Source organism: Leopardus geoffroyi, chromosome B1 (assembly GCF_018350155.1).
Source record: "Leopardus geoffroyi isolate Oge1 chromosome B1, O.geoffroyi_Oge1_pat1.0, whole genome shotgun sequence".
NCBI classification, from domain to species: Eukaryota; Metazoa; Chordata; class Mammalia; order Carnivora; family Felidae; genus Leopardus; species Leopardus geoffroyi.
Window position 1 is genome coordinate 35,613,363 of NC_059327.1, and position 142,752 is coordinate 35,756,114.

At 44.1% G+C, this 142,752-nt stretch overlaps 4 protein-coding genes and 2 long non-coding RNA genes across 20 annotated transcripts; 1 reads left to right on the forward strand and 5 right to left on the reverse strand.

The window, feature by feature from the left end:
* Positions 1-297: 297 nt before the first annotated feature.
* DMTN (dematin actin binding protein) lies at positions 298-26,237 on the reverse strand. 12 transcript variants are annotated; one of them, XM_045457825.1, is made up of 16 exons: positions 25,932-26,237; positions 9,487-9,692; positions 9,134-9,208; positions 8,609-8,764; positions 7,643-7,687; positions 7,213-7,312; positions 6,796-6,852; positions 6,413-6,565; positions 5,778-5,902; positions 5,056-5,161; positions 2,709-2,773; positions 2,492-2,540; positions 2,298-2,305; positions 2,054-2,119; positions 1,700-1,780; positions 298-1,535 (listed from the first exon to the last, which is right to left on the reverse strand). In XM_045457825.1, the coding sequence occupies exons 2-16, from the start codon at positions 9,502-9,504 to the stop codon at positions 1,422-1,424; spliced, it is 1,218 nt and encodes a 405-aa protein (XP_045313781.1). In that variant the 5' UTR covers positions 9,505-9,692; positions 25,932-26,237; the 3' UTR covers positions 298-1,421. The 12 variants fall into 12 exon arrangements, with proteins under 12 accessions (XP_045313781.1, XP_045313770.1, XP_045313777.1 ...); XM_045457814.1 differs by lacking the exon at positions 25,932-26,237 and adding an exon at positions 20,186-20,315; XM_045457821.1 differs by lacking the exon at positions 25,932-26,237 and adding an exon at positions 18,045-18,292.
* Positions 26,238-26,418: 181 nt separating this feature from the next.
* On the reverse strand, positions 26,419-36,343 carry FGF17 (fibroblast growth factor 17). Its single transcript, XM_045457894.1, has 6 exons — positions 35,185-36,343; positions 32,052-32,185; positions 31,842-31,878; positions 28,658-28,835; positions 28,310-28,416; positions 26,419-27,270 (listed from the first exon to the last, which is right to left on the reverse strand). The coding sequence occupies exons 1-6, from the start codon at positions 35,218-35,220 to the stop codon at positions 26,977-26,979; spliced, it is 786 nt and encodes a 261-aa protein (XP_045313850.1). The 5' UTR covers positions 35,221-36,343; the 3' UTR covers positions 26,419-26,976.
* Positions 36,344-37,276: 933 nt separating this feature from the next.
* Positions 37,277-52,580, reverse strand: NPM2 (nucleophosmin/nucleoplasmin 2). 3 transcript variants are annotated; one of them, XM_045457909.1, is made up of 9 exons: positions 51,841-52,580; positions 51,416-51,505; positions 51,229-51,314; positions 50,953-51,078; positions 39,718-39,808; positions 38,740-38,927; positions 38,531-38,565; positions 37,649-37,682; positions 37,277-37,567 (listed from the first exon to the last, which is right to left on the reverse strand). In XM_045457909.1, the coding sequence occupies exons 2-9, from the start codon at positions 51,471-51,473 to the stop codon at positions 37,523-37,525; spliced, it is 663 nt and encodes a 220-aa protein (XP_045313865.1). In that variant the 5' UTR covers positions 51,474-51,505; positions 51,841-52,580; the 3' UTR covers positions 37,277-37,522. The 3 variants fall into 3 exon arrangements, with proteins under 3 accessions (XP_045313865.1, XP_045313857.1, XP_045313873.1); XM_045457901.1 differs by lacking the exon at positions 51,841-52,580 and having other exon boundaries at positions 51,416-51,811; XM_045457917.1 differs by lacking the exons at positions 38,531-38,565; positions 51,841-52,580 and having other exon boundaries at positions 51,416-51,801.
* An 8,945-nt stretch (positions 52,581-61,525) lies between these two features.
* XPO7 (exportin 7) lies at positions 61,526-102,344 on the reverse strand. 2 transcript variants are annotated; one of them, XM_045457944.1, is made up of 28 exons: positions 102,309-102,344; positions 101,631-101,777; positions 99,489-99,582; positions 98,736-98,902; positions 97,387-97,452; positions 94,079-94,183; positions 92,533-92,698; positions 91,879-91,952; positions 90,105-90,224; positions 86,775-86,921; positions 85,426-85,598; positions 83,259-83,452; positions 82,461-82,566; positions 79,425-79,560; positions 78,838-78,911; positions 77,598-77,678; positions 76,617-76,680; positions 76,101-76,209; positions 75,034-75,140; positions 72,444-72,532; positions 71,608-71,715; positions 69,142-69,224; positions 68,702-68,916; positions 68,321-68,459; positions 66,134-66,294; positions 64,929-65,027; positions 64,134-64,261; positions 61,526-63,133 (listed from the first exon to the last, which is right to left on the reverse strand). In XM_045457944.1, exons 1-28 carry the CDS (start codon positions 102,327-102,329, stop codon positions 63,040-63,042), a joined length of 3,267 nt encoding a protein of 1,088 aa, XP_045313900.1. In that variant the 5' UTR covers positions 102,330-102,344; the 3' UTR covers positions 61,526-63,039. The 2 variants fall into 2 exon arrangements, with proteins under 2 accessions (XP_045313900.1, XP_045313888.1); XM_045457932.1 differs by having other exon boundaries at positions 97,360-97,452.
* Positions 79,863-80,878, forward strand: LOC123587889. Its single transcript, XR_006707588.1, has 2 exons — positions 79,863-80,044; positions 80,711-80,878. It is a non-coding gene; the product is annotated as an uncharacterized LOC123587889 (long non-coding RNA).
* Positions 102,345-125,585: 23,241 nt separating the features above from the next.
* Positions 125,586-129,037, reverse strand: LOC123587884. Its single transcript, XR_006707582.1, has 2 exons — positions 127,011-129,037; positions 125,586-126,752 (listed from the first exon to the last, which is right to left on the reverse strand). It is a non-coding gene; the product is annotated as an uncharacterized LOC123587884 (long non-coding RNA).
* Between the last annotated feature and the right edge of the window lie 13,715 nt (positions 129,038-142,752).

Below are 142,752 nucleotides of genomic sequence, written 5' to 3' on the forward strand. Positions count from 1 at the left end.
GTGAGTATATAGGGCCTCAGCAGAGGACAGCCAAGCTTTCCTCCCAGCTGGCTCCTATATCAGGCTCCACAGTGTGACTTTCTGCCCTTCCTCCACACCACCATCACACAGCCCAGAAGAGGAGGCAGATGGGACCCTGCTATGCTAGCTCCTGCTTTTGAGGGCAGTGTGTGTGCTGTCCCCACCTCTTCCGACCCTATGTGCTCCCCACTTGAACCCTCACTCCCATGGATTTCCTCATCCTGGTGTCACCTCTCCCTCCTTCCCAGATCTGGTGACTCAGAAAGAACAAATAGATTTGGGGGCCCAGTGCAACCTTTTAATTCCAAGCAGAGTCCCCCTCCCACAGCATTATCACACACACACACAGTGGAAAGGGATGCCAGAGTCTGGGCAGGTACCAAACCCAGCCCCAGGCAAAAATATATATATAATTATATACACATATGTTTCTGTAGAGAAGAAAAGCTGGGAGTGTGATTAAAGTAGGGCAGAGAGTTAGGAGAGAAAGCAGCTGGGGGGGTGCCCCAATAAATTACATTCTTTAGACAGCGTGGTGGGGGATGCGTGGGAATGGACGGGACCTGCTAGCCAGGACACTCAGCCTGGCCTCTTGATCCCATCCAAGGAGCCTGAAGGCCTGGGTTCTGCCCGGGACCTGGGTGCTAGAAGTCTAGCGGACTTTGCCTGCAGGCTGACGGCGGGCTGAGGTTCTGCAACATCTCCACTCTAAGCCAAGGCTTCTGGGGAAGCCACAGGGCTGGAGCAAGAGGCTCTGAAGCTTAGGGGTCACAAGGAGAGGACAAGGTGAGCTGGAGGGCAGGGTGGCCTCCTTGTTAGAGGCTGAGTTCAAGCCTGCTCCTGCTAAGAGTCAGAGAAGCCAGAGGCCCAGGTGTAGGGGAAGCTGTCCAAGGTGAGGTGAGGAGGCGTGCTTGGGTGCACACAGCATCCTGGGGCTCTCCCTGCCTGCCTGGCTGCTTCCCACCCTCACCTGCCTCCTAGCAGGTCCGAGGGTCCTACCCACCCGTTTGGTCAAGACAGCCAACATGCCTGACCACTAATGCTGCCTCGTTTCTCCTCACTCTCTTGTGGGGACCTTCATGTGGGGTTGGGGTGGGGAGAGGGTGCAAACATTAACTCTGTGTGTGCTGGAGTCCAGACTGGGTTTGCCCTGTGCAGTGAGGACCAGGGATGAGGGAAGGAGGCCCCCCCCCCTAGCTCATTATGGGGAAGCAAGTTCATGTCCTACAACCCCAGCACTGCAGAGGTCTTGGTTCCTCCTCACCTGGGGAATGGAGCCAACCCTACCTCCACCCCACCTCCCTGCTCCCCCAAGGGATGATGCTTTGGGGTCTAGTGACCCCAGCTCCAGAGCCCTGAAGCAGCAGGGGACAGGGTCAGTCAAGGAGTGGGAGGGGTGGTCAGAAGAGAGAGGCCTTTTTCTTGAGTTCATTCCTCTTCCACAGGGCCAGCTTGCTAAACTCTTCAGGAGACATGGAAAATACTCTTGAGAAGTCCTCCGCAGACAGATGCCTCTGTAGAGAGGACACGCAGGGGCAGCTTAGGAACAGGGGTGCAGGGTGGGGCTGGCCAAATGACTAAGGGAGCACTCAAAGAGGCCCCCGGTTCTCCCCATCAGGCAGGGGAAGGCACCCCATTAGTGGCACCTAAGCCCACCCCACACATTTCCTCCGCATACCTCAAGCCTCATCCGATCCACACCTGGAGGCAGTTTGGTTCTCCCCTTATTGGTCACCACCAGCATTTCGTAGGGATAGATCTGGACAGGGAGGGGAAGGGGCAGTCTTAGGCTCGTAGAGTTTCCTGTCAGTGTAACCCTTCAATTCCCTGGGCCCCTTATCAGCCTGTAGGGGCCCTCAGGGCTCATGCCATTTTTGCCAGCCATGTCCCCCAACTTCCCTGCTGCCCCTCCCATCATCGACCCCTTAGTGCATTCACTTCCCTGGCTTCTCCCCCCGGCTGGCTGGCCCACCCCCACTGTAGATGGTTCTGTCCCCGGCCCACCACCCCTGACTCTGCCCCTGCCCCTCACCTTCTGCTCCAGCACACAGGGCAGGGAGTTCCCCCGGTCCATCCTCCCCCTCTGGCCCTCTCCGTTCTGGGGAGACCAAAGCCGCAGTGAGCCAGAGTGGGGCAGGGAGACCTCCCCAGCCTTACCCTGGGCTTCTCGAGTCCTTACCAGGCCTCTGTGGCCCCACACCCCCCTCCCCCAATGCTGCCTGTCACTCATCCATGGCTTCTGCTGCTCCATGTGTTCCCCTCCAGGAGGCACTCACCTGCAGGCCTGTGGGAGAGAAGAGTCATTGTCTGGAGGTAGCTCAAAGGTCAGCAGGCCTCCAAGCCTGCCAGCTCAGCCTCCCCAACCTCCAGCCACAGCCCAGCCCACATCACAGACGCGGGGCTGCCCTGGGGCCTGCTGAGGCCCCTTTCTTTCCCTGCTCGCCTGGTATTGGATGGCCCTGCCTCTCACCTGGGCTTCCAGTCTCACTCCCAGAGGGGCTGAAGTCTGTGGACTGTAGCTAGAAAGGACATGAAGGGATCAGAAGGAAGCTAGAGGATTCCACACTGTTCCCCCTCACTTTAAGGGTCTCCTGTGCCCTCAGGATGCCCAAGTAGCTCAGTCCCTCAGAGGTGCCCAAAGACACACTCTTCCCTGGCAGGCGCTGATCTCTGGTCTGGGACCTTACCCGGCTCAGAGTGGTCCTGCCATAGGCGGGGAGAGAAGATGACTTTGATGTTCCTGCATGCAGGGCTGGAAGAGAGCAAGAGGCCTGGTCGGTGCCTTTGGACAGCCATTCCTGAGAGGGCTGCCTCCCTGGCCTCCCCTGCCAGAGGCAGGGCCGTGAAGGGCAGACCTGGGGGGCCCGGGGAGCCCCTGTTGGCTTTTGGCTCTTGCCCATTACCTTCAGCAAGCGGCACTGTGCTGGCAGCTCTGGGCTGTCTCTCTAAACAAACACACATCTGGACGAAATGCCCAAGTGTTAAAACTGATAGTTGGCCAGTGACAGTCAGATGATGAGGCTCACCGTCATAAGATGAAACTCTGGACTACAGAAATATATCTGAAATTTCGTCAAAATGACGGACGGAATCATAATTTACAATTAGCAATGCTAGTAATCACATTTCAGATGTATGACGTTATCATACAGAAACGATCATTTCCTCAGCGCCATCAACTGCTAGACTGTGGCAGCAGTATACTAGCACAGAAGTCTGTATACACCATGTTTGTGGGGCGCCTGGCCGCCTCAGTGGGTGGAGCATGCGACTCTCGACCTCAGGGTCATGAGTTCGAGCCCCATGCTGGGTGTAGAGATCACTTAAAAATATCTAGAGAGGGACTTCACGTGTGCAAGATCAGATATCACTTTGAACTTACACATTTCATAGGATCACTAGGCGTTCTATCTCTACATATTGTTGGTTTTCAGTAACAGGTTTTCCTAAAGAGAACTTTGTACCTAAGATTCTTAGTTTGCCCAGATCTCAAAACTCTTTCATGTCAAAATGCTAGAAATCATCGGCAATCTATGGCAATCATTTTGATTAACATTTTTTTAAAGTGTATGTATTTATTTATGTAAGTAATCTTTACACCCAATGTGGGGCTTGAACTCACGACCCCAATATTAAGAGTCACGTGCTCCTCTGACTGAGCCAGACATGTGTCCTGATAAACAATTTGTTTGAAGGTTCAGCCTTGACAGATTCAAAATTATAAGGAATTGTCTTCTTAAAACATTCTTTTAAGGGGCACCTAGATGGCTCAGTGGTTGAACATCCGACTTCGACTCAGGTCATGACCTCACAGTTTGTGAATTCAAGCCCCCATCAGGCTCTATGCTGACACCTCAGAGGCTGGAGCCTGCTTTGGACTCTGTGTCTCCCTCTCTCTGTCTCTCTCTATGCCCCTCCCCTGCTCACGCTCTGTGTCTCTGTCTCTCAAAAATTAAGAACCGTTAAAAAATTTTTTTTAAATACTTCTTACTTTTGTATAGGAAATTATCTGTTTCTACAATGATCATTCACTATTGAAGCATTTCATTTCTGTGATAAGTATACATTTATATTTCAAATGAATGATAGAATTTCAACCTACAAAGCATATCAGAAGATTTTCACTTGGAATTATTTTTAGAATGCTCATTTACGTTTGAAAGTGACCATTTCAACACTACCATCAAGTCAGAATGACATGCCTGTTCACAATTCTGAAACTGTTGAGGCTGATTAGCTATGACAGTAACGTAAGCAGTCAAGCAGTCATGTGATCACTGGTCACATAGGAGTTCAGGGATGCCAAACATGATGGTGTGGTAGATATCTGGCCATTCAACTCTGCAAGGCCAAAATGGAAGTTAAAGAGCTAATTTTGACTGAATAGCAAATTCTGGTAGAACATGAAAATTGAATCCAACCTTTGGGACATCTCTCTATCTGCTTCTTTCTTCTGGCCTTCACTATTCTACATTCTCTAAAAAGGCCTTACTGTAACTCTTCCCAATCCTACTGTTCCTTGCCTTTGCTCGCACACTGTCCTGTGTCCACAATGCCCTTCTCCCCCACTCACTCTTTCGCTTCAAGACCTAGTTACCCTCCTCCCCGACCCTCCAGCCCCAGGCCCAGTCACAATCCTCTCGAAGCACTCACTGTGTGCCTCTCATGTCACCACAACACCTCCCCAAACTGCACTGACCGTAATTCTCATGTCAGCTTCCCCATGGACCGGGAGCTACTGAAGGACAGGACTATATTTTCGACTCTTTATAATCCCCAATGTCTAGCATATGTTGAACACACAATAAGTGTTTGATAAGTTAAACAAAATTTGCTAATTCTGCTTTAGTCTTATTCCATGACTGGTATTCTTGCCCTAAGGAGAACACGAGTGCCTTGAGCCAGTGACACGATCTTTTGTCCCTTACACTGCAGGAGCACAGAGCTGGGCATATGATAAACAAACTCAGACTCCGATTCTGGCCTCAAGGTCTGGCCAGGTGATTCGGAGCCCCCCCACCCCATGACACTCACAGGTATGAAAGGGTGTCCGGTCAGGCAGAGAGCGAGTTTTCCTCCGGATAGGCAATGACTTTTCCATCTCTTCTTTCAAGATCATCTTTCCCAAGTTGGAAGTAACCTGGAGAAGGAGAAAGGAAGATGGGTCCAAGACTTCTACCCTCATTTCTCATCTCCAAAAGGTTCAGAGCTGGGTATCTGCAGGCAGGACTGGGGACTGGTTTCCGAGTGGCTCGGTGATGCCCTGGAGCCTGTGGGGCCTGTCACTGTCTGATGCACTGCCACACTGGGTTTGGCCACCCTGGAGAGCAAGGAATCAGCGCAGCTCAGTGTAACTGTATCCTAGTGGCTTCTGCATCCCAGAGCACAAGTCCGTGCCACCGTCAGTGACCTTTCCAGGACCCCCAACACCCTTTCTCCTGCTCTGGAGACCAGTGGCCTGCTCTCTCCTTGCTCCTCTTCCCGTGAACTTAGTCTACTGAAGCCTAGCACTGTGAGGGGGCACCCTTTTCTTTCCTTTTCACCCTAAATTAACTAGTGTTTCCCAAAAGCAGCACAAGGTCCTGGTGTCCATTCAGTAGCAGCAAGCTGAAGTCCTGGGAAGAAGGGGGGTTCCTCGTGTTCCTACAAGGATGTTCTTCAGGCATGACACCATTCAGAACAGAACAGCTAGTGAACCAGAACTTTTGTCCCCAAGAAGATATAGGCAGGGTGTCTGGGGGGTAGTGAGATGCTACCTTACTGAGTTCCTCTCTCTGACGCTCCCTGAGAGCCTTCATCTCTTCCCCAGAGTCGTCATCTTCCTCCTCTTCCTCTTCCTCTGCGCCCCTCCTCGATGCCTTCCGCTTCCTCCATTCTGTCTCTGGGGAACACAGGCAAAAGCAGGCTCATCAATCAGCCATTCGCTCAACAAGCATTTGTCAGGTGCTGGCTTTGTGCATGGCAACTGGGCTGCACCTTGAAGAGAACACTACAAATTATTTTGTAAAAAAATAAAATAAAGGTAACGTTTTCTAGCCTTGTGGTAAAGCTGAGTAGGCAATGCACACTCACATGACTTAAATTTACAGGGGACTAAGCCCTTGTCTTGCTCCTCTTTCTCTCTCCCAGAGCTCCTGTCACAGAGCTTGGGAGGCAGACTTCTGGTAAATGTCTGCTGAGTGGCCAAATGAAAGGAAAGTGAATGAAAGACTAACAAGCAGGGCCACACACACCAAGAGCCATTGGAACACAGGGAAGGGCGATGGGCTGAGAGGGCCATGAAGGACGTGGGGTGGGCGTGGGGAGAGGGTGGGTTCATGGAGCTTCAACAGCAGCTCTCGGGAGGCAGTATCCCAGGCCTCCCTTTCCCCTCTCCAACACAGTGTCCTACCCACGACGGCCAGCGACGGAGGGCATGGCCAATAGTCGGTTTCAATCTTGGCTGGCTGGTTGGGGTCAGGCGGCTGGGCTGCAGGGAACTTGGAGGACTCGATGATGAGGTCCTCGATGAGGTGCTTGCTCTGAGGGCTCCCTCCCATGGACTCTGCAGGTGAAGGTCAGGGTCAGCCCATACCCCCTGCCAGGCCACCTCGGCCTAGCCCAGCCCCTAACTCCCTCTCCTGTCCTCTTTCACACCTGTGAGACCATGGGTGTAAACACAACACACAGCAAAGAATACAGAGCAGAGGTTATATGCTGTTATGAACAGCTATTCTCCCACGGTCCCCTAGCCGGTGGCGCAAAGTGGCCCAGGTCAGTGAGGGGAACCCTCACCTCTCTGCTTGTAGATAGGTGGCTTCTTGTAGATGTTGGAATCTGGGCGGGTTGTCTCTGTGGACAGGGAGCAAGAGCAGATGAGAAGGAGGATATGCTGATGGTGGGCGAGACCAGGCCAATGAGGAGGCACAAATGGAATGGAAGAAGGCAGGAAATTCATGGGCTCCTGCCAAGAGCCAAGACAGAACTGGAGTTCCTAGAGCTGTCCCTCAGGGGATTGGGACTTTTCCCACTTTTCTAGTTGGGTGGGAGGGAAGGCACCATCCGCCTGTGGTCCTGCCATCAGGGGTTCCAGCCAATTCCATAGTGAGCATATACCCCAGAGAGTGGGGGACAGACAGTAAAAAGCTTGGGTTCCTGCAGGAAAAAGAGGTCCCAGGGAAAGGGTGCAGCCACAATGACAGTAAAGCCTACCAGGATGGTGGAAATGGGGTAGGCTGGTCCGTGGGGTCCCAGTGGCTCTTGGGGCTGAAACCTGAGAGATGGTTCCAGGGGACCGGCTCTCTGCCCACACCTGCAGAACAGAAGTGTGGTTCACTGAAGCTCCCAGGTCTCCCACCCTACCCTCTCCAACCCAGAGAGACACTGCTTCACCTGACTCCACCATCTCTATCCCCCCCACCCTAACAGCCCACAAGCCCCCAACCCCAGGGCAGAGGAAGGGTATCCAAGGACTCGACCTACTGATGATGTCTGACCCAGGGAGAAAGGGTTAAATGAGGTCCTGGGTCAGACAGACAGATGGACACAGAGCTGGTCAGCAACAGGATGAGGTCATCCCATGGGCTCTGCATATGTGTGGGGGAGGGGAGCCGGGCAAGTGTCAGGTGTGGGGCAGACTCACCTCTGGGGATGGTGGGGGGGATGTGGATTTGGGTGACAGTGAGCGCTGCGGATGGAGAGGAGGCTGGTCAGAGCCACAAGGGTAGGGGTAAATCCTCATCCCTAGAGCCCCGGAAGGGCCACTTCATCCCCCGCCCAACTCTGCACCCTTGCCTGGCCAATTTCTGAGCCACCTCTTCTCTCTCAGTCCTTGCCAGTTCCCAGAACTGGCCCTCCATCCTTCTTCATCCTAGTGCTCTCCTGGGCAGAGCCCTCTCTTTCTCTGGATGTACGAAGAAGCCATGGATCTTGGAGCAGTGTGCTTGTGCTCTGAGGGCCAATTGAAGGTGGCTCTGACCCTGTCCTCAGAGCCTAGCGCCCAGGGGAAGGGACAAGACCCACAAGCAGCCAGGATGGGGTCTGGGCTCCCAGCAGGGTAGCTCCCAGCCTGCCCCCAGCCCACAGTTCAGCCATGACACTACCCCTTTCTGGAACACGGCTTACAAAGTAGCTGCCACAAGTTCTCTCTCACACTTAAATAGCTGGTGAGGTGGGAGGGCAGATGTATTGCCTCGATTTACAGGAGGGGAAACTGAAACCATACTTTCACACAGGTCACTCAGCTAGGAATTCCAGCCTTCTCGTCCAGTGCTCCTGAGGGCTTTTGGCAAATTTGCTTTTTCTGTCCACTCACACCCTTTTCCTCCATAACCCCCCCCCGCCCCCCCTACTGGCTCTGTGAGGCTGCCATTCAAACGGCCTCCCCACTCTCTGCATGGAGCTTATCCTCCAGCCTCCGGCCTGTCTCTGCCTGCTCTCCACAAACACTGGGTTGACCATTGGTTGATTTCTGCCCACAGTTCCTTTTCTTGTTTTGGAGTCTGGCCACCAGGAAAGGAAGCGTCAGAGGGATTCCACCTCCTACCCGGTGTGGCTGGGGGAGCCCTTTCCCCCAAGTCCTGTCCAAGAGGAGCCTCCCACCCCTCACCTCCCGGCTTCTGGGAAGCTCCACATGTTCCAGGAGAGAATAGGTAAAGTGGGGCTCGTAGATCATGAGGTCAGGCCGCTCGATGTCCAGGATGGCCTTGTCCTTGGGGATGGCAGCCAAGTCCTTGTAGCCCAGCACCTGATTGTCCATCTTGGCCTGAAGGGAAATGGTGTGAATGGAACAGATGTGCCAAAAGCCTCACCTAGAATACTGGCCTTAGGAAGAAAACGGGCAGCCATCTGAGATGTCAGCTCTTAAAAGTTAATAATTCTATTATTTTAATTTTAAGAGTTTAGAGAGTCACCTTACAAAATGATAATCCTTCACCTAGCATATTGGGTACAATGAGGCAGGACCAGACCAGAGAAGGGGGGTGTGGAGAACCTTCTCTGGATTTCTGGGTTCTCTCTGCTCATCAGCCCTGGCAGGACCATCGTCAGGGAGGCTCTGGGTGAAGTGGCCCAGCAGTGTCCCCACCCCATCCCTGTCCCAGCTTGGGGGTGCTGGTGGCCGAGAAGTACTCACCACGATGCTGGAGGGAGAGCCAGGAACACTGGAGCCTCGGGAGGAGCTGACGCTCCCAGGGGAGGTAAGTGGTTGCTGGGGAGAGTGAAAGGCGGGCGGGTGGGAATGAGCGTGCGTGCCAGGGCCGGGTGCGGGCTGGCTCTCCTCCGGGCGGAGGGAGGGAAGGAGGGTGGGGCTGGGGCAGGGGAGGGCTTCCTTAGGCCTCTGGGGCCCCGAGGTGCGGTTCTGCAGGCAACCAGCAGGTGGCACCTCGACTCCCGACCTGACCCTCGGCGGGGAAGCCTGGCCCCACCCGGTGCCCAGGCCGCGCACTGCCGGGAAGGAGGGGGGGGGGGGGGGCACCTCCCGCGCACCTTCTGCAGCCGTTCCATGCAGCAGGGAGCTGGCCGGTCCGGTCACCCGCAGAGCCCCGTGCGCGAGGGTTGACGACAGGGCGTCAGGCTCTGCCCGGCTCCTGGGCGCTGCGCGCTCGGGGCCACGAGAGCAGAAAGTGCGTTCCACTGGGCTGTGGCGACCTCATCCCTCAGTGACTCTCCCGGCTGGTGACCGAGTGCCGGGCCTGGGAGGGAAGAACGTGCCAGGGAGGGCGGTGGGGCCCCGGATCTCTGGGAGCTCCGGAGAGCAGGGCGGAAGGGAGCCAGCGCCCTTCAGGGTTCAGGCTTTCCATTCGCTCAGCCCCGGGTAAGCAAGCGAGCGCGCGTGTGGACGGCAAAGCGGGAAAAGTGGAGGGACTGCACTTGTTTTTGAGCCATTGTTCTCTGGCCGGAAAGGAAATGACTGCAGGGGTCACCCGTTCCGGTGCAGCCTCACATTCCGGCTCTGTCACACCTGCCCTGCCCTGGGGCTGCAGTCCGGTTTCAAGCCCTGGTTCTCACTCCTCTCGGCCAAGGCCGTGGCCTCTCTCCCTGGCTCTGTGCTGGCGCCTGTCCTTCTCCCTACTCAATCCATTGTCCATTGTGCCCCCTGTGTCTCAAATCCCAGGCAGGTTTAACACAGAGGGACCTACTGAACCTATCAGGTGAACAGACTGGGTGGAGATGCAGTGAAACTGACTTGGCATGAAGTGGCCCTGTCATGGGCTGGGGGAGGCCTCCTGGAAAAAGGGAGGGGAGTGTGGAGGGAGACCACATTCGGTGTCCCTGTCCCTGTCCAGCAGGCAGTCTCACTTGCAGGCATTTGATAGAGTCCCCTTTGGGGTCGAGGCCACATCCCAGCTCTGCACAGCCTTCTCAGAATGCCTGTGCTGAGGCTGTCCTCTGAATTGCTACTTCTCTACAAGGCAGGGCCCCTAGCTTCAGCAGGAAGGCATCCCAGCTGGCACTGCTGCCTCTTTGTTCCTGGGGAGTTGGGTCTTGTCTGCTGCAGTAGATTATGAGTTCCCTGGGGCCACAGTCCATGTATTCCCCTTCATCCCTGATTCCCTTAGCAATCTTCCCATCCCCCCACTGCCTGTACTAGACACATAATAACCACTCAGTGAATGCCTGGCTGACTTTCCAGCCATGGTGGCCATGGGCCTTAGAGTGCAGAGAGTTGATGGCTACAGAAGGTACAGGGAAGAGGCAGCATGAACTCTGGACCAGAGTACCTGGGAGTGAGTAGACTCTGCTACTCAGCAGCTGTGTGACCTTGGGCAAGTTACTTACTCTCTCTGTACTTACATTTCTCATCTGTAAAATGGAAGACAGTCATAGTATCTATATCATGGGGTGGCTCTGCGTATTAGATAAGTTATAAAATGTGAAATGCTTAAAACATTATAAATTCTATGTGGAGTATTAACTATTATTATTTCTATTTCCCCAAGGGCTAATGAACTTTTGTGTCTTTTCTGTAGCTGTTCTTTACCACAGGGGGTAATGAAAGACTGAGGTCATTGGTGCTCCCAATCTTATCACCTGTTACTTTGTATCAGGCCATTCTTCTGCTCACCCTCTTTCCCCCACCAAAACCACCTGCTTGCTGCAAAAGCAGCCCTCACTCCCATGTCCCTGCTTTTGCGCATGCCCTTTCCACTATTCTCTGTCCCCTTCCATGTCTCCCAGAACCCACTAGTCCTTCAGGGGCCATCCTAAGCTCTGCTCCTCTGGGAGGCCTCCCCTACTATTCTAGGCCTTCTTATAACGCTTCTCAGAATTCCAGTGGGACTGAAAAAGAAACCTGCATAACTTTGCCCTTGATTATATGTTGCCTAATGCCAGAAAATGTTTTTTCACTAACCAGAATGAGTGCTAACTTCTGGAGGACAAAACAATAACAATAGATACCATTTTTTGAATGGTCATGTTAGGTACTTTGATAAGCACTTTTTTTTTAAGATTTTATTTTTAAGTAATCTCTATGCCCAGTGTGCGGCTTGAACCTACAACCCGGAGATCAAGAGTCGAGTCGCATGCTCCACCAACTGAGCCAGCCAGGTGCCTCTGATAAGGACTTTAAAAGAATGATTTTGTTTCATCCCCCCTCAACAACAAAGGTAGACCCATTTTACAGATGAGAAAACTGAGGCTCAGGTTAAAAAGTTGTCCAGAGTTGTGAGCTGAAAATGACTGTTCTTCAGCATTGGCATGATTCAAAGTGCCTGCCTAGTGCCGTGTCAGGTGCATTGTGGGGATAGACTAAAATCTGCCACATTTCTCAAGTCTTTTTTTTTTTTTTTAATTTTTTTTTTCAACATTTATTTTTGGGGGGGGGACAGAGAGAGACAGAGCATGAACGGGGGAGGGGCAGAGAGAGAGGGAGACACAGAATCGGAAACAGGCTCCAGGCTCTGAGCCATCAGCCCAGAGCCTGACGCGGGGCTCGAACTCACAGACCGCGAGATCGTGACCTGGCTGAAGTCGGACGCTTAACCGACTGCGCCACCCAGGCACCCCTCAAGTCTTTTTGAAATTCTAGAGTCAAGGCTTGTCTAAGACAGGACTCTGGCCATCAGAGTCACACTAGGTATTTGGTTCCCATGGAAAGACTCCATTCCAGAGCTTTATCCTTCTCTTGCCTTCTTAGCTCTCACTTTGTAATGCTTTTAACTAGGTGTCTGAGGATCAGAGTAAACTCTAATACATATTCAAGAGCTGTTAGTTCTTTTTCACTCCTCTCTGATCTTTACTGTGTTAAAGTAAAGCCATTGTCAAACTAACTATATACTTGGCTTAGCCTTAGAGCCAAACACTCATTCATCCATGTATCTACCCATCCTTCCATCCATCCATCCATCTATCCATCCATCCACCCACCTATCCATCCACCCACCTACCCAGTCATATATTGCTTTATCCATTCATCAAATACTTCCTGAGTACCTAATTCTTCAGTAACCACAGACAACACTCAGTGATAAGCCTTATGGAGAACAGAAAGATGAGTCAGGGGAGCCGAGCTGCCCCTCCAGAAATGAGGCATGTATGTAGATAACTTGCGCGCAAAGCAGAAAATTACATGTGCTAGATAAGATAATATAAGGAGCCATGAGAAGTCACAGGAGGCGGGATCACTCCTGCTGGGGTGTTGAGAAAGGAATAATAAAAAAGATCCCTTAGAGGAGGTATTCGAGGTAGGCCTTGAATGCCCAGTTTGAGTTCATGTAAAAACCAAAAAAATGGATTCTTGAGAGATAAAGCAGCATGAGCAAAAGTAGAGATATGGGGAGCAGCACTGGGTCTGGCTAGGGAACAGCACATATGGCTAAATTATAGAGCTCATAAGGTTGAAATATGTTTGATGCAGGAGGTCAGGGGTCAGATTATGGAGGCCTCCAACCCAGACTAGGGGATTCAGACTGTATTTTGTGGGCAAGAGGAGCCATAGAACGCTTAGAAACTTTTTTCAAACAAAGAAGTGACAGACCCAAGCAGTGCTTTGAATGTGGCTTCAGCCTGGAAGACGAACTGGACAGGAAGGGGCAGTGTGGACAAAGACCAGCCTGGAAGCTACGGCAGCAGTCAGGCAGGGGTTTGTGAGGGCCTTGACTTGGGTATGAGGCCCATGATGGAAAGGAGGCAAAAGGGAGAGATCCTAGAGGCACAATGTGCAAAACAGACTTGATCTGGAGAACCCCTGGGGGATGGGGAGGTGGCTGCCCTCAGAGACAGAAGGGGAAGCATGGAGTTCACTTTTTGAGGTTGAGGTGGGTGCAGTCGATGAGCCCATGGGAACATCCAGGAGCAACAGGAGGTTGAGGGAGGGGCAGGCTGGAAATAGAGATTTGGAAGCCATCTGACTACAGACGGTACTTTGCACATGAGGTTGTCAAAGGAGAAAAGAAGTTTAAAACCAGCATCCTGGGAAATACCAAGGGGACCAGAATAGTCACAGATGGCATGAAAGGGAGAGGTGAAACAGAATGGCCAGCTCCTTGGGGGCACGGAGTGTATCTAGTGCACAGTAAGAGTGCAATAAATATGGAGAAAAATGGTAGGCAAGTGGGGCTGAGAAAAGAAGGTCATGGAGCCAAGAGTCCCTGGCACAGAGAAGGTGGGAAGTGTTGCAGGGAGTGAAGGCTCTCTGGTTTGGTGGCCTGTGAGAGCATTTCCAGAGGAGTAGTGAGGCTCCCTTGTCAGGGCTGGCCTAGATAGCACACAGGCAAGAAGAGTGTGACAGAGGGTGGGAGAGGGTTGGAGAGTGGCTCTGGAGGAGGCCGATTGGCTGAAGGTGTTTAAAGAAAGGGAAGACCTGAACATGCTTGTAGGCATTGAAGAGGGAAGAAGGATCCCAGCAGGGGAGAGGCATGTGGTTCAGGCCCAAGTGGAGGGCTGGCTTTGGAAAGAAAACTCTAGGCTTCCCTGGAAGGAGAGGAAAGGGAAAGTTGGGTATCCACAACACAGAAGCATGTAGCCTGGGCCAGTCCCATTGGGAGGCCATTATTTTCCCAGGAAAAGTGACAGATAAGGCCATACGCAGATCTGACAGATTGGTGAGCAGAAGCTAAAGGCAGTAGAAAAGGTCTGGTGGGGAGTGTGGATGGCTGAGCTGCCAGGGAGAACTGAGAGTTTCCATGTGTTCTGAGCCTCAGGCTGAGCCTGGTGGTGGCCCTGGCACCTTCCCCTCGATCACCAGTGTGTGTGTGTGTGTGTGTGTGGCAGGGAGGTACAGGATAAGGCAATGACTGTGTATCAGAGTGGTAACTGCCCAGGCAAGAAGTGAGGGGAAGGGTACCAGACCAGCCACGTCACTGCAGTGCACAATCGCCCTGAACCCACACTCACATGTGCACAAACACTGGCCTTCAGGCATAGCCACTCAGAAACAGGATTCAAAATAATGATGTGTCTGCTCTGTTTGTTGCCCGGGCCTTTCCAGAGCTGTCCACAACCCTGCGGCAGTCCCCTGTGCTAGGTCTCATCCCCTTAGCCTCAGAGTCTCCTCTCCCTTACTCTGAGCCACATTCCTTTGAGCCTGCTTGGCAGTGCCCAGTGTGTTAGGAAACACGCTGACAAACTGATCTCTTACTCTTCCAGGGCACTACATTTTAATTTAGGGCTAGCCTTAAGAAGTGAAGTTCTTTCTGGTGAAATTTTAAGGAAAAATGCTTTGGGGTGGAGTTTCTCTCTCTCTCTCTCTCTCTCTCTCTCTCTCTCTCTCTCTCTCAGGAGAGAGAGTGAGGGAGAGGGCGAGAGGGAGGAAAGGAGGGATTTCTTGGCTTCTCTCAAATCACATTATGCAGGCAATTGCTTACTCCACCCACAAGAGGCCCCCTCCCCCAAAGCTAATTTCCTCCCAAGTCAACACCCACTCTCCCCTCCTCCAGTCCTGACCCTCTCTCCCGACCGTACACACCCTTTGTGTCTGCACATGCACATGCACATGCACCCCCTCGGTCCCAGAAACCTCCTATGAACCAGACCAAAAGGGCAGGCTGCAGCAGGAAGGGAGGGCAGGATGGAAGGGCAGGGAAAGAAAGAAAGGCGGTGGAGGCAGGCAAGCCCAGGTGGTGGAGAGGACTTCCCAGCTGCTCACTCCCATCACACACTGGGGCTCCTCATCCCTCCTTCTCCACCCCACCCTCCCCAGCCCCGCAGCATTGCCTTATCTAAGCCACCAGCCCAGCCCCACCTCACATTGCCCACCTGCGCATCTCCATGGCAACTAGAACCTCTCAGCTTTGGGCTGGGGGTGATAAGACCTCTGCACCCATCCCAGCCGGCTCCTCCTGCAAATAGGACTAGCCTGGCTGTGCCTCCCTGGACTTGTAGAAATGAAGGCTCAGCGGGCAGAACCACAGCTGGGGACCTCCAGTCCAGCCTCTGCTCATATCCTAAGCCAACCCCCGCTGGCTCTGTGCCAGTCGCTGTGCCGTGGACTTTCATAACATCCTCTTTACCCCCCACACAAGCCTTCCCCACTTAGAGATGAGGAAACTGTGGCTGAGAGGCTGACTTGCCAAAGCCACACAAATAGAAGGCAAGCTGGAATTGCTACCCAGGCCTGTCTCAGGCTAAAGCCAATGGACAGTCTTCTCAGTGGGTCTCTGAAGATCCTACTTCAATCTGAACTTGGGCCTTGGGGCTAACCTTATATAGTGCTAACCCTACATGGTAGAGCCACCCAGATTCCTGCCCGCTGGCCTGACTTGTGGACAAGGAACAGGGAGACTGGGGGACTGGGGCTTTGTGCCCCTGGGCAGGGTCAAGCCAGCCTGGGCGCGGGTAGTGCAGAGAGTAAGTGAGTTGTGAAATGAGGCAAATGAGCTGTCCAAGTGGGCTGGGGTCAGTGTGGGCAGGAACTTTGCCCCTCTCCCTTTTCTCCAGTTTCACTCACAGTGTGACTGCCTGCCTTGCCCCTTCCCTTCTCCTTCTTCACTCTCTGCTTTCCATTCCCTTTTTCTTCTCTTTCTTCATCTTTCCTCCCTTGGCTCTGTTTCCCTTTCACACTGTCCTGCTCCCAGCCCCACCCCCACAGTTACTGTGGCAACAATTCAGTGCCAGAAATAAAGGAAGGATCCAGCTAGGTCACTGGTTCCCAAAACAGCATCCCATCCTGGGGTGGAGAGGGGAAGAGTGGGCAGGAGCAGACCAGCAGTAGTCAGGGAGGCCTGAGGGTGTACGTGTGGGTGGGTGGGTGTGGGTGGTTGTGTGCACGCGTGCGCAGGGGGCACCCATGCTTGCTCCAAAAGGACGTGCAGGAAGGCCAGGAGAGGGCTCCCAGCTCTGGGCCAGCAGTTCATGGAGCATCCATCAGGCCTGTGCCTGCCCTTCTTCCCTTCTCTCCTCATCCCCATTTTTTAAGGCCTGCTTGATATGCTAGGACTAGGGTTGGTGTTCCTCTAATACCAACACTATATATATATATCACCCTCTCACACTCTGCTGAAGCATCAGGCAGGGCAGGTGGGCCCAAAATCTGGGCCCCAGCCTGAGAACCCACCTGCTCAAGGCCCTGCCCCATCTTTCGTCCTGATGACAGCAGGACTGGGCCCAGGCAGCCCCTTCCACTCCCCCCACTTCATACAAATATGCATCTTTTCATTCAGTTTCTCCTAGACTTCTCTTGTGTTGATGTATCCTTTCTCTATACCTTCCTTCTGAAGAGGCCCCTCTTTCTGTGTGCCCCCCAACTCCTCAGGTTTACTTGGTCCTCAGCATGCTTCTGCTCTGGTCTCTACTTATAGCTGGTTCTGTTGGTACCTTGTGGTGCCACTGGTACAAAGTAGATTGATAGAGCTGCGGGGAGATGCAAGGATCTTGAGTCCCAAGTTCAGCTTTCTGAATTCTGAGGGTATCCTTACTCTGATTTTACACACACACACACACACACACACACACACACACACACACGAGCCCCAAAAGAGGAATTCCTATAGACCTGCATCCCCAGGTGAACTGCCTGGCTCAGGTGTTGAACATAAGGAGAGGCCAGCAGCACTGAGGCAAGACACATGTGGACATAGCACTTTGCCCACACAGGCGAGAGCCCACACTGAAACACAGTTGCAGAACCCATGTACCCTGCTTGCAAGATCACGCCCCCACTCTCCCAGCAAGGCCCCCACACAGTGACACACAGTGCTACTGACACCCACTCCCACCCACCCACTGATCCTCTCTTGGCACCCGTTCTCCATCTTCACAACCACTCGCATCCCGTGCTGACACCCCCTCCCTGAGCTGTGCACATGTATGCCCCCCATTTACCCACTCCCTGGTGGCTTCCCTGCTCCCCATTCCCAAAGCATGACTGCCTTCCTTCTCCTACACCTGCCCCTGCTCCCCTGACTCTCAAACCCTGGCAACACAGTCCCCTGGGAGGGAAACACTAGGTGCATCTGCCCAGGGAGGGGGCTTGGCCTGCTAGGCTGGCAAGGGGTTGCCTCTGGATCCTCACAGGCCTGAATGTCTGCTCAGCCCCCAGCCTCTTCAAGCACTTCAGCAGTGGCCAGGAGTGAGCAGGGGTCAGGCCTGCAGCCACGCCCTACCACCCAACATCATTCTGCATTTGGTTCTCACCCCAGCCTGGCCAGCCAAGGGCTAGAAAGGGGCTCACCAGGTACCTCCTCCCAAGGAACACACCCCTCACCAACAGCATTCAGGTGTCTGTGTGTAGTGCTTCCCCCTCAAAACCTGCAGCACATTGGGAGCGAGGGGGGCAACCCCTTCCACTCCCCACTATTCAGCAAAGAAAGAACAGCTCCCCTGCCCACCCCAGTGCCCCCCCAATTCCATCACTTGCACTTCTGCCCAGCACAGCTAGGTGAAGGGGGCACTGGGGTGACAGCATGAACCCTCAGCCCTCTTCCTCAAATCAGGCTTGATGAGATCAAACCCAGCTAGTCCCAGGGTTTCTCCCCCTGAACAGCGGCCATAGCCGACCCCTCCTAAGGGGATCCCTGCCACCACCCAGAGCCTCACTCCCAGGCAGGGGTTGTGGCCCAAAGTGCCCAGAGAGGGGAAGAGAGATGGGAGACCCTGCCACCTACCTCTTCCCAGACAGTGTCGCCCAGATGCTCTGAGGCCCCAAGACTGGGCTGGGCAGGCACAGGCCCAGATCCCTGCGCTGTCGCTTTTTCTCCAGAGCCAAGGTAATAGGCGTCTCTTCCAGGAACCCAGCCGTGCTTTCCCAGAGCACAAATAGCAGGAAAAACCCGGCTTGGGGTAGGTGGGCGGGTGGGGGGAGCTGGCACAGGAGGGGACCTACCCTCTGAGCCCCCACCCCCTCGTCCCCACCCTGCTTCTCCACAGGCTTGCGCTTGGAGCCTGCGTCTGGCGGTCTGGCGGGCGGGCCTCTGGCTCCCCCACAGCACCCTCCCCACCTCCAGCTGATAGCGTGTGGCCGGCCTGAGGGTGTGTGTTTGTATGTGTCTGCGCTTCCACCTAGCTCAAAGCTGCAGTTCAATCCGTTTCAAACAAGAGGAGCATTAACCCGGCATCATGACGAAGCAGAATCGGAAGCAGACTCGCGAGCTGTTGGCCTTTTTCCCTTTCCCACACCCCCAACCCTGCAACATTCCATGCTCACACACTTTCATACACACACACACACACACACACACACACAGCCCCTCAAGCCTCCTCATAAACAGAATTTGAGTTGGGGTGGGGGCAGAGGGGGCTCTACTGATAACTGAGAGATGACAACACCTTTTTCTCCCAGCACCTGTATCTCCTACTCCTTGCCTAAGAGCAGCAATGGAGGCCTCTGGGGTCCTGCCTCCCTGGGGTGCTAAAGGGCATAGATTCTCAGTGGTAGGGAGAGGGCAAAGATGCCGGAATTGGTCACTCAAGGAAGGCTTAACCCCCTCCTGGTGAGGGACGAATGGGAAGATCTGAAAAACCAGGTCCTCAGCACAAGAGACTGGGTTGGCCCTTAGATTACCAGAATCCCCTGGCAACTGTGAGAAGGACTCCATCTCTCACTGGGTCAGCTTCATCAAAAGGGAATTTCCGGCCAGGTGATGCCCAGGTCCCAGCACAGAACTACAGGATGTGCCCTCCCTGTCTGGGAAAACCTTCACAAGTCCAGGACCCTGTCATTGGCCTGTTGGTTCTCTGTGGGCACAGAGCAGAGCGTGGTTCATCTTTGACCCTTGGGGGGCAGGGGAGGGAACTCAGCCGGCTGGCCCTGGCCATGGCCCCAGCAGTCTCTCCACCTCACAGCAGACTTGCCTACCTAGGCAGCCCTTGCTGTTGCCCTGGTAACCACTGCCCACAGCCGGTCAGCTGATGGTATGAGCTGTCCTTCGGGAAATCTAGAATCTGGGGAGGGGGCTCTGGGGTATCTGAATGGAAAATCACAGGGGGAGGGTCTTGAGGGGGACAGGTGAGAGTGTGCTCCAGACCTCTTGCTCAAGGAAAAGAGGACAGGAGGGGACAGGTAGGGACAGTAAGGGAGGGATGTCTGGGTTAGTGAAAGATAGAGAAGAATGAATTTCAAAGGATGGGCTCCAGAAAGAATGGAGAAATGAAGAAGGCAGGCAGCTGAGTGACTGAGGAAGGGTAGAAGGAATTCAGCTGCTGGGGAGTGGCTAGGGAGAGGGCCCTGTGGAAAGGAATGAGAAAGCCTGGGGGTGAGAAAAGAAACATCTAACCATGAAAAAAAAGGTCAGGACAAGATGCAGGAGGGGGTGTACCTTTGATGTGGCAGGAGGGGCTACAGCCTCGGAGGAGGGGGAATCAGGCCTTTCTGGGTAAACTGCCAGCCTCAGACAGTGTCTCTGCTTCCCTCCCTTCAAGCCCACCCTTAGTGCCCTGGCCCTGCTGCCAACCCTCCAGGAGACCAAGCACCAGGTGCTTTTCCACCTCAGCCCTTTAGGACCCCTGATTTTCCCCACTACCACGGTTCCTGTCCTGCTCCCACTTGCCCCCCACCAGACAACGCCACCCCAGGAGATTTGTCTTCCGGTGCAAGGGTGACCAGAGGTAGGGCTGGAATGAGCTGGTGCGGGGAAGGACAGCTGTGGACAGGGGCCTGGAATGAGGTAGCTCATGAGAAATGGGTAGGAGTCTCTGTGGCCTGGGAGGAAGGGAGCATTCTCGTCTGTGAAACAAGGCCCTTCTCGGATAGAGTGGGGGAATCCAGGGGAAAGGGCAAGGGGAGGGGGAAGGGAGGGCTCTCCGGTACCTTCAGGGGCCTGGGGCGTGGGGCAGGAGCACGGCAGCTTCCTCGGTGACATACACCTCCATCCCTCGGCGCATCTCCTCTCCGCCTCCCGTTGCCAAGACAACCTGCCGGCTCAGCCGCGGCGGCAGCAGGGAGGGGGGAGGAGGCGGCTGTGACTCCTACTGCCTCTTCAGTGATGGAGGGAGGCGGCCTGAGGTCTGCCTCGGTGCTGAGGTGGGGGTGGGGTAGCTGCAGGGGCCAGGGCTCCCACTGAGTCTCCCCTCCCCATTTCCATAAGGCTCTGGGGTTGGCTCCCAGTATGGCCTCAGGACAGCTCTAATTCAGGGCCATACAGCAGGCCGAACTTGCAAAGGGAGGCAGCACTGGGCAGCATCCTCCATTCCAGAAAGCTTGGTGTGCAGCTGGGGAACAGTGATAGGAACAGGGAGGGATGACCTATGTTAAAGGGTCAGAGGGTGGCTTCCAGCAGGAAGGCTGGGGTGGACACAGGGCTTCGGGCCCAGAAGTCTGCCCCGCATCTGACCTCGGCTATCTCTGAGCATCTCCTCCTCTCATTCCCCTTGACCAAGAGGAGAATCAGAGTCTTCCAATCCTGTAAGGCCCATTCTCACTGCCCCCGACTCTACAGGAATGTCCTTCCACAGGGTGGGAGAGCCACCTTGGGCAGGAACAGTCTGCCACCAGCCAGCCCTGGAACCAAGGGGACTGCAGAGTTAGGGCTCCCTCTGTCGACCTGAGGCGTGGTAGCTGTCAAGGTCATTCCTTACTGAGAGGGATCCTGGTGTGTGTGTGCGTGTGTGTGTGTGTGTGTGTGTGTGTGTGTGTGTGTATTGGTGTTCACAGGGAGGGCACAACCAGGCCAGGAGACCCTTCTGTTGTCTGCCTCTGCTGCACCTCCACTTCCTCTATTGTCCTACAGTGAGACTTGCTCTGTCACCAGTGGCTTCCTCCTGGGAAGGCCCTAGACTCCTCAAGACCAGTAGACCATCCCCCCTCCCAGTGCTTGCCTCTCTCCCCTTCAGGCTGGGATAAGAGGGGAGGTAAAATCTTTCCGCTAGAGCCAGGCAGCACTGAACACCAGTGCCTACTGTCCAGGCCCCAGGGTAGGCTTCCTGGGTACCACTTGGCCATACCCAGCTACTAAGGGGACTAGCATACCTTTAAGTTCAGGAGTGCCTTGAGGCCTTGAGGATGGCCCCTTTCGTCCACAACAAGGGCTGGGGCTCCTGCCCCTCTCAGGCAGGCAGTCCCAGGCCCCAGTCAACTAGTTCTTGGCTCCTTTCTGCAGCAAGATCACTGGTGCCAGATGTCCCAGCTGGACTTCGGCCCTGCCGCCAGCCCCCTCACCAAGGCCTGTGCAACAGGCTTCTCTGTACTCTCTCTGTCTCACTCCATTGCCCCTTGCCCCGCCCCATGCACCAGCCTGCTGGGGCTGGGAGCACCAGGGACTCTCCCCCTGTGCTATCTAAACATTAACTCCTGGAGAGGCTAATGAGGGCACCTGGGCACCTAAGGAGAAGGGCAAGGTGATGAAGAACTGGGCCAAAGGAATAAAGGGAAAGATGAGGGCCTGGAAATGACACTTTCTCCAAAGAGTTTAGAAGTCACACACACACCCCACCTCTATGCACTGGACCCTCTGTCTCAGGGACCCCAGAGCCTTAGTTCACAGCATGCTGCCACCAGACCAGTCTCTCTCCCAACCTCCAACCCCACAATTGCATGGTCACTCTCCTTCTCAAAGCCTCTGCCACACAAAACTTGACATCATGTAACCCAATCATTTCCTGCCACTTCTCCAGGCAAACTTGCAATTTTATCCAAACCCAGGGACTGCTCACCTTCCCCTGAACACTCCTCACATTTTCCTATCTCAAAAACTTTTTTCTTTTCTTTTTAATGTTTATTCATTTATTTATTTTGAGAGGGGAGGGGCAGAGAGAGAGGGAGAGAAAGAGAATTCCAAGCAGACTTTGGGCCGCCAGTGCAGAGCCTGACTCAGGGCCCGAATTCTGGAACCGAACCGTGCGATCATGACTTGAGCTGAAATCAAGAGTCCAACGCTTAACCACTTAACCGACTAAGCCACCCCAGGAGCCCCTCAAAACCTTTTTTCTCATGCTGTTTTCCCTCTTAAATTTTTCCCTTACATATCTTCTCTGCTAACTGAAATCCTGCTCATTCTTAAAGATCATGCAAACTCCAGCCTTTCCCAGTGTCCCAGCCCCACGTACTCTCCCACCCTGGAGAACCCTCCCTGCTTGGCCACAAGCAGAGAACATCCCACTCAGGTGATGAAGACCGGCAAGAACCTAGACTGTAATGCTCACTAGCTGCAACTGTAGATGAGTTAATATCTCTGAGTCTCAGCTTGTGCACACATTATATGGGAATACCCCCTGAATAAGGGGTTACATGTAAGCACATCTCCAGAGTTCTGTGCACATTAGTGTCCTTATTCCCAATAGCTCCTGTTTCCTTTTTCCCTCTTTTGGGATGTACCAAATGCCACTTTGCTATCTTAGGTATAAGAGAGATTTCCAAAAGTTCCAAAATTTCCAAAAGTGGGTTTATCCCCCCACCTATATTTCAAGTGTCTTGAGATCTTGACCGGGGATGACATAATATCTTGTCCATCTTTTTGGTCAGTTGAAGGGCTAGCACAGTGCTTGTACACTGTAGGGGATAAATAAGTATTTGGATAACTGCTTAGGACCCCTCCCCACCCAAGTCCACCTAAGGATGGAGGGTGGAGGCAGGATTCTGGTTCTCATTCTGCCTCCATCTTGAGGGACTGCAGGGCTCAGAGCCAATGACTTCTTTCTGGACCTTCAGTCGATTTAATTCCCTCAACAAATACTTATTCTGTGTAACATACTGCACTGGGTACTATGAGGGAGGCAAAGACCTACGACTTCTACATCTGAGACACTTGCTTTGTAGCACAACCATTACACAAGCACAAATAAGTACAGTTCCAGAAAACTGTGATATAGGCCATAAGGGAAGGGCAAGTCGGCAGCCAGAGACACGTGTGTCACCAGAGACTGCCACTAGCCCCAGAGGGGAGGAAAGTCTATGGAGCAGAGGAGACAGCAGCGTGCAAGCATTCTGGAGAAAGGTGTGCTGGGCAGTGGGAACCTCAGGAACAGAGCCAGGCACAGGGTGCTGGTTGGCTATTAACCAGAGCTCCTGGAACTCCCCAGAGGGGACTTGTAGGGACAGGGCTGGGAAGGGAGGCTGAGCAGGATTGTACAGGAGTTTTGAAAACCACGCTAAGGAGTCTGCTAGTGATCAGGTAACACTGGCAGAGCTGTGGTTTAGGGTTGGGTAGGGCCAGGGAACAAACTGTGTGATGTCCTGGAGGAGGTGGGGGTGTCAGGAGGCAGAGACATGACTTTGAAAGCTGCTGTAGTAACTGAGACAGACCCCAGTGAGGCCTGGCAGTGGTGCAGTTCCCAAGTGTGGGAGAGAAAGCAATGGTGTGCAAGGTAGTGACAGCTGACATGTTGCATTGCTAGGAGAGACTCAGCAGGAAGAACAAGGAGAGAAGAGAAAGGCAGAAATCTTAGGGAATGTTTCTCTAAAGAGGAGCCAGGAAGAGTAGGGTCCCAGTGAGAGAATGAAGAAGGAGGAAAGAGCTTCAAAAAGGTGTGTGTGGGGGCAGGGGAGGAGGTCCTTCAAAGAGTCCAGGGATATGAGGCTGAGGACAGCCAGGTCTGAAGCCAAGGAGGTCACTGGCCACTGAAAGTATGAGGGACAGGGCTCAACAGAGTGATTTAAATAGTAGCCTGCTTGTGAGGACTAGAAAGTAAGTGGATGTCCCCCTCTGCTCCATCTGGCTGTTGGAGGACAGCACAGAGGAGGGGAGATCAATATGCAGGCTATTCTTAGCTGGAGGTCTTGGTAATCCTAACCAACACAGGATCTGAGGCACCTGCCGCCTGCCTCCCTCCACTTTGTCACATCCTCCCTGAGATGGATGTGCTCATCTTGCCCTAAGTCTTCCCCCACACTGCCCACCCCCACCCACACACTTGCTTAGAACCTTCCGGCACACAGAAGCAGCCAGGGGTAGTCTGTGGTCCTCTGGGAAGTCTTCTCCCCCTACCCCCCTTTCCACATGTTAAATCCCTTGAGACCCCATTATCAGATCTATTCCTTTGGCTTCTTCCTTTTAGCACCTTTGAACTCACCCCCAGACCAGATGGAATCAGCTGGAATAGATTTCACTAGATATGACAAAGCCCCCTAGGTATGGAGCCTGGACTTGGCAGAGGCACTAAAAGGTGTGGGGAGAAGGTTTAGAGAGCCAAGCCAGAGACCCAAGACTTGCCAGGCTTGGTGCTTGGGGCAGGGCAAGGCACTCAGGGATGGCACAGGCCTCCAGAGCTGCCTTCCTCCCTCACTCCTCCCTGTCTCAGGCCCTCCCCACCAGGTCTCACCTCAAAAAGCAAGAAAGGAAACAGTGAGGGCTTTCTGGAGCCGGCCCCCAGAGGCCGTCTGTGCTGGGGAGGTCAAAGAGAGGGAGGGAGGGGCCGGAGAAAGGCAGAGAAGAAAGCAGAGGCAAGACAAAGGGCCCAGTCCACCTTTGAAGCTGTCTCTAACCCGAGCCAGGGAGGGTGGGGTGGGTCTGAGAGCCGGGCTGGGGGGAGGCAGTCTAGAGTTTTAAAGAATGTCTCAAATTCCTGCGGAAATCAGAGGGATTGTAAGAGCTCCCCCTCCCCAACACACCTCCTTCTCAGCCCCCTGCCCCTGCCCCCCAAGTCCAGACCTCCACACCTGGGGGCCCCAACCCTTTGTCCTCAGGTAATTGCTGGGCGTTGCCTCTGTGTTTAAAATCCCATTGAACTCGCCAGTTATCAGCTGTGGCTCCGGACCACCCTCCCTACACCGCCCCCCTCCCAGAAAACGACCCCCAACACGTCTCCCGCAGTCTTCACCAGGATTAAGGCTCTTTGTGATTAGAAGGGGGGAGAGAAAAAAGCAACCTGGTGCAAAGCAATTATGACAAGCTGGAGGGAGAATGTCTGTCCTGGGGCCTGAGAGACCTCCCTCTTGGCTGTTGCCTTCTAAATTGCCCAGAGCTGGGGGCGTCAGACCTCTCTAGTCCTCACCAAAGGAGAGGCGGGGGGGACCCCTGGCCCCCACCGCCTTGGACGGCTGCTTCACTCACCTCCCATTATGACTAAACCAGGCTCCTCCCTAATTGCCTATTCGGTCCTTATTTTTGGGCCATTTTTGGGAGAAGTGGGGAGAAGGGATGTCTCTCATCCTTTTCCCTCTCTCTCCGTAATATTTCCCTCCAACAATTTCCCAGAAAGAAGAGGAAGGAGAAACTGAGGCTGGGGGGGGGGTGGTCCATCAACGGAAGAGCGGGCTTGCGCGGGGAGACGTGCTGGAAGGGCCTCCCCCTCAACAAGATTACACGCCGGCGAAAAGGAGGAAAGAGGCGGGTTTTATGGCTCTTAGTTCCACTTCCCTAAAGCACACCTGGAGGCGTCTGGGAAAGCCCACCCGAGAAGCTCCGGCTGGGGGTGGGAGCGCCCTCCCCCCTCCCTCCCGCCGCGGCCACCCCTCCCCCCGGGGCCGCGCGGCCCAGCCCGCCGCCTCTAATTGCATCTTCCCCTCAGGTGTGGCCCCCGCCTCCGCCCCCCGCAGGGGCCTGGGGAACAAGGGGACGCATTCTCGCCCGCTCTCCCCCTTCCGCTCGGCTGAGCCCTCCTCCCCCATCCCCCCTCCTCACCGGAAAAAAGCAATCTGGCTACCGGCGAAGAGGCTGCAGAGTCCGCGGGCCGCCCGGGCGCCGCGCCTGCCCGCTCCTCCGCGGGCGCTCGGGCCTGCTGCCCCGGCCCCGGCCGCTCGCCGGCCCCAGGGTTGGGTTTGGTTCGCCCCAACAGGTAGCACGGGACGCGCAGTGCCAGCCAGGAAACCGGAGCCCGCGCGGAGGGAGGGGCGCGCCCGCCGGTCCCGGGGCCTGCGCCCGCCCCGGGCCGCCGGCCTCGCGTGGGGCGGAGGTGCGGGGCCTTCCTGGGCCACCCACACCCCGCTTTCCCTCCAGGCGGCACTGCCCGCCGCCCCCCACGCGCGCGCGCGCGCTGCCCCTCCACCTGCTGGGCCACGCCCGGGCCGGGGCACTTGGCTTCCACCGCTTCCCCGGGCGCCTCTCCGAGAGACTTTGTTACCAATGCCGTTTGGTAGTGGATCCCTCCACCCCGCCTTTAGATAACCCGTTTGCAGGAAAATGGTTTTATTCTGGGGCTCGAAGTCGGGGATGGGGGTGCAGGCCTGGGTAGTGGAATGTGAAGAATGGCCAACCCTCTTTTTTTTTCTTTTTTCCTGAAATAAACACAAAAGTCCCTTCCTACAGTCTGGCCAGGAGGAAACTGGAGGCTGGGGGCAGACTGAAGAAGATTTGGGGAGAATTTAAAGAGAGCCAGCTCCAGACAGTGTCTGCAAGGCTTTGAACCTGCTGCCCTTTTCGCCTGTTTCAGGGAGCCTGAGTCCAGGGTAACACTACAGTTCCTCTCCTGGGGGTCTGCCATCCCCCCTCCCCCCCCCCCAGGGCCTATTCCATTGTTGGGTCTGGGGCAGCTGCCCTGACGCCCCAGCCCTGCTATGTGGCAGTCCTGTCCCCTTTTCTGGCTTGAGGCTCTGACGCTTGTAGTTCCTCAGGGTCCTTCCTCCTTGGGGGCTCTGACTCCCCTCCCTCCACCCCAGCCCAGTCTTGGGATTAGGAAGGGAAGGGGATGGGAAGGCTGGTGAGGGGCAGCTGCCCCCAGTGTCCCTGACTACGTCAGGGGCTGTGGCCTCCGAGTACGCTTGGTCCGGCGGGTGGGGGCTGAGCCCACAAACTCGAACTGCTTCTGCCTCTCAGCGTGGTTGGGGAAGGGCAACTGGCCCTGGTAGAGGCGCTTGATGAAGTGAGCCTCTCGCTGGTTCTGGCGGCTGCGGGAAGCCTGGCGGGGCCGACCCTGCCTGGTGAACGCCATGAACCAGCCCTCGTGCCGGGCATTCTGGAAGGCCGTGTAGTTGTTCTCCAGCACGATCTCTGTGAACACGCAGTCTTTGCTCTTCCCACTGGGCTGCGGGGAGGAGGGAAGGAACAAGAGGAGGCGAGTTTGTCCACCCAACTTTCTGCCTTACTTGCCTTTGGGGCCTATTTTGTGGGACTGAGGAAGGAATGACAGGAGCCGTGTGCCCAAGGATTTCTGCCTGGTGAGAGGCAGAAGTGGGAGAAAGGAGCAAGCTTTGCTTGGAGTCAGGTCTGAACTTAAATACAGCCTGGTCATTTGGAAGTTGTACACCTTGAGCAAGGTATTTAGCCATGCAGAGCCTGTTTCCCAAGATGTGGCATAAAGATCAAGATTATTACGCAGTTCAGCGCATACCCAGTGGGCACTCTGTACACGAGCACACTCCTCAGTCTGGGCCAATGGTGCTGCTGGGTGGAGGAAAAGGAGGCAACAGTCTTTGATGAAAACAAGGGGCAAATGTTTACAGAATACCAGACTATGTCAGGAGCCACCCCACCACCCATTTGACCCAATAGATAACCTTGACACTATGCCCATTTTTATAGACAAGAAGCCTGAGGCTTAACCAAGGTAAGCAAATAGTTGGTGAGAACAGCCAGAACTGGAAGCCAGGATTGACAAATGTTAAGGGAAGTGGACTTCTCCTACCCAACAGTGCTGGAACTGCCCCTGCAGGGTGGTTACGCTAGCAGGCAGTTAGTGTGCATCTTGCTAGTTGGATCCTGTGGACCCCACTGACCTTGGGGAAACTAGCGGCCTTGTATGAATGTCAACTCTCAACCCTGATCAGTGCTTAAGCCTCAACATAGGGACTGCAATATCATGTAAGTGCTAAAATTCTGACTCCTTGATGTTGGGGGAAATCCCTCATAAATCAGAGCTGAAGATCCTTATGGGTCAGTAAGTGTCCTCAGAGGGCTTCTTGACCCCACAGGGACTCATTTAAATAGAGAAACCAGAGTGGCCTAGTGTTAGGGTGTGTGCGTAGTCAGTCATGGCTTGGGGCTAGTAGAGGGGAGTAGGGGGTGCTGTGGGGCACGTAGTAACATTGATTCCTTCATCCACTCCCCCTCCTTCCAGTTCTCACCTTTCCGATGAGCTTGCCCCTCTTGTTCATACAGATGTATTTCTCGCTCTCAGCACCCTTGATGCGCACACGGCTTCCAAAGGTGTCTGTCTCCACTATGAGTTTGGCTATGATGGGGGGATGGGGAGAAAAGACCTCCGTCCATTGGGGTTGCCGGCTCAGGTATGGCAGGGGGCCCCCCAACCAGCCTGACCTCCGCACTTCGGTGGGGGGGCACCGAGAGGCCCTACTCCAAGAGGCTTCTCCCTGTTCTCCCACTGTGGCCCCTGCCCTGGCACAGGATCTGGGGACGGACCAGGTTAGGCCGGCCAGCAGTGTGAGTGGCCTCTGGTGAGGGCTGGGTCTCACCAAACTTGTTGCCGTCCTCCGCGGTGGCAGAGATGCGACGCCCGGTGACCTGCACGTGCTTGCCACTGGTCCGGCTGTAGAGCTGGTACTCACGGATCTGCCGCCTGCTCAGCTGGTCAGTCATGGCACCCTGGTCCCTCACGTACTGGTTAAAATTAGGAGACGGGTGATTCTCCCCCTTTGCGGTTACCAAGGGAAAAATAGTGTCAATTTGCTTTGGGTGACACCACCACTGGTCCATCCAAGGGAGAGGGGTGTGGAGGTGAGTGTGAGGGGGCCAGGCCATTTGTCCTGGGAAGCAGAGGTGCAGGGTGAAGGGTGCATATGGCCATGGTCTTTCCAGGCCAGCGGGTGAGCCAGTCATGACCTCTTGGCTCCCCATCTGCCCTGGAGCAGAGAACTGGTGGCTGCACAGGCTTGGGGGACCCTTGGTGATGCAGTGCAGATCTGGAATCATGACTCTGGTTGCTAGACAGAACCTTCACAGTTATGGTACCCAATTCCAATGTCAAAGAGGTGCCCTGGGTGACCCAGCTGATTAGAGACAGAAGTGCTGTCCTGCCTCTAGGACTGGAGCTTGTCCCTTCTCCAGAATGCCAGGGTCTTGGCTCCATTAGCCAGGATAACCAGATTTTTCCTTCATCCTCCCCACTGGCCTTGAAGGATCCTACCCCCAGGCACACACACATGCACAAGCATATACATACATGCGCATACAGAAGCTGGTCTGTTAGGCTTACCAGAGAGCATTATGGAGGCTCTAAGACCTTTTGTTTAGGCTCCTGTAATGCCCCTGTAAGCATTTCTTTTCATCGCTAACTGTGGAATCCTGAGCTCCTGCCCATCTCCCCTGCCTTTGCCTCTGGGTGCTCAGGACCCTCAGAGAACCCCATCCCCCTTTTGGTCAGTGTTCCTCCCGCCACTAGGGGTGAGGTGCCTCCTTAGCGAGGGAGATGGAGGCTGCAGCAGCGAGAGGAGCTATCAGTGGTGGCCCAGGCTCTCCTGCGAGCCGCCTGCCTGTGTCACAATGTAACAGAGGCTCGTGGCCAGTGGGGGCAATACTGTTGCCTGCCCGCTAACCAGGTTCTACCCATGCATGTTGCAAAGCCAGGATGATTACCTTCTTCTGGCCTGTCTCACCTATCTGCAACACTGAGTGGGAGAAAAACAGACCCCTTCCTGTCCTCTGTCTCCAGGAAGGTGCAAACCAGATGACATTTCTCAGCTGCTGGTGACAGCCTCAACCCTAGGCTAAAATATTTCTCTCCCCACCCATATCCTACTGGCCTGTGCTGGAACAGACTTTCTGTACCCCAGAACCCTAAGGCCACCTTTATTCCAGGCCCCGTAGAAACCACCTAGACAGACCTCGACCCAGATCAGCATCTGTTAGGGGCCACTCTCTGGTAGAGGGAGGAGCAGGAAGGATCAGCTTTGAGGAAGGGGGCGGTGAGGGAGCGGCTACAGGCTGACCCTGTAACCTGCTCAGGGTTAACCCTTCATGTGTGTCACTGCTCATTTCCGACTCCAGCTAGGCCACAGGCCAGAAGTGCCACCAGGAGCAACCCCCCCCCCCCGCCCATTGCCTATGAGAGCAGGGTCTGGAAACTCAAAGCAGCAAAGTGCACCCTGCACCCCACCCCAGAAAAAACCTGAGGCCAGCATTTGGGGTGAGGGCCTGCCTTCCTGCCAGGGGGTGGGGTCTGGCTGGGCCAGGACCCTCGGTGGGGTCCAGCCTATCCCCAGCCCCCATCTCCTGGCCCAGGTTCAGGCCCTCCGCCCCTCTTGGCGGGCAGCCTCCTTCTGGCTGTCTGTTCCAGGTCAGGAGCAGAGAGGCCCCCCTGAAGCCCCCTCCTCTCCTTGTCCCCCTTCAGGCCCTGCACAAAAGCAGCCCCACGCCCCCCCCACAGCCCACAACCCACAAGTCGCTCTCCCCGCGGGACCTGGCCTGTCCCTTTCATGTTCCCGCTGCGGGGGGACCTCCCCTTCCACTGCTGCAGACAGCTGCTTGTCAGACGGCCCCTCAAGCATGGCTATGGTCCGGCCTGCCGGCCCCCCCTCCAAGGGGGGCGAGGGGGCACTTCAAGGGGGAAAGGACAGCTTTGCCACCTTCCCTGAGTCCTGAATGGGGCCTCAGCCAGGCCATAAACGCCCCGGCCAGCCTCACCATTGTGCTAATTCCCCTTCCAGAACAGGTTGGGCCCACCCCCAGCCCCCTCCCGGCCAGGCTGGGGGCTTTCTTCTTGCTCTCCCTGGATGTGTGAAGCAAAAGGCCTGGAACGGGGGCTAGAGCAAAAGGGGGAAGGAAAAGGGGGGGAGTTGTCTCTCTCTCTCTCCCACCCCCCCACTGCTTCAAAGGCAGCCCCTTTCCCTCTCCCAGAGAAAAGGCATTTACCTTCAAAAAAAGTCCCCACTGGATATGAAGAGAAGCGGGCCTCTGGCCTGGGAAAGCCAAGCGATCTCTCCCCAGAGCGGTTCTGGACCAGTGCATTTTAATAGCTGCACTTTTATGGAGGATCACAAAAAGGGACCGAGCCTCGCACAGGGGGCTGAGGCTTGGGGTGGGGGTGTGCATGGGGGGGCTAACATGGGGTGGGGGGAGTGTAGAGATGCAAACCCTGAATCTTGTCCCAAACAAACCCCTTGGGGCTTGACCTCATTGCCCTGTAGGTAAGGAGTCACCCCGCCCTGACTGGGGCTATCCCCCAGGACAGTGATTCCCCAGGACATCTATGGTGGTGAGAGTGGGGTAGTAAGTGGAATACACAACTGGTTTTGCATGAAAACCTGTCTTTTCAGGTACCTCCAAGTACAAGCCTCACCTGAGCCATCACCTCAGCCCCCTTCCTACCACTCCAGACTCCATCCCTCAAGACTGGGTTGCCCCATGCATTTAGCCTTGAGGGGAACACTTGAGGGGAGCCGGATGGAGAGAAAAGCAGAGACCTCAGGACATGTAGAGAGGGTCATGGAGGGAGGACAGATAAAGACCTTAGTCAATTCCCAAATCTGCCATAGCCCCTTCTATAGACCTCCAGAGGCTGACACCAGCCCCCACCCTCAAAAACCTTCTGGATCAAGGGAGAGGCCAGAACCTGCCTCTGTCCACCGAAAGGAAGCTACTCCCCCCCAGTTGGGTGGGGTGGGAGAGATGGAGAAAAGCTAGTGGGGGGCGCCCGCCTACCTGAGTTTGACAGCAGAGAATCAGTAGCTGCAAGCACCTGTGTGAGAAGACAAGGCAGACCTTGGTGTGGGTGCCAGTAGCCAACCCAGGGTGAGAAGGCAGAGCCCCCCGCCCCTCCCTGCCCCTCTGTGTGGGATTCCCGGTAAGATTAGGTCTGCCCCAGGCTGCAAATGGCAACAAAACTTCAGTTCAGAGAGGCAGTGCACTTACAGAGTGAGGTTGGGCAGCAGGCGGGTGGCTCCCATCGCCGGAGAGATTTCTTGGGGCGGTTGCCCTCCTGCCCCCAAACTCAGGAGCAGATATGGGCAGTCCCCAGGGGTAGAGTCCCAGAGAAGCCAAGGTCTCTTCAAGCCACAGGTTTTCAGGGGGGAGAGGAGGAGAGAAAGGGGAGGAGGAGGAGGAGAGAGAAGGGAGGGGAGAAGGAATGGGGGAGGAGGGCGTAATTGGGAGACTGAGGTGTGAGGTGTCCACCTTCCTGGCCAGTGAGACAGCAAAGCAGCCGCTGGCTGGCGGGGTCTGCCAGCCTCTTGCTGGGCTACCCGAGCACAGAGGATGGAGCTGTGGAGCCTTCTTGATAAGGAGGCTGGCCCCTGTAGTCTCCCACGTTTTTTGTGACCCTCAGACCTGGACTAGAGGGTCCCTCTTCCCCCCCCAGGGTCAGCTCCTCCTGCCCTCAGGTTTGGTGCCCCACCTCCCCAAGGGTGAGCGCAGGTATCATTCCGGGCCAGGGGTTGCTGAGTCTGGCTCCGGGGGTGGAAATTCCCAGAAGCAGCCTTAAAAGGAGGAGCCTCCCTCCAGGGGGCAGGCGGTGGGCTTGGCTAGGAGCGGTTGCTTCCCCTGCCTCTGTCACCCCTTGCTCCCCCTCTAAGCTGTCTGGCCACCGGGATGGAGGTGTTAGGGCTGTCCCAACGGCAGCAAATAGTGGGTGCCGCAGGTTGGGGGTCAGGGAGGGGGAGGAAGGTGCAGCTGTGGGAGGAGGACGCGATGGAATCTTGAGAGCTGGCCTGACGTCCGGGAAGAGACAGACTCAGAGGAGCTGGTGCACTGGCACAAGCTACTTTCCTCTGGGTCTCGGCAGTTTTGCCTGAGAGATGGGGGCAGTAGTGCCTCAGGATGCCGGCAGACCAAAGGAGATAACTGGGCTTAGCAGACGTCAAGTGTGTCATATGTTCTGGGCCTCACTCACCCTCCTCTCTGGGGCAGCAGCCATCCCTAGGGCCTCCTCCCTCCCTGTGCCCACCAACCTCTTCACGTGGCCTCTGGTCCCACCCTGCTCTGTACTGTGCAGGTAGGACCCCATTCTAGGACCCCTGTGCAGAGGACACTAAAGCACACGGGGCAGGGGTGGGGGGGACATGGGGGGTAGTTAGCTCAGAATGGCCCAGCCAGTGAATGGCAGAACTAGGTTCCTAAGGTCCACATGGATCGTGTCTGGAGCCTTGCCACTGTGTCCATGTCCTCCGGGCTGCAGTATCTAAGGTCCCAGAAGCTAGGTGACTAGGGACTCTAATGGTTCCTTCCCTACAGAAGATGGGTGATGGTGGCTGTGGAAGGGGGCATGTGCTTAGAGGGATCTCTGAGGGAAGTCTTCTGTGTAGGGAGTGGAGAGAAAGGGAAATGCTGGATGTGGAGGTATTTACCTAAAGAGATGAGCAGGAGGGCGAAACTCTCACCTCCAAGTCTCCTCACCTTCCAGAGCTAGATCAATCCACAAAGTTGTCTGCCACCCCTCCCCCTCCCCCAGACAAGCCCCAAGGCTACCTCCTGGCCACCTCCAGCTTTTGGGCTCCTAGCCCCACCCCCCATCCCTCAGTCCACTGGGACCCAAGGCCCTGCTGAACCTGAGCTGGTCTGGAGAGTGCAGGGGTAGCTCCCTGTAACTGGCAGAGTCCAGGCTTGGAATCAAATAGAAGGTATGTCAAAACTGGAAGGGGTCTTAGAGATTCTTCATCTGGTCCAGCCTCCTCACCCACTGATGAGGCCCAGCGAGGGTCTCACAGCTAGTCAGTCAGTGGCACAACTCGGACAAGGTGCCAGGTGCCCAGACTCCCAATCCAGTGCTCGTCGTTGTCCGAGCATGCCCTAGACCGTCCCACAGCTCTGCTTTGCTCAGGCTGATGCTCCTGATCGTTTCCATCTTCCATATTTGTTCTGTTTGGGGTCTCGATTTGAACTCTGCCTCTTCTGCGGAAATCCCCAAATCTACTTCTGGAACTGGTGCTGGCTCTGGCTCTATTCTTGGCGGGCCTTTGACCTCACCCACATCTCCACCAACAACTAGCTCCCAGGTGGGGTACTAAAGGCTACCTCCTCCCACTTTCAGTCCTGGGATGACAGGTAAGAGCAGATGCATGAAGGAGATAGCTCAGGCTTGAGGTTCTGGGGTGGATGGGTGAGCTGGGGGGTGGAATGAAATAAGGAGGCAGATGCGGGAGCCCCATCTAGTGAGGTCTGGACTCCAGGCCTCTGAGCCTGAGTGCCTGGTTCCTATCAGTGGGGGAGGGGCCTGTTGTCAGTGGCCAGCCCCCCAGCCAGGCCTGGGTCTCCATGGTAACAGATGCCAGCAGTCAAGCTTGGCCTTGGGGCTCAGCCAGGGGCTGGTGCCAGGGGCCTCTGGGGCATGGCTGGATAGCCTGTTTCATGGTGTGACATCTGCTCCTTGTCCCTTCCCATTGTGCACCTGCAGGCCTGCCTTTCTGACTCAGCTTGCGCTTTTATCCCCATGGGAAGGCCAGTGCTGGGCTCCAAGAGGGGAGGCAGCATGAAGAGTGTTCCATGGATTTTATCCCCGTTCCCTGGCCTCTACGACCTATGGCAAGTCCCTTCACTTTTCTGGTCTCAGCTTCCTAATTTGTAAAAAGGAAATGGCTATTATCACTGCTGTCAAAATTGTCACCATGAGTATCAACTGAGATGGACGCTCCATGAAAAGTATCAAGTGCCACAAGAATGGAAACGAGGGGCATAGACCTTCTTATATGGTCCAGACTCGGTTGACCTAAACTTTGACTCCCTTGACTAGAGGAGAGGGAGGGAGAATAGTAGGGTTCATTAACATTTATAGGGGGAGGTGGCAGGAGGTGATAAAGGAAGTGAGAAGTAGCCTGGGCTGGTTGGTTAATCCCCACCCCCTAGTGCCAAGTTCAACACCCCCCAACTGAGGCGTCTCACGCCTGCTCCTTCTAACAGCCCAGCTGGTGCAGACACTGAGCCCACCTGCGGACCTGCCACTTGTCACCACCTGCTACATACCCCAGCCCACCATTTTCCTGTTGGAAAGCAGAAGGGCTAGGGCTGGGGCAGGGCAAAAGGCAAATGGACTCTTAAAATTTGGAGCACCTACCATCCTTGCTGTTTGATCCCCATTGCCTGCCAGCATTTGGACATCAAGTCAGGAACGGCTTAGCTGTTGCGTGCCCTTATGTACAGAGCTATGGCTGAGCTAGGCTGCTGGGGCACTTGCCTGGGTGAGATGAAGGGAAGAAGTATCTGTGTGCATCTGTGCTTTGCTATAACTGGCTGGGGGCTGCCCCTCCCAAGGTGCGGGTTACACCGTGGACCTTATTCTTAACTATTATTTTCAGTTTATGAGACTTTGTAGGACTCTGGCTGCTGTCCTGTCCGTCTCTCTCAGTCATTTCAGAGTGGTTCAAGATAAGAGCTGTGGGTCCAGACAACCTGGTGGTGAACCCTGCCTCCTCCACTAGCTCTGTGGCCTTGGGGGCAAGTTGTTTCACCTCTCTGTGCCTCGTTTTCCAGGTCTGAGAAATGGGGCTTTATGGAGTGAGTCCCAGAAGGCGCTCAGCACCTAGCTTCCAGCATGTTATTACCAAAATCCTGCTAACCCTCTCTCTTTCTGCTTGCTTTGCCTGAGGCCCATTGCATTGCTCGGTTCCTGCTCCTGGGAGTGTCCTTCTGCCAGCTACTCATGGAGCCTGCCATCCTCTTCTTGTCAGTCTTCTCCTTTGAGGGACTTTTCTGATCTCCTAATAGGCTAATTCCAGGCTGGAGAAGTGCTGTCTCACTTCCTCCAAAGCACTTGACAGTAACTGAAATTTTGCTGTTGGCTTTTGTGTTTCCACTAGACTGTAGGTGGCTTGAAGGTGAAGAATTTGTCTTGTTTACCCTGTGTCACTGTGGCATGAGGCCATGGTAAATGGTCGCTGCCCACCTGGAGCCTGATGTGAACCCATGTGCCTTGTTGCTCTCTGGGTGACCTGAGGTCAGTGGCTCATTCTCATTTGCTCGAGGGTGGGACGATGCCCACATCTGTCTCCTGGGATGTAGAAAGCAAGCAGCAAGAATGCTAAGCTACCGTCCTCAGTCTCTTCTGGCATTAAAAGAAACTGAAGCTGAACAGGAACATGCAAGCCTGGTTGCTGACCTTCCCGTGCAGGCATTCAAAGACCTCCAACCTTCTGGGACCCATGCCTAGGGATCCTGGAGAGAGGACAGGGCCATTTCCCCATTGGCCCACTTTAGGTTCGGCCAGTGGGGGTGTAGAGGAGGGCCAGGGAGAAGCCCAGTGGAGGCCCTGTAACTATAACCCCCAGTGGGAGGCTATCTGTGTGTCACAATGGGTGAGCCAGGCTCCAAAGTGGCTGTGCAGGCCTGGGAGAGGGCAGGAGCCCAGAGCCACCCAATGGGTCATTCGTCCCCTTGCCAATCCCCTATTGCCTTACCCTAACAATTTGTTGAGCCCTGTTCCCATGGCTCCGAGAATTGCCCTGGGTGAACCCTCGCATGAGAGTTAAAAGTGTTTACCTGTCCACCTCCTGTAAGAGACCCTCAATAGCTTCTGCAAGGCCTGCCTCATCTGCCCTGTCTGGGAGGGCTTCCTTGAAGGTCCAGGCCTCTGGACACAGATCTTCACACAAATGAACAGGAGCTCACCCTGAACAGGAGAGGCAAGCCTGGGAGAGCAGCATTAGCATCGAACTTCCGAGGTTCCAATAGATGTCCTGGTCTGTACATTTGATAATGAACACGTGATTAGGGCCAGGAGAGAAGATCCCCAGGCTAGTCTGACAGGGACTAAGGCCCTTCCCAGCGGGGGGCAGGCAGCTCTAGCCTTCTGACTCTCTACCTGGAAAACCAGCCAGAAGGGAGTGTGGACACAGGAAGACCCACAATGTCTGGAGCTCCCTCCCTCAGGACAAGGGCACAAAGTTGAAGCTGTGCAGGGGGTTGAGACCCTTGGTTTTTTGTCCCAAAGCTGGGGGGGTTGGAATGGGTGGGAGTTTGAGGACATGAGAGGGAGATGAAAGAACAGAACAGAGCCCAGCTGGCTGGCTGGGTGCCTCAGCCTCAGTCCAGGTGGCGGGCCAGCCACCAGGTAGGGGTGTGCTGGCACATGGCCTCCCTCTGCTGGGCACATGGGCTCACTGCAGCCAGCAATAAGGACAGGCCCTCTGGAACAGATGGCAGAAACAAGGTCCCGGCAAAGCAAACTTTATTGGGGCTCTGAGGTCAGGGCTCTTCCCTCCAGGTCCTGCCGAAACTTGATAGTTGGAGTGTGGGCCCCTTGTGTTGCCCCCAACGGCTCCGTCACATTCAGACTCAGAGGGAGAGAGGCTGGGTGGGGGGAACATGGGGTTGCAGCACACCCGCAGGAAGGCCACTCTGTATGGTGTTCTAGCTGGCTCTCTCTCCGTCACTGCAGCCAGGCCACTCCTGGCTCCTCATTTCTTGGATCCTGGCTTTTTAGGTTTGAGTGTGGGTTTGGCCTATGGAGAGAAGCGAGGGCACCAGAGTCCCACTCCCTCCCTCTGCCCCCAGGAGGACCAGCCCCTTCTCCTGGTACTCACCTTTTTCACAGGACTCTTGTCTTTAAGGCTGGGTCTGGAATAGGGTGGGGAGGCCAGGAGAAGGGATGAGGGTGAGAAAGAGAGAGAGCTCAGCAGGACACCAGTAGCCCAGAACCTCCTAATGCCTACACTGCAATGCAGGGCCCTGGCCACTTCCAGGAAAGCCAGGGGCTGTGATATGGAGAGCTGGGAGGCTGCAGAATTCACCTCTCCACCCCGTCACCTGCTGGGACCATTCTGACTCTCTCTTATTTTAACAAGAGGTGTTTTCTTGTTAGACTTCCACCTGCTTTCTTTTATTTATCACAAATAGGTCTCTTTCATTATAAAAGTAATATTTAACTACATTGCACAAAATGTAGCAAATAGAAATCACTTGTTTCTTTACCTCCCACCGGTATTAACATTTTGATGTGTTTCCTTGCAGGACTTTTTGCTTTTTCTTCTAAAAACATGTGAAATAACATGAAAATGATTTAAGATCCTGTTCTTTTTAAATTCTGTAAACACTTTCCAGGATGCTATATTCTTCATAGGCATTATGTCACATTCTACTGGGAAAATGTGACCCAGCTTAATCTACTATATTGGTAGACACTTAGAATGCTTCCATTTTTCACTATTACTTGAATAATGCAGGGATCAGTTTCTTAGTGCATATGATTTTACCTGTATTTTGGATGGGGTCCTTGGGAAGGGGTTACCATGAGTGGAATTAGGTCAGAAGATAAGAATACTTTGATGCCTTCCAAAAAAGGCTGTGCCGGCCATCAGAGACAGCACATCTGTGTGGTCACAAACATGCACACACGCCAGACCCTTTCTAACCCTATAGGCTTCAGCTGTAAGATTTTGGCCACGTTAGCAGATGGAAAGAGTTACCTCACTGCCTCCTCTTCTTTTTCCACCTTTTTTTTCTGGGAAGCAAACACAAGCAGCATGGGGACAGTTAGGGCAGGGTCCAGGGCCAGCAGACTCCTGCTGGGCACCTGGCAGGACCCCAGGCCTCTGTACACTCACACTCAACTCGGGAGGCCTGGCCCAGGTTTCTGAGGAGCCTGTGTGTGTGTGTGGGGTGTCCCTTCCCTCACCTTGGCAACACCTGTCTGCTTCTGGGATGCTAGCCTCTTGACTTGTTTAAGAGGGGTCTCCTCCTCTAGGGACACATCTACATCAACATCATCATCGTCATCATCATCATCATCGCTGTCATCTTCCTCCTCTTCCTCCTCCTCCAGGTCCTCCTCCTCCTCCTCCTCCCAGGACAGGTCTGAAGTGTCTGTGAGGGTATGGAAAGGGAGCAGGGATGCTGAGCTCCAGGTCTCGGCCTAGCTCCTGTTCCACGATCGGTCTTGCTCTCAGAGCTGCCTTGGGGAAGCCAACACCTGCCACTTCCTAGAGACCCTTTCTGGCCTGACAAAGTAGAAGCTCAGATGGAGTGAGGGGTTCGGGACCCCAGAAAGCTGGGGTGGTAGAGGAGGGCAGGTGAGGTGGTAAGCTGTGGCTCTGGCTGGGAAGGATTCAGAGGAGGGTGAGGGTAGGCAGAGAGCACAAGGGAAGGGAGGAAATGGAAACAGCAGCTAAGGAATTTAGACCTCATCCTAAGGGAAGCGGAGCCTGCCAGGGTTTTTGAGTAACTGTACCCTAATACAGAGGCACAACTGGGCTGAGAAGGATATGAGAAGAGTCAACAGCACAGTGATTTGATAGAGCCTATATCGCTCCTCCAGCTACATACCTCATAGCACCTAACATTTTACAGGCGGGCTAGTACTAGCTATCATGCAAACTGCTTCTCCCTGAGTATCCCATTTATTCCTCACAGTGGCTCTTTGAAGATGAAACCAAGTCTACACCCACCCTCATGGTACAGGCAAGAGGACTGCAGCCCACAGAGGACATGGCAGGGAGGTAAAGGAGAACTTCCATTCCAGGCTACCGGCCATCACGTTGCCTTTGGAGATTTTCTCTAGTAATTCAAGAATCCATCCAGCGTTTGAATACCTATTCCCTTGGCCCTGTGCTAGGCACTATAGTCAGACCCGCCTCAGGTCCAAGCTCCAACTTACCATAACATTCCTGGCCACTGAGGAACACGGGTCCAGAGCCAGCCCGGAGCTGGAAAGTGACTGGAGGAGAAAGCTCCAATCCCATCATGACCTGCAGAAGGAGGGATGTAGGGGCAGGAGCAGAAAAGATGGGCTCACTCAGGCCTGGCACCTGTCTGGGGGATGGTGTCTAATAGAAACGTTCAGAATTTATTCCCCAAACCCCAACTACACATACTTCACAGGTTCTCTGGACCTCATTGTGTTATCAAGCCCTTGGCCCTTCCTGTTGAGGTGGATTCAAACAGAAGACTGTGAATCTGATAATCCCATTCTTGTTAAAGATCACAGACAGGCTTCTAAGCTGAGGGGCAGCTGTTAGAGAAGTCTGATGGCTACAGATTAAATTGTGTCCCCCAAATTCTTTTTTTTTTTTTTAACATTTTTTAATGTTTATTTTTGAGAGAGAGAGAGAGAAAGAAAATGCATGGGGAAGAGAGAGATGGAAACACAGATTCTGAAGCAGGCTCCAGGCTCTGAGTTGTCAGCACAGAGCTCAGTGGTGGGGCTCAAATCCATAAGCCGTGAGATCATGACCTGAGCCGAAAGTCACATGCTTAACTGAGCCATCCACGTGCCCCTGCCGAATTCTTATGTGAAGCCCTAACCTCCAATGTGATAGTATCTGGAGATGAGGCCTTTGGGAGGTAATTAGGGTTAGATGAGGTCATGAGACCTGGGCCCTCATGATGGGACTGGTGCCCTTATAAAGGAGACCAGAGATTTCTCTCTGTCTCTGTCTCTCTGCTGTGTGAGGACACAGAGAACAGGCAGCCATCTGCAAGCTAGGAAGATGATCCTACCCAAATCTGACCACACTGGCACCCTGGTCTCAGACTTTCAGCCTCTACAACTATGACAAGATAGATGCACATTAAGTCCTTCACTCTCTGGTACTTTGTTATGGTGGCCCAACCCGAATAAGACACTAATCAAATGAGAAGAGCAGATGCAAAGTTGTATGTACAGTACTACTTTTGTCTTACATGTGTGGATATACATATGAATAAAGTTAGAATTGTATTAAGTGTGAACCCTAATTTTCAGTGGACAGTACGGTGTTTCTTTTCTTGATACTCTTCCAAACTTTCCACATTTTCTATTGTATCAGTGATGATACTCAGATTTATTGACTTCCTACCGTGTGCCAGGCCCCATGCTAAGCATTTCACCTGCTTTCCTCTTTTAACCCCTCACAACAAGCCCACAACAGGAGGGGCCATTCCTTTACAGAGGAGGGAACTGAGGCTTAGGGATATTAATTTAGAGTTTCTGGCTCAGACAGGAAGGAGACGAGCAAAAACTGAAACTCTGTAGCCACCAATGCCTAGAAATGCTGGATAAAATGTATTCCGATGTTTTCACGGTTTGGTTGAACAGCAGGACAGAAGGAAGAGGCCCCATGCACCAGAAAGGAGGGCAGCACGCACAAGCACCGGTGCTGTAGCTGCTGAAGGGAAAATGTGCCCGAAAACAGCCTCGGCCTTGGGTTTTAACATGCGCTCATGGACAGGAGACAGGCCTGGGCTCCAGAGAGGCGTGCGGTCACGGGGCCCACTGAATGGGGCTGGGGTCCTCCACGGGTGCACCTCAGGAAGAAGCTCCAGGGTTGGGGGCGAGGACGGGGGACGGAAGAATCCCAAACCCACCCACCAGGAACTCCTCTCCACTGAAGGAAGGGAATAAGGAAATGCATGTGGGATAAAAGAAGTCTCCTGTGAGAACTTAAAAACCCATGGCTGTACCTGCCACTCACACCAAGCTTGAATTCACTTGGTGGGCACTGTGAAGCCAACAGACCCGTATAAGATCCCAGGCTGGTGACTCCTGGGGCCAACAGCAGGCACAAGCACAAAACCAATCCCTTGGGGTGCTGTCAATTTTCCTCACACAGAATTCTCTTGGAGAAAACAGTGGAACCACGAAGACGCCTCACCGTGTAAAGTGACAAAATGTCCAAGGCACGGTCCTGCTAGAGTGAGCGGAAGGAAACGAGACGACTGTAGACCGATGCAGCCAAGAGCCAGAGAGAAAAGAACAACAGTCTAGCAGTTATGACATTAGGTTGATGAAAGTCAAATAAACATAGAAGTAGGAATCAGAAGCATAACAACAAGGTATTATGAGAAATAACAAGAACTAAATGCAGCTTCTAGACTGAACAAATGGTTAAAAAGAATACACCAGCTAAAGCAAGTATCAGTAAACTGGAACCATGCTGTGAAGAAACGACCGGGTACATAGCACAGAGACAAGAGGAACGAAATATGAAGGAGAGGCTGAGAGATACAGAGGACAGAATGAGATCTAAGATGCATCTAATCACAGTAAGGGACTAGAAACAACACAATGTGCAAAGTGATAACCAAGAGCTTCTAGAAACAACCAAAGACACAAATCCTCATGTCCAGGAAACCTAGGTCCTGAATAGATAAATAAAAGTAAATGTAGATCTGAATATCCCATAGTGAAATGCTATATACCAAAAACAAAGAGGCTATCTTAAAGTAAACCAGAGAGGAAAGACAGATGTCCAGAAAAGGAACAATAGGCAGACAGACTGAGGGTTTCAACAGCAACGTCAGAAACCAGAAGACTAGAGCGGCGTCTTCAACGTTTTGAGGGAAAGTACCTCTCTGTGTAGAATTATACAGAACCAAACTACCATGAAGGAATGAGGGTAAAATAAAGACATTTCCAGGCAGAGCCCAAGTAAGTTCGCTCCTCCTAGACCTATTAAAACAGGTCTCAAAAAGCTGACAATCAAATTGAGAAGGAAGAAGTGGATATGAGCAGCAGTGGTGAGCAAGCAACTTGGTCAACTAAGACAAATCCAAGTAAGCATTACTGTAAAATAAAATAGTACTAGTAATGACTAGTATTGAGTGGGTTTAAAACAAGTTGAAGTTAAAACACTACATGATAATAACAGGTCGGTTAAGAAAAGGGTGCTCAGGAAAGTTTCCTGGATTGTATGGGAGAGAGGAATATAGCATTAATTTTAAATTGGTCATGCATGATTGTTAAAAAATTAAGGAAAACTACACTAAAAAGTAGAGTGAGACTCTACAGTTCCAAACCAGTAGAAAGGAAAACGGGGAAAGAAACCTTAATCTAATAAAAGACAGAAAAAGGAAAAAAGAAAAAATGAAAAATCAATGAACATAGAAGTACAAAGTACATGTTACAAATAAATCCAAGTATGATAGCATCACAGTAAATATAAACAGGTATTATTGGCCAAATAGATTAAAACAAAGTTTAGCTACTTACTGCTTATAAGATACATGCCTAAAATGTGAGCACATAGAAATGTTGAAGATATGGAGACGTATTTACCAGATGTGGCAGAGGCTTCTCATTGCTTATCCAATATCCATTCTTCCCTTTTCCCATGATATCAGCGCCCTAATATTGTACCCGCCATAGACCGTATTCCCCAGTTTCCTGTGCAGTTGGCAGTGACCGCAATACTAATTTCTGGACCAGTGAGTTGCAAGCAGAATTTGGTGGATGGTGCTTGTGTGAAGACACCTTAAGAGGTATACAGAGGGGCTCCTGGGTGGCTCAGTTGGTTAAGCGTCTGACTTCAGCTCAGGTCATGATCTCGTGGTCCGTGAGTTCGAGCCCCGCGTCGGGCTCTGTGCTGACAGCTCAGAGCCTGGAGCCTGTTTCAGATTTTGTGTCTCCCTCTCTCTGACCCTCCCTTGTTCATGCTCTCTCTCTCTGTCTCAAAAATAAATAAACGTTAAAAAAAATTAAAAAAACAACAACAAAGAAAGAGGTATACAGAGAAGTGAGAAAAAAAAATTAAATCAATAATGTAAGATTCTGCCTTACAAAACTAGAAAAAGAGCAAATTAAAAACCACACAGACAGAAGAAAGGAAATAAAGAACAGAGATCGATAAAATACAAAAGTGGGTAAACAATAGAGAAAAGTTGAGACCAGAAGCTGGTTCTTGAAAAAGATGGATAAAAATATTAAACCTCTAACCAGACTGCACAAAGAAAAGGGGAAGAAGACACAAGTTATCAATATCAGGAATAAGACAGCAGAGTTTACTACAGATTTTACAGGAGAGGAAGAAAGGAAATATTATGGACAACCCTATGCCAATGATTTTGACAATGTGGACAAAATGGAAAAACTCCTTGAAAGACATAAACAAATCTCTCTTAAGAAAAACAACCCAAACTGTCCTAAATTTATTAAAGAAATTTAACTTGCAGTTAACCAGATTGCTTCACATGAATTCTATCAAAACATTTAAGAAAAAAATACCAAAGTTACACGAACTGTTTCAGAAAACAAAAAAGGAGAGATTACTTTCCTTCTCATTTTATGAGGCCAGCATGACCCTAATACTAAAACCAGATAAAAGCATGACAAGAAAAGTACAGTCCAATGTTGTTCATAAATGTAGACACAAATATTTTTTAAAAAGATACTATTTTTAAGTAATCTCTACACCCAGTGTGGAGCTCAAACTTACAACCCTGAGATTAAGAGCCACACGCTCCCCTGACTGAGCCAGCCAGGTGCCCCAAAACAAATATCCTTAATAAAATATTAGCAAATGGACTCCAGTAATATATAAAAGGATAATATAGCATGATCAAATGGGGCTTACCCCAAGAATGTACAATGGGTTTAAAATTTGATGGGGTGCCTAGCTGGCTCAGTTGGTAGAGCATGACATTCTTAATCGCAGGGTCATGAGTGTCAGCCCCACACACTTAAAGTGTGGAGCCTACCTAAAATAAAAAAACTAAAAGTTAATAAAAATAAAATTTGAAAAAAAAATCAATAAATGTAATTTGCCACTTTAAATAAAGGAGGCCAAAAAACCCCTCAATAGATGCAGAAAAAAATTTTTGGACAAAACTCAACAGCATCTCAATAAATTAGAACCAGAAGGGAACATCCTCATCCTCCTATAGGACATCTGTACAAAAATCCTTCATGTGTCTTCATGGTAGAAGGCTGAACACTGGTAGAAGAGAAAAAGGCAAGGACAGACATGCTGTCACCACTTTTATTTGACATTATATTTGAGGTCCTAGTCAGTGAAGGAAGACAAGAAAAAAGAATGCAAGAAGTTGAACTGACTTTATTCACAGATGACATGAATAAATCCATAAAGAATCAACAAAAAGCTGCTAGGATTTCTATGCAAGTTTCGCAAGGTCAAATAATAGCAAAAAAACCCAACACAATTATGTAACTATATACTACTACTGAACAATGATAAAATGAAATTTAAAAATACATTTGCATACGTTATACTATACACAAAAATGAACTCCAAATATATCATGGACTTAATTAACTAGAAGAGTTAAAACTATAAAACCCCTAGAAGAAAACATTGGAGCAAATTTTCATGACCTTGGATTAGGTGACAAGTTCTTAGATTTGATACTAGCAGCACAAGAAACAAGATAAAACATAGAAATTAGACTACATCAAAATTCAAAACCTCTGTGCTGCAAATGATATCATCAAGAAATTGAGAAGACAACTCAGAAAATGGGAGAAAATATTTGCAAATCATCTGATAAGGGGCTTGTATGCAGAGTATATAAAGCACTCATACAATTTAAAGTAAAAAGACCAGTATTAAAATGTCAAACTCAAATGCAATTTAAAAAAAAATGAAGAAAGACCTGAATAGACAATTCTGCAAAAAAGATATACAAATGACCAATGAACACATGAAGAGAGATGCAACATCATTAGCCATTAGGTAAAGCAAACCAAAACCACATTGAACTATCAGTTCACACCCACTAAAATGACTAATCAAAATTATAGACAATAGTAAGTATTGCAAGGATGTGGGGAAAGTTGAATCCTCATATTCTGTTGGTGGGATTGTAAAATGGTGTGACTACATTGGAAAATAATCTGGCAGTTCCTCAAAATGTTACATACATAAAGCTACCACAATGACCTAGCAACTGCACTCCCAGAGATATGCTCAAGAGCAATGAAAACATATATTCATATAAAAGTTTGTACATGAATGTTCATAACAGCCTTCGTAATAGCCAAAAGGTAGACATAAAACAGGTGTCCATCAGCTGCTGAATGGATGATTTCATATATATCCATACGATGGGTATTACTTGGCAATAAAAAGAAAGTAGTGCTATATGCTACAACATGGATGAACCTTAAAAACATAATGCTATGTGGGGCTACCTGGGTGGCTGAGACTTCGGCTCAGGTCATAATCTCGCGGTTCACGAGTTTGAGCCTTGCATGGGGCTCTGGGCTGACAGCTCAGAGCCTGGAGCCTGCTTTGAATTCTGTGTCTCCCTCTCTCTCTGCCCCTCCTCTGCTCACGCTCTGCCACTCTCTCTCTCTCAAAAATAAATAAACATTAAAAAAAAAAAAAAACACCACACATTATGCTGTGAAAGGAGTAGTCACAAAAGACCACACATTTTGTGATTCCATTTATACGAACTGTCTAGAATAGGCAAAAATAGGCAGAAAATAGATGAACAGCTGCCTAGTGCTGCAGGTGAGTGTGGGAAATGGGGAGTGACTGCTAGTAGGTATGGAATTACTTTTGGGGGTGATGAGAATGTTCTACACTTAGACTGTGATGGGCATACAACTCTTAATTTACTAAAAACCATCTGATTGTATACGTAATAGATGAAGCTTATGGCATGTGAATTATCTTTCATTAAATACTTTAATACCATTTTCAATAGCACCTAAAATCAAATATAGCAGTATGTTGGGGTAGATCTTACAAAGTATGTACACAATCAGTTCCCCGAAAACTACAAAATATTAGTAGGAAAAGTTAAAGACATACATTAGAGTAAAAAGTGACAGACTTAAACAAATAGAGAAACATATGCTCAATTATTAATGACTAAAAATTGTTAAGATGCCAATTCCCCCCAAAATAGTCTATAGATTCAATACAATCTCAGTCACAACCCAACAGACTGATTTTCAAAGAAAGCCTATTTTGAAATCTATGTGGAAATGTTCAGGACCTAGAATTGCCAACACAATTTTGGAAAAGAAAAACAAAGTTGGAAGACACACTAATTTTAAGACTAACTATAAAACTATAATAATCAAATCAGTCTGTCATGAGAGTAAAGATACAAATACAAATCAATGAAACAAAATACAGGAATACATGCATACATACACAGGCAACTGATTTATAGCAAAATGCCAGCATAATTGTATAGTGAAAGGAGAGTCTTAAAAAAAAAAAAAAAAAAAGAAAATAGTGCTAGAGCAATGGGTATCAGGTTGGGAAAAAAATGTTTCTCTACGCTTATTTTATACCAAACAAAAAAATTATCTTGAAATGGAGGAATACAGACAAATGTAAGAGCTTAAACAATAGCACTTCTAGAAGAAAGCTTAGAAAAAGACATTTGCGACCTTAGTTTAGGCAATGATTTCTCAGGACACCCCCCCCCCCAAAAAAAAAAGAACCGTAAGAGGAGAAAATACCAAATTGGACTTCATAAAAATTAAAAACTTGTGCTCTTTGGAGAAATCATTATGAATGAAAAGGCAAGTCATGTACTAGCAGAAAATATTTGAAATAAATATTTTTGATAAAAGACTTGTATCCAAAATATATAAAGAACTTCTACAACTCAATAACTTGATTTAAAAATGGGCAAAACATCTAAACAGGCATTTTACAAAAGAAGATATCAAATGAACAGACAACAAGATGGTCAGTATCACTAGTCATCAAAGAAATATAAATAATAACCACAATGAGATGCCACTATACATATGGCCTAAATTTATGAATGGCTACAATTAACACTGACAATGCAAAGTGTTGGGGAGGATGTGGAACAACTGGTAGGAATGCAAAATGGTGTAGTAATTCAGAAAATAGTTTGGCAGTGGTGTGTAAGGTTTAACATATGCAAGAGGATGGGAGGGGGGAAATAAAGTTTAACATATGCCTACTAATGATTCTGCAGTTCTACTCCTAGGTATTTACACAAGAGAAATGAAAACATGTGCATACAAATACACTCAAACTTCATAGCAGCTTTATTCATAGTATAAAACTAGAAACTACCCAGGGCACCTGGGGGGCTCAGTTGGTTGAGCGTCTGATTTTGGCTCAGGTCATGATCTCACAATTTGTGAGTTTGAGCCCTGCCTTGGGCTCACTGCTGTCAGCGCGGAGCCTGCTTGGGATCCTCTGTCTGTCTCCCCCGCTTAGACTCTTTCTCAAAAATGAAAACAAAACAAAACAAAAAACTAGAAACTATCCAAATGTCTGCTAACAAGTGAATGAATAAATAAATCTTGACATATATATGTACTTGTAAAATAGAATGTTACTCAGACATAAAAAAGGAGCACATTACTCTTTCACCAACAACAGATAAATCTCAAAGCATGCTAAGTGAAAAAAGCCAGGTACCAGACACTATGTATTGCATGATTCCCTTTAAATGAAATTCTAGACAAGGCAAAAGAGTAGTGAAAGTAGATCAATGGTTGCCAGAGGCAGTGATAGGTGGAAAGGGCTGACTGCAAAGAGGCATGAGGAAATTTTGGGGGGTGAAGGAAATTTTCTCTACTTTGATTGCAGTGGTAGTTACAAAATTATATACACTTATCAAATGCATCAAGTGGTATACTTAACACTGGTGGATCTTATTGTATATAAATTATATCTCAATAAAGCAGATATAAAAACTGACTCAAAGAAATGGAAACATCTAGACCTAAAACTTAAATGACAATAGTTTAAAATCAAACCAGTTGCACATAGTTTGTTCACTTCCTTACTCACTCATTACATGTTGAGTGTCTACAATATACCAGTTTCTACAACATACTATAACATATGGTATATAGGCATTATGGCTAAGGCAGTAAATGAAAAGGCAAAGTCTTTGCTGTCTTGGAGCTTGTATCCTTGTTGGGGAGAAAGACAGGCACAGATGAAAATTGAAGCCAGTGATGGGTTCCATGGGAGAAAAAATGGTTACGGAAGGGTAGGAAGAGGGGATGCGGTTTGTGGTCGGGAAGACTTTTTTTTAAAGCAGGATTCACGTCAGACACAGGGACCAAACTCACGACTGTGAGATCAGGACCTTAGCCACGATTGAGAGCCCAACCAACTGAGCCACCCAGGTGCCCTGGGAAAGACTTCTTGAATGAGGTGACATATGAACAAAGGCTGAAGTGAGGGGCAAGTGAATTCCTAGCATGGGGAACAGTAAATGCAAGACTCCCAAGAAGGGGGTATGTTTGAAATTTTCAAGGTACAATCAAGAAAGCCAGTGTAGTTTGAGCAGGATTAGGGAGGGGAGAGTAGCAAAGGGTGAGTTTAAGAGAGGTTTCTAAGGGCCAGAACATAAAGGATCTTGGATTTCATTCTAAGTGAAATGGGAAGCCACTGACATAAGTGTTCTAACAGAGAAGCGACATGGTCTGACTTTTGTTTAAAAGGATCCTTCTGGCACCTGGTGCATACATAGAATAGACTAGAGATTGGGGAATTTTTTTCTGTAGATATCCAGTATTTTAGGCTTGTGAACCTTATGGTCTCTGTGGAGACTACTCAGTTCTGCTGTTACCAAGGGAAAACAGGTATGGATAATATACAAAACGAAGGAGTGTGGCTGTGTTTCAATAATACTTCATTTACAAAAACACGCAGTAGGCTGGATTTAATCCTGTAGGTTGTGGAACCCTGGAACAGACTATAAGGAACCAAGGGTGGGGGTTGGTGGACCAGTTAGGAGACTCTGCAATAAAACTGAGCACCTGGGCCAGGACATGGCAGGGGGTGGTGACAGGTGGTCAGATGGGGGTACATTGTGAAGGCAGAGCCAACAGGATTTGCTGGTGATATGTGGTGTTAGAGAAAGAAGTTTTTGTCCTGAATAACTGGGAGAGCAATTATATTCTGGGAGAGGCTCAGGTTTGGGGGTGGGAGAAGAGATTATAGATAAAAATCAAGAATCTGGATTTGGATTTGTTAAGTTTGGGTTATCTCTTAGATATCTATTAAATACACTGAGTTGGACACAGGATCTGGAGCACAAGAGAGGGATTGGGTCTATAGAAATAAATATAAAAGTTTTGATTTGTATAGATGGTCTTTAAAAATAAAACCCTGGGAATGAAGGAGATCTAGGGAGAGCTCATAGATGGGGGTGGGTGGGGGGGAGTTTTGGGGCAGTTTTACAGATGGGACTCCCAGATCTTCAGGGACAGATGATACCGGTCTTACATTCACTGTTCCACCATATAGAAGGAGAGAACACTCCATCCCCCAGTTCATGAGGCTAGTGTGCCTTGACACCCAAATAAGATAGGCCAACCTCACAAGTATGTAAGATTTAAATTTTTAAAAAATATATTAGCAAAGCAAATCTAGAAATTCACAGTATGATCTATCAGTGTTTATCTTAGGAATGCAAAGTTGGCTGAAGAGTATTCTATTAATATAACTCACCACCTTAACAGGTTAAAGAAGAAAGAACCTATGATCATCTGAATCTAAAAAAGCACTTGATAACCATTTTTGATTAAAAAGAAGAAATCTCAATTTTAAAACGCAAAGCAGGACTAGATGGGGACTTCCTTAACTTGAAAAAGGAAGTTATCGTCTTATCAGATGTGCCACACTTAATGGAGAAACGTTAGAAGCACTCCTTTAAAAATATACATACACGTATTAAGAAAGGAACAAGGACATCTACCATTACAATCTTCCTCAATAGTACACTGGAGGTCCTAGACCGTGTAGTATAATTAAAAAAAAAAAAAAAAAAAGATACAAAAACTGCCATTAACAATGATGATTTGCATAGAGAACTCAAGATAAATTACTAGAGATAAGAGAACTTCTGGATACACAATCAATGTGGAAGTCATCAACAGTATCCGGTCACCAGCATCAAAAAGTTTAAAAACGTGATTTTGAAGAGAGGTTAACTTGCCCAAGCTGGGAAAAGGTGAGCTGGGATGGAAACGGGGCTCCCTGCCTCCTAAGTCCAAGGCTCAAAGTCATTGGCTATACGGCCCCCTGGCGGGACTGCATTCCGGCAGAACGACTGTATCTCACCTTTGTCCGTCCACACCCGCTCAGGCGGTGAGTGCCCGGGGCAGGCAGCCTCCCGAAGTCTGCGGGGGCGGGGGGGATGGGGTAGGGAGGCTCACCATGGGGAGCACCGAGGCCTGAAGAGAGGCGATGGTGATGGGCTTGGCCTTCTTGTCTTCCTGGCTGGCTGGGGGCAGGATTTCCACGAGGTTCATCTCTTCTTTGGCTTTCTCCCCCAAGCAAATCTGAGAGCGTTTGAAGACAGGCCACCTCAACACCGGAGGGAACCCCTGTTCCACCTGCAGAGACCAGAGGGCCCCACCTGCTCCCCCGCAGCTGGCCACGTCCCTCCCGAGTCCATCCTACCATTCCCTCCTGGGGGCCGGGACACCCACCGTACTGAGCAACAGCTTACAGTCCTGCTTCCCTTCCTTCTGGGGTTTGACGGTCCAGGTCCGCTTCTCCTGGTTTAGCTCACAGCCTGCGGAAGGAGGGCAGCGAGGGGGCCAGGCCGGCTCAGGGAGGCTCCCCGTTTCTCCTCCGCCTCCCTCCCCACCCTCCACCCGCCGGACCCTCACTCACCCCAGAGCATGGCTGTGGGCGCCTTCTCGGCCGCGCTGCTCGTGCTGCTGCGGTTCATGACTCTGGACGCGGGCGCCGGGGTCCCGGCGGCTGTGAGGAAGGGGCGCCCGCCGTGAGGCGAGGCCCGGTTCCCCGCTCCCGCCCGCATCCCGGCCGGCCGCCCCGGATTCCGAGCCCCTGGCGGGCGCAGCCGTCCAACCCCGCAGCCCAGGGCCAGCGGTGCGGGGTGGGGGCGACGCTGAGGTTGCCCGGGCTGGAAAGGTGCTGGGCACAGGCCCGCTGCGCCCGGGGGCCCCGTCGGCGCCGTCGCGGTCCCGGCTGTACTTCCCCTGGCGCCGGACCCGCTCGCCAGCCCGCCTCCGCCTCACCGGCCCTGCGCGCTGGGCGCCTCGGGCTCCCTCACTCCGGCCTCCTCGCAGCCGCACCTGAGAGCCGCCGGCCGCTGCAGGCTGTTAGGAGGCCCGGGAAGGGGCGGCGGGGGGCGTCCGTTCCGTCTTAAAGGAGAGGCCCTTCTTTCCCCATTCCGCTCCTCCATTCGTTGCTCTTCGTGCCTCGGCGCACCTGGAGGGCTCGTTAAAGCACCGAACTAGGTGCCAGCGCCCAGTTTCCGGTCGTGGAGGGCTGGGTGGGGCCGAGGTAATTTGCATTCTAACGGGTTTCCAGGTGAAGTTGCTGCTGCTGGTCGAGGACCGCGCTGTGAGCACCACCTTCATGGCCCCTAGGGATTCACCGAGGCCTACTGGGTGAGATCACCTAGCTTGGACTTGCGTTGCCACCCAGTGGGAAGCAGCATTAAGGCTTTTTCGTGCTCAACGCCTTCCTTTTTTCATACCCTCTCGGTGTGGGCCTTTTCCAAGGCCAGGAGGGCCCGTCCCCCAGGGTTTTGGGCCCCAGAGAAGAAGAGCCCTGTTTCCAGAAGGATAATTTGTCCCACGGACAGGAAGGGGGTGGGGATGAGTTAGGACACCAGAGGTCACCAGCTGTGGCAGCTGGTGAGGAATACACCATAGGGCCCAGTGAGTGACTTTACCAGGGCCAGTCATCTAACAAACAGCAGCTCACAGGGCACTGTGGTTGGGGGTGGTGGAGAGGACGCTGCCTTTCAGCCGGCCACATCCCCCTTTGGCCTACTCTGTACATGCATCATCTCTGGGAGTCAGAAATAACCAGGGATCTCTCTCTTTGAATTCCTTTTCTTTCCTTCCTCCCCCAACCCCTTTTTAAAAATGAAGTATAGTTGATCAGATTGCATTTTTATCCTTCCTTTCCATTCTGGAAACTTCTCACCTACACATAAAGTTCAGTGCTTAAAGTTCAGTGCTTTTCAACAAAAGTGCCAAGGTAAAATTACAATAAGGAAAGGTTAGTCTTTTCCAAAAATAGTGCTAGAGGAACTGGATATATCTCTCTGGAACCTTGATTGGAGCTTGTGCTGTGCAGGAATCAGCTTTTAGTTTTTCTTTTAACATGTCCACTTTATTGAGAAATAATTTATTTCTTAAAAGGCACTCATTTAAAGTGTATAATTTGATGAATTTTGACAAATGTATATACCTGGGTAGCCACCACCACAGTCCAGTTACAATATCCATCACTCTCCCAAATTTTCTGGTTTCCCTTTGCGGTCAGTATCCTCACATCAATGCCTAATTGGCATTAGGCATTTACCTGCTTTCTGACACTGTTGATCATTATTGACTGTTCTAGAATTTCATATAAGTAGAATCCTACAGGGTCTTTCACCAGTCCTTTTGTTGAACAAAATGTGTTTTGAGAGTTACTTACCCATATTGTTGTTTGTATCAGTAGTTTGTTTCTGTTTATTGTTTATCCATGATTTGTATACTCACGCATGTGCTGGTCAGTTTTATGTGTCAACTTGGCTAGGCTATCATACCTACTTGTTCAGTCAAACGCTAGTGGTGTGGCTGTGAAGGCATTTTGTAGAGGTGATTAACACCTATAATCAGCTGCCTTTATATAAAGATTAGTGTCAGTAATGTGGGTGGAAGGTTTCCCTGAAAAAGTTCTGCCTGTGGACTGCGTCTTCAGCTCCTACCAGAGAGCTTCCAGTTTGCTTTTTCTGATGACCTGCCCTGTGGATTTCAGACTTGTTGCTAGCCCCCAGAGCCGCATAAGCCAATTCCTTGTGATATGTCCCTGACTGATATACCCGTTGATGCATATTTGGGTAGTTTTCAGTTTTAGACATATATTATGAATAAAAATAACATGAACAAGTCTTTGCATGGACATATGTTTTAGTTTTTGTTTGATAAATACCTAGGAGAGGAATTGCTGGATCATTTTGTAAGCATGTATTAAACTACGTGAAACTGTAAAACTACTTTCTGAAGTCATTTTGCATTTCTACCAGCAATGTATGAGAATTCCAGTTGCCATACATCTTCATCAACACTTGGTATTGTCAGTCTTCTTAATTTTAGCCATTCTAGTGGATGTATATAGTGACATCTCTTGTGTTTATTTGTTTCTGTTTGATGACAAGTGAGGTTGAGTATCTTTTCAGGTGTTTACTGATCATTCGTGTATCTTCTTTGGCAAAATACCTGTTTAAATACTTTGTCCATTTTTAAATTGGGCTATTTCAGATTATTCTTACTGAGTTGCAGGGATTTTTTATATATATTGGATACCTGTGTTGTGTCATGTATATGTATTACAAAGATTTTTTTACTCCTGCCTATAACTTGTCTTTTCATATTTTAAAACGGTATCTTTTGAAGAGCAGATAAATTTAAATTTGACGAAGTCCAATGGCTCATGGCTTTGGTATTTGAAGGAATCTTGTTTAACCCAAGGTTGTAAAAGTTTTCTCCTAAGTTTTCTTCTAGAAGTCTTGTGGTGTGAGCTTGTACTTTTACATTTGTGATTGATTTGAAGTTAATTTTTGTGTGTGGTGTTAGCTAAAGGTCAGGTTCATTTCTTTTACCCCTCAAGTGGATCTCCACCCAGTTCATCTAGCACTATTTTTGGAAAAGACTAGCCTTTCTCTATTGAAATACCTTGGCACATTTTGCTGAAAATCATTTAACCATGTACATGTTGGTCTATTTCTAGACTTTATTCTGTTCTATTGATCTGTCTGCCATAGTGCCAACACTACAGTCTTGATTACTGTAGCATTAGAGCAAATCTTGAAATCAGGTAGTTGAGCTCTCCAAATCTGTTCTTCTATTTCAAAAATGTTTTGGCTGTTCTAGATGTTTTTCATTTTCACATAAATTTTATTTTACTTTTAATTTGAAGAGAGAGAGAGCACACAAGTCGGAGAGAGGTGGAGAGAGAGAGAGAAAGAAAGAAAGAGAAAGAGAATCCCACGCAGGTTCAGAAAGAGAACCTGCAGCGGGGCTTGATGCCATAACCCTGGGATCATGACCTGAGCTGAAGAAATCATTGGACACCCAACTGACTGAGCCACCTAAGTGCCTGGATTTTCATATAAATTTTAGAATCAGCTTGCCGTTTTCTACAAAAAAACTTTCTGGGATTTTTATTGGGGTTCCTTTGAAAGCATAGTTCAATTTGGGGAGAAAGGACATCACGGTTTTGAGTCATCCAACCCATGAATATGTTATGATCTCTGCATTTGTTTAAAGATTTTCCTCTGCAGTGTTTTACAGATTTTAGTGTATATATACTTGTTATATATCTTGTTAAATTTATTCCTATGTATTTCATGTATTTGGATGCTATAGCAAATAATATATATCTTATTTCATTTTAAAGTCTTACTTATTTTGAGAGAGAAAGGGAGAGAGAGCAGGGGAGGGGCAGAGAGAGAGGGAGAGAGAGAGAATCCCAAGCAGGTTCCGAGCTGCCTGTGTAAAGCCCAATTTGGGGCTCAATTTCATGAACCCTGAGATCATGACCCGAACCGAAATCAAAAGTTGGATGCTTAACCAACTGAGCCACCAGAAGTCCCACAAGCAGTATATATTTTAAAATTTCATCTAATAGTTTATTTTTTAAGTTTATTTATTTATTGAGAGAGGGAGAGAGAGAGAGAGAGAGGGAATATGAGCAGGTGAGGGGCAGAGAGAGAGAGAGGGGCAGAGAGAGAGGGAGGGAGAGAGAATCCCAAGCAGGATCCATGCTGTCGGGGTGGAACTGGACTTGGGGCTCAAACTCCCAAACTGTGAGATCATGACCTGAGCCAAAACCACGGGTCAGACTCTTAACCAACTAAGCCACCCAGGTGCCCCTAATAGTTTTAGTGTATAGAAATATACTATTTGGGGGGCGCCTGGGTGGCGCAGTCGGTTAAGCGTCCGACTTCAGCCAGGTCACAATCTCGCGGTCCGTGAGTTCGAGCCCCGCGTCGGGCTCTGGGCTGATGGCTCAGAGCCTGGAGCCTGTTTCCGATTCTGTGTCTCCCTCTCTCTCTGCCCCTCCCCCGTTCATGCTCTGTCTCTCTCTGTCCCAAAAATAAATAAACGTTGAAAAAAAAAAAAAGAAATATACTATTTGGTTTTCGTCTACGGACCTTGTATTCTGTGATTTTACTAAATTCACTTATTAGTTCCAGTAGCTTTCTGAACCCCAAATCATGACATTTATGAATAGTGTTTCACTTCTTCCTTTTTGTACTGTGCACTATTAATTAACTAATTAATTAAGTGCCTATGTGCTCTGGTTAAGACCTGAGGTACAATGTTAAATAGAGGTAGTAAGAGAGGGTGGCCCTTTCCTTGTTCTTAATCTTAGGGAAAACATTCACTCTTTCACCATCACATTCTGTTGGTGGTAGGTTGTCATAGATGTCTTTTAATAGGTAAAGGATGTTTCTTTTTATTCCTAGTTTGTTGAGACTTTTTATCATGAGTATTGAATTATGTCATGTGCTTTTTCTTTATCTACTGAGATGATCAACTTTTTGTCTTTCATTTTGTTGATACAGTGAATTATTTATTGGTTTTCTGAATCAAAAAATTGTTTTAGAAATATTTGGTTTTCTGTTTTTAGAGAGAGCAAGCACACAAGTGGGGGAGAGGGGCAGAGAGAGAAACAATCTTAAGCAGTCTCCACGCTCAGCACAGAACCTGACACAGGGCTTGATCCCATGACCCTGAGATAAAGACCTGAGTTGAGATCAAGCATTCAACTCAGATGCCCCAGGTTTTCTGAACGTTTTAAACCGACCTTGCATTTCTAGGATCAATCCCACTTGGTCATGATGTATTATCTTTTTCATGTATTCTTGGATTAAGTTTGCTTATATTAAAAATGTTTGCATTTACGAGGGATACCATTCTAAAGTTTTTTTTTTTTTTTAACATCTTTGTCTGGTTTTGGTATCAGGGAGATGTTTGTTTCATAAAATGACTGGCAAGTGTTCCCTCTTCTGTTTTCTTATGTTTTGTGCAAGAGTAGGGAAGTGTCCTTGGATCAGAGTTCAATTCAGGCTCACCAAGAGCTCTGCACTCATCCCTGCATTGTCTCATGCTTCCTCTGCCTTGACTCAGTTGCTGCCCCATTCTAGAACCTGAGAATTCTATTAGAATCCTCTATTCTTTACTCTTCACATCCAATTGGTCACAAAGTGTGTTGATTCCAACCTCCACCCCCTACCTCCCCAATCTTTCTTAGCTCTCCCTCCACAGTCCTGGTCTTGGTTCAAATCCTTATTACCCACTAGCTGATGGGTTAAGCAAAGAATAATCACTAGCTTGCTTTGCAAAGTAGCCTCTTGAAACTTGAGGCTTTTAGGATCAAATACTAACCTCTCTCTCTCTCTTTTTGAGAGACACAGAGAGAGAATGAATGAATGAATGAATGAATGACAACCTGAGCGGGGGAGGGGAAAAGAGAGACCAGGTCATAGAATCCTAAAATTTTTTTAACGTTTATCTATTTTTGAGACAGAGAGAGACAGAGTATGAACGGGGGAGGGGCAGAGAGAGAGGGAGACACAGAATCGGAAACAGGCTCCAGGCTCTGAGCCATCAGCCCAGGGCCAGACGCGGGGCTCGAACTCACGGACCGTGAGATCGTGACCTGAGCTGAAGTCGGACGCTTAACCTACTGAGCCACCCAGGCGCCCCAAGACCGGGTCATAGAATCCTAAACAGGCTCCAGGCTCTGAGCTGTCAGCACAGAGCCCGGAGGCGTGAGATCATGACCTGAGCTCAAGTCCGACGCTTAACGGACTGAGCCACCCAGGAGCCCCTAAATCCCAATCTCTTGTGCCCAACCCCTCACTGACATGTGCACTTTCCTTTCAGCCGTGCAAATTTTGCACCTTCGAGAAAGGTACAAGGTGTACAATGCAGCGGCTTTTTGCACTGCCTGAATATTTCCCCCTGCCTTCTTCCAAACGGCTTATTCTGCTAGGGCTCGACTTGGGGGCAGGGGGTGGGCTCCTTGGTACTCCCAGAGCATACTGAGCCTCCATCGATCACCCTTTTTAGTCCGTTTGCCCACTTCATTGAGTCCTTCCCAGCCATGAACCAAGTCCTTGAACAGTAACTCTATGATTATTACCGCAGATACTAGGTGTGAAGCCACGGTGCTCGTGAACTCGAACCCCTACAAGGCACAAGGTTCGGTAGAGGTCCGGGCGCCTTAGTAGCCCAGCTCCGCCTCCCCCAAGAACGTCCCAGGACCACCCAGCTGCCAAACCCTCCTCCAACCGCAACCAAGAGCCGCCGAGAACAATTAGGAGTAACGACTGCGCTTGCGCAGGGCGGCAGAGGCGGGGCAAGCGACGGCGCCGAGGAGATGCCGGAAGACAGGGCCTATGTGCGCAGACGCGACGGGGACGGAAGGAACGCGTGGAAGCTCTTCCGGGGCGCGGCAGTTTGTCGGGGCAGGGGTACGGGGTCGGGGTGAACTCTACTTTTCTTCTTCGTGAGTTCGAGGGGTTGATGTTAGCGGCTTCTACTCGTTTCCTTTCGGTATTGACTGTGGCAGCGATGGAGATTAACCCGTCCGTACCATGCTGCCGGGGCTTCACCCAGATTAGTCCCAGCTACTCTCCACGGTTCACCTGCCATCTGGTCCCGACTCGTAAGGAGCACATTCTAGCTGCTGAGGGGAGAAAGGGGGGCTAGGAATATCTCAAACCTGAGTAGGCCGTAAGACGTGGAGACAGGGACAGTGGGGAGCGACTCCAGAGAGGAAGTGGGGTTCTACTTGGGGTCTTGAAAACGGCAGGTGGGCAAAGGGCATGGAAATTTAGACTGAGAAGAGAGGGTTCTGCAGACGGGGAAAAGGAGGTAGGATGCACGAGATAGGATGTGGAGGCAGATGCCTGGTTGAAGGGAAGGGTTCTACTGCAGCGTTTGTAGCCTGGTTGGTAAAGTTATAACTTGGTTTGCTTTGTGGCCCCTGTCGCACACGGCAAGGTGTTAAAGGGTAGGCCCTGGGCTTACTGATAAATAGAAAACGATAATGGTCTGCTCTCTTAAAAAGTGGTTTCATTTTTGATTTTTCAGTTGAATTAATTCAGCCTCTAGAGGTTGCTTTACCTTCATTGCACAATATAATCAGTCTGTAAGAGCTGAGTTTTTTGACTTTGAGAATACGGTTCTTAAATTCATCCACCCTTTTACTTTATCAGACTGTATAGTGGCGTGAGCTTCTCGAGGCCAAATCTATTTTCCAGTTAGTTTTTGTCTTCCAGACCTTGAATGGACTGAATTTGTTATCTAGCAGCAGAAGTTAGGAGATTGCCCACTTGTCCCTCTTCATTCCTTTGTAACGGATAATGGGGTGGTTTGGCCCATATAGGTAATCCTGTATGCTTAGATCTATTATAAATTGTCTTCATAGTTATCAAACAGAATTAAAAATATAATTGTGTGTGATGCCTGTGTAACAATGTAAGTACTGTTCACTATGCTTTGTAGTTTGTACTCTTGAGGGATCTTATGCGAAAGAGTGGGAAGTGAATTTGCCTTGCACATGATGTTGTTTGCTTTGGAGTTTCCTTTTCTGTTGCTGACCATCAAAAAGGTATTTGTCCTGAAGTGGATGCTAAGTATTTGGTAAATGAACAGGTAGCAACAGTCAGGCTACCCTGAAAACCGTTAAGGGTTTTCTGAGGAAGAGGGATTAATATTCTAAGCTTGATCCCGTCCTCCATTCTGATCATCTGATGTCTCACGGTCTGGCAGCTGATTCATTTAGTTGACCCACTGCTCCTGAAATACACCAAAGTGGCTGACCAGTGAATTCTAGGGTATCTAAGAAACTGCAAGATAGATGTAATGGACCCAGGAGACAAGCTACAGAGGCAAGAATTCTTAGGCATTCATTACCTAGCACTCAATTGGTAGTTGTATTAATTATGGTTGGTGTGTACATTTTTATCCTTTCAAATTTACTTTTGAAATATCTAGAGTAGGGCTTTTAAAATGTTTACAGACATTTATGGCTTGTGCAAGTTCCCTGTATTCTCTTTGCTTTCCTTTTTTGTCGTGGCACTTGGCACTTTGGCAGCATTGGAAGGCAACTTAGGTGTGTTTGTAGATCAAGCCAAAAATCTTGGGTGGGAGAAGGGTTGGCTGGTGGCAAATGGATACAGAGAGGTGCTTTGGTTCTTTACACTCAATTCCTGTTACTTCATGACATTGGGTTAAAGTCATATCAAAACTTAAAATTTGACCCTGGGCCAAATCCTTCTTCATCTGATTTATACTTTAGTGGGAATAGATAACCCTTATTTAGGCAGAGGCAACAAAAAAACATGTACATACATAATACAATTTAGTCATCTGCCGTAAAGACTTTAGGTGTTTTGTCAACGTAAGGTATAGTTTGTGTAAGGAAACACTGTCTAAAGACACCTGACTTGACAACCATAGTCCCCCAGGATAGCCTAGAAACTAATAAACAACTCTTTTTGACTGAATAAAGCCTGCACAGGACTTTGAGGGGAAACCAAAGTTTAAAGATGACTGACTTTCACATTTATTAAGATGGGTCATGTTCAATTGCTAATTTGACCAGAAAAAATCTTATTTGGCTTTTTTGGGGGTGCCCCCTCTTGGAACTGTCAAGAAAGGAACAGCTTTACTGTTTAAATAGTTTAATGTGGTTGTAGAAGATTTTAACTATGGCAGTTTGTCATGACTGGACAGCATTAGGGCTGCGCTGAGGAGATCACCATGTTTGGTGAGTCTCTTGCCTCTAAAATTGTTTTTGTGGAAGGGAAAGGAGGGCTCTGCCATTTTGCTGATCAAGCAACATCTCAGGATAGTTGGGGCAGAGGAGGTTTTTCAAGTACCAGTGAGAAAGTTATTTTGTCTCATTTACTGTAGTAAATTAGAATTAGAATTAGAATTCCAGGTCACTGGGGCATGTGACTGGTGTGTTTTGCATATTAATGAAGCCTGACCATTTTATATTTCTCTTAGGCTTAGAGATAGACTTGGCTAAGATAAATCCATTCTATTTGCCTTCTGGTCATTAGAATACACATTTCTGCCTTCAAGATAACTTAGGACCAAGATACCACCCAGAACACTGAAACAGCAAACATAGGTAGCAGTACATCTAGATAAGGTAGACAAGAGTGGCACTCTAGAGCCTGTGATTCATTGGATGTAAATCTCCATTAAGATACAGTGTTTCTGGTAATTAAGTTCTCTTATACCTAGGTACTACATAGTATGGGGATGAGAAATAGCCCTCATTAACTATAGGGTTCTTCATTTGATAATTCTGGCCCATGAAGCCTGCATAGTACAGTGAAAAACTTACCCTTGAACCTGTCAGGGTCTAATGAATGAAGCCCAGCTCACAGAAGAGGAGCGGGGATCAGGACGTTAACAAAACTGGGCTTTCTGCAATCATTACTTCTTTGCCGATTGATAGTAGAGGTAGAGTGGCTTCACTCTTGTAGTTGTGGACATCAGCACTGTATGTATCTATTTATATCTATCTGCATAGATGTATCAACTAAAACAATCATACTTTTAAAAGAAATGGAGTCAGACTTAGTTGAATGAGAAACAAGCAAATTTTACAAGGGTGAGACGAACCTGTCATTTACTGGCTTTTAAGAATGTGTGTTTCAAACATCTTAGTGTGTTTAGAGTGAGACATGTCCCTACAGACACACTAGACTTGATCGCTGAAGCCAGGTCAGTAGAAACCATTGAAGTTTATTGGCGGTCACAATGCTTACACTGTATGCAGCAAACACCCTTACAAGTCTATCCGCAACCTGATCACGCAAGAAAGGATTCACCACACAGTCGCCAGAGGAGAAGGAAAAAAAAATTAACAGGCTTGTTTCTGGGGGTAGAGGAGAGAAATAAAGATAAAACCTAATTGATGAGTGTCCCATGGGCAAGAGCTGAACTAGAGATGCGTACAACTAGCAGCAGCAATTGTGGAAAAAGTACAAGGCAAATAGCTTTCTCCATTAATTTTCTTCTGTAGGTTAATTTTTTTAATATTCAAAACATTTATTATGGTTTTTATTTTATAAAAATGTATATTTTTAAAGGGTGGGAGATTGTTAAATACTTCATGCTAGGCAGACCTTGTTATTAAGAACCCCTCCACTGTAGTAACTTCCTCCAGTTCATACATTCACGAGTGCAGGGTACATATATAAATATCCACGCGCACACATCCACACACACTGCCTCAAGGGCTGGGGAAGACTCAAAGTTATCGGCCATACAATCAGGCCTCTGGTGGACTCATCCAAATCGCTCAACAGGAGAGCAACTGGCTCAATTCCTTCTCTCTGGTCTCTACCTTTACAGAGACTGAGAACCCTAAATCATAGAGTTACATCTGACTTATAAAAGCAAGAGGCATCTGTCTGAGGATGAGGATAAGCAAAGTGGGAAAAAGGATGAAGCTAAGAACACCAAACACTTTTAGCTGGAGTTGTCTGTCACTGCAAGAGGCCAACGGACCTAGGGCAGCATCTACGGTTGAAGGGAAAGGATGGTGCTCCACATGGCTTAGAGTTCCTAATAACAAGGGTAATACAGTAACAGGAAGTGATAATTTTGGGGGCAAGGAAAGGGCAATAAGAAAAAATATACATTTGGAATTTTTACCTTTTTTTTTTTTTTTTTTGCCTCTCTACACTGTGTCACTAAATATATCTCTGCACGTTCACACATCCTCGTCCAGTAAAGCTTCAGGCCACCAGAATACACATTTTTTTCTCACTCGCATACACAACCCCTCACATCAGCATTGGTGCACTAGACTCTGTAAAAATTTTTCAGTCACACTTTTTGTTTTTAAACTTGAGTCAATATAAACCTTGTTCAAAATGTTATGAAAAAATGTACATGTTTATACAAGGCAGGTTGTGGCAGGACACTGGGGGTTCCTCCCCCACCCCCTGGGGTGGCCCCAGGAGGAGGGGCTGGAGTCTCACACATTTGTGTCTCTATCTCCTCCCACCACCCTTCCCACCCAATCCCCTCAGGAACCAGCAGCACCCTGCCCCCTAGTGAGTGCACTCACATCCCTATTCCCTGGGGAAGTAGCTAGTTGACCTTTGCCATTTTCCCCACACCCCTGGTGGAGGGGGCCAGGATCAGCCAGGCCCTCTCCCTTGTAATTGTTTGCCCCTCTGGGCCAGACCAAAGGGACGCTGCTCTGTACAGGTAGAGTCCAAGGAGGTGTCAGCTCATCATATCATTGCTATTCACGCCGTAAGTGGAATTCTTCATCGAGTCGTTGACTTCTCGACGGAATGCTGACAGGTTCTGGGTGAACCTGCAGAGAGGATGAATCGTAGGTTGAGGGAGTAGGGTGGAAGGGAAAGGTCTTGCCTAAAACATTTCTGGCAGAGAAGTGGCTACTGAAAGGCAGAATGCATGAATCTAAGGTCAGTTAACCTCGGTCTTAAGACCTTAAGGGAAAGTTGAGCTAGTTTTGCACCCCTTTCTACCTGACAACCTTGTGGTAGACTTGGAGATCTGGTCAAATCTGGGGCTTTGAGGGCCGCCTTGAACTCGTGACAGCACAACAGGAAAATCTGACAGAGGTGGGAAGTAACCCTCACACAGTGAGGGTGTGAAGAAAATGAAGCTATTTCCTTTTCTTAATGCCGGAGACCTGTCCAATATGGTAGCTGCTAGCCTCACATGGCTGCTGAACACTTGAAATGTACCCAGTAAAACAGAAGAACTGAATCAAATTACATGGAAATTTAAAATTCTGTTCCCCAATTGTATCTTAATTAGTTTTAAATTAAAATGCCATTTTAAAAATGAAATCAAATTTAAACTTGAATTCAGGGAAACCTGACATTCAATTCAGTTACTGGACAATTTCTAAGTATGTTCGGTATACTTGAATATGGGAATCTACTTTGTCAACTGTAAATTTTATGAAGTCTAAATACAAATCAAGCATTTCAAATGAGTAGTTAGCATCTGAATTAAGATTCCCTGTTAAATGTACAATATATAGAATCTTGAAGACTTAGTAAAATAAAAAGAATGTTAAAATTCTAAATTTTTAAGTCTGGATTACACATTGACATAATATTCTGCATACATTAAGTTACATACAATGTATTAAAATGAATTTTGTCTGTTTCCTTTTATCCCCTTTTAATGTGGCTACTAGGAAATTTAGAGTTACTTATGTGGCTTGCTTTTCTATTGGACAGCACTGCTTTAGATGGCCTCTAAAAGACTGTTAAGGAGTGTCCTGTTTCGCGGACTGGAGAAACTGCCTATGACTTTTCGGCAGGGCTCTCTACACTCACCTGTCTCTATTTTTCGTAAGAAGATTTCGCTCGATGCCTTCCATCAGGTTTTCAAAACACAGATGCATAGCCTGCTGCTTCTCTGGTGGCTGGCTGTTCACGATACTGTTCCTTAGGTCAGAAAAATACTGTGGGGCAAGGAGTGAGACAGGGTAAGGAGAGATGAGGCTTATTAGCCTTCCCTCTTCTGCAGGGTGGAAGGAATGTTCTTCTCCAACAAGAAACAGAATTATCTACCAAAACTGGGTACCTTTTTTGATTCAAGCAAGTACTTGCCAGATAATTTATCTTCATCTTACTTAAAAATCAAGAGTTTTAAATTTGTAAACACTCTAAGGGTCATCTGATCCAGGTTCTTGATTTTATCTTATCTTTTAAGTAATCCCTACACCCAATGTGGGGCTAGAACCAACAACCCTGAGATCAAGAGTTCCATGCTCCACCAACTGAGCCGGACTGGTGACCCGGATTTGGTTTCTTTTATAGGAATCTCTAGACTTCCTTATATTTGTTTGTGGTAGAGCTGAGCTAGAATTTAGGTCACAGGTGGTCTGATCTCCAGGTATATTCCCTTCTGGTAACATTTCCTCAGCCTTTACCTTTGTCTGAATTGCTATACATGGTGACTTCTAACAGTTAAGTGATTATGTACTTGTCAAACCATGAACAGAACATGCTCAGAAGACAGGCTATCTTCCCTCTGCTTTACCATCATGGGGTGTTCCTATAACGTTCCCCACAGTGCCCTGGCAAATGATAGCTAAATGTGTCTGCCCATGCTTCTGGCTCTCTTACCTTTTCATTAAGTAGTATCAAGCCAAGTAGGGGCCGAGACATAGACCACTGGTTCCTACAGTCTTCAAAGATGATGATGTTCAGCACCGTTGACAGCATCTGGAAATGGAGAATCTGAGGCAGTGACCTAGTGGGTAGCTACCCAAGATAGAATTATAGATTCCAAACAGAAGAGTTTATTGGGTTGAAGGCCTCTTCTGTCTGGAGTAAACCAGGCAAATAGTTTATGAAGTTTCATTTTAATCTTCTATTATGAGGTAAATTTTCTAAGGTATTTCCTTTCTTGCTTTTTAAATTGGTTTAATATTTCCTTTTAAAATGGACCTTTCCAGTTCACCCTGTTTTCTGTGGGGAATGGGATGGGTCACACATGATCATACTAGGTAAAATCCCTTTGCACTGTAGCTCCCCGGTACTTGTCTGAGAGGAGATAGCTTTTTTTTTTTTTTAAGTTGTTTTTTTTAAATGTTTATTTTTGAGAGAGAGCAACAGAGGATCCCAAGCAGGCTCTACACTGACAGCAAGGAGCCCAATGTGGGGCTCAAACTCACAAACTGTGAGATCCTGACCAGAGTTGAAGTCAGAGGCTTAACCGACTGAGCCACCCAGGTGCCCCAGAGACAGCTTTTATAACATTTTGGGGATGTGATACGAATGTGAATTATTTCAGTTTCTTTAGAGAATAATACAAAGGTGAGACTAGTAGCTAAAAGCTAAATAATTCCATTGATCCCCTTTCCTTATCTATTTTTGCAAATCTTATTTTTGCAAAGATGCAGCATACAAATAAAACGATGGCAAACATATGGTTTGATCTCTGTGTGGTCAGTTATTTCCCTCTGTCCTGCATTCCTGTTCCCACTTTGCAAATGGGAGTAAAAGCTTTATAGCTGGGTGCTGCTAACTTGTGCCCCGCTTATGGCAACAGTCATTGCTGTAGAAGGAGGACAGGTCCAAGGCATAGGGGTAGGTGTGACACTTGGAAGAACAACTCAGACAGAACCTGATTTTTTCATATTGTTTCTGTCTGATGATTGCTCAGCAAACTCAAAATCCACTGTAATTTTAAGGTGTAAACTTCACTTCGGCAGCATTATCCTGGTGAGACGTAAGACTCTGCATCTTGCTTGGCCTTTCCTCTCCCCCAGAGAGGGTCTTCCACTGTAGAACACCCCACAATGCCTCCTAATGCTCATGTTCCTTACCTGCTGGATCATCTCTGGATGCTGCTGCATGATATGCAGAAAGCGGTCACTCTCCTGGTTCAGAGGTGTCGTCCTCTTCTTGGTGCTCCGTGACAGTTGCTTAAAGAGGTATGTCACGATGTGGTCCAGGCAGGAGCAGCAGCCTGTGCATACCATGGTGTCTGGAAGAGGGGTAGGGGCAGATTAGAGCAGGGATACGCAGCTGCTGACGGTGACCCAGGCAAACATGGGTTGCCCTTAGCCGAGATCCCATAGAGGCAGAGGTACCCCGGCAGACTGGGAACTGCACCCGTTTCAGTCAACGCCTTGTGCTGGGTGCTTCCCATTAGCCTCTCACCCTCATCAGATAGCAAGGCCCGATCCTAAGTCTGAGAGTGTGTGTATGGTGATAGACAATATAAATGACTGATATTGACATTATTGACTCAGGTGGTATGGATGTAGGTCTTCTGCTTCATTAAAAAATAACAAACAATTTAGTATAGCAAGTACTTCCATTGTGCCAGATATTGTGCTAATAAGGACCTTGTAGGTATTATCTCTTATTTATCCTCTTGAGAACTCTGGGAGGTAGGTGATCCATTTTACAAATGAATAAACCAAAGTCTAGAGATCATATTGCTAATAACTGGACCGGCCGTGAGGAGAATCCAAGTGTGAGTTGTTAAGCCTCTGCTCTGAGTTACAGGGGTGGCACAGCTTCGCACTGCCTAGCAACATTCCTGGTCTGTCAGAGGACCCGTATTCTTGGTTTCCGAGGCATCCTGTGGGAGCTGCAGACTCGTCTGTGTAATTTACAAAGGGGACACTGCAGCAGAGCTTTCAGACAGTGCTCTGACCACGTGAGGCACAGGCCAGGGCACTGAGGGATGAACCCTTAAATGAGTCAACCATTCTGTTTCTGTTTATACAGAGGGCCCTCTATTTTTAAGGAGCTATAAAACAGCCTTCCAAAGCCAGGTTGGATCCCTTGGCTAGACTGTCCTAGATATGCCTCTGCACCCTGCTGGGGGTAAATGTGTATCAAAGGGTGGCATGGAGGTGTGGATGACTCACCATGTAGGCAATCCAAGTCATCCAATATGCATTTGCAATATATGGTGATTATTTTGCAGTTGACTTAATCCTCCCATTTACGTTCTGCTCAGCGTACTATAAAAAATGTATTTTTGGGGCACCTGGGTGGCTCAGTCAGTTGAGCATCCGACTTCGGCTCAGGTCATGATCTCATGGTCCATGAGTTCGAGCCCCGCGTTGGGCTCTGTGCTGACAGCTCAGAGCCTGGAGCCTGCTTCAGACTGTATCTCCCTCTCTCTCTGCCCCTCCCCCCAGCTCATGCTTTGTTTCTCTCTGCTCAAAAATGGATAAAGGCTAAAAAAAAAAAAAAAAAGTATTTTCTTCTTTGAACACATACACACCTAATATACACCTATTAAGACTGCTTGAAGGTACCCAGGAACAAAAGGGTTGACAGGAACCAGATGGGAGTAGGGGGAAAAACTTGTGAAGCTGGCTGTGTGAACACCTTCCATAGCCTCCAACTGCGGTAGGTTAGAATCCAGACATCCAGATACTACGGGTGCCTTTGTGCCCTCCTGCCCCCACCCCCTGCCATCTCTTTCCAGCTCTACTCCCCCCACCCCTCTTCTCTTCTGCACCAGTGTACCTGCCATCTGAATTTCCTGATTCTTTCTGGGCTGTAGGTGCTAGTAGTTGCAGTTCCTGATGCTGGGAAGCCTCCCCACTAACCTGATACTGCCCATTCACCTTTTTGGTTTATGCTTTGATATGAATGCTTTCAGCCAGGCCTTGTCTGACCCCCACCTCACCTCCTCAAAACTAGTTTAGGTATGCTTCCTGGCAGCTCTCTCAGCACTCCGTCCTCACTGTAGTAAGCAGAAAAGTATAGGAAATAGGCAGTTGTCTATGTGTCTGCCTCATCCACCAGATAAAAAGCCCCTAAAGGACAGGGACTATGTGTTGTTAACTACTGTATCCTTAGTGTATAGCACAGTACTTGGTCCTCAGGACAGGGTCAGTAAATATTTGCTGGATGAGAATGTACTCATGACTCTTATACTCTCTGTGGTTAAGGCCAATTCCCCCAAAGCAGTAACCCTTTTGGATCCTGGGGCAAAATTCTCCTTTTCTGTTAAGTGGTTAAAACCAACCGACACGGGTGCTCACCAAGTGCAGTAAGTCCTTCAGAAATGGAAGAGAGAATATACATGATGACATGAGGTTCCAGGCTTGCAATAAAGTTCATGTGGTCCTGGGTCAGGACTTCCAGTAGTGAATAGTAAGACTGGCTAAGCTTGGGGTAATCCTGTGGGAAAAGAGGACAAAAATCAGGTTAGCATTGTGCACCTCCATATGCAGGGAGCAAGATCTTAAATAAAACAGCTCAGTTCCCTTCAGGTGGGAAGACAAAAGAGCTAGCTGGAGCTAGCGTAAGCTCTCCAGAGAAATATTCAATCAGTGTTGGCAAAATAACAAACAAAACCCCCAAACAAAAACACGCAAACAAGATGAGGGGCTCAGATCTTGCCAATGATGCTTAAGGCTTACCAGGAGGTCACTATGGGGAATAGAGAGGAGCAGCTTGATGAAGGTCTGTAGAGCATTGTCCAGGGCATCGTCTCCATAGAGACGGAAGACTCCAAAATTGACATAACTCCCACTGAGGGCAGCCTTCAGCATGGAGAAGCAGATGGAGATGCCCTTGAGCTTCAGTGCATAGACCTGATCCTTTGGGACCTCTCCTAGTGTCAGGATGCGATTGCCTGAGTGAGTAGACAGACATGTGGTAATATATTATTTATTCAACCACATTGTAACTGATAGTTTCTGTAACCAACTCAACCCTCTTACTCAAAGGCCCTTGGTGTCAGCTGGCATTGTAATACTGTCCTGGTTATTGCCAGGGCTAGCCTGAGACCTACACTGCATACACTAGGGCGACTGAGCTGGAATTCATTCCCAGGGTTATGCTCCTCTAAAGCCCTTACCATACATTGTTATCATCTTGCTTGTTTCTCTGAAGAGTAAAATGCCGTTGGGGGAAGAGACGTCAAATTGGAGCCGCTGGGATCTGAGCAGAGAACACAGAAGGAGAAAAAGTCAGGGGTATGTTGCTGGAAGACTGGGATACTTGAGGCTTGGGTGATTCTTTTTGCACTAAGATGTGCAGATTACCTATCCTAACATGGAATAACCAAGTTAAAGATATTTAACCTGTGACAGAGCTTGTATCTTAAAGACTGACACCTAGACTCAAGTTCTGCTTCTCAAAGTGAAAGCATTTAAAAGAAAAAAAGTGAGGCAGATGAAATTACTCTTAAAATTGTCCATTTTGATTAAAGTATAGTTTCTACAACAGTCATTTCTTGGTAGTACTAACTCAAAGCTCGTCAGACATTAATCTACATTTACCTTTATAGCTTTGGTGGCAACTAAGGGAGGGTACAAGCACTATTACCACTTTATAAAAGAAGAGAGGCAAAGGGACTGCGAATGCTACAGGACAAAGTAGGTGAGGCAAGCATTTTAAACAACTTGAGTTCTGGGGTGCCCAGTTGGGTTTGGCTCACGGTTTCACGGTTTCAAGCCGCATCGGGCTCTGTGCTGGCATCTTGGAGCCTGCTTGGGATTCTCTCTCTCCTTCTCTGCCCCTCCCTCACTCATGCTCTCTCAGATAAATAAACAAACTTGAAAAAAAAAACAAAAAAACAAAAAAACAAACACTTGAGTTCTGAGTTCCTGACTGTTCTCTTGACCAGAGGACCTCTTCTTTGGTTTGCTCCACCTTTTAAATGAGCTTCTAGTTGGTCTTTTTAATGACTCTAGTTGGTTAAGGCCTCATACCTAACAGTCCTCCTTGATTCTTCTTTCCTTTCCTCCCCACACTGGATCCATCAAGATCTAGCTCTACAGTATGCCCTGAATCTATCTACTTCCTGTGCAGTCCTTCTGCTCCCACTCTTGTTCCCCCACAGTCTCTTACTTCAGAGTAGAGTGATACCTTTAAATAAGGTAAAAAGAGATCATTTTAATCCCATGCATAAAAGATTTCTGCAGCTTCCTGCTGTAATGAGAATGCACTCGTCCTCACTACTGCTGTCCTAAGTTGCTATATGACTGGGTCTCTGCCGGCCTGTTTGACTTGTCTACTATGGCCTCCCCTCATTCTCCATGCTCCAGCCAGTGGTATTTTCTGTCTCAAGTCCCCGTGAGCTCATCCCATCTTAGGGTTTTTATAGTTGTTCTCACTGTTTAGAATGCTTTTTTTTTTTTTTTTTTTTAAAGTTTATTTATTTTTGAGACAGAGAGAGACAGAGCATGAACGGGGGAGGGTCAGAGAGAGGGAGACACAGAATCTGAAACAGGCTCCAGGCTCTGAGCTGTCAGCACAGAGCCCGACACGGGGCTCAAACTCACGGACCGTGAGATCATGACCTGAGCCGAAGTTGGATGCTTAACCAACCAAGCCACCCAGGCGCCCCTAGAATGCTTTTTCCCCTTATTTTGCAGGGCTACCAGAGTCTTTCTTGTCATTCAGAACCCAGCCTAAATATCACTTTCTCTGAAAGGCCTTCTCTGACCCTCTTCTCCTTCAATTCCCATTTTATTAACTTTTTTTTCATAGCACTTACCATTATTTGAAATGATTTTCCATGCTTGTTTTACTGTCTTTTCCCCTGAATGTAAAATCTAAGAGAGGAGAGGTTTTGTCTGACACAACAGCTAAGAAAGTGGCTGGCAAAGACTAGATGCTCTCAAATATTTATCTTGTAAATGAGTAACTCTTGATTATAAGCCTGACGGGAGGCTACTGCCACCCCTCAGTAAGGCAGTTTTAAAAATTAATTATCTCAGGTGTGCCATGAGAGGCAGATACACAGACCTGAAATTCTAGTGAAGTCAACGTGCCGGATTACTGTTTTCCTCCATCCCTAAATTTTTCGGCGAATCTAAAATTTGGTATTTTGGAAGTCTCTCTTACTTTCTTCTTAAGTAAATCTTTACCAATCCAGCTGCAATCTCGCAAATAGATACCTTTCTTAAAACGGTATTCTAATGCACCCGGCATCATTCTCAATTAGTCCTTCTGAAATGAGAACTTTGAAATGTGGTAGGCATGGCACCATTACTAAGTGTTAACTTTTATATGTGGGTGGCAAAATCAGAATGTTGGTTGCCAAATTCACTTCCTGTAAGAATGGGTATCTTGGGACTCTTTTCAAGGTGACTTATTTCCTGCAAGCAGCTGTGGCTTTGTGTGGCTGGGGCACCCTTTTTCCAAACATACAAAAATATACATACGTGAACTTTTATAGATATTTTTTGCAAATTCTATTAGCAGTGAGTCTTATTATCTTTCACAATCTGCCCAAAACATTAGATGAAATAATTTCTCCTAGAATTCTCTCGGGTAAAAGGGCACTTGTGCCCTTTGAAAATTTCCTCTTGCTTACCTATTATGAACTAATTCAGCCATGAGCTTGAGCACAGGTGTGGTACAGGCTGGATCATGGTACCATAGCTCAATTGCCCGCTGGAGAATTGGCATGTAGGATGGATATCTGTAAATGAAAAGCTAAGGAAAAATTCTGAATCCAGAAAGGTACAGAATTTAAAATAATCTCTCCGCATTGGCCAAGCACAAACTGTCAAGTTAAAGTTCTCTAATTTCCTGCCTCCTGCTTGTTAATCTTGCAGTCTTTCTAACCAGACTGTGTGTTCTTAAAATTTTCATAGGCATCTAATAATGTGCTGTAATTTACATAATGATTTTCTTCTGAAGAGCATAACATATTTCATATTGTTATTTATCCTCTTATCCCTTCGTGACAGGGAAGCAGCTATTTCCGTTATATAACTACTGGAGAAACAGGCAGTCAGATACGAAATGATTTGTTCAAGGTTACGAATCCAAGGTTAGGCTTTCTAATTCCTAGGGAAGCTGTCTTTTCTTAGTAGATCGAAATGTCTCTTTTTTCTAAGTGTGGCAAAATTCACATGCAGCAGCTCCACAGGCATTTTATATCTGGGGCCCAGAAAAGAAAGTGGTAGGAAACGACCTCGTTCATTTCCCCATCTCTCTCACGGGAGCAGGTAGCGCTATGCCATCACACCACTATGGGATGGGAGCTTACGAGTTGCCTTTGGGGGCAACTCCTTGCCTTTGGGGGCAACTCCTTGCCTTCGTTGCCTCCCTAACTCTGCCCACCCTCATCCCCCATGACTACACCGCCCATCTACCCTCCAGTTAAGGCTTGCAGTAGCACGCTCCTGGTCTGTATTAGGATACATCCACTCAAACAGCATCATGAAACTGGTCTTGGCATTGAAGGCGAAAGCTATCCCTCTCAGGTCTCTTACTAGGCCAACCAGAGTTCGCTGTAGTAGAAGGCAAAAGTAGGTTAAAATAGAAGAAAAACCAAACCTATAACTACTTGATGGGGATTTCACAAATGTGTAATCAAATTCTTCCACCATTCAACAAATACTCCTTCCCAGATATTCCGAACTGATCTCCTCCCCACTAGAATGGAATCTTTTCGCTTAGAAAATTAGTTTTGTAAGCCTGTTATCTACTAAGAAAAAGCAATGGTTCCTGATCCATCACAGCAAAAACAGAAGCTGATAAAGTTTTAAGACACTAATATGGTTAAGTTCTAAGTAAAAAGGAGAAGAGCAAAAAAGCTTGATTGAAGAAGAGTTAGGAAAAAAGAGGATAAAAATGGCCAAAAAGTCCACACAAGAAGAGGCAGAGGGACCACATTTCTGAAAGGTCTGGTACCACACCTAGTTACAAAGGCATCAGCACCACAGGAAATCAAATGCAGATCCTGCAGGGAGGAAACACAGCAGCCTCCATCTTACCTGCCCTGGTTGGAGGCCCTGGAAATAAGACTGATATGTAAATGTTGGAGGGTAAAGTACACTTTCACAGTGAAAGAGACGGAGGCCTAAGAGGCAGATACTGTGCCATCATGCTGCTAGGTGGCATGAGGGCCAGGGTTAAGACTCATACCATCGAGACTCCAAATCCTCTGTTTCTCAGTAGGACTTTTACTTGTCCCGTGGGCCCTGAACAGCAGGAAGACTGCTTTTAAAAGCTGATAATCAACGGGCTCAAGGACACGGGCACATTTGGGTGTCCTGACTCATTTGCCAAAAATGACTGTACTTCTGGGGCGCCTGGGTGGCTTAGGCAGTTAATGTCTGACTCTTGATTCTGGCTCAGGTCAGGATCTTGCAGTTCGTAAGATCGAGCCCTATGTTGGGCTCTGCACTGACAGCCCTGCTTGGGATTCTCTCTCTCTCTCCCTCCCTCCGTCTCTCTCCCCCTCTGCCCCTCCCCCACTCTCACACACACTCTCTCTAAATAAACAAAACAAAACTGACTGTACTTCTAACAGCCTGCTTTAAGCAGACAATTCTCTTCCTAAACTGATACCATAACTTGTCTTCAAATCTAAGACACAGCAACTTTAAAAAACTTATTACATGAGGTGTGACAAAGATGTGGAAAATGCTTGCAGTTTGTGGCCAAAATGGTTCTTTTCATTAATTTCACCTGCTTTGGTATGGAACTAAAGTGATGGGGAAAAGGGCTGCTATTCAGTGATATCCCTCAATTATCCTTGGTACTGGTCAGTACTCCAGCTCAAGTTACTGACATGCTCCACACTAAACTCAGCTCTGAATAGTACCTATCTCAAAACACTGGTAGAAAGAGGGGAGACAGCCGGGCAAAGTGGTGTTGCTCTGTGACTTCCCTGATGATTAAGAGACAGAAAACTAAGAGGCTTTCTAGAGAAGAAAACAGAATTTTAGAATATTAGGTAAAGCCTGGCATCTTGGGGCAATACTTCTGGCTATTTGGTGACTATAATTCAGCTTCAGCATCATTATGAACACTGCAAAAAAGTCCTACGTCCTACAAATATTAATAGCCTAGTATCTTCTGGTTTTGGTCCAGAGATCTATAGACAAAGAGAGCAGCTATGTGTGAAGATGAGGAGAGCAAAAATCAAGAAATGATAATTCTGAGAGCCAGAAATCAATAACTAAAGGTAACTTTAAAATTCCATATATGTGGAAATTCATACACCCTTCTAAATGACTCCTGTCAAAGAAGAAATCTTAATGGAAATTAGAAAATCCAAAGAATTGAATGCAAATGAAAATGTTACATACAAAAACTATAGATTCTGGAGGCCTATTTCATGACAGTGTTAATATACTTAATGCTATTCAACTGTACACCTAAAAAACGGTTAAGCTGGTAAATTTTACATTATGTAAACCAACATGTGGAATAATATGCCTAGAGGGACAGTTATAGCTTTAAATGATTACATTAGGAAAGAAGGAGGGCTGAAAAGTTAGAATGGAAAAACCCCAAGAAAAACATATGAAAATAAACATAAAGAGCAGAACTGAATGAAGTAGAAAACAAAGATATAACAGGGTTTTGTTTTGTTTTTGCAAAGACTAATAAAGTTGACACATTTCTGGCAAGACTGATCCAGGAAAGGGAAAGCACAAATATGCAGTATTAAAACTGAGAGGCGACACATAACTAAAGATACAACCAGAGATCAAAAAACAATAGGAAAACACACAAAATAACTTTATGCTACTACATTTGAAAATGTAGACAAAAATCGTAAGTATTACATAAGAAAACACTTTAACATAAAAACAAAAGACTTTATAAATCTCTACTGGTTTGTCGATTTCAAAATCCCAGAAGCCCAAGAGATTAAATAGAAGTGAAATCAGTGGGAAATGTATGGATGAGCACTATTTTCTGTAGTAATAGCTAATCTAGTTTCTGTCAGGGGCTGCCCAAAAGCAGAAACTGGTCAATCAGTGGGTGAAGGACTCACCTTTGCCTCTTGCTCGTTGAAACTATTAGTGCTAAACATCTGGGCCACAGCCTCAAACGCGGCTGTGAGTGGCAGCATGAATTGCTCATACTGATCTTCATCCTCTCCTGAAAGGTAAACAACCCAGGGTGTGACTCCAATATAAAAAATTCAAAGCTATGCATGCAAGGAAAATAAGATAGTATGAAAGATGAGCAGACCCGAGGATAATTCAAGGGGGCCCCTTTATCATCCCCACGGGTATGAGTACTAATTTCAGAATAAAATATACAGAGAGAATTTTTAAACTAGAAAATGGCCGGATGTCATCCAGTCCAGGGATGTCCACATTGTGTTTGACAATACCAGAGATTCCTATGTGTATGAGGTACTATGTTTTTATTTACTTCTCCTTAAATGACAGCTGACAGTCAGTTAAGAAAGGACCGAGTCTGGTGTATGAGAACCTGATGAGACTTGTACTGGAGTCAGGTGCCTGTGGAGGCTCTCTTCACACTTCTCTCTTTTCACTAATCTTCCATAAACCTGGAAGGTTCTGTAATGTTATATAGTAGGATTGAACTTAAATAGCTCAGAATGAAGACAGTGCTGCGTTTCAGTCATTAGTTGACCCCAAACTGCTAATATCACATGGCAGCTACAAAGGCTCTTAAGCCTTGTGGGTTCACATGTGCTAGTGAACTGGGGGGGGGGGGGGGGGGGGGGCATGAAAAGTTGTGTTGACTGTCTTGGGTGGGTTGCACCTTCATGTGGGGTAGAGGGTTATCTGGCCAACAACATGCATTTAGGCCTCAATTCTCTTAACTTTCTGAGGACAAGTATGAAATAGGTTTTAAAAATCACTGCACATCAGATGAAAACTTCTGGCACATATAGTTCTTCTCTTCCAGTTACAGGGACCATTATAGCATGATCTGTTCTTGGTGAAATCAGATCGTTATTTCAGACAGTTTTGTTACTGATGAAACAACAGGAAAGACCTCCCCCACATCTAGTTTTCCATGCTCAAGTAAGAATTTAGAACAATGCCAGACTACTACGCGAGCCTCTAGGATTTATTGCAGTACCTAAATCCACCATGAGGAGACGCCCAAGTGCCGTGTAGAACGTAGTCCGACACCTCATGTCTGTCAGATTGGACTGATTGTTAATACCCAGAAATGAAAAGTGCTCGCTCTATTAAAAAAAAGGAAGACAAGTTAAAAAGATAAAGACATGGGTCACAGGCGGAAGGCAAGCCAGGAATTTCAGAATTACTGAGCCGTTTCAAGCTAATGGCCACATCGTCATTCCTTAAGGGTATGAGTGGGATTAAAAATTTTTTTAATGATTGTTGTTATCTACAACTAATTTATCTTTCTATGAATAATAGTAGGCAGCTTCACCATAATTCAGATAATTTGGATTCCAAAGAGCAGCTCAGATGAAAGTAAGTGTGATCTGGCAGTGTGAAGGGAGTCAGGGAGCAGTCTCTGGTTGTGGGGGCACTACGGACCTCAATTGAAACATCCCCCTTATATGGCTGAGGAAGTGTGTGTGGCTGGCTGGAGAGGAGAACCGGGAAGAGGTGCTAAATCACTCACCGTGTGATTGTTCAGCATGAACTGTACCGCACTAAGCTTCACTAGTTTCCTTACACTACTGTATGTGAAGACAAAGAAAGAAGGTCAAGGAAAGTCTGTGCAAATGAAGAATCTTTAATGCAGAATGCAACTTTCTAGGATAAAGTAGCTTCTTTCTTGGCTATGAATTCCATACCCAGATTATCTTATTTTCCTTAAGCACTTGAATATAACACCTGCCAAACGGGGGGAAAATGTGTTTTCTTCTAAGCAGTATTTAACTGATTGATGACAGAATACCCATACCAAACTCCTATCTGTAAGAAAAGAGATAAAACCCAGCAGTTCCCCCCCAAGAATCATGAATATCCTAGGACAGCTTTTCTCACTGAGGCTTCTAAGAGCAAATTAAGCCCTAAATCCCTGCCTAAGGCATCCATGGTGTGTGGTGAATTAGGTTCTCTCTTATGCATTTAGAATGGCACTAGTTACGTACAATCTTAAAAGTCACTAATTTTTATAGGGTTTAGTCTCTTGTAGACCCCTGATTGTGGAAGCCTGCCTCAAGAGCAATTCAAACTTTATAGTAGACTTGGTCCAGGCCAAGAGGGAATACAGCCACTACTTTTACTGCAGGGCCTGGAATCAGGCTGCTTCTAGCAATAGGCTGACAATCAAGGTGGACTCTGTCATCACTGGGGATGCAAAAATCATGGCCACAGAGTGTATACTGATCAGACAGCTCTGCTATGTATTTCTGGATCTTAGAGATAACCAGGCATAAATCTGTAGAAACTGTTAGCTTATGGGGTGGCTCCTATTTGGAGTCTGGAATTCTCCCTGGATTCTGTGTGGGTATTGGCTTTGGCTCCTAGGAGAATGGAGAATACCTGAGCACACATAAAGCTAAATTAAAGTGGAAGCAGCAGGAGGCCATGATTTCTAAGACTGTGGCAAGCCACAGTTCCTGCTGTGCACAGAAACCAGCTTAGAAAAGGATATCCAATGGAGAGATCATTGAGAAGCTGTAGTGTCTTGGAAGTGATTGGTTCACAGCGGCCCCAGTACTTCAGGTTGGTGATGCTGGAGGACAAAAAGAAAAAAAAAGCAGGAGATACTTTTGATTTGCCTGGTTTCCTTGAGGGTTGGAAGAAGAAGAAAATCATCCACCAAGAGTCACCACACATCTGCATCACCAATTCACAGACATCACAACCACAAAAAATGGGTATAAAATCTCCGTACTTACATTTGGTTGACTAGAAAAATTATCCTTCAGATAATCTTCACTACTTGGTTCCAAAGCTACACTGGCCCATACCCAGGCCCTTGGAATTCTGGGGCACTCCAGGGCTGATTTCTGCAGCAAGGGTAAGAGATTTCTGCGGCAGTGATAACATGCAGACGTATGCAATTCTGCACCTGCGCCATCCACTGTCAGCTGCAGAATTCTAGTAGCCCTTGCTTCCGGGTTCTTGGCTGGCAGAGTCCTTTAGACCCCCTTTGCTTTTTGCATCAAATTATTAACCAGCTCATGAATATGGGTGTTTAGGATTGGGATGGCTGGAAGGGGAAAAATGTCACTTTGCACACAGCCCTGGGTAAAATATTTAGCTCCTAGTTGTGTGCTTTGAGATACTGAGCTCCTAAAAAGGGGAAAATGTAAACAAAGGGGGCAAAACTTAAAAAAAAAAAGAAAACAAACAAAAAAAGGGCCAATTAGGAGCTCCAACTTTGAAGACAGTTCAAATAGCACTAGATTTTGCAGATTCAAGACTCTTCAAGAGTGTGATAGTTCTTGAGAGGAATAAGCCTGTTTTAAAGTGGGGCTCTCCTCCTGGGGCGGCGGGGGGGGGGGGGGGGGTGGGGGCACACCTAGTGGAAATCAGCACCAGAAAACGAATGCCTACTCTGGGCATCTCTGGCAGCAGGGTGATTGGGTGAGAGGCTGAGCACCTCTGGGGAGGGATGTCCATTTTGCTAATGCCATGACAGGGTTTCACCGGTGATTCCAGAGGCTATAGAGGAGATTCCACATGAACAAAATTAAATCCTTGCCTGTACAAGCCTGGAATGCTCTGGGGCCGGGCCATATCTCTAAGCACAGCTTGTCACACACTCAAATGCACAATTTTCTGACGCAAACGATCAATGCTGGAATACCAAGGCACTGGCAGCATAATGCCAAGATCACATTTTACAGTTGCAAGGGACTCTTGCTGATGGCAAGCCAAACACTTACATTTTTCCTATGAAGACGCTTAGGACCATGGTCTCATCATTCAAGCCCAGAACTTCTGAGAGTCGGCGGTACAGCTGGTGTTGTGTTAAGGGAAGAGAAAGTAATCAGAAAATATGGATTAGAAAAATCACATCTCAGTACTGTGTTTGTCCTTATTCAGGGGTAAGATGTGGGAAGAAAATGGACGAAACTGTAGGGGAAGTCTTTGTTGAAGGGATTAAGCTAGTTTCGAAGTATTACTTGACACTGGATAGATGCTGAGCTATCTTACCAGTCCCCTTCGACCCTGAGATTATAAAGACTATCAAAACCTTCTGCTGTTCTCAGTATCAACTCATGTACAGAAACTGAGAATTGCCAGTGTTGAGACCAACAGATGTTTTGACTGGCCATTTGTTAAGCATAGGGAGCATTAGAGAGATGGACCCAATTCTTTGATGAATCTCTCAAAATTCTACAGATGAAGAAGAGACATGTGGACTATCCTGATACTAAAACCTGTGTCTGAATTGTTATCAGATGTTTCTTAGTTAGCAATTCCGCAAGCCCAAGTGAGAAAGAAGTAGAGCCAACTGAGAGTCTGTTACCTTAGAGGATTTTTGCACCTGGTCCCCAATGTAGATCTTACGAAACTGTTCAAAAAAGCTCAGCATGGCCAATTCTAGCTTCTCGTTACCCGCTTGAGCCAAGCGAGAATCTGTCAGGTTCATCAGCTGGAGCACCCTAGAGGAAGAAGAGCAATGATTCTCTCAACAGCAGGATATCCTGGTCACTTTAGAAAATCCAACCTACCCTCCAAAGGTCATATGTGTCTCCTCTCCTTACCCATCCTATCTAAAAGGCATTCTCTACAGGCTCTATGCTCTGCTGGGAGAACAAAATTCTCTATTTCTGCCCCCATAGGAACCATAGCCAGAGAATGAATATGAATGTCCGGTTGGATGTTTAAAACTTCTAGTCCATTGAGACCGTAGGCTGAGTCAGAACTCATAATTAGCTTAAAAATAGTGGACCCCACCCGCCCCCGACCAGTATTGGGGTATTGGTCTTCCTGAAACTTCTGTGAGACCTTGAGTAAAGCAATTTATTTTCTGAGTCCCAATTCCTCACCCATAAAACGAGGGAGACTGGACTAAGCCCATGGTCCTCAATCTTTTTTCCCACAGAGCCATGAAGGGAGTGGACCCATGAAGGACAATGCCCACAGGTAGGTAAAAGCTCCAGGAACCAAGAGCAGATATACCACCGTGACCTCATCCCTGTGCTACTGTGACCTTATCCCTGTGCTACTGTGACCTTGTCTCTTTTCCCCGAGCCTTTCCCTGGCGAAAGAATGCTGGAATGCAAGCGTGTAAGTACTGAATGAGTGTTATTACAAGCAAGTCATCTGACATTTTGATGACATGAGAACAGGTGATAAACTATTTCTGACACATCATGAGTGAATCAGACTCAGGCCTGATGCTGTAACACTCAGTGTGAGAAACGAGGATATAAGACACTGTCTTTGATTTATATTAGGACACACACATGGTGTCACACCAAGCTGCTGAATCAGAAAGCTTATTTGCTTTCATCCTTATCAAATCTTTGGTCGGCTCTTCAAAAAATGCCAGTGTGACATGCCGTGGAGACTTTTGTCAGGATTAAGGCACCTAAGGGCATACGGGCATCTGATAACAGACAAATGGGAATTTTCAGAATAGGAATTACGGATTGAAATGTCTGGGAACCAATATATTCTAAGGCATCATGTTAAAATGTGCTTATCTCTAAGGAGAGCATCTCAAAGTTCAGAAACCTTCAGGGTGGCGGTTCCCCAAGGTCACACAATACTGAAACATGACCTGCTCTTCTACTTGCATTCTGACAGGAGGGTGCACTGGGGTGTCCAGTGGCTACCAGACGCATGACATCATGACAGACTGAATGCGGACACAGATCTGAGAATCCAGCTGACTTCTGGGCCACACATTAAAACAAAGACACTTTTCTCATTAAGTTTTTTGAAAAATATTTAAAAAAACATTATTTCTGTTGACATGTTTTGGGCTTATTGTTATTTTTAAATGAATAAATTTAAACTTTTTCAGTTTTACTTATTTTTATTTTTTAAAAAAGATTTTTTTTGGAATGTTATTTATTTTTGAGAGATAGAGAGACAGAGCATGAGTGGGGGAAGGACAGACAGAGAGAGGGAGACACAGAATCTGAAGTAGGCTCCAGGCTCTGAGCTGTTAGCACACAGCCTGACACGGGGCTCGAACCCATTAACTGTGAGATCATGACCTGAGCCAAAGTCAGACACTCAACCGACTGAGCCACCCAGGCGCCCCTAAAAAAGATTTTCAGTAATCTCTACACCCAACGTGGGGCTCAAACTCGTAACACCGACATCAAGAGTTGCATGCTCTACTGAGCCAGCCATGCACCCCAGTTTTACTTTTTAATACAAAAAATACCAATAGCTGTATCTTATTTTCTTTTTAAGTTTTATTTTATTTAATTTGAGAGAGCAGAGACAGTGTGAGCAGGGGAGGGGCAGAGAGAGGGAGAGAGAATCTCAAACAGGGTCCACACTACCAGCACAGAGCATGATACGGGGCTCAAACTCACGAAACCGTGAGATCATGACCTGAGCCGAAACCGAGAGTGGGAAGCTTAAGTGACTGAGCCACCCGGGTGTCCTTTTGATAGCTATATCTTATAAACAAAAGCTCTTTGAGATTCTCAAATACTATTTATTTATTTTTAAAGTTTATTTATTGAGAGAGAGACAGAGAGAGAGAGAGGGGAAGAGCATGCATGTGCGCAGGGGAGGGGCAAAAAGAGGAAGAGAGAGAGAATCCCAAGTAGGCTCCATGCTCTGCACAGAGCCTGATGTGGGGCTCGATCTCATGACTATGAAATCATGACCTGAACCAAAATCAGGAGCTGGATGCTCAATGGACTGAGTCACCCAGGGGCCCCGAGATCCTCGATACTTTTTAAGAGGACGAACAGTCTTGGTGAAAAGGTTTGAGAACCTCTGCAATAGAGTATTAAAAAATCCTGCCTTTTTATTTCTGTGTTAGGTGAAATTTTAGAAATCATTAAATGTTCATTTATAGGTTTTTTTAGAAAGATGGATAAGAATCACAGGTACAAAGTAACTTGAAATCCTCTGGGTGGAAAAGTTATGTCAAGAGATTTGAAAGGCTGCAGAAACTCTGCAATTCCATATTTGGAAATATTTGAAGAACCACAGTTTCCTATTAGTCTCACTCTGCTATTGCAAAAGTAGTCCACATTTCATTAACTCTGAGATACTGTCCTTAAAACTAAAAGCTACTCCCTACTGTCATTTTCCTAATTCTGTATCCATCATTTCCTTGCTGAATTACTGCAGATGTTTCCTCAGTAAAAGCTGAAGGTAGAATTCCTGCTATATTTATAAAATGTATTTATAAAATGTCTGCAGTTGGACCTTCATTTTCATGGGCAATCAGGTTTGTGAGATTACATTCTATACATGGGGAGGAAAGCACTAACAGAAGCAGGCCAGGCTCCCGTGGTTTGAGAACACCAAAAGGAGCGGTGGCAGTCACAGCAGTGAAATAGAAAGCCTCTGTGAGACCACTTACCGACAGACAAGCTCGCCATCCATAGCATCTTGCTCATCAGTGCTGGCAAATGAAACCCGGCCACCAATCACTGCGCCAATGATGTAAACCAGCCATGTCAGCCTTCCTGCAACAGGAAGAAGATCTATTAGTGTCCACTCCAGTGGTTACTTCATTGAAGAAATTTCCTCACAGTGAGGTTCATTTCTTACTATGGGCTTCTGTAATCTTAAGAACACTATGGTAAAGCTATAATGCCTAACTTTTCCTACAGAGTATAGCTATCACCCCACTCTGCTAAGGGTGATGCCAAGGGGGAAATTCATTAGATAACAGACATTCTCCTATCAGACAAGGTCATTACTTTTAGAGTCCAGTACTTTCTTGAAGTTAAAGACATCCATGTAGATAAGATTTTGGTTACTCTTCCCCAGCTACCTGTGGCATTTATTTATAATAGCCTTTCGTGCAGATGGAGGTAACTAATGATGGAAGAGTCATTTTGGGGTAAAGGGAGGAAAGAGAGGTGGTGATAAGGGGCACCTGGGTGGCTCAGTTGGCTGAGCATCTGACTCTTGATTTCGGCCCAGGTCAAAATCGTGAGTAGGAGGAGCCCTGCGTGGAGCCCTGACTGGCTCTGTGTTGACAGTGCAGAGGCTGCTTGGGAGTCTGTGTCTCGCCTCTCTCCCTCCCTCCCCCACTCCCCGACTTGCGCTCTCTCAAAAATAAACATTAAAAAAAAAAAGAGAGAGAGAGGTGGCAACGAGTGAAGGGGTACCGGCAGCACCGCCTAACAGGCCGCATCCCCCACCCACTCACCCTCCTGCACGGCGATGTCCATGGGGCTTGCGCTGGCGCTCTGTAGCAGCTCCTGATAGGACTGGGCAGACTGGTCGAACAACTGCACAAGGAGCGCACAAGTCTTCTCGTATTCACAACGTCCGATAGTAGACAGCTGGTCCAGCTGCTGCTGCACCAGGCCTGTGTCCTCCAGAGGGTCTTCCAGTCCATCCCTGCTCCCGAGGGAAGAAGAAGGCGGCTCTCTTAAAATATGCCATTGATTTCCTTACCACGACAGCTCTTATTCTTCTGCATTTAGCCAACACTTACACTGGTAGAGGCCCACATCCCCACACTCCTTTTTGCACAGAAGGAACATATATAAAAAGTGGGAAGACCAGTGTTGTCACCCTAGCATGCGTCTTCTTTAGATAGATTCTGTGTGTTCATGTCCAGTCTTTTGATCTGAACAACTGCTCCCTTAACATTCGTCTGCCTCAACCCTCTCTGTCTTATGCTTCTCACCCCAGGGGCTCTTGGTCCTTGACTATAACAACCTTTGGGACTACAAATATCCTGTCCTTGTGTGCGGTCTTTGTGGCCCAATCTCCAGAAATCTCCAGATTTTAATGAAGCAATATGAATGCTTCTACCATATAATATGAACCCTCAATGGACTCTCTGGGGTATCAAATACAACATTCCTGTAGCAAAATGTATCAATATTATGAACAGTCACAAAAAACATAAGTTTTAGAAAAAACTATAAATGGGCTCATACTAGCACATGCCAAGTTTTGCCACCAAATGCATTTTCATTCCAAACTGATGAGAAAATTTGGTTCTAGATCTTGGATTTCAGAATTGCAGTTGAGGCGCTGTGGATCTACACCAGGTCCTACCTTATCTACTGCTCCTAGATTTAAAAATCTTGTCATACTGCAAGCTCTTTGTCTATTGCTACATTGTAGTGTGACACCCCAGCGGCTGCAACACTGCCCCCATTACAGCTAGAGTTCACAGTTGTGGGTACACCATGGTCCACACACTGGGCCAGGACATAGCTGTGTGATCCTTCGAATAACCTTGCCCAAGAGCATACAGCTATTAACTGGCTTCCCTGGGCACAGGGCCTGCACGTCTAGCCACTCCTCAACACTGCCTCAATGAAACCAGCTGAATCCTCAGGAACAGAAACTATGTCACTAAGAGAATGATGCTTTCGGGGCTCCTGAGGGCTCAGTCAGTTAAGTGTCTGACTCTTGATTTTAGCTCTGGTCACGATCTCATGGTTTGTGAGATCCAGCCCCACATCGGGCTCTGCACTGATATCGCGGAGCCTCCATGGGATTCTCTGTCTCCCTCTCTCTCTGACCCTCTCCTGCTTGTGCTCTCTCTAAAAATAAATAAATGTTAAAAAAAAAAAAAAAAGAGAGAGAATGATGCTTTCTAGTGGGCTTCACAAATACTTGGATTTTGAAATGATTCAAGTCATTAACAGTTGAGACTATCACTCATGGCAATTAAATGTACTTGACTCTGAGCCAATTAAAATCTGATTTTAAAAATACCTCAGACCTTCAGAATCCAAGTAAATTCCCCTGAAAAACAGCTAACAAAAAAATCTACAGGAAAGGTCCCTAAACAAAGAATAACTTCACTTTATACAGGTCATTTTTGAAAGGGTCTAACATTTCTTTAGCTATAGATTTCCAGTCTAGTTAACAGTCAAGGTAGACAGAAACCATGTGTTCCTATAATACAATCGGCTATCCACTGCCTAGGATCATCTCCTAGTAAGCTCTGGATTGTGCCATCTTATTTATCCATTTATTTCTTCGGGAAAATAAAGCACCTATAGCTTACACATAATTCTTATCATCTATAGCTTATAAATGTTCCTCTCATGTTTAAAGGAAATCAGTGGCAAGGACAAATAGTATACTGATATACCTAGTAGTCAAAGATATTACTAAGGATGGCAAAAAAGAGGGACATAATAAGTATGTTAAAGAGAAAGACTATTCTTTCAGATTTTATGCTCTCATCTGGTATTCTGCTGACATGAAAAAATGGCCATTAACAGCATTAGCTCCAAAAGAGAATCATGTCAAGAATGCCTTTGCCAAGTGGGTGTCTAATCTCTGGCAAGTCCAACACCAGGCAACTGGGGAGAGAATACAGAACCCTGTCCCAGGTTCCTTACCTCAGTATGATGTGCACAGATTCCAAACGGGATGTGATATAGGCTTTGGTGACCTCAGGAGTATAAGTTTCCAGCATGTGGGGCTCTGTGGCTTTCACGTATGGCACAGAGGCTGCCAACCGCTGCCATAGGCTCAGGAGATAGTGCACGCTATTCGGGGCAAATTCCCAGTGCTAAGGAAAGCCAAAAGAGTAGGAGGTATACTTCTCATTTCTGTACACAATACATTAGTCCCATGCCACTTGACACAAAGGATAAAGACTTGGGGAAAAAAAAGGACAGATTTTTATGGGCTTTGTTCTGTGCATGACAACTCATCCAATGTACTTATTAGTATTTCAGAGATTAACCATCTAATAAAAAGAGCTGTTCTATCCTGGTTGTGTAAACCTTCCCACAAGGAAAGCCTTGCGTAAGTGGTTCTCAAACATTAGTATCCATGAGGATCACCGGGAGAACTTGTTGGACACAGAGACACTTAGGCTCCACCCTGGACCTACTGAAGCAGAAATTATGGAGGTAAGACAAGCACTTGCATTTTTCATCAAACTCCAGAGGATTTTGAATCAAGCCATAAAATTTGAGAACCACTGCCTTATACTACGTGACTAAGAAAAAGATGTCACTAACTCTTCCCTCTTCTGTCTAGCTCCCTGTTCCAATCTTGCCTTTTTCAGAGTGATAATCTAAATATTATCCCTGCAATTCCTACAAGTTCCTCTAACCAAATCCTTGCACTTTTTTAAATGCAAATGAGTAGGCTGCAAGAACTACTCTGCAGAGTTGCCCTATACTTCTATTCACTTTGGCTTGAGGGAAAAAAGGGAATACAGGCACACCCACAGGTTTGGTTCCAGACCACTACAGTAGTGAGTCAAATGAATTTTTTGTTTCCCAGTGCACATAAGAAAGTTATGTTTGCACTATACTGTAGTATATTAAGTGTGCAATAGCATTATGTCTAAAAAGACAATGTACATATCTTAATTAAAAAATGCTTTATTGCTAAAAATGCTAACCATCATCTGAGATTTCAGGAAGCTGTAATCACTGATCACAGATCACTGTAATACACATGAGAAAGCATGAAATATTGGGAGAATTACCAAAATGTGACACAGAGACATGAAGTGAACAAATGGTGCTGAAAAATGGCACAGACAGAAGACTTGCTCGACGCAGGGGTGCCATAAACGTTCACTTTGTCAGAAATGCAGTATCTGTGAAGCGCAATAAAGTGAAGTGCAAGAAAACGAGGTCTGCCTGTATTCTTAGAAGTTTAAAACCAATGAGCCAGAGAAAAAGTTCCTATGTGTAGGTAAGAGAGAGACAAGCAATCAAAGACAAACCTGTAGGCTGGTCACTGTGAAGTTAGCTATCAATCGGATGACCTCAGGGTAGTTTTCCACCTTTACTAATTCTCCCAGTTGATAGTTACTCTTCAATCGGGCCAGTAGTCTGCAAAACTCATGGTAATTGTTTGGGTCTGATAAACTCTGGTGACAGCACAGAAGGAAAATGAAATGTAAAATGTGATTCACTATACTTCCAGAATGACATTTGGGATGGCATGAGGGGAAAGGAGAATCTACTTTAACTTCTGAGCTACAGGTCCTCCCTTAGAATGACACATCTCGGGGTGTCTGGGTGGCTCAGTTGGTTAAGCGTTCAGCTTTGGCTCAGGTCATGATCTTGCGGTTCGTGAGTTCGAGCCCTGAGTCATGGTTTTTTGCTGACAGCTCAGAGCCTGGAGCCTGCTTCGGATTCTGTGTCTCCCTCTCTCTCTGCCCCTCCCCCACTCGTGCTGTGTCTCTCCAAAATGAATGTTAAAAAAAAAATTAATGATAAAAAAAAAAGAATGACACTTCTGTTAGGATGTTTAAAAACAATTTTTTTTAAAAGTTGTTTTTAAAAAGGGACGGTCGCATCTATTATTTCATGTGTTCATAAAAATCATCCTGTGAGATAAAATTTCTAGCATCAATAAAGAGAAGCCCAGAAGGATCACATTAATTGCCTAAAGCAGCTATTAAATAGCATAAAAGGAGCACATTCTAAGATATGACTGGTCTTATACTGATAAAAAAAAATTATGAAATTTTCATTCTCACATCTGTCAGATCATTAAATAAGACTAACACTTCAGTGGCAAAGTTACACAAATGTTTAGTTTATTTACATTATATCACCATTGTTATAATAAATTTAGTCCTATATTAGTATGCTTATGTGTTTTACTTCATACTTATATCAAACACTTTGGATTTGCTTGCATATTAGACAAACATATCTGTTTTCTTACGCAGGTCTTCCTCTATTAGCATACTTTGTTTTGTTCACCAACACATCCCTGGCACATAGTAGGTGATCTGTGTATTTGTTAAATGAATAAGTGCATTTTTAACAGTCTTCAATAAATGCTGCTGAGAAAATTGGACAGCTACATGCAAAAAAAAAAAAAAAAAAAAAAAAAAAAAAAGAAACTGGACCACTTTCTTATATCATACACAAAAAATAAACTCAAAATGGACTATAGACTTAAATGTGAGATCTGAAGCCATTATACTCCTAGAAGGAAATGTAGGCAGTCATCTTCTTGACATTGGCTACAGCAACATTTCTTTAGATATGTGTCCTCAGGCAAGAGAAACAAAAGCAAAAATAAAGTGCTGGGGCTATACCAAAATAAAATGGTTTTGCATAGTGAAGGAAACCATCAACAAAATGAAAAAACAACCAACCCACTGAATGGGAGAAGATATTTGCAAATGATATAAATACAGAGTTAACATCCAATATATATAAAGAACTCCTACGACTCAACACCAAAAAACAACCTGATTAGAAAATGGGCAGAGGATCTGAATAGACATTTTTCTGAAGACATATAGATGTCCAACAGACACATGAAAAGATGCTCAATATCATTAATCCTCAAAACCACAATGAGATACTACCACTTTACACTTGTCAGAATAGCTAGTTAAAAAAAGACAAGAAATACTGGGGCACGTGGCTGGCTAAGTCATTAGAGCATGCTACTCCTGATCTCAGAGTCATGAGTTCAAACCCCATGATGGGTGTAGAGCTTACTTTAAATTTTTTTTTTTTTAACATTTATTTATTTTTGAGACAGAGAGAGACAGAGCATGAACAGGGGAGGAGCAGAGAGAGAGGAAGACACAGAATCTGAAACAGGCTCCAGGCTCTGAGCTGTCAGCACAGAGCCCGACATGGGGCTCGAACTCACGGACCGTGAGATCATGACCTGAGCCGAAGTCGGACGATTAACTGACCAAGCCACCCAGGCGCCCTGTAGAGCTTACTTTAAACCAAACAAAAAATCTTGACCCAAAAAGACAAAAAATAACAAATGGTGGTGAGGATATGGTGAAGAACAAACTCCCATGCACTGTTGGGAGGAATGTAAATTGGTGCAGTCACTGTGGAAAACAGTATGGAGGTTCCTCAAAAAAGTAAAAACAGAAATACCATATGATATAGTAATTCCACTACTGGGTATTTATTTACTCAAAGAAAACAAAAACACTAACCTGAAAAGATATATGCACCCCTATGTGTACTGCAGCATATACAACACAATAACCAAGACATGGAAGCAATGTAAGTGTCCACTGACAGATGAATGGATAAAGAAAAGTGGTGTGTGTGTGTGTGTGTGTGTGTGTGTGTGCGCATATATATAGAGAGGCAGACAGAGAAAGACAAATACCGTATGATTTCATTTATATGTGGAATCTAAAAAACAAAACAAATGAACAGACAAAAAAAAGCAGAGACAGACCTATACATACAGGGAACAAACTGATGGTTGCCAGAGGGGAAGGTTTGTGGGGATGACCAAAAATGGGTGAAGGGGGAGTGAGAATACAGACTCCTAGCTATGGAGTCAATAAGTCACAGGGATAAAGGGTACAGCACAGGGAATATAATCAACGGTATTGTAGTAGTGTTGTGTGGTGACAGATGGTAGCTACACTTGAGGTAAGAATACCATAACATAAAGAGTTGTTTCACTGTGTTGTACATCTGAAACTAATGTAACATTCTGAGACAACTATACTTCAACTTCAAAAAAAAAATTTTTTTTTAATTTTTTTAAACAGAGGGACAGGACTAAGTATATTTAAAAATGAAATGCTTGTATGGTATTTCCTAGTGTAGAGAAGTGGTACTTTAAGAAAAGTAGGTGTTGGCTGAATCTCTGGGACTGAAAAAGACAAAAAGGGCAATCGAGTTACAGAATGTATAGATTAGAAAAAGCACTTTATCTCTCTTCCCACCTAAAAGCAGCCCTATACACTTAGGTAAATAATGTATATTAAAAAAAAAAAAAGAAACAAAAACAAAAACCACATTTCTTGAGGGAAAATGACTAGCTCTCTCCCTATTTTTCCTGTATAAGTCCTGCATTCTTGAAGCGAGAGCATACAAATCCCTCGTTTGGGATCAAGAAACTGCCTACAGATACAGATTCACTTAAACCTTCTGAAGAATGACACACCCAACTGCTCTCTAGGATTTCTGCTAAGTGTGGCCTCTAGATGGATTTCCTTCTGACTCCTAACAGATAGGCATATACTAATCACCCCCACCCCCACAACAGCATATATATGTATGTATTTATTCAAATAAAAATAAATTCTCAAAAATCTTACCTGTGGGTTTTCCAGTATTCGTTTAACACCATCAACAAGATGAGAGAGAAACTTGGCCCTCTCTGCATTATTAAACAGGGATCTTCTGACTGAGGCAATCTGTACTAAGCAGGATAATACCTAAAAGCAGATGCAATCCAAACACAATTGATTAAAAAGATGATATGGCTATTCCATATTATCTTTTCCCTCCTTCCCCTCCTATAATATTCTTCTTACATATGCCATTAATTCTTTTCTTTCAACCCCTGCTACCATTTCAATGATGTAGAAAAAGTTGAGGAAGATGCAACTTAGGATATTGGAAACAGCTTTATTACAAGAAAAAAACCCCCATTAGATCCAAGTTACCATAACAACTAGTTAAATCCAGAGTTTAGAAATTCACTTAGGTATTATTCTTTGACCACCTACCAGCTTCTTTGATTCTTGTTAAGATATGTATTTAAGGTTTTAAAATATCATTCAATTAATAGTTTAAGTAAAGTTTTAGATTTGGTTTTCTCTGTTTCATGAAGACTTTTGGCTCATCAGGCTTTGCTATGTAGTGCTATAATGAAATAACCAAGTTATATCTGTGTCCTAAAAAAACCCAGGCTTTATACTGAAAACACTTCTCTTTCCCCATTATGTTAGATATTTACACTGTTTGCCCCTCCAGATCTGTATCTTCTATCCTTCTCCACACTGCTCTACTCCTTCAGAAGCTGACTTCTGTTAACTAAGCAGAGCCAAGCTCCACTGCCCTCTTGCCTCTAGTAGGCCTCAACCACTGGAAAGTTCTAGCAGGAGATTAAGGGCAGGAAGAGAGAGGCACCCCTTCTCAACTCCTGGCTGGGCCATGATTGGCAGTGTCCCTACTTCTGCTGTCCAGCCCTAAGCCACAGCTTCAGCTCTTTCCAGGGTTTCCTCCTCTTGCCCCCAAGGGCTCCCCACTATTGCACTCCCTTAAGGGTGTATGGCACCTCACCACCCCTTGTTGGATTCCCTTAACGTTGCCCACATATCTTTACAAATAGTCCTTTCACTAACTACCCCTCTTGAGTGAGCTACCTTTTCCATAAAGATACAAACAGCAATGTATTCATGTTTCTACTAAAGCAAAGGTCTACATTTGGAAAAGTACCATAATAACCAGGAAAACAGTCTACTGTAGAAAAACTATGCAAAACATCCATTACTTTCCTGTTTTATTTGTGTGTTTCGTACAGTAGCATTTTACACCAAACAATTTGAAATACGAGACCAGTATCTCTTAGGACCTGGATAATTTTGAGATTTGAGGAGGGTAATTATTCTGCTTTAAAGAAGAAATGCATTACTTCCAAGAGCCCTCAAATGTTGTCCAGGATAGTATACAAATTTGTCTTCCCCTTACAGCTTCCATTTATCACCTATGTAACATGTGCCTGAGGATTTTAAAAACTTTTCTTGGGCAGGATCATCTTCATTTAGACAATACAAGGTGAACCCTCCCACTCCAGCCTGTGATTTGAGGTGTAGTATAAAGTCAGATTCAAGATGAGACCAAAAGAGCTTGACATCTGCAGCAATTTGTCATTAGACAGGAATAATTTAGAGAGAATTAAGTTAAGACTTTACTGCAAGAACCTTTAGGGTACAAGCTTTACCACAAAAGGCTAGATAACTACCCCCACTATTTCTATGCCTTGCTTCTAGGATTTTATACAACAAAATGAACAAGCATAAGGCTCATTCACCATTGCTACTTTCTAGAAGTAGGTTTGTTTTAGAAACTGTGGTCCTGACTCACCAGAGGTGAAAATGAAGGAGGGATGGAATGATACAGGTCAAAAAACAGCTGCAGAGTTGAAGAATCTAAGAATGCTGGAAAAAGACAAAGGAGTGCGTTACTGAGTATGTCTGCTCATTGCCAGTGGTACACATGGGACTATGTATCAGTGGACATCTCCCTGCTTTCCTATCTCCCAGTGTTTACCTCCTTTCAAAATGACAAGGTAAGAGGGGCTTTTTGTTTCCCTCGCTGTTGTTTTTAGAGAACTAGGTTTTAGCTCCTCTAAGAGACAGATTCATTTTTCTGACTCTCAGAGAACTTAAACCAATCAGGACTGTGTTCAAGTTTTATCCTAAAGAACACAGAATAAGAACAAGTTCTTTTATTTCATTTTTAAAGCTAGAAATTATGTCAAATGAGTTAAGATCACAGAGGTCTCTAGGTGATTAATGTAGGAAGGTCAAAGTTACATTCGTTAGTAACCCAGTAACTAAAAAAAGGCTCTGAGGCTGAGGGATCTGTAAGATTCCTCCAACAACCTCTTCCTCACTTTATCAAGGCAGATACTGACCTTCTAAATCGTCTCTAACAACAAGCAAAGGGCTGTCATCCCACAGACGCTGTGCAGGTCTGAGCAGCAGCAGTCTGTCCCAGGTGGTAAAATTCTGTTACCTGATCTCCAGCTGGTGGGGATCTGTACTGTGCACAGGTCATCTGAGGACTCGTCAGTAGAAGTGCCGATGAAATCAAAGTTTAGGCAGTTATGAGTGAGTTTGAGCAGTTGCATGAGCAAGCCATGCTGACTTTCATCATTCAAGTTTAGATTCTTTCCTGAAGCCTGTAAAAGTGACCACATAATGAGCCCCAAACAATCACTCCTCTCTTCCCAGCTTGCTGCCAGACTCCTGAGAAAGCTGTTAAGCCAGATAAGGAGGGCAGTATTTCAACTCAATAAAGCAAGTTTTCCCCTGCAAAAGACGCTGTACTTCCATCACCTTAACGTCACTATGAAAATCCTAGATCCTTATTTACCATAAAAACATGAAACTGGTATTTAAAGACATCCCTCTTTGGACACTTATCCTTTACATGTTGTAGACACAGTGACCACAAGGGATTCTGAAGCAATATGGGATGTGTGGTTGTTCCATTTGCTATGAGATCCTAATAATTTCTAGATAGCGTCTGTGAACTCAGTGACCGGCTGGCTAACTGTTTTTGACAGTATCAGTGGGGAGGAGTCAATCCTCAGTTTTCTCCAAAGCTTTTCCCCTCCAGGGGGTACAACAGCTTTTGCCAGGCAGCTTGCCCAACCTGAGGATTGTTTGGGAATTCTGAGGTAGAATGAAGTAATTGAGGAAGATGAACATCATTAAATGGAGCAACAGAAAGAATCCAAACTTGCTTCTAAAAGTTGAGACATAATGGAAAAAGAGACTAAAAACAAAAACAAAACAAAAACAAAAACCCAACTCCCCAAAACCCTCCACAACAAAACAAAAACAAACAGCCAGAGGCTAATCCCATTTAGCTTTCTACAGAGAGAAGCTTCCTTACACATTGTTACAAATGTGTAGAACTCATAGGTGAGCATTGTTTTCTTAGTTCAACTCTATCCATAAATGAACCACAACACCAATTTTCTGCTTTAAAACAGGTAATTTCCTTATATGATAACTGTCTACCCCTTCAGGATATGAAATCTAAATGGATGTTAAAAATTCAAAATCTACTTTTCCTTACAGATGTTGCTTGTTTATTTGCTGCCTGTAACTCAGCAGGGGGCAGGGGAGCTGGCCTGTTTCAGTATGCTAACAATGCAGCCTGAACCTACTTTCAGAGCACTAAGAATCCAAACACCATAAAGCTAACATGCCTTTACTTCATGAAGGAAGATTTTATGTGCGTATAAAAAAAGCAAACAGCAAGTCCCAAATTCTGTGCTATACTAGATTCCTTGGGATATGTGTTCATTTACTGTGCTTTGCTTAGGGGAACAGCTCTGAAATAGGGCAATTCCAATCCTTTTCCTAATGTCAGTGGTCAGCGTGCCACTTTCTTCCGCATCTCAGAGGCAGGTGTCGTAGGAGAGATGGTGATGGTTAAAGGGCTGCACCAACTCTCAAGGGGTTGGCTTGGAGCTAACCCCTAACAGGTCCCCACTCATTCTCATCCTTTCAAAGAGGCCTGGGAAGGAGGACCCAACCTACAATCTTACCTGTTTTAGTAAATTGCAGGAAAGTGTGAAGATATCAAATAACGATGAATCTCGGAAAGAAGAGGCTATTTTTCTGTGCTTGGTTAAAGGATGGGTGGTGTCTGCCTGTGCAAAAAATAAACCAATCCAAGTTTTAGAATTAATTGCAAAGAAAAAAAACTTTCATGCAGACTTCAAATAAACTAGGATTTCCAATAAAACCAACTTGTATATATACAAAATACATTTTTAATGTTTAAATCACCATTAACTTATGTATAGTAAGAGGATGCAAAGGACAATAAGCGGCTAACAGCTAGCCAGGATCTGTCTATTGCTTACAGATGGAAGACGGAAAGAGAGATGAGTATCTCCACTGCAAAGTTTTAATTTCCTCTGCACAAGGGGGTAAAATTTAACAAACTGCTGGCAGATATTGCTAATAATTACTAGCATGTTGTATTGTGGCTTAGTCTCAGAAACAGACAGTGGCAAGGCTTGGGTTTGGTAAACAATCTGCTCAGGGCTAAAGTTACCATAGAATTTCTACAACAGTCATTAATTAACTAACAACCATGAACTTAGGATAACTGACAATAGCCCACAACATTCTCTGCCTTCTCTAACCTACTTCAACATGTAGTCTCTATCCCAGAAGTGAGCACTTAAATTGAATGGTTGTATTGGTCTCTCATTTTTTTCCTCTGTTCTCTTTTCAGCCAAACTTATAAAGGTTTCTGTGGTTAAGGACTCCATCGCTGGCTTCTTTAGTATGCCCTCTATTTCTGACACACAGACACTTCAGTAAGGGAACAAAGGGATTTCAAGGTTACCAAGGGAATTTTTAGTCCAACCACCTACTGAAAGCTTAAATCTCTTCTATAGACCAATCAACTCATTCAAGAGGGGGCTCATTAAAGAGTAATGCAGCACTCCCCTTGATTCTCTTTTTTTTTTTTTAACGCTTTATCTATAAGTAATCTCTACACCCAGTGTGGGGCTCAAACTCACGACCATGAGATCAAGAGTCACATGCTCCTCCTACTGAACAAGCCAGGCACCCCTCCCTTGATTTTATTTCTAAGTTCAAACACGAATGGTAACAGAAAAATGCTGATTTAAATCTGACAATCCCCTCCCCCCCCCGAAACACAAACCCAACAGAAAATTGAATTTTATTTTTTAAAAAAAAAATTTTTTTTTTTCAACGTTTATTTATTTTTGGGACAGAGAGAGACAGAGCATGAACGGGGGAGGGTCAGAGAGAGAGGGAGACACAGAATCGGAAACAAGCTCCAGGCTCTGAGCCATCAGTCCAGAGCCTGACGCGGGGCTCGAACTCATGGACCGCGAGATCGTGACCTGGCTGAAGTCGGACGCTTAACCGACTGCGCCACCCAGGCGCCCCAGAAAATTGAATTTTATAGAGGTTCAAAATATTCCCCAATTCTAGCTTCACTGTCACTGTGTCATCATAAATGTCTTGAATATTATTCCACCGCTAGATTATGTACCATATTCCAAGTATAATCAGTTATGCTGATCATAATAGAGAATAATTACATTAAGTATATTACACACATTTCCATTAAGACAGACAAAAGTTTGAAGTTTTCTTTTTCTTTTTTTTTTTTTTTTTTTTTTTTTTTTCAACGTTTATTTTATTTTTGGGACAGAGAGAGACAGAGCATGAACGGGGGAGGGGCAGAGAGAGAGGGAGACACAGAATCGGAAACAGGCTCCAGGCTCTGAGCCATCAGCCCAGAGCCCGATGCGGGGCTCGAACTCACAGACCGCGAGATCGTGACCTGGCTGAAGTCGGACGCTTAACCGACTGCGCCACCCAGGCGCCCCTGAAGTTTTCTTTTTTAAAAATATTAACATTAATGTATTTTGTGGGGCCAAGCTTCAAAGAAGAGAACATTAAAAAAATTTTTTTTTTAATGTTTATTATTTATTTTTGAGAGAGAGACAGAAAACAAGTGGGGGAGGATTAGAGAGAGAGGAAGACACAGAAGCCAAAGAAGGCTCTAGACTCTGAGCTGTCAGCACAGAGCCCAACGCAGGGCTCAAACCCATGAACCATGAGATCATGACCTGAGCCAAAGTTGGATGCTTAACTGACTGAGCCACCCAGTCACCCCCAAAAAGGAGAACATTAACTCCACAATCTCTGTATTTAGTTAATGCATGCTTTACTACTACCACAAAAATAATAGCAGTTACATTAATAAGTTAGTTGTTAAGAGCATAGGTTCTGGAATAAGACTATGTGGGTTCAAATTCAGATACTTTTGCTTGCTGACTGTGACATCTTAGGCAAATTATTTACCTTTATGTGCTTCAGTTTCCTTATATAGAAAATGGGACAACCATAGTACCTACCTCACAGGACTACTGTGAGAATAAAATTAGTTAATATAAGTGAAGTCTTTGGAACAGTGCCTGTCACATAGTAGTCACTCAAAAGTATAAGCTATTATTATTTTGATAATGATTGACCACAGTGGGGATCGCATGTGACATAGAATATAATATGGACTCCAGGTTTTAAATGGCTGTAAGCTGATGCATTTATAGTAGTACTAACTCACAGTTAAAATTTCTCAGGGTTAATAAAAATGTCTGCATAAATATGCACCAGAGCAACAGTGATGCCAATGTAATTAACAGCTGACAACTGAAGGGTGAGATGTCACAATTAATATTAATACTGGCCTGTTCAATAATTATAAAATTTTAGCCGGATATAAAAGTAAATGACTACCAAAATAATAGCCAGAGCGAAAGAAAGCCACTGGTGTTTCCTCTGTAGTAATCTATAACGTCAATGGATACTCAAACAATTATTTGGTATTTAGCACAATGTTTTATGCATTCTAAAAAGATCCCCCCACAAATCTTTAATAGCACATGGGAACTGAGTTTTAAATGATTATAAACACATACTAATGTATACAGAAGTGGCACACAAATATTCTGGTTCCACTTTTGTGGTCCCTTTTTTGGACTCATTTAACAATTGTTTCATTAACGTTTTGACTTAGGACTGTTCCTCCCATCTCTCACAATGAACCTTAATTCCAGCAAGGATAGCTAGCTGATGGGAGGATCAAATATTCTGGAGACAGAAGAGGACCAGGACATTAAGAATGAGGAAGGCTGCACTTACAGAGGAAAACCCAATGGAACTATTGTTTCAAAGGGCATTAATCACTTACCGCAAAAGCACACAACTGCCAAAAAAGATCATCCCACACATAGCAGAAAACACCAATACTGAGAAAAAATATGGCACTTACTTCAATGAGGAAGGCTGTAGCACTTACTTGATTAATTTCATTGGTTAGCTGAGATAAAATTGTGACGCCAATGATGCAGTATTCAACACTATCCTGGAAAAAAAAACAAAAACAAAAACATAAGGTAGAAGTTGGGATGTGCAGCTTGATTTCAGAAATGGCAGTGCACTCACAATTTTGAAATGGCACAATCCTGTGTTGCTATCAAAACTGCCTGGATAAGGTAGCAAGGAATTGCAGTTTAAAACTGCTGCTTTGCTAGGGCGCCTGGCTGACTCAGTTGGTTGAGTGTCTAGTGTCTGACTTCAGCTCAGGTCACGATCTCATGGTTTTTGAGTTTAAGCCCCGTGCTGGGCTCTGTGCTGACAGCTCAGAGCCTGCAGCCTGCTAGGGATGCTGTGTCTCCCTCTCTATGCCCCTCCCCTGCTCATGCCTCTGTCTCTCTCTTTCTCTGAAAAAGTAAATAAACATAAAATAAAATAAAATAAAATAAAATAAAATAAAATAAAATAAAATAAAACTATTGCTTTGCAGCACACAAAACCTAGCAGTCATGCAGGGAGACTGCTAAATCTGCCTTTATCAACATTGAGGCCTTTTGTACTTTAAAAATACTCGTATTACCTCATACCCATTATACAAAGAGAAACTGGCAAAATACATTTAAGATAAGTGACAAATGAATGCATAACATAATTTACAAAGAGACTACATACAATAAGAAAAAGACAAAGAACCAGATTTTTTAAATGTACATAAGATATAAAACAGGAAGTTCACAGAAAAAAATAGGTAGTAAATTAACAAATGAAAATTTTGTTTTGTCTCATTTATAACTCAAATGCTGAGATACTAATTCTTTTTAGCTATTAAATTGGAAAAATTAAAAAGCTGAGCTCCCAGGGTGAAGGTACGGGAGAAAGGCAGACACTCTTTAATTGCTGTAGGAAACAACTTTTTTTGAGGATAATTTGGAAGTATCTTTGATAGCCAAAAATGCACATAGCCCTTTGATTGTATAATTCCATGGCTAGGAATTCACTCTTCAAACACACTTACTCCAAATATGACAGGTATATATATTCTAGGATATTCATTCAAGTGTTTACATAACAGTCAAAATAGAAAACTAAACTAAATGCCCACCTATATAAGAAATTAGTTAACTAAATTATAGTATCTTAAGATTGGAACAGAGTTTGTCTGTGCTGACGTGTAAACATGCAAAGCTAAGGCATATTAAAGGTGAAAAAGACACAGAAGAGAATGTATAAGATAATACCACTTTGTGTAATGTTTAAATGTGTAATGTTTATTACATATGCGTATGCAAGCTGCTTCTCACATTCCTATTACATCAGATATATACATCTTACCTGTAAAAACCTTGTGACATCTGTGATTGCATTTCTGAAGACATAGTCATCCTTCTGACAGTCAAACCAGCCCAGTTTTGTGATCCTGGCATATAACTGAATAAGCGCTTGCGTCACAAAAGTCGCCAACTTTGGCCGAGTGGCAAGGTAGTTGAGCACATAGTTCCCTACAAAACAAAAAAAGTCACATAAAGCAAGCTCTGCCAGGGAAGGGCAAACATCTTTAAATATACGAAATGTCTGAGGAATGGTAAATTTAGACTATTTCCCCTAAACCTCCTGTAACTCTTGTTTTTGTTGTATTCCCTTAATTCTTAATACTACTGAGAAAATGGCCCTTTGAATTTAAGATTACTAGGCTTTCCAATTCAGGATTTTATAGTTGTCACAATGAAGACCCTGGAGTATGGCCGTTCTGAATGTACTTGAGCTTGAATGTACTGAGCTTGTCTGCACAGAATTCAAAATCCTTAACAATTGTTTTTTCTTAGTTATTAGTGGCAGTAAAGGCTGAACAAAACAGTCTGATGACAAAGGACAGGACTGTCCCCCTGATGACAAAAGGGAGGACTTACACTTACCTAGAAATAATTATATAAGGCCCCTAATTCTGGAAAAAAACTGGATTCTATATATTTTTTATGCTCAGCAATTTCAGAACATTATCAAACAAGCAATACGAATTTAACTATTATTAGCACATCATTAAACAAACTAATTTCTTGAAGGAAAAACCGATAATTCTCTACTTACGAATATCTATGCGTTGCTCCAATGGTAGAGGGTTGTTTGTGCGTGATACAAGCTTTGTAAGGCATGTAGCTGCCAGTAACTGGGAGTAAGAGGACTGTGAAAAGAGGGGGGAAAAGACTCAGAATTCAATTTTATTGAATTAGTCAGTCATGAGGCTTTTTATTTGGATATCTATGCTTAGATTCAAGAAAAATTAATCAGTTTTGCTATTTTCTTCATTTCTCTGCATTTTAGAGGGCCTCAGGAAAAATGAGTCCCACACACAGTACGTGTTCACTTAACTGATTTCAGTTACGAACAAGGCAGTATGAAGTGAATGGCCTGATCAAACTGAACCCAGTGCCACTTCTGCATCACTTAGAGGGGGTCACTTCAGAAAGATATTAAGAAGACAGATCTCTTATTTAAACTGAGAAATCTTCTGTCAAAAGCCTTGTTATAATGATGCTTCAAAAAGTTTCAACTCAAAATATTCCTGTAGTATACCATTAGAAAGTTAAAAAAAAAAAAAAGCAGCATTAGAGGAAGTCATTACATTAAGCTGTACAGTTAATCCTAAACTTTTATCTTCACAGCAGCATAACTAGCAATCAGATACAGCTTTCCAGAATGTATATGGTAGTTTTAAAGTAAATTTATAACAATTATTTATAAGAAAGAAAAATTATGCCCTGTGCAAGGGAATAGCATTATCATATTCTCGTATGTGGATTTTATGAATTTTAACCTTATGGAGAATCAAGAGTATTCTAACTGATCATAATGTATAAAAGGGAGCCGTGTACAAATTCTTCCATGTGGCTCTATTATAATAGTGTCCTATAACAGTGACAGACTCAGAACTATTAAAACAATTTAATTAAGGTTTAAGGATAATTTCCCACGACACTAAAAGTCCTTAAGACAGCAGGCTATCCATAGGCACTGCATAATGCCACCAGTTATAAAAAACTTTATGCTTAAGAAAAAAAAAAATCTATAAAAAAATCACTTGACATGTGACTTTTACTCAACAGCCCTGAACATGGGTTAACTGATTACAGCAGGTGTGTCAAATCACTAATAACGCAAGAGAGGTTACTCTAACTGCAGAATAGAGCATATAAATGTAACTATACATTATATAACATCTAAATGGTTTTCACACATAATTCCAATAAATCTGCTAGGTCACTCTAAGAAGTCAATAGAGATTAGAAGGAAGCATCCACTATAATTGTGTTTAGTATTGCACCAATTTATTCCAGCCTGTTTTACTTACTGACTGTCAACATGAGGATCCGGAGTTAACGATGTCAGATATGATAGGGTGGGGCCCCAGTGGGAGTCACCTGTAAGAGCTGGTTGTGCACCTCCCATAGCACAAATATACAAATCTAAGTGGGTCAATCCTAAGACTGAGTGACTGGAAAGCAATATACAAAACAGTACATGCAGAAGCAGAGCAGAGCACTCTACAACCTCTGACCCGGGTCTCTGTAACCTTCAGATATTTGCTGCTAGTCGGGATTCTGACTCTCGGTGCCCTTTTATGATACCCTGGTTGGATTCTTACCCTTCCCTTCCTAAGATCTCCATCTTGCCTAAAATGTTAACTTAATCAAATTATGTCTCATTAACAGCATTATATTGATCACCACACTGCCATTTTTAAGCTGGAAGGAGCTCTGATTCCCTTTTTAAAAACTGTAACTTCTTGTAGTTTTCGTTGTCAAGATCTTCCCCAACCCCTCTGAGGCAGTAAGCAGTGGCTCTGGTACAGAGGAGGAAGAACAGAGGTGACCAGGGAGCTTGTACGCTGTGTGACACGGGCTATGTGGGTAAGAAAGGTCTGTCTTCTTTGTAAAGGATATGAGGTGGTACTTAAGTGTGAGAAACAGGAAAAAAAAAAAGTCCCAGAAATTTGATTCAAGATGAAAAATGAGAGAACAAGATATATTTCAGTGAGATTTTCCTGATGGGGCTGTGTGTCCTTTTGTTGTCGACCAGGCAGCTGGCTATGGTGCTTTTTAAAGGTGAAATTAAGGAGGCAGAGGTACCTAGAAGAATTAAGGAACAAAACTTATCCCAGTCCACCCTTAAACTTAGAATGTATTTTCCTCAACCTTTCTGATCCTACAGGATTTTTCAAGCCTTACGTACACTTCCTCTTTCGAGGAGCAGCTGGCACTTGCTCAGGCAATCAGGGCTGTTGGTGAATTCAACCAAGGCTTTCTCTGCCTGCAGTCGAGTGGTTGTGTCTGTTGTTTCATAGAGCTGTTTGCACAGATTCTCGAGTTGGGCCAGGCTCTGGAAAAGATCAGTCAAGAAAGAAATCAGTCTATACACACAATGTACTGTCCTCAAAGCCACTAGACAAAGATAAGTAATAATCAATGGAGAGAGACTTGCTTTTCAACTCTGAGGAGAATCTGGGTGACCTTTATCTCATAATAACTATTTATAGCTTTTTAAAAATTTTATGCTTTAGAAGACAAAATGATAAAATACCTAAAATGTCTATCTATACTTTTTTAGTCATTGCCTTAAAGATCAATCACAAACAATACATTTTTCCTTGCAAATACTCATCCTCCTAAGCTTTTCCAAAAGGCTTTCAAATAAAAATTCAGAATTTACTTGCTCTCCCATCAATTTCAAAACTCAATACTAGAGGCATTCCTGTAAAATTAAGCACATAAACACACAATGTGTCACACACATCTTTATATAGTTTTAAATATTTTCCCTTTGCCTAGTAGTTATTAGCTTACAATTCTGTGTCTGAATAAATAAAGATGGACAACCTCTCTGGGAAAGCTTCAGAATGCATGTACGCACCTTCCTCCCTGGATCCCTCATGTTTAAAGGTCAGCAGACTCTCTTCTCCTGTTGTACTTTAAACTTGTGCTTCAGCTCCAAATTTAAAGTGGAAGGGTCAAAATACATTCAACCCTAGCATATGCTCAGATGGAGATAAGACGAGGGAAACGCCCCCAAACAAACCCTTCTCTCCAAATCTTGAAACAGTTCCAGGGAGGCAGGAAGGGGATGGGTGTGCGCTTCAGTCAAAACCCAAAGGGATGCAAGTCTACTTCCATTGAACGTGGAAGTGTTGAGAAGCAAAAAGGAAAGAAACCTGTAAGAGTGCACTTAACTGTCACCTCTCACTGACTGAAGAGGAGGGCAAACATCTGTTAGTCTTTAAAGAAATGGTTTGGACTTTAAGAAGAAATCTGAGCCTATTTTCTACAATAGCAAGCAAGATTTGGTTTAAAGAGTTTGAGGGATCCTACTATTAGAAATGACAATTCTGACAAGAACAGAAATAATAATAATAATAATAATAATAATAATACTAAGCAAACTGACCTGGGTAAATAGTCTAAGATTTATTACACAGGCAATCTGCTCAAGGCTTTTCACCATCAATTTATTTCATTATGGTGTTAACTTTATAAATCACAGCTTTTCCACTAAGCAGGAAAGCCCTTAGGGCAGAATACCTATTTTACTCAACCTGATTAAGAAATTTCAAACATTAACCTAAAGAAAACAAGAAAGACAAGTACTGACACTCTTAAGATCAGGGGTCTTGCTTCCGAGAGCACAACAAACACAACTGCTACTCCAAAACAAAACAAACCAGCCACCCTTCAAAACATCTTGGGACTCTGATTAGCCTTATATTTAATTTGTCCCTCTCTGACCTCCAGGAACTTAAAAGCACAGACAAAACTGCACTTGCAAAGTCAGATCTCGATGAAGTTCCTCCATAAGTACCTGATTTTTTCACAAGCTTATAAACACAAAGAATAAAGTATAAGACTAATTAATTACATATAGTCCATAAACACATGTGAAAGCAATATGGTTGCAATATTGGCCCACAACCCTACTGACAAATATATTAGTTTAATTTTAAATTTTTATTTATTTTTGAGAGACAGTGAGCAGAGAGGGAGAGAGAGAATCCCAAGCAGGCTCAGTGCATCAGTGCAGAGCCCAACATGGGGCTCCATCCCATGAATCACACGAATCACGAGAAGATGACCTGAGCTGAAATCAAGAATCTGATGCTTAACTGGCTGAACCACCCAGGTGCCCCAAATCAGTTTAATTTTAAATCCCCAAGTTCACAAGATTTTGTTTCAGCCCCCCCCCCCCCAATGAAATGATTCATTTAGGGGCGCCTGGGGTGGCTCAGTCAGTTGGGCATCTGACTTCGGCTCAGGTCATGATCTTGTGGTCTGTGAGTTCAAGCCCCATGTCAGGCTCTGTGCTGACAGCTCAGAGCCTGGAGCCTGCTTCAGATTCTGTGTCTCCCTCTCTCTCTGCCCCTCCCCCACTCATGTTCTATCTCTTGCTCTAAAATAAATAAACATTAAAAAAAAATAAAATAGAATAAAACGATTCATTTAAAAAGGGAAAATTTATTTTAGAAACAGGTAACACAGAAACCATCAGCAGCCTCATAAGTCCACAGCCACCACACACTTGGAGCTTTCCAAAATCCTGAACAGGATACTCCCTAAATAGTCATGCTGCTTAAGGTATAATGACTCTCCTTAAAGTCTGATCAAGCAGTTCTGGTAGCTCCCCCAGTGCATCTCTTGTTTATGTTTACTATAACAAAGTTGTTCACATGACAATGGCTAGGCATCTGTCACGGGTAGTTCCTTATTGCTAAAAACCTACATGCAGGTTATGGTGGGCCTTCTTGGTTGTTGTTTTGTTTTGATCTGCTTTAATTCAGGAGACAAAAACATACTGCAGGGTAAGTCTGTTAATGAGTTCTCAGCTCAGGAAACAAGTCTGTTTAAAAACCAAAAAAGTAATTTGACCATTTACACAAACAGTTTGAAGAACTATAGCTCTATTTCTGGGTCTCCAGAAGAACAAATGGGAAACAATTTTGTTTTCCCAATTAGTGAAAACATCTAAAACCCACAGGGTTAAGAGTCATTTTATTTGGGCTAACCCATTTTACCCATGGAAGGAGAGGAGAATGAGACATTTATCTTTATGCTCTTTTGGATCCTAATGTTTCCAAAGCAAATCTAAGTCTTTTGAATCACCTTTTCTGGGACCCTGAATAAAACAATTTATCCTGCAATTATCTGATCAGCTATTAAATTTCACATTTAGGATAGCAACAACACATCACAGCATTTTTTCCCTCTGCACAGTAACAGCTGTATTAAACCTTCTCCCACCCACCAGCTTTACTGAGGACATCTATTACATGACGCCAGTTCAGTCAAAGAAAAGCCTCCAGAGAAGAATGCCTATTTTCTATTCCTGAGTTTGCCAAATGTATAATCCACAAAGAAACTTCCATCTGGTCCCATTGGAACAGAAAAGCAAACATGGGTGAAATACTTCACAAGACTGGAAGGGTTCTTCCACTAGCAAAGTACTAGAAACGTGAGGCAAACTCCCAAACCTAGACCACATGGTTAAGATGAAGGTACTGAAAGAATATATCTTCATTAATATTTAGCAACAGTATTATTTTATATAGCCTTTCAAACTTGAATAGAGAAAATGCAGCTCATTTATTCTCACTTTTTAAAAGTTTATTTGGAGAGGGAGAGCATGAGCAGGGGAGGGGCAGAGAGAGAGGGAGAAAGAGAATCCCAAGCAGGCTCCACACTACCACTGTAGAGCCTGACATGAGGTCCGAACTCACAAACTGTGAGATCACGACCTGAGCTGAAGCCAAGAGTGGACACTTACCCGCCTGGGCCACCCAGGTGCCTGTTATTCTCATTTCAAAAGAAGGTGCAATCAATTGAGACTAGAACGCTCAGAATATAATGATTTACCTGAAGAGTTTCCTTTAGATTAGAGGAAAGTGAAGACTGTACATCAGATACAAAGCAGAATACCTTGGAACTTATTTAATTTGTAAAATATTGCTTTTTATAAAGCCTAACAGTATATACTTTTAAATTTAAGTCTCACTGCTTAAAAAGAATTCACTTGGAGATATTTCCAGAGACTAGGATAACTCACTTTTAGGAAGGATTTGATGACATTCCCAATAGTGCTGAGTACTGAACTAGAAAACAAACATAACCCTTGGATGACTAGTCAGATTTCCAGGTTTTCTGCAGAGCACATTCTTAATCTGACAGCCACCAGTATCACTTGAAATGATGAGAAACTACCATTTTATTACAAAGTGTGAAGTACAGGCTCAATCCAGTGAATTTCTCATAAAAAACAGTAGATTCACCAATTCAGCATCTGGATTCTGATTAGGATGTCTTAAATATATTTTAAAAAGCTGCTGAAAAAAAAAAATCAAGCCACTTTGAACTGCTCATAAACTACATTAATTTAGATCTTCTTTAGTTGGAATTTTTCTGCGTACTAGGAAAACACTGTGCTAAGTAAATTAAAAATGCATACTGAAGGGCACCTGGGTGGCTCAGTCGGTTGAGCGTCTTCGGCTCAGGTCGGGATCTGAGGTCAAGCCCACGGTTTGACCGTTCAAGCCCCAGGTCAGGCTCTGGGCTGACAGCTGGGAGCCTGGAGCCTGCTTTGGATTCTGTTGTCTCTGTCTCTCTCTGCCCCTCCCCTGCTCGCGCTCTCAAAAATGAATAAATATTTTAAAAAATGCGTACTAGGGGCGCCTGGGTGGCGCAGTCGGTTAAGCGTCCGACTTCAGCCAGGTCACGATCTCGCGGTCCGTGAGTTTGAGCCCCGCGTCGGGCTCTGGGCTGATGGCTCGGAGCCTGGAGCCTGTTTCTGATTCTGTGTCTCCCTCTCTCTCTGCCCCTCCCCCGTTCATGCTCTGTCTCTCTCTGTCCCAAAAATAAATAAACGTTGAAAAAAAAAAAAATTTTAAAAATGCGTACTGAAACTGCTAGGTGAACCATTTTAAGCATCTATAAGTAAGGTTAATAAAATTGATATACTAATTTATTATTTATTGTTTCAATAAGTCATTCTTATTATCAATAATGATTACCCAATTATCACAGATATCTTTTAAACTCCTAAAGATGCAGTAACATGTAGTTGTTAGGTTAAAAAGCAAGTGACAAAGCTGTATGTAGGGTATATCATTTGTGATATATGTTAGCAAATTCACAGAAGGAAATCTGGATGAATACAAATCAACCAATGATCTGGAATATGAGATTATGGGAAACTGTCAATTTCTATGTTATGTATTTCTGTAACTTTTGAAGTTTTGACTATGACCATGTATTACTTGTAAGCAGGCACCCCCCTCCCCAACAACTATATAAATATTTTTTAAAGGGGCAAATTTGAGCTACATTCTTTCTAAATTAACTCTTCTAATTAGGAACATATTACTAATTAACAGCTGATTCTGTTTACCATCAGAATTCATAAAACCAACTAAAAAAACCAAAAAGGCAAATGGCTATTCCAAAAATGAAATTTTTAAAAAGTATGTCTCTATTTATTACTTTTATTTTACTTTCTTACCAAGAAATGCTGTAAGTTCAAATGCTGGTAGTTTAAAATTTTTTTTTTTTTCAACGTTTATTTATTTTTGGGACAGAGAGAGACAGAGCATGAACGGGGGAGGGTCAGAGAGAGAGGGAGACACAGAATCGGAAACAGGCTCCAGGCTCTGAGCCATCAGCCCAGAGCCCAACGCGGGGCTCGAACTCACGGACCGCGAGATCGTGACCTGGCTGAAGTCGGACGCTTAACCGACTGCGCCACCCAGGCGCCCCATCAAATGCTGGTAGTTTAAATGGCCTAAAAAATTCCACACAAAGTTTCCTCTTGTTTATAAAGTTATCTAGAAGGCAATCTTGTGGGCCAAAGCCATTCTGGTTTTACACATATATCAGCAGATCTCTAAGATGTTATACATTGCAGTGGAGTCAATGGAGGGAAAGGAGCTAGCTTGAACGAGAATGTTTATATATGCAAACTACTTATTTTTAAAAGTTAAAAAGGGGTGTCTGGGTGGCTCAGTTGGTTAAGCATTTGACTACAGCCCAGGTCATGATTTCAGGGTTCGGTTCATGAGTTCGAGCCCTACATCGGGCTCTCTGCTGTCAGCACAGAACCCATTTTGGATTCTCTACCTCCCACCCTCTCGGCCCCTCCCCCACTGGTTCTTGCTCTCAAAATAAATAAATAAACTTTATGTAAAAAAAAGTTAAAGAAAAAAGTTTACAAAGTCAGTGCACTTTACAAGATATCCAAATGGCCAATAAGCAAAAGAAATGGTGCTCAATCTCAATTATCAGGAAATGTGAATTCAAACCACATGAGACATCCATCAGAATGATTTATAATGGAAGAGCCAAGATCTAGCATTGGTTAGGATGTGAAACAAGAACTCATACACAGTTGTGAAGTCTGAACTAGTTCAAACATACTGGCAAATTGTCCACTATCTATTAAAGCTCAAAATATGTATACTCTATACTCTATGACCTAGCTATTCTACTCCTGTGTATATAATTAACAGAGATGTGTGCTAAATTCACCTCAGACAAAACAAAAAAAACCATGTAAAAGAATGTTCATGGCAGCACTAAATGTAATCACTCCTAAATGGAAAGCCAAATGTCCATCAACAATAGTATAAATATTTCATTTCTTAATCTGGGTTCTGGTTACACAGGCACGTTCATTTTGAGAAAATCCACTGAACTGTGTAATTTGTATAATTTTCTGTATGTGTGTTCTACTTCAATGAGAAGCTTTAAAACAAAGATGAATGAATGCCACAGTTTTCCCATAATTTTCCAGGTATTTACTCTCATCTATTTCTTTCTGGTATTAATGGAACAGAAATTTATCATAACCGAAGGCTACACTTTAGATTAGAATGCTGTACTTTTATACCAATTCATGCTTTTAGAACCGTAACTTCCATCATTTTCTCAAGAAATAAATAAGCTAAGGGGCGCCTGGGTGGCTGAGTCGGCTAAGCGTCCGACTTCAGCTCAGGTTGTGATATCGCGGTCCATGAGTTCGAGCCCCGCGTCGGGCTCTGTGCTGACCGCTCAGAGCCTGGAGCCTGTTTCGGATTCTGTGTCTCCCTCTCTCTCTGACCCTCCCCCCGTTCATGCTCTGTCTCTGTCTCAAAAATAAATAAACGGTAAAAAAAAAAAAAAAAAAAAAAGAAAGAAATAAGCTAAGACTTCTGGATGCATCTGGGGGACATTCTATGTCTGAGAGTACTAAGAGAGTACTAAGTACTAAGTTTTACTGAGTAAAACTTTGGTTGCAGATGCTGTGTAATGTCTACTGCTGTGAAAAAAGATAAAATATGAATTTCCAGCAAGTGATAATACTACGTCAGAGGCTTGCAGGCATTAGATAAGGACAGCAAGTCTGCTAACATATGAGACTGCAAAATTCTACTTAGCCTCAAAATACTAATCAATTTGAACCTGTAATAAACATGGAAGATCTCTGCACTGTGGGTAACAGGCAGCCAAAACACATGTAAACAAGCTATTTCAAGAAGTAAACATACAGATTAACTGTGCTTGGTCACTTAATGGTTTATTGACTTATAAACTTGACTCAAGCATTTTCATTTAGCCTGTCAGTAAACTCTGGTTTTGGTTCCTTCTCATAGTCACTCACTGTGCACAGGAATGCAAGTTGCAGAGTAAGCTGAATCCTCTTAAGTACAGGTCTCAAACTGCTGGTGGCCTCAAACCGGCCCATGGACATGTTTGCTTTTTGTCTTACAGTGTGGTTTTAAAGTTTGACATAGTTGCCAATATTTCATAATAATATCTGTTTTTCGAGCTTCCAATGAAAAATTCAAGGATCTGATAACACTGGGCCTGCATTTTCAAGTGTCACTAATCAGATGACATTTGTCTCAGGCAGGCTCTCTTTCCTTCACCAAGGTGCCTGAGTGTCTTTGAGTGCCTCCTCCCCCTGCTCTAATGTAGATTTGTCTCATATCAGTGGCTCAGTACAGGATGTCAAGGTTAAAAAGTAGTGAGCATATATGGCAGTTGATTTTGGCTTAACTCTGGTTACTCTTTGCTGAATCTGGTTAAAACAATCTTTTGAGTACAAGGAACGACATAAAACTTAGAGAAGTTAGATTGAGAGTTTAAGCAATTTGGATAATGGCCTTCGTAATTAACTGTGTGGGCAAGTTAATCTCCTGAAGCTTCAGTCTGCTCATGTGTAAAATAGGTGGATTTTATTATATTATTTTAAAAAGACACTCCCAGTTCTAAAATTCTGTGATTGTAATATACTATTCTTCCTCTTTTAGTTATATAAGTAAATCAGATTTAAAAGTAAGCGAATATTAAAATTAATTTAATCATGAAAACAGGGCAAATTATCTTAAAGAGAGAATTACACTTAAAAAAATCAATCTGGTAACACTCCTGCACATCCCTCTCATGACAGCATGGGAGCTTTACTCAGAAACCACTTCAATGACCTAGCAGAACAAGGATCCTTTTGGAGGGGAGGTTCAGTACAGTGTAATGATTAAGACCTTAGATGCCAGACAAAACCCCACTCCTCTATTTACTATACATAGCTATTTACTAGCTATGGGAGTATGAATAAGTTACTCAGATCTTTCAAATTAGTTTTCATTTCTTTTAAATAGAAATATTTACTTCACAAGGCTGTAAAAGTCAGTAAATTAACTGTTAATGACTGAGTTTATTACTGGCTATTATCAATTATACTAGCTACTAAAAACAATGGGGGCACCTGGCTGGCTCAGACAGTAGAGCATGTGACTCTTGATTTTGGGGTTGTAAGTTCAACCCTCATGTTGGGTGTAGAGATTACTTAAAAATAAATAAGAACATTTTAAAAGTGCATGCACAGGGATGCCTGGGTGGCTCAGTCAGTTAAGTGTCTGACTCTTGATTCTGGCTTAGGTCATGATCTCACAGTTGATGAGATGGAGTGCTGTGTCGGGCTCTGTGCCGGCAGCACAAAGCATGCATGGGATTCTCTCTCTCTCTCTGCCCCCAGCTCATTCTCTCTCTCTTTCAAAATAAATAAACATTAAAAAAATAAAAGCTCATGCATAAATGCATATAAAAACTGCACTATTTCTTCTAGAGGAGTCATAAATGCCTTTCCCAGTAAGAGTAACTAGGGTGTTGGCAATAAGTGCTGATTTGTGGATTCCTTATCTGTGAATTTGTCCACTTGCTAAAATTTATTTGTAATCCCAAAGTCAATACTTGTGGCAATTTTGCGGTCATTCACGGACATACACAGAATTGTGAAAAATGTGAGTCACTTGACACAGCATCCTTTTTGTGATTTATTTATTTTTTGCTTTTTATGTGCTTTTACAGTTTTGTGCTTTTTGTTATTTATTTTTGCCATTTATTTTTCTTTTGAGAAAAGTATTTTATTATTTACAATTTTTGAAATGTTTATTTATTTGAGAAACAGTGAGAGAGTGCGTGAGCATGCAAGAGGGGGAGGGCAGAGAATTCCAAGCAGGCTCTGCGCTGCCAGCATACAGCCTGGTGTGGGGCTTGATCTGGCAAGCTATGAGGTCATAAACTGAGCCAAAACCAAGAGTCTGACTGAGCTACCAAGGTGCCCCTATTATTTAAAAATTTTTAATTAAAGTATAGGTAACATATTTGATTTTCTTCTTTAAAATGGCTCTCAAGCATAGTGCTAAAGTGCGGTCTAATGTTCCTAAGCCCAAGAAGGCTGTGTGAAAATGCATGTTAGATAAGCTTACTCAGACATATTAAATATGGTGTCTTTAAACAGAAAGAGAAAAAACAAAACAAACTAGAAACATTAATAAAACGAGGTTATAGGTTGATTGGCTGATGAAAATATTGTGACCAGAGGTCAGCAGAAACCTAACACTGTATATCCTCTGGGAGCAATGTTCCAATATTTGCGAATTCAGTGTTCTTGGTGACTCTGACAATAGAACCACCATGAATAATGAGGACCAACGGTATTTCTGGCACATTAGGTAGTAATCAGTACATGTTTCCCCATAGAAAGAAAACTATATTGTCACTGTTATAGGCATTTGTATCAAACAGAGACATTTCTTAATTTACATAGCTTCCATATTAATGTCTATAAAACTTGAATTCTTGCACAGTTGACTCAAATGTTTGCTGAAACTGCCTTTATATTATTTATGCATTGTGATTTTAGTTAATGAGCAGTAATGAACACACTTGATGGAAAAGACGATAGTGTGCATAAGTGTCTGGCACATAATCGGAGCTTCATAAAAATGTCTTGTATTAATGGTTAAGCCTAATTTTTAAAAGCTTCTAAAGGGACTTTGGGTTAAAATGGCAGATTGATCATACATCTAATTTTGTTCCATCCCAAAGCCCAACTAAAACAACACTACTGGGGTCTTAGTATTTTTGATAAGTTAGATTCCAGACACTCTCACTCACCCCATGCCTCTAAATGACTGACCCTCTCTCTCTGGAATGGAAGACAGCAAGCCAGTCAAAAGCGTATCTGAGGATATGGGCACCATGTAGCTAAGACGTCAATTATACAGCCACAAGGACACAGAATGCTATGGAATCTTCCTCTCCTGGGTTTCTTCAACCCAGAAATGTCAGCATCCAGACAGTACTCTCTAGGCAGGAATTGGGAAGATTTTCCCCAAGAAAGGCAATACTTAAAGACAAATGATATAGGGATTACCCAACAAATGGCACAGTCAGATCCTCCCCGTGATGCTTCAAGCAAACAAGCCTCACTCCCACACTCAGAATTTCCAATTATCTTTGTAGTCTCTTAATTTTGATTATGAGCAAATAACCAAAAATTACTAGAAACCTAAAGGTGGCCTTTAACATGGACGACAGTATTTAAAACAAGACAATAGGCCCAAAATGCAGTCGTTTATGCTAAGTCCCATGTCACCAAACTGAGACTTAATTACAGGTTGACTCTCCCAGGAATGGAATCTTAAACCAGTCAATCAGGAAATCATCTGATCACTAGTTAGGTAATCTGACTGATAGACCCCTGCCATCCCCTAAAGGAAAGTAACTTTGCAATAACCAATCCACTTTTTTGGCCTACTATGACTTCCTTGTTCCCACTTCCTTCTTACCTCTAAGTCTTTTATTTTGTGCAGCAACTGGGAGCTCCTTTCTGTCTTCTAGATTGGATGCTGCTCAATTTGAACTAATTTTTGCCCAAATAAACTCTTGCAAGTTTTAAGATGCCTCAGTTTATCTTTTAACAGCAGTGATCTAAACAAGCAAACAAAAAGCCAATAGAACAAATGGAAGCTGTGCAGGGAGAAGGAAACTTGAAGAAAAAGAAAAAAAAGAGATGGGGGCGGGGGGTAGAAAAAATATTAAGCTCACCAAAGAGATAAGAAAATATATTGCAACTATGGAATAAAAACAGGATGCTCTAAAAAAGAAACATTCAAAGAGCATAAAAAGAGATCTCAGAAATTAAAAATATGATAGCAGAGAAAATATTCTATCAGAGGGTTGGAAAATTAAGTTAAAGTCTCTTAGAAAGTAGAATAAAAGGACAGAGATGGAAAATAAGAGAGACAGATAAAATCAGAGACCAGGTTCTGGAGGTCCAACATCCAAGTAACAGGAGTGGATAGTAAAGGAGAGAAAATTATCAACAAAATAATTCAAGTTAAGTTAACTTCTTAGAACATCAGCTGCCAGAAGGAAAGGGCCTACCAAATGCCCAGCATCACAGGTGAAAATCAAGCCAAGGCACATTGCTGTGAAGCTTCAGAAACCTGAGGTCGAAAAGAAGATTCTACAAGCTGCCCAGGGGGTGAGGGGGATAGGAGTCGGTGGGTCAAAAAATGAAAACAAAAACAAAACCCAAGCCAGGTCACATACAAATCATCAGGAATCAGATGGCTCTGGGTATCACAAAAGCAACACTAGAAACAAGCCAACAGAACAACATCTGCAAGATTCCGAAGGGAAACGATCAACACAGAACCTCAAACCTACCCCAAACAAATAATCAAGGGTGAGGGTGGAACAAAGTTATTTCAAACATGTAAGCCCCAACAACCTATCACGGGTGCTTCTATGGAAAGAAAGTGCTTCATATCAAAATAAGACTAATCCCATATATAAAGGTAAGCATGGAATGCAGAAAATGGGAACTCCCAAAGCTGCAGAGACATCAAAGAAATCCCTGGAGGGATGGGGAAGGGAGATCCTAGGATAACTGTGCTATCCATCCAAGAAACCAGGCCTTATTCAAGCATAGTGGCTCAAGGAACACATCTTCTTCAAGAAGGCATCACTAAGATCCCTTGAGAATACCTGGGTAAGGATTCTTATGCTAAGATTTCACCTTAATCCACATTGAAGTGGAAAAGCCCTCCACTGACAAAGTAACAACTCTCTATTAAACTTAGGAAAGTTTTTCTATACAGCTATGTAATCATTTTAAACTAACATTCTAAGAACAAACGCAGTTGTGCAACATTAAAGGATGGCTTTGAAATTAATACTGCATTGTATGGTTACTCACAGCATTTAAAAAATCTGTAATAGGCTTTAGGCATAAACATTTTGCACCCTATGATTTATAAATGGAGTTACGATAAGAAAAAAAAAAGGAACAATATACTTGGTTTTTGCCACCTTCAATTTCTTTATACATAAAGTTGTTTGTCTCTCAAATGCCTTTTATGGAACTTGATTCTGTCATGCTGACAGTATTGAAAGACCAAAACAATGTACTTTGCTATGAAAATGGCTAAGAGAGTAGACTATGTAGGCCAAGCAGATCACCTTACGAAGGGAAGCCAACACCCCAGCCATGTGGGATCCCAAATCTGCAGTATAAAACAACATACCTTTGAATTAGCTTTTTTGCTATATTACCATCTCCCTAAAACCTCTCTCTCTTTTTTTTTTTTCCCAGTGGGCTCTATGCCCAATGTGGTGCCTGAACACACAACCCCCTAGATCAAGAGTTGCCAACCAGGCACCTCTCAAACCTCATTAAAAAAAAAAAAAAATCTTTTTTTAAAGTTTATTTATTTTGAGAGAGAGAGAGCGAGCCAGGGGAGGGGCAGAGAGGGAGTGAGGGAGAGAAAACCCCAAGCAGGCTCCATACTGACCGCGCAGAGCCTGATGCAGGGCTCAAACCCCCATATCGTGAGATCATGACCTGAGCTGAAATCAAGAGTCAGATGCTTAACTGATTGAACCACCCAAACACCCCTAAATTTTTTTTTTTTTTTTAATTTTAGAGAGAGCGAGCCTGAGTGGGGGAGAGTTAGAGGGAGGGATAGAGAATCCCAAGCAGGCTCCACACTCAGTATGGAGACTGACATGGGCCTTGATCCCATGACCCTGGGATCATGACCTGAGCCAACATCAAGAGTCAGATGCTCAACCGACCGAACCACCTAGGCGCCCCTAAAACCTCATTTTTAAGAGCACATCTACACAGGGAGAACAATCCTATAATAGTTCAGTACTCTTGTTCAGAGTGTTAAACCACGTCTCTAACAATTTAAGTTGGAATAATAATGTCTCCTGATATCATCAGATTTTTTCCTTATAAATTTAATAATGATTTTTACCATATAGCAAGCATGGTCAAACAAGATAGCCTGTTGGTTAAAGGAGCGAAACTATGAAAGTTGTACAGAATTTCACTTTAGTCCTGGTTTCCAAGAGTGATTTGTTTTTGAGTTCTTTATTAAGTTATACCATAGAAGCATGCCGTTTGGCCAGTGTACATTTATTATTTTAGTTTTGTGTTCTTTTTAAAAATGTTTTATTTATTTTTTGAGAGAAAGAGAGAGCACGAGAGGATAGGGGAGGGGCAGAAAGAGAGGAACAGAGGATCTGAAGTGGACTTTGCGCTGATAAGCTGACAGCAGTGAGCCTGACCTGGGGCTCTAACCCATGAACTGCAAGATCATGACCTGAACTGACGTCAGATCTCAGCCAACTGAGCCACCCAGGTGCCTCTAGTTTTGTGTTCTTAATATCAATCTGGTATAAGATTCAAACTTTAGAGTACTGGGAATATATTGTACAGAATCATTTAAAAATATTAAAAGTGGGGTGCCTGGCTGGCTTTGTAGGTAGAATATATGACTCTTGATCTTGGGGTTGTGAGTTCAAGACCCATGTTGGATACAGCCTACTAAAAAAATAAGTAAAAAACAAAACATAAAAATAAAAAAAAATATTAAAAGTGCCATTTAAACACTGATGGTAGGGGCACCTGCTGGCTCAGTCAGTTAAGTGTCTCTTGATCGCAACTCAGGTCACGATCTCACAGTTTGTGCATTTGAGCCCTGAGTCAGGCTCCGTGCTGACAGTGTGGAGCCTGCTTGGAATTCACTCTCTCTGTCCCTCCCCCTGCTCTCTCTAAATAAATAAACTTACAAAAACTTGTAATTCTCTCTCTCTGCTGCTCCTTCCCCGGCTCTCTAAATAATCTTATAAAAACTTGGAATTCTCTCTGCTCCTCTGCCCGCTCTCTCTCTAAATAAATAAACTTATTTAAAAAAAAAAAAAAACACGCTGAATTGTATATAATAAAGCAAAGAAAGGGATCAAACACAGAATCACCAATTATCTTAGGCCACCAGGTCACTAAACTTTATTTGTTTACTGTAAAACATTACAATGACTAAATAAAAAGTGATTTTAGATTAAAGCATTTACATTTAGTTTTCTTAACAGGCTATCCAAATAAATGTGACTGGCCTGGTATTCAGGGAACTTCAGGAGTCTTAGGGCTTTCCCCCTTCTTTTTATGTTGCTAGTTTTTAGAATTTCCATGGCTAAGAGGAACTGCATTTACAGACAGAATCTATTTTGCTTAAAAGAATGAAACAGACTGGGAAGTTATCTTTGCAAAACATATATCTGAGAAGACTGGTATCCAAAATATACAAAGAATTCTTAAAACTTGACAATAACAGCCCAATTAAAAATTTGGCAAAAGACCTGAACAGACACCTCACCAAGAAGATATACAGATGGCAAATAAGCATATGAAACGATGCTCCACATTATATGTTATCAGGGAAATGCAAATTAAAACAACAATGACAAACTGCTACATATCTATTAGAATGGCTAAAATCCAAACCACTGAAAACCCCAAAGGCTGGCAAGGATGTAGAGCAATGGGAACTCGCGTTCATGTAGAGCAATGGGAACTCGCGTTCATTGCTGGTGGGAATGCAAAATGGTACAGCCTCTTTGGAAGGAAGTTTGGCAGTTTCCTATAATACTAAACATACTCTTACCATACAATCCAGAAATTGCACTCCTTGGTATTTACCCAAAGGAGTTGAAAACTTATGTCTACACAAAAACCTGTACGTGAGAAGTGCCAACACTTGGAAGCAACTGAGATGTCCTTCAATAGGTGAAAGGATAAATAAACTGTGGTACATCTAGACAGTAGAACATTATTCAGGGATAAAAAGAAATGAGCTTTCATGCTACAAAAAGACATGGAAGAACCTAAATGCATATTACTATGTGAAAGAAGCCAATCTGAAAGGGCTACATCTGTACCATACCAAGTAGATGACATTCAGAAAAAGGCAAAACTATAGAAACAGTAAAAAGAGCAGTTGCAGCCAAGAGTTTGGGGGGTAGAGAGGGACGAAGAATACGGGGAGCCCAGGGAATATTAGAGTGCAAAACTACCCTGTATGATACAGTAATGATGGATGCATGTCACTGTATGTTTGTGAAAACCTATAGAATGTACAACACAGTGGACTTTAATCATTATGTATCAGTACTGACTCATCAATTGTAATGCAAGGTGTTAATAAGATAAACCGTGTAGGAAAGGATAAGAAGGTATGTGGGAACCACTTTCCCCTCAATTGTTCTGTAAACCTAAAAATACTCTACAAAGTATGTTAAAATATACAGTCTATTAAAAATAAATCTAATTTGACAGTTTAAAAAGTGCTACTTTCCCTCCTCAAATTTTATTTTATTTTATTTTTTTTTAATTTTTTTTTTTTTTAAAAATTTTTTTTTCCAACGTTTATTTATTTTTGGGACAGAGAGAGACAGAGCATGAACGGGGGAGGGGCAGAGAGAGAGGGAGACACAGAATCGGAAACAGGCTCCAGGCTCTGAGCCATCAGCCCAGAGCCTGACGCGGGGCTCGAACTCACGGACCGCGAGATCGTGACCTGGCTGAAGTCGGACGCTTAACCGACTGCGCCACCCAGGCGCCCCTCAAATTTTATTTTAATATTGTCTGGTTTACTAACCAATGTTCTGTAATAAAACATGACATTTTATATCCTAGCTTTCACCCTCTTCATCTGACAGAGCAATAAAATGGTTAAAATTCTCTAGTTTAATACACAGACATTACAACACCACTATTCATGTTCAACGACAATGTAGTTGACAGCTCTAAATTAATTTATTAATTAAAAAAAATTTTTAATTTTTTATTATTTTTTTTAGGGAGAGAGCTGGGGAGAAGGGCAGAGGGAGAGGGAGAGAGAGAGAGAGAGAGAGAGAGGGAGAGAATCTTAAGCAGGCTCTAAACTCAGTGTAGAGCCTGATGTGGGGCTCAATTCCATGACATTGGGATCATGAGCTGAGTTGAAATCAAGAGTTGGATGCTCAACATACTAAGCCAACCAGGCGCCCCTAAAAATATTTTTTTTAGGTAAGCTCTATATTCAACATGGGGCTCAGACTCATGACCCCTATATCAAGAGTCACATGCTCTACCAACTGTGCCAGTCAGGCACCCCTCTACAGATCTAAATTAGAATCCATACTGTACCTATCTGTAAAAAAATATTCTCTGCTAGAGGATCTATGTAGGAAAACTCTTTAAAAGTTAGATTTATAAGATCATTTCAAAGGAATGTTCACTTAAAATCACTTACTGTGGGGCGCCTAGGGTGGCTCAGTCAGTTAAGTGGCTGACTTCGGCTAAGGTCATGAACTCATGGTTTGTGAGTTTGAGCCCTGCATCGGGGCACTGCACAATCAGTGCCTGCTTGGGATTCTCCCTCTCTGCCCCTACCCCACTTGTGTGCACACTTACTTTCCTTTATTACCCCCTACCACCCAAATATTATATACATATAGAAAAGATCAGCAAAATATATCTTGGTTTGTCTTATGGGTCTTCTATTTTCTATAGCATTTTCTGTCCTCCTTTCAAAATTCTGAATACAATTCTGGTACATTTCAACAACTGAAAATATTTTCTCTGTAAATTTCTGCAGCTTAATCACCCATTTGTCTCAGTTTTTAAAAAACCAAAACAATACTCGCTTCACCTGAACAACCAAGGTTATTGTAAATTTTCACGGATTTGTCACATGCAAACAACAAAATGTGCAACTAAAAAAAAAAAGTAATGTGTGCAACATACCAATAAACTTATTTTTGGACAGCCCTGATGTCTTCATCACAAACTTGTTGCAGGAAACAACTAGTGGTATTTTACCACCTCTGACATCCTAAATTGGTATGTGTTTTCTGAGCTAAATTCTCAAAAGAAATAGGCGGGCGAAAGGCATTTGATATCCTAGAAAAGAAGACAAGTGACATTTGCTAAACAGGTTACTAATACCAAGGAGGAACTCTAACACTGGGGGGATGATACTGAACAATTTCTATTTAAATTTGTTAAGACTGGGTTGGGTTATTGCCAGTCACTCCTATCTTGATTGTTGTGTCTGTCACCTTTAAGGATTCTCACTGTTCAAACAGCATCAGGATCTTCTCTTTCACAGTCAACACAGGACTCACAGTTAACTGTACACTTTATATACTCATAATTAACATAAGATCTTAATGTAAGTTCCAGTACCATAAATACCATAAATACTCTTCAAAAGTAATTTTCCAAAAATACTGGGATGAGAACACGAGGCTCTGAAAAACCATTAGGAGTAGCTGGAGACAGAAACAAAACAGTTGATAACACATCTACATGGCTACTGGCTTTTCCAAATGTGATCAAATGCTGGAGGACTGCACCAATATTTTACCTACATGAGCAGAATGGCAGACTAAAAAAAAGAACACTGAATTTGAAAGTCAGGAAAGGAGGGTTTTTTTTTTTTTTTAATTTTTTTTTTTTTCAACGTTTATTTATTTTTGGGACAGAGAGAGACAGAGCATGAACGGGGGAGGGGCAGAGAGAGAGGGAGACACAGAATCGGAAACAGGCTCCAGGCTCTGAGCCATCAGCCCAGAGCCCGACGCGGGGCTCGAACTCACGGACCGCGAGATCGTGACCTGGCTGAAGTCGGACGCTCAACCGACTGCGCCACCCAGGCGCCCCAGGAAAGGAGGGTTTTAACTGGAGGTTTCATGGGCAGCTCTGCTTTAGGACTATTTATGTGATGGGGGAAGTTCCCCAACTTGATACCTCTATTTGATCACAGAGAAAACAGGCTCCATTCATTCAGTGACAAGTATGTGAGTGCCTGCTATGGGCCAAGCACTATTCTAAATGCCTGAGATACATCAGTGAACAAAGACCTCTGCACTCTTGGAGGTGACACTACAGTGAGGAAAGACAAATCATAATAAACGTAATACATTAACTACAGGGTATGTTAGAAGGTGATAAATACTATGGAAAAAAATGAAGCAAGGAAAGGAGGATGAAGAGAGTATACATGGGATGGAGGTATAAGAGGTGCAAGGTTACAGAGTTCAGTAGGGTAGTTAAGGTAGGCTTCATAGAGACGTGAAAAAATGATCCAAATGTTTAGAAAGTGAGTTAACCAACGAGGTAAGCACATCTACTCACAACGCCTAATAAGGATTCCCTATGGATAAGACAACACACATGAGGACCTCAAAAGGGAAACACTATCCCTTGGCTGGGTACCTATCAAATGTGTGTTAATCCTTGTGCTATGTACTTATACATGTCTCATTTTCTATACAAAGTTAGGATATTAAAATCCTGTTGGTAGTTATTCTCATTTTTTTAAAAGTAAAAGGCAAATATAAACTTTACATGAGTTAATTTAAAGGTTACCAAAAAAGAAATAGGAATATGTATGTATATACTGTAAGCATGCATAATTCATCCAACAAATGCTGTGTTTTTTTGTTTTTGGAAATTAACAAGGGCCTATTGCAAGATACTTCCAAGGAAAGTCCATGTAACATTTGTAGGCTGGTAAAGATAACCTGAAACCAAGCTGACAATCTAGCAGCTGAAATTAAAAACAGTAGTAATCCCAGAAACAGACATGATGTAACCTAAGCCTCTCAACATAACCTCACCAACATTTCTTACTTATTTGATGGGAAGAACAGTTTACTTTTCCTTTTAGAAGAACAAAAATCAACTCCTGTAGTTTAGGAACATGAAATATTTCTTCACAGAATGGTACTAATGCTAATTAAATCTCAAGGTAAGTGTTTCTTTGAAAATGTCCATAAGAGCCTGTGAAACAAATGAGATTAAAGAAACTACTTCTAAGGATGTGAAATGACTTTGAATCCATTCAGCCCAACAGGAAACAGAAATATTTTAGGAGTTAATAAGCAAAAGGCAAAAAGCAAACCCATCTAATATGTATGCTTTTTGTTTGTTTGTTTAAATTCTAAACCAAGCCAAGCCAAATACCAGTAAGAATGACCTTAAAATTACCTTCTGGAACTTAAATCTGTTCCTACTTTGGTAATTAGGTTTAAAGCAAAGTGTTCCTTAACTGTACATTTTCAGAAAGTTAAAAGACTTTCCAAACTGTAATAAATGAAAGTTCTGTCTGCATTTCCCTACCAAAAATAATCAACAGTGCTCAGTAAAGTTTAGGACTAAACAATAAATGACAGTGAGACTCAAAGACTGAGGTGGAAAGCATTTAAAGAACCCTGCCCTTGGCATGAATAAGCTTTATGGGACTCCTGGCAGAGTTAAGAGCAGCAGCTGAGACACCTTAGCTGTCACAGGGGGAAAGGAAGTCCTGAAGCCTTTAAAGCCACAGTTAACACTACTTTTTATACCACACTGCTTCCCCCATCCCCGTTCCCGTCCCCATCACATTGCTTTTAACCAATTAAATCGCAAACGCCAAACCTGTCTGTAACTACTTTGGCATAATGAATGCGCAAATATAACTTTCATAAGTACAGCATACAGCAAGAATGTCATAGTTGCTTGTCAGTTTCATGTTATTCAATATGTAGGCTTTGGAGAAAGGCAATGACAGGCAATGACCTAAGGATAATGTCCGGGTCAGCCTTTTATAGTTACTGGAGCAACAACTAAATCCCCAAGAACAAAAGTTGGTTAAGCCAGGAAAGTCTGTGTTACATAAGGAAGAAAAGTCTTCCACTTAATTATAAATGTGGAAATTAAACTTCACAGAGTGAGAATAACATACTCATTTTGCCTAGAATGTTAATTTCTGGAACTAGTGTGTCAATGTATGAGATTTTCTGAAAAGTGTAATTCAACAGTTAAATAGAAATCAGAAGCAGGGGGCACCTTGAGTTTGGAACACAGAGATTAGCAAAATTTTGGAGAATTATTTTGAATTGTGGGAACTTTTGGAACCCTGTTCCTATCTCAGGACCCTTCATTTGCTATTGTTGCCAGAAGTCCCCAGGCCCAGGTTATTTCCTCGTGATGACTCAAACAATTACATATGAGATCACACATTCAGTACCTATACTCTCTAGGGTACTGGCTTTTTAAAGGATCCCTGGAGGAGTCAGATGTTTTCTTTTAAATAATCCCACCATATCCTTCCAGTCTGAGAAAATGTCATTACCAGAGCCTGAGACATCTTCTGAAATATAAAATATTAAAATTCAGGAAGATTTTGGCACAGATGCTTTTGATAGGATGTTGAATTCTGGCTTACAAATACTCATTTTTTCTGGAAGAGATGAATAAAAAAAACCCAAAACAAACCAGAAAAGCTCATTTCCTCACCTTGTATTAGCCTGAGCCATGTGAAAATGCCAAATATCCAATCATTCCTGGAAAAATGGCAGTTTTATGTGGTTCAACCCAGTATATAAAAATAATACTTTAAAATGCCTTCAAAAAACAAAACAAAACAAAACCTTCAAAGAGCACTTTGAAATTTGTGTTCTGTTTCTAATTAAGGGCTGGGTTTCAATTTTATTTTTTTAAATTTTTATTTATTTTGAAGTAATCTCTACACCCAATGTGGGGCTTGAACTCACAACCCTAAAATCAAGAGTTGTATACTCTTCCAACTGAGCCAGTCAGGGGCCTCTTGATTTCAATTTTAGATCAATATACTAGGGTGAGTGCGATTACAAAGTTGGTAAACAAATCTGACTTGCAATCTACTTATTCTAAACTACTTTCACTACTCGAAACAAACCCCTGGTCTCTGGTTTTCACATCCATCATGCTCATTCTTCTGGGCTTACAGGGCCTGCTTACCACTCCAGTTTTATGCTCGTTCATTTCTTTTTCTTTTTCTTATTTTTTAAAGATTTTATTTTAAAGTAATCTCTACACCCAGTGTGAGGCTCAAACTCACAATCCTGAGATCAAGAGGCCCATGCTCTATGGACTGAGCCAGCCAGGTGCCCCGATTCTTGTTCATTTCTGCAGATATTCCATGTGTGCTTGAGAAAAATGTGTTTGTGTATGTCCATCAAATCCAACCTGTTAACTCGTGCTCATATCTTCTGTAGCTTTATTCTTTTTGGCTTCTTGCCCTATCAATGACTGAGTGACTTTTTACTATGATAATAGATTTAGAATTTTGCCCTATACTTTTATTAGTTTTTACTTTATATGTTCTGAAGCTATTTCATTAGGTGCATACAAGTACAGGAGCTGAATCTTGTTATTTAGTGACTTTTTGATTTCCAATGGCTTTTTTTTTTAACCAGTTATTGTTACAAGTTTCTCCTGCTACTTTGTAGATTTACTGTTGATGGTGTCTTTGATCAAGAGAAGTTCTTAATACAGCCCATTTTATCATTATTTTCCTTTATGGTTAATATTTTGCTTGCCCTGTTTAACAAATCTTTTCCTATCCTAAGATCACAAACCTATTCTTTTATACTATTTTTTTAAAAGTTTTGTTTCTTTTACTTTCACTTTTAGATCTAAAAGCCATTGGAAGTGAATATGTTGTGGGAGTGGTGGTCAAGCTTTACTTCTTTTATATTACTATTATTTTAAAAATGTTTATCTTGAGAGAGACTGAGTCAGCAGGGAAGGGGCAGAGAGAGGGAGAGAGAGAATCCTAAGCAGGCTCCACACTGTCAGCACAGAGCCCAGTGCAGGGCTCCAACCCACAAACCATGAGACCACGACCTGAGCCAAAACCAAGAGTTACACACTTAACTGACTGAGCCACCCAAGGGCCCCTTATAACTTTTAATCCACTCGAACAATCAGATTTTAACTGAGATTACTTAGTACTTGTGACTACTAATGTACCCTGGATTCATTCTTCCTTCTTCCTTTCGACTTTATTTGTCCTAATTTTCTGCTTTTTCTTTCCTTTTTTTTGGATTAAAATTTTTTTTTGTTTTGCTAGTTTCTGAAATCTATTTTTCTCAATACCAGTTATCTCACTCTTAAAAAGTCCAAAGTTGGGGCGCCTGGGTGGCGCAGTCGGTTAAGCGTCCGACTTCAGCCAGGTCACGATCTCGCGGTCCGTGAGTTCGAGCCCCGTGTCGGGCTCTGGGCTGATGGCTCAGAGCCTGGAGCCTGTTTCCGATTCTGTGTCTCCCTCTCTCTCTGCCCCTCCCCCGTTCATGCTCTGTCTCTCTCTGTCCCAAAAATAAATAAACGCTGAAAAAAAAAAATTTAAATAAAAAAAAAAAGTCGAAAGTTAGGCAATAATTCATCCCCCCTCCTGAATAACACAATGGCCTTAGAACACGAACTATGATCAGTTCTCTCCTATATTTATTATTGTTCATTATTTTGGTTTTGTCTTTTTAGTCCTAAAAATTAGATTACTATCATTTCATATGCTTGTACAGATTTACTTATATTTACCAATTTCTTTGCTGACCTTTACTTCTCACATAAACAAATTCTTCTTATTGTATATTTTCTTTCTTAATGGTCCTTTGTAAAAGTTTTTAAAGTAAAGACTTACTGATGGTAAACTCAGTTTCTGTTTATCTAAAAATGACTGACCACACCTTCATTCTTGAAAGATTCTTTTCTTGGGGATACAATTCTAAGGTGACACTTATTTCTCTCTGTACTATCTTTTGGCTTCCTGGTTGCAGTTGAGATGTCTCTCTTCCATTCTCTCCTTGTAGATATTAGATATTCTGTCCTCCATGTCCCTTAACCGTTCATATTTTTCCGGTACTTGTCTCCCTGTGCTGTTTTCTGAATAATACCTTCAGATCTTCCAGTTCTCTCTCTTCCTCACTGTGTCTAATATACTAATCTATTCACTGGGTTTAAAATGTCAATGGTTACATGTTTAAACTTATACTCTACTTGATTTTTTTGTCAAATATATCTTGTCATTTTTGATGATCACTCTTTGCTTCATTAAAAAAAAATTCATTACTTTGTTGAGGCACCTGAGTGGCTGAGTCGGTTAAGGATCTGACTCTTGATTTTGGCTCAGGTCATTATCGCATGGTTTGTGGGATCAAGCCCCATGTTGGACTCTGTGCTGACAGTGTGGAGCCTGCTTGGAATTCTCTCTCTCCCCCTGTGCCCCTCCCCTGCTGGAGCCTGCACGCACCCTTTCCTCTCAAAATAAATAAACATTAAAAAAAAAATTTCATTACTTCAGGGGTGCCTGGGTGGCTCACCTGGTTAAGAGTCTGACTCTTGGGTTTTGGCTCAGGTCATAATCTCATAGTTCAAGGGATCAAGCCCCATGTTGCTGTGCATTGACAGCACGGAGCTTTCCCTCAATCTCTGCTCCTCCCCAACTCATGTGCGCACACTCTCTCCCTTTCCCAAAATAGATAAACTCAAAAAAATTTATTGCTTTGTTAAGTATTTCATATGTAGTTTATGTTTTAATTTTCTGTCTGATGATCTGCAGTATCTGTGAAGTATTTAGGGGTAGGGGAGGACAGAGTAATCGAAAACTGCTGCTTCTAGTTTCTGCTCAAGCTTACTTACAGGGGACTTTTCTGTGTGTGGGATAATATAAATTCATAATTGGTCAATGTAAATCTATGGAAATTTTGAGTACCTATGTTTCCTTGTTTCTGCTAGTAGTGGCCAGGGACTGCTAACAACTCTAGCTGTTTCCTAGGGTCCTGGATTTAACGCAGAAATTTCAGTGTTAGTTTCTTCATTTTGCAGTAGGAACAGTTGTTTGGTTTTGGCATTTGACTCCAGAGTGACTTTCACATCAACACTCACTCCCAACACTCCAGTTTGAGTGGGTTCATCAAAATTAATTAATAGGGTTGGGGGGACTTGGGAGATTCCCCTTACTCCTTGGAAGCCCGTTAATGCTTATTCAAATTCTAACAGATCTACTTATGTGATAGTGACAGGGTACTTCAGAAAAATTAGTTTGCCATACAACAGGAAAGGGCACACTATCTTCCTACTCATTTTTGCTCCCAAGGGATTTTCCTTACTTTTTTGGTGTAAGTATGTAAAGTAAGTAAATACTATGTATTTAAAAAGAATTATTTTAATTTTAACATTTTACTAAGCATTTTTGAGTGTTGTGTAGAAGAATGTTAAGTAATGTACCCTGCCATTCTGCTAGAAATTTCAGAAGTCCTGTTTTTTCCCCCCAAACATGTTATGCTAGATCGCTCCCATTTTATACCCATGTAGTTTTTCTATATCTACATGTAGATATAGAAACATTTATTTGTATAAATGTTTGTATAAATTTGTATAAATAAATTACATTTACTTGTATAAAATTTTATCTTGTTAGATTTGGAGAATTTTTCTAGTCAATATACTGAGATCTTTCTAGTTCTTATTATCAAACAATACATCCCTTCACCCTGTATATAAACAGCCTATTAAATTTATATTCCAGCAGTTATTTGTTTACATGATCATTTTATTACCCTTTCACATTAAAAAATAGGAACTATCTTAATTACTTTTTTTTGTTTTTGTTTTTTTTTAAAGTAGGCTTCATGCCCAGAGTGGACCCCAATGTGGGGCTTGAACTCAGGACCCCGAGATCAAGACCTGAGCTGAGATTAAGAGTACGACGCTTAACCAACTGAGCCACCCAGCAGCCCCTTAATTACTTTTGATTTTTGAACCTAGGAGGTATTCAATAAATGCACACTGAATGTCCTTAACTAAGTTACTGGTAAAAATATTAAACACGATAAGCCCATGGTCAGAGCCCTGAACCTTTTTTTTTTTTTTTTTTTTTTTTTTTTTAAATTTTTTTTTTTCAACGTTTATTTATTTTTGGGACAGAGAGACAGAGCATGAACGGGGGAGGGGCAGAGAGAGAGGGAGACACAGAATCGGAAACAGGCTCCAGGCTCTGAGCCATCAGCCCAGAGCCCGACGCGGGGCTCGAACTCACGGACCGCGAGATCGTGACCTGGCTGAAGTCGGACGCTTAACCGACTGCGCCACCCAGGCGCCCCTAGAGCCCTGAACCTTAAGACAGGCCTGGTACCTAGCTATCAATGGTCCATTAATTAACACTTTTTGTTATGGTCATGCAACTAGTTATTCAACTCAAAGATTCAACAAATATCTGAAACTGTATTAAATTTCACATTTCAGCCAATTATCTAAGGTCTATGACAATGTTCTGAGAGATTTTATCAAATGCTCTGCTGATATCCAGACACATTCTGTCTACAGCATTTCCCTTTTCTACTAGCCTTATCAACTCATCTTAAATCTTTCATGAAGCCTTTTTGAATATTCAGATCAAACTGAGCTCTTTAGTACAACTTTGAACTCAGCAACACACATTTTTACACTTTATATGCTGCCTTACTATTTTTTTGCCTTACTATTTAATGAGTTTATAAATTATCTTCCCATGACATTTTTTTTTGCTATTTTAAAACTATTTTAAAAGAATTCTATGCATGTGATTTAAAAATTCATACAGTAAAAAAGGATTTTAAAAGAGTATCTTCCCTCTACCCTAATCCTTTGTTTCTTCTTCTAGCATCAACCACTGTAAAAGTTGTTTTTATCTTCACTGAACTTTTCTTTATACCTGCATAGTTATGTGTGTGTGCCCACAGACACAAACACCTGTTTCTACACACAGAAAATATGTTCTTACACTAACAGGAACTTACTGTATTTAGTTTTAGACTTTGCCTTCCTAAATTAATAACACAAATGGGTGATTTGTTCCCATATCCACCCATAAATATACCTTACATTTGAAGGGTGACACAGAATCCCTCTAATCTAGCGTAGTGATAAACTGTACCAATACGACAGAGTGATGCTGAGTGCTCCCTGCATTCCTCAAAAGCTGTTTAGGGTCTGGGACCGTGACATTTAACACAGTATTGAACAAACAGCAATCAATCAATAAATAACTGCTTTCCTACAGCAGAATGTCTTTTAAATGTATGATATTTGGGGAGAAAATGAGAAATTTCATCTCTAGTCCCACCCTCACTAGGGAAAACAGAAGGGAAGAAACAGGAAATAGGAATCTTATTTCTTCAAACAAAGTAGAGCAACAAACACTTGTGAGAGAGATGTATTCAGTTAAAGCAATCCAGAGAAGGAGCCTCAGATGATGTGAAACAGAGTATTTTGAAATACATTGTCAATCACTATAGCATACTAACACTACAGCCTTAAATATTTTATTTGATGACACCCAAAAGGAACTTCCATAAACGATCAAGTTCTTAATTTGTGACAAGCCTGGGAAAGCCACACTGTATGCCAATTCCTTAAAAATACAAGAAGTTATTTCATATCCTTCTCAAAAAATAACCAAGCTGAATAGAACAGCTAGTGAGAAACCATGGAGTTCTCTACTTCAGTGGTTCTCAAAGCATGGTCCATGGACCCCTGGGAGTTACTGAGATTCTTTCAGGTTTAAGATCCAAGCTATTTTCAAAATAATACTAAGATGTTATTCACCCCTTTCACTGTATTGGCATTTGCACCAATAGTGCACCAATGGCACAAAGGCAGTGCTGGGTAAAATCACTGGTGCCTTGGCACAAACCAAGACAGAGGCATCAAAGTGTACTAGCAACCACTGTGGTCTTCATTGCCATATACTTATTTTTTAGAAAGGCCAGTTTTCACTTAAGAATTTCTTGATAAAGGAAGCAGAAAAAATATTTTTATTAAATCTCAACCTTGAGGATGTATCTTTTTAATACTCTGACAAATAGGAAGCATGCACAAAAACTTCTGCATACCAATGAGTTTTCATGTAATAAGTACAGTTCAGATATGGTTTCAGAGTCCATATTGCAGCTAACCTTCACAAAACCATTCCCTGTCAAAGAGGTATTGAAGAATATCCATAATTATCTGGATTCTATATATTCCTCCTTTTTCCAACTACATATTTGTGTGAGGCTGGATTTTGTCCATACACTTCAACCAAAACAATGGATGGTAATGGACTGAATGCAGAAGTATCAGAATCCAGTTCTACTCTATTAAACCAGATATTAAAGAGAGTTAAAAAAAAAATACAAAATGATGCTATTACTAAATTTTTGTTTTGTCTTAGAACATTTTTTCGTAAAAATGTTTATAATGGGTTATGATTGTTATTTTAAATGAATTAATGAACATATTCTAAAAATTTTGTTTTAATTTCTGATAAAGCAAATACTGTAACTAGATTGAATCACATTAACAAAAGCTCTTTGGGGGGCACCTGGGTGGCGCAGTCGGTTGAGCGTCCGACTTCAGCCAGGTCACGATCTCGCGGTCTGTGAGTTCGAGCCCCGCGTCGGGCTCTGGACTGATGGCTCAGAGCCTGGAGCCTGTTTCCGATTCTGTGTCTCCCTCTCTCTCTGCCCCTCCCCCGTTCATGCTCTGTCTCTCTCTGTCCCAAAAATAAATAAACGTTGAAAAAAAAGCTCTTTGGGATCCTCAATAACATTAAAGAGTATAAAGGGGTCCTGAGACCAAAAAGTTTGACAACTGCTGTAGTTAATGAAAAACGTCACTCTGGTGAACCCTGTTCCACTTTACACACAGCAGGACTTACAAACTGATTTTTCTTACTTAGCAAGAAATACTTCAGAATACTATTTGCTACCTGCATATCTTCTCCAATATTGTGATGTAGGACCTAATAATTATAAGGTGACCACCAGTCAAGTCCAGAAATAGAATTTTGCCAAACACCCCAGAAGCCCTTTCTATGTTGCTCCATCCCAATCATAACACCTTCCCACTCTTGCTGTAAGTAACCTGACTTTTATATTAATCACCTCCTTGACATTTTTTTATTGTATGCTTCCCTTGACACTGCAGTTTTGTTTTGCCCAGGTGAAAAAATTTTGGTGTCTTATAAGGTCTCTTTTAACCCATAGGAGAGCCAGTATGCCCTTCACTTCCCTATAATTTATCTAGTGAAGGACCCAGGCTATTTCACCTATAGAGTTCCCCAGGTTTGGATTTTGTTGACTGCCTCATCTTGGTGCAGTTCAGCATGTTTCTTGTTTTAGTATAACCTAAAAATTGACAGATGAATCCAGAAAGTGGATTACACTCAGGTCCTGTTGCCTCTTTGACAAGACTATAGGAGACACTTAATGCCCAATTTGGTCTTTTTACAACCTTGGGAGCCACTGCTGCTCGCTGCCTGTATCTATTCAGTTGGTGGGAGACTGTAAAATGGTGATTCTTTAATTTTATAATTTCTTTTTCATTTATTAACTGGAATAGATTTATAAAATGATTCTCTCCCTCAGCTACTACTTGGTTACATACATGTTCAATTCATATAGAAAAAATGGGAAACACTGGATTCTTTTCCCTTGTAAGATTTCAAGATAATGAATTGGTTTCCTATCATCCTCTGAAGATGACCAATCATTTCCCTTATTACTTTTAAATATCATTAAGAATTAATAGACTTAAACACCTTTGATTAATCTTGTTGCCAAATTTTCAAATAGCACATTTGGGCCACGAAGAGCTAGATTTATACATTAGATTTTAGCTGTGCAAAGATCAGCTTCACACCTCAAAACATACCTTTCCATAAGCAAAGGCATTTTAGTTATGGAAAGGGCTGACAACTAATTACTTCTTAAACGAAAAAATTCAGGGTAGATTAAAAAATATGATTTTCTTAACACTTTCATGAAGATAAGTTCAGATAAAATTAAAAAGTCTGAGAAGTGTTTCCTAATTATATTTTTAAAAATTCTTCAGTGACTTCCCCTTGATTTTCAGAATACAATGAAATCTCTTTAGCTCAGCTGATAAAGTACATCACCATTTGGTCTCTGGGCTCATCTCCTGCCACTCTGTTCCACTAACCCTTTCATCTTTTTTGGTAATATAAATAAAAAAAATTGCTTTGGTGATGTTTTCCTGATATGTTTTAAAAATTATCCATATATATCTAAACATAGTTCATATTACAATTACTTTTATAAGAATCTGACTCAATTAGGGGCGCCTGGGTGGCGCAGTCGGTTGAGCGTCCGACTTCGGCCAGGTCACGATCTCGCGGTCCGTGAGTTCGAGCCCCGCGTCGGGCTCTGGGCTGATGGCTCAGAGCCTGGAGCCTGTTTCCGATTCTGTGTCTCCCTCTCTCTCTGCCCCTCCCCCGTTCATGCTCTGTCTCTCTCTGTCCCAAAAATAAATAAACGTTGAAAAAAAAAAAAAAAAAAAAAAAAAAGAATCTGACTCAATTAACTTTGGCATTAAAGGAAAAAAAACACCATGACTCAACTGTTGGAAATAATTACTCTCAAGTAATCTTAAAAATCCAAAAATAAGTTATTGCTTAAAAATCATGGGCACATTCTATAGACAAAGCCTATATCCATCTATTTTTAAGTTACAAAGATATATAAGGAACAAAGTGAGAATAAAAGAGCTAGATATGAAGCTATTCCACTTTATTATCAATATGAAGTTTCCAAAAGGGAGTAGTATCACGTTCCCAGTGGAAAAAAGAATATGTAAACAAAAATCTAAAATGAGATAGGAATGAGATGTTCCCAAAAAGATATCTTCCACGCTCCAGGGCAATTATTGTAAAAATTTTAAAGCAGAAGAGATTCAAAATGCCCATGCTCCTCATTCTCATGAAGTACACACAGACCTCAACAAGATTTCAGAAACAGTCTTAGTGTTCCATGAGTTCTCAACAAGAATTTTATAATGATGTCTTTTTATGACTATTTATTGATTATTTATATTGTAAAAAAATAATATAAGCATATTTTGGATCATTTGGTTGGTCACCTTAATACCAAGTACAGTCTTATGGTTTTGTTGCTCACATACCTGCTTAGGGTTGACTAGTGCCAAGCAGTTATACTTTAATAATTGAGGGCTAATTAAAAAGGTGCAGAGGTAGACTTAATATGTAAACAAGGTGTTCTACAAAGTAAAGGTCAAGTTATGGAATAAATGAAAGTCTCCTACTCCTCGAATACACGAAAATGGTGGGAGAATTGGGTTACATGGCACACAGCTGTACTGGCATGCTGAACTCAAAAGAGGACTTATAGAAACTTCTTAATGGGTATAGGGTTACTTTTTGGGGTGAGGACAATGTTTTGGAATTACACATTACTAATGTTTGTACATTAGTGAATTATATATTTTTAAATAGTGAATTTATGTTATATGAATTTTACATCAATAAAAAAGAAAGAACACAGAACACAGCAATCAGTATTACAGACATCATCACTTAGCATATTAAATGTTATGTTGCCAACTGGAATATAATTGATCTTGTGGTTTGTTTTAAATTTTTGACTCATTTATTGTTGCATAAGAGTGATAGCCCTGAGGAATTTATGCCTAGTTTTATGTTTGTTAACATCTCTTACATTAAAACCAAAATAATTTAATTCAATGTTGGGAATTTGTGACATACCATTTGCCCTTTTAAGACAGACTATACAGTAAGAAATTTTGAGAAAATGTTATGAAAGATTCATAAACATGATCCACATCCTTTTTCTCTGAAACCTTAGTAATAAAACAGTTTAACAAAAATGGGAACTTAATACAAATTTTATCTCTTCTTTATAAACTACTCTAAGACCTCTGAAGATTCTTATTTACCCATGTAACATTCCTACTGGCAAAAACTGAATACCAACTTGAACATAGCTATTCGACAAATATACAATGCTTTAAAAAAGAGGAACAAAAATACCAAGAATCAGGCACTGAGTAACAGAAATTCAGGTTTCCATGCTGATCCAGGGTACTTCAGTTTCTGTTGATCCTTTACAATTAAACAAAGTTACTAGTAAACAGGTTCTAGTGATTTTAGCAAGACTCTCAGCAACTAATAAGCTCAAAAAAGGAATACCTTCCCTGCTTTGACCATGGATAGGTTGTCAGGCAGATGGGGACACTGCAGTGACCAGAACAGTGATGGGAACAGAAACGAAACAGCTAAGAGCACTTCAGAATCCTAAGCAACTAGACAAGCACAGTTTGAAAAGTATACTAAGCTCAGCTCCTATGAGGTCAGTCAGCAAAACATCAGATCCAAGTCTTCCCTATTACGCGAATATTAAGATTGAATCTTCTTGGTAGTAGAGAAATCAAAAGTGCTTCTGCCTGAAACATAACAGATCAAGATGTTTTAAAGAGCAAATAAAAAGTTTATGAACTCAGTATATTTTGGAAATACATTTAATAAGCCCAAATAAGACTGATTGATTCATTCATTCAACCAATATGAATTTATGTGTGCTTTATGGTGGTAATTTATAATCCACCAATAATTATGTAAATGACACACATTACTGTGAACATTTTCCAGCCATGTTGAAAATTCCAGAAGATATGCAAGTTTGAAATTTTTTGAGCTCTTATTATGGTAGACATTTAAAATAACAGTTCAACTTCGGAACTCATAGATTTGATTAGTCAAAGCCTGACTCTGTCTAGAGTGACAGGTTCACAGGTTGATGACAAAGTAAGTTTTTATTTTGCTGATCCTGGTATGTAGTAGCAAGATACTTATGAGTAGCAAGTAGCCTAGCTACTCAATATTTACCTCTCAACTCTTGATTCATCCTCAAAAATCACCCCAAATGAAGCAGATATTATTTCCCCTTTCAAATGAAGAATCAGAAAATTCTGCATATAGAGCAGTTCATGTTTGACATTGGCTCCTAATAGAATTGCACAAATAAGAGAGATTCCAGTTTGGGAAATGACAAGTTAAAGCAAAAAACAGTTTTCAACTGAGAATTTCTAAGGGTCCTTCAGTATGCTAATGTACACCATGAATTTTTAAGAGAGAGGTACAATATGTAGTTTCCCAACTTCTAAGACCAAATGCAATATGTAGTTTCCTTTTGTGCATGGAATAGGTGACAGACCAGGGAGCCATGAAATACAGTACTTAGCAAATGCTGCTACTGTGATCTCACAAAATTTGAAGATTTGTGGAAGTATGGAGATTAGTCTTTTGAGACTATCACAGAATATGTATAGTTTAATCATTACAGTATCACTGGTGAAGACAGGCATCACACATAATCATTCTTTATAAGGCAGAAATCTAGTGACCTGGATGTTATGATGGACTGCAGATTCTAAGATTTGAACTGCTTCTGTGAAACAAGAGGACAAAAACTGTTCTGTCAATCGTATCTTCTGGATGTAAAGAGAGGTCATGGTGGAAGAAATAATTACTGGTAACCCCTAAATGACTGCTAACCAGAATCACTTGGGGGTGCTCTTAAAATCAAGATTCTGATTCAGTAGGTTGAGGCAGGGCCCCAGGTGATTCTCCTAGTGGTTGACCTGGAAGACGAAACAGTGGAGAGCCTCGTTTGCAAAAGAATAAAATAGAAGGGCAAGATGCCTCCAGCTCCATCTCAGAAGGGAGTCCGGAAACAGTAAATCATGGACCATGACTACAAGAATTCAATGTTTAGTGTATATTACAGGACTGTACAACTGAAGTAGTTCATTTATGGGTTTGAATTTCTACTCTGTAACTTACTAGCTGTGTGAAATTAGGCAAGTTACATAACCTCTTTGTTATGTATAGATGGATTTCCCCATCTGTAAAATTAAACTAATAACATGGACCCAACTGTGTTGTCATGAGGCTTACATGAGCTACTGTATAAACACACATAGCAAAGTGCTTGCTGTGTGAAGAGGGCTCAGTATATACTGCTGTTCCTACTCCTGACCAGTACTCTTCTGGTGATCAGAAGGAAAGGAAAGGAAAGGAAAGGAAAGGAAAGGAAAGGAAAGGAAAGGAAAGGAAAGAAGAGCCCTATGATATTGTTTCAGGGAAAAACACTGCATAAAAATGTTTTGCGAAAGAAGGCCCCAAGGGACAGAATAGATAGTAGCAACTAACAAAAATAAGGAAAGCAGATTTAAGACCCTGGGATTTGCAGAAATTGAACAAAGAAAGACCCTGCCCATACACAGTCCTTACAGGGACTCTGAATGGGCATGAGAGCAGCCACAGATTCAGTTAGGAGGCAGTCCCAATACCTCAGGCAACGTTTCACATACAAGAAAACTAGAGCTCTGACAATGCATTTGCCGAAGGTTACAGCACTACTAAATGGATTAAAATTTAGGAGGGGGCAATTTTAGGAGGGGGCAAATCCAATGCCCCGTCCACTAAACTAGACTGTATGAAAAAATAAATTCCTCTTAAAGTCCTATCTATGAGAAAGAAGCAAAAAGTCAAGCTGTTTAGTGAAAATGAATATACATACCAACAAACACATAAGTCTATTTGTATTCAGTGGAAAAGGAGGAGTGTTGGCAAGAGATCCAAACTTGGAGCTTAATACTCAAGTTTTAATTCTAACTCTTGCTGATTGTGACTTTGGGCAACAAGCTTAATTTCTAACTAGTCTGCTCACCTGGAAGAAGCTTGCACCTTGACATAAAAATCAAAAGAAATAATGTATTTGAAGATACTTTGCAAATCAGGCTTAGACTTCTGGTTCCAGCAAAATGCAAACTAGTTAGCTTCCAACCTTCCTGACATAAACATCTAGAGCTGCTATTTAAATAAGGCAAAAATCTTTTTAAATGCATGGGTGTGTAACTAAAGAGCAGCAGAAGCAGCCAACTAGGGCCAAAAACTAAGAGAACTAAAAACCAGAGAAGCAAGCATACCCTGTGACTGTCCTGGTGCAGACTGGGCAAGCTGGCTTTTGGTCTTGATGATCTAAGGGCTTTTGACATCATGCAAGGACTGGAGATGCTCTGGGCCCGCACTGGGCGGGGGAGTTGGAACCAAGTCCCCAGGGATTCTTGATTCATGCTAGAAAATAAAGCAGCTCAAAAAGAAGGAAGAGTAATAATAATGATAGTAAAATATTAGTAAAATCTGCTCACCAGATTGGGAGATAATAAGAAAGCCAGTCTACGTAAATCTGAACTCTGAGTAAAGGAAAAAAAAAAAAAATCCAAGAATCTGTAACCAAGGACTGGTGTCACACCATAGTTTAGGAAATCTAGGAAATCGCAAGTCACGAAACTAACATGTAATTAATTAATTGCCTTTGAGCCAATGATGCTTCTGGGCTAGGTGGAGTAAATGCAAAACTTCTCTGGAAGAGGGCACCTCCAATCCAGACCATGGAGGTTCCCCCCTAAAGTCTTTATTCCAGTTTAGCTCATAATCTAAGGCTGAAAACACACGAAGAAGGCAAGAATCAGCAGACCAACAGAATTAAACCTCTAAGAAATTCATGTAAGGTTATATGACAGTGATGAGTACAGATGTTAAAGTGATCAAAACCTTGAGAACAAGACACTGAAAAAAAGAAGAGGCAGATTTGAATAAAGATGGAATAAAACTGTGAAAATAGAAAATATAAGCCAATTAAATCAAAAGCTTCAACAGACAGGTTAAACACCTGAGTAATTACAGCTGAAGAATGAGTTAGTGAACTAAAAGAGAAATCTGTAGAAACTATGCATGAGAAAAGAAATAAAGACATGAAATATGAGAGTGGTGAAGACATACAGGAAACAGAATGAGAAGATCCAACATATGTCTAAAAAGGCTTCCAGAAGGGAAGACAGCAAATGCAAAAGGCAACATTCAGAGAATTTTCCAGAACTGATAAAAACTACAAATCCCCAATTTCAGAAAAATGCAACACGTATCAAACAGATTCATTAAAAAATCAACCCACCGGCGGCACCTGGGTGGCTCATCGGTTAAGCATCCGACTTCGGCTCAGGTCATGATCTCACTGTTCATGAGTTCAAGCACTGCATTGGGCTCTCTGCTGTCAGCACAGAGCCCGCTTCAGATCCTTGGTCTCTCTCTCACTCTGCCCTCCCCTCCCCACCTCTCAAAAATAAACATTAAAAAAACAACAACAACAAACCACCTGTTTTGTAGCAAAGCATGTAAAACACAGAGAAAATCTTAGAATGACCACACGGTTTATTCTTTACACTGGGACACTTGTCAGAGACAAATGTTAAACCAGATGGGACCCCAAGACAAAAGGAGGGAAACACTGACACCGTTCTAGTCTATAAGTCCCAGCTGAAATGCATAGTTTTTATTAGAGACACAAGGAGACCAACAGCAGAATTCCTGACAGCAAAAGACAGAAGACAATGAAATAACCTTTTCCATGGGTGAGAACAGCAGTATTGTTTCTCTTTATTTCTACATCGGCTATACAGTCTTTCACAAGTGAGGGCTAAATAAAAACATTTCAGACAAAAATGGACTCAGTTTCTTGTTCAGATTGTTGAAACAAAAACAACGGATGATATGAGAAAGAAGGAAATTCATTCCAGAAGGATAGCACAGAGATGAAAAAAAAAATTCTATGAAAATTGTTATCAATTAATTAGAAAATGGTGACAGAATGAGAATTTAGAAAATTACAACTCACCATAAATGACTCAAGAAAGAAAAGCAAATCTGAATAGAGGTACTGCCCCACCTCTAAAACCCATGCTAGATGGTTTTATGGTGAATAGTACCAATCATTTTGGTACTAACACCAATCTTATTTAAACTGTTCCAGAGAAGCAAGGAAAAAAGGGAGGGAGGGAAGGAGGGAAAAGAAAAACAGGCAACCTCCTCATCGGAATCTGAGGCTAGTATAATCTTGATACCAGAAAAAGACAAAGGGAGAGCATACAATGACAAAGGAAAATTATAGGCCCATTTTCATTTATGAACAGTTACAAAAACCCTAAGTAAAATATTAGTAACCCAAATCCAGTATGATAAACTTGACAAGCTGATCCTAAAATTCATATGGAAGAGAAAAGGGCCAAGAATAATGGAGAGCATTTTGAAGAACAAGAAGTTTGGGAGCACCTTAAAACTTATAAAGCTCCATCAGGACAGTATGAGGGGTACCTGGCTGGCTCAGTTGGGAGAGCAAGTGACTCTTGATCTTGGAGTTGTGAGCATCAGCCCCACGTTGGGTGTAGAGATTACTTAAATAAATAAAACTTAAAAAAAAAAAATTGAGGCAGTATGATTATGAGCACAGGGATAGAGAAATAGACCAATGGAAAAGCCAGACCACCTGAAAGGAAACTTACACCACATATGTGGCAATACAGATCAGTAGAGAAAGGGTGAGTGAACTACACAATAAACAAGGTTGAGAAATTCCATGTGGGAAAAAGTCAAATTATATCTCTTTCCAAAACTGAATTTTCAGTAGATAAAATTGAAAGTATGATAAAAATATAAGGTTTTACTTTTTCACATAAATAGCAATATATCCAGAATAGAATGATTTAACCAAAGGACATTAAATTTTCTTTGAAAAAATATTTGATTTCCTACGAATACGAGAATAAATGTCCCAGCTAGGTGAAACTATAATAAGGCATATGCACACATATACACGATACACCAAAACACAACTTTAAATGTATATGTACATAACCAGTACACTCCTTAGGGATAACAAATTATCTTGGGGAAAAGGGTGTTCTATTCAAAAGACAGTCTCCATTTATTAATGCAAATATCCTTATTTTGGTCATTTAATTTCTCATGACTAATTCTAAGAAACAGCTAAACTGAAAACACAGGAAGAAAAAAAATCACAAATAATCACGATCTACTTTATGGTGCGCTTCCACCTTTTGCTATTACAGCCCCCACAACTGAAAATTAGAATCAAGATACTATACCAACTTTCACTCCTTGCTTTTTCCATTTAATTTATAGAATGAATACTTTAATAAATCATTCAAATCTCTGAAAACCTGGTTTGAATGCCTGCATAGCAACCCATCACATTCTAACGCTTGCTTGCTTATTTCTGTAGCCTTGTCTCCCCCACCTCTGGTGCACTAAGTTTCTGTTAGCGTGGTCTCTTCCAGTTCTGAGTAGAGGTTTCCTCCCTCAGGGCCTTAAATATGTCATTTCTTTTTCCTGCCAACACTGTTCCCTTCCTTCTCTTCATATCCCCACCCAATTAAAAAAAAAAAAAAAAAAAAGAAATCGGTACTCTTAAAAGATTTCAGTATACCTTTTCCTTCCTATCACTAATCACAATTTGTAAATTTATATTTATTGGTACAATTTCAGGAGTATCTATCTGTAAGCAAGGACCATGCCGATTTTGTTCTTTGCTTTATCTCTGGTATTTAGCAGTGTCTGACCCACAGAAGTGAAATATACAATTAAAACATTTTCTAAACCCATTTTTGCCTAAACCTTCCTAGGCATGATTACTTGTACTTTTTCTTTAATTGTGCTAATTGTATAACAAAATTAAGATTGTTATGGTTTGAGAAGTTTAGATTCTTACATTACCTCTAAGAAACAATAATATAAAGCTAGCTATCCTAGCTCTTTTAGAGGTCATATGAATTTTTTAAATTGTATCATCATACTCTAAGATTCCTTCTAGCTTAAAAATTATGTGATTCTAATCCCATTTCATTAACCTGTTAATGGTATCATTCTGATTACCATGGACATGTAACACAATTATTGCAGTCATAAATGAAACATTCTAAATATTCAGTTGTGTGTAAACAAAAACAGTACACTTGGTGGAGAAACGTTAACTGGCTTTAAAATGCTTTCTTAACACAGCCACATAAATAAAATATAATATTAAACAGAAGGCGAGCTACTGTTATACGTCATTACAATAGTCTGCTTGAAAACAGGGGTCAGGGCAATATTCCACTGTAAACAAATCTGTAAATGTGATTGGGGAACTAATGATTTGAAGGCTTGAATTAGAGGAATTTTCAAATGGTAGCCACATCACCGATTAAACACCAGTAACAATATTAACTTTATAAAATCTAGGAAAAGAGGAAGATATTTCAGTTGTTTCCTCAAACCTCAGTAAAATACTACAATATACAAGAGGCCAATACTTTTTTCCCCTATAGAATATATCCTTGATTCTCTAAAAGTCAATGTGTACATTAAATACACATTACAGCTAACTTTTCTTTAATGTCCTATTTTTTAATGCTATTTCTTTATATCTTGTATATGCTCATATATCACAGGTATCAAGAATGCATAGCCTGGGGGCGCCTGGGTGGCGCAGTCGGTTAAGCGTCCGACTTCAGCCAGGTCACGATCTCGCGGTCCGTGAGTTCGAGCCCCGCGTCGGGCTCTGGGCTGATGGCTCAGAGCCTGGAGCCTGTTTCCGATTCTGTGTCTCCCTCTCTCTCTGCCCCTCCCCCGTTCATGCTCTGTCTCTCTCTGTCCCCAAAATAAATAAACGTTGAAAAAAAAAAAAAAAAAAAAAAGAATGCATAGCCTGTAGTTTCTTAGCCTAGCTGAGATGTAATATTCTGAGATATTAAGACAGCATGTCCTCTAATCTGTTGAGACTTGCAGTCTAACTACTGATAATAAACATTTAAAAGTTTGCTAGTAAGAATGAAAGATTTCAGAAATAAAGGTGTACAGAAGACAGGGTTTTCACCGGCCTAAAAATTCAGGAGATAGCTCTTTTCCCATGAGAAAACTCCAAACACCGAACACACTCCTTTAGAAGATTCAACAAAAAAGAAGCATAAGAAACTCAAAACAGAACATTAAAGGAAAAAAGATAAAAGCAACCACATATACTTAATCTTGGAACCCTGAACTTTGATTCAGAGAAGGAAAGAATTCAGAGTTCTGTATTTACCCTCTGACAAAAAAAATGTAAAAAAGAGTATTAAGTAAATGTTTTTAAAGAAGTTTTGGCATACACACCCCATACATGCTGGCTTTTTGATTCTCTGGAATTCTAAATAATTTTTCCCTTAAAGTCTTGTAAAATAATCAATTTGCTTCAACACTATTATATGATCTATGAAAAATGCTTTCCAGGAACTTATCAAGTCAGCAAATAAGGAGGACCAGGCTAACTGCAAAACAAAAGATTCAGAACAATCTTTTAATAGAATGAACAGGAGGTTTTAAAAAAAGAAGTCTTTTCTGGGTACCCCTCAAACACTAGTTATGATGGAGAAATAAAGAAAAACTAATCTTTTCCAAAAGTTAAAATGGGATGGGGAGACAAAACAGACCAAGGGCAGATCAAGGAGACTTAAGTTTTAAATGCCTTAACAATGACATCTTTAGGAGGTATTGATGGCCCAACTGGCAGGTTAGCTCAGTCCGGAGAGCATGAGACTCTTAAAGACTCATGAGACTGACGGTTAGAGAGTTAACATCGTTAAGGTTTAGGGAAACTCCTGAGAATAGCACTCTCTTCTTTTTTTGCATTAAACACATGCCAATTTCACTGCTGTTTGTCAAAAGTATTTTACTCCTGCTGAGGGTAACAAATTTTGAGGCTGTTCCAAAATATAAATGAGAATAAAACATCAGGGTTTCACTTAAGTTTTACAGTTTGCTATAAGACTTACTAAGAAACAGGACAGGTGTATATTGTGAATAGCTAACATCTGAAGGCTACTGAAATGGGCTTTCACTATGATTATGTGAGTTCTAAGCGAAGTTGATAAAGGTAAACAATTGTCTACTGGGTATCTTTACTCAAATGTACACCAGCACCTCAAAATCTGTGTGTTCAAGACTGACCTTACTACTTCTTCAACATACTGTTCATTCACTGTCTGCTTAGCTGCCCAGAAATGTAGAAGCTTGCCTTCTCACTTTATTCTTTCAAACTTTCAAATCCCACCAAGGGTAAAACTCCATAATATTAATCTCCCATCTCCTATCCTCAAAGCCATGACCTTAATTCAAGTCCCAACTGCTTCTTGCATAGGCTACTGCTTTATCTCCTAATTTGTCCACATCCACTCAGTTTTCTATACCATCAATGCAGTGATGCAATTATTCCATCACTTCTACTTAAAAACCTTCAACTGCACATCTACAAATTCCTTATTATGACATTAACAGGTTCTTCATGTTCTGGTTTCTTCCTACCATTAAAGTCTCACTTCTCACCTTGCTCTTCTTTATTTCCTATAAAGCAGCGATATTTAATTGCTTTCATTTTCTGGAATGTTCCATGAACATATACAGCTTTCCTTATGGTATTCTCTCTGCCTGGTATGCTCTTAAGGACCTGGAGAACTTTTTATTTTTATTTAATTTTATAATTTAATTTTTTAAAAGTTTATTTATTTGAGAGAAAGAAAGCACGTGCGAGCAGGGGAGGGGCAAAGAGAGGGAGAGAGAGAGAATCCCAAGCAGGCTCTGCACTGTCAGCACAGAGCCCAACACGAGGCTCAAACCCACAAACCATAAGATCATGACCTGACCTGAAATAAAGAATAAGACACTTAACTGACTGAGCCACCCAGGCACCCCAATTTTATTTTAACATCTTTTTAGATCTGGCTTAAGCACTCACCACTTTAAGAAAACTTTCCTACTCTGGGGCACCTGGGTGGTTAAGTGTCCAACTTTGGCTCAGGTCATGACCTCACGGTTCATAAGTTCAAGTCCCATGTTGGGCTCTGTGCCTGGAGCCTGCTTCAAATTCTGTCTCCTTCTCTCTCTGCCTCCCCCCGCCCACCCCCTGCCTAATAAATAAATAAACTTCAAAAAAAGAGAAAACTTTCCTACTCTCCAACTGACATTAGTGTCTCATTATGTTCTATGCATATATGTATCATATCACTTATTATCATTTTATATCCCTTATTGGCATACATTTCTAGCTATTATGGTCCTGGAGCATAGTTGTTGGATCTTATTCATCTTTATATTTCCATTGCTTGGCACACAGCACACAATAAAAAACTA

Bases quoted from the DNA above. Each gene is read 5' to 3' on its own strand.
- DMTN (XM_045457825.1), bottom strand. The intron at 1,781-2,053 runs GTGAGGGGCAGG...CTCCCTGTCCAG, and splicing joins CCTGTGTGCTGGAGCAGAAG to ATCTATCCCTACGAAATGCT. The intron at 1,536-1,699 runs GTATGCGGAGGA...TCCTCTCTACAG, and splicing joins TGGATCGGATGAGGCTTGAG to AGGCATCTGTCTGCGGAGGA.
- FGF17 (XM_045457894.1), bottom strand. From the start codon at position 35,220: ATGCTGGCAGGCAATGGGGATCAAACAGCAAGGATG. The intron at 31,879-32,051 runs GTAAGTGCACTG...CTTCTCACACAG, and splicing joins CTGCTGCCCAACCTCACTCT to GTGCTTGCAGCTACTGATTC. The intron at 27,271-28,309 runs GTGAGAACTGGA...TCCTCCCCGCAG, and splicing joins GGGGCAAGCTCATCGGAAAG to CCCAGTGGGAAGAGCAAAGA.
- NPM2 (XM_045457901.1), bottom strand. From the start codon at position 51,563: ATGCGGGCGGGAGCGGGGAACCGGGCCTCGCCTCACGGCGGGCGCCCC. The intron at 38,566-38,739 runs GTGAGGGAAGGG...TTTGCTTCCCAG, and splicing joins AGCAGACAGGTGTTGCCAAG to AAAAAAAAGGTGGAAAAAGA. The intron at 37,683-38,530 runs GTAACTCTTTCC...ACCCTATTCCAG, and splicing joins AAAGAAGAGGAGGCAGTGAG to ACCCAGCCTTAAAGACAAGA.
- XPO7 (XM_045457932.1), bottom strand. From the start codon at position 102,329: ATGAGGGATCCAGGGAGGAAG. The intron at 91,953-92,532 runs GTAACAGAATTT...GTCTTTTTCCAG, and splicing joins CCCCACCAGCTGGAGATCAG to CATTCTTAGATTCTTCAACT. The intron at 82,567-83,258 runs GTGAGTGGGTGG...TTCCTGTTGCAG, and splicing joins GGACATCGCCGTGCAGGAGG to GAAGGCTGACATGGCTGGTT.